Source organism: Phragmites australis, chromosome 3 (assembly GCF_958298935.1).
Source record: "Phragmites australis chromosome 3, lpPhrAust1.1, whole genome shotgun sequence".
In the NCBI taxonomy this organism is placed as follows: Eukaryota; Viridiplantae; Streptophyta; class Magnoliopsida; order Poales; family Poaceae; genus Phragmites; species Phragmites australis.
Window position 1 is genome coordinate 19,005,545 of NC_084923.1, and position 131,943 is coordinate 19,137,487.

Consider the following 131,943-nt stretch of genomic DNA (forward strand, 5'->3'; position numbering starts at 1 on the left):
TAGTTAATTTCTCAAAGAAAATGACTACTGGGAGTAATTTAGTCAATCCTATCCGGCTCAATAACATTCTCTTTCAACATGGACCGCTGGACGCTTGACACATCTTGAAAGCATTTAGGAGTATATAACAGCGACAATAACGACCCAGGCAGTAATAAATAACGACCCAGGCAGACTGAAGGCAACAGAAGCCTGGAACCCAATAGATCAGAACGTCGAGGACTCATCTGCAAAAATGACTCCCTAGAGAGCAGCCTCGAGGTGGGCCCCGCTAGGCCGTTGCTGTTGCAGGTGGGGCACGTGCGGTGCATGATTGGGGCCAGCCACCAGTCCACCACCAGCAGCCAAGTGCGGCACCGCTTCCGGCCGCGGGGCCCCGATGTCAGTGACCTTGCCCCTTGGGTGCGGGTTACGGTACGATCGGGTGCGCGCGCCGATCCGAGCTCCCCAAGGCTTCGCCTCGGTGCCGCGGGGCCCGCAGGACAGCTTTTGCCTCCGCATCGCCCTGCTGGCGCCTGGCAGCGCTGCGGCTTCTGCTCCGGCCGCTTTGACCGGCGCGGTTGACTGGCTCCTCGTTGTCCGGGACTTGTTTCTTGGACGCGGTGCACGACTCGTCTTGGCAGGAGCAGTACTTCTTATGCTTACAGTCTCCGAGGCTCCGATCACCGATGCCTAGGTTGCCGTGCTCGCGGATGGACGGCCCAGATTCCATCAGATTAGAGGGCAATCCAGCTAATGTCCGGCCATTTCTTGGCCGAGTTAACGTTGCTTGTATATGGCTCTCTAACACTACTCTTAATGGAAGTTTCATTTTCAATTAATAAGGTGACATATTAGTATTTTTATGATGTGAGAAGCTAATTAAGAAGAAAGATCAAAGTAGTTTTATTTAGATTTTTTTTATCTGAACACAAAGATTTTTTGTTGGATTACACTCCACCCATGATTGGAACTACTAATTCGTGAGGCCTACAATGATTTTAGATCGGATGGATTCCACGTGCCCCATGCTACTCGAATTAGAGCGTAAGCTAGTGATGTTTTCGGTAGCTGGTAGTCTTTTCAGAACAGGTGTTCGACAACAGCGACGTTTCTCAGATCTCATCCTCTCCACCTTATGTAGTTGATTTGTGTTCGATTTCTTCGATCTGTGAATAGCACCGGTGTTCTGTAGCATTGTGTTCGATTTGTTTCATCTGGTATGTGAGATGAGTCGATTGCGAGGAGATGAGTTGAGTTGATATGTTCTTGTGATGAGATGAGTTGAGTTGATCTGTTCTTGTGATGAGATGAGATGAGATGATCTGTTCTTATATTGAGATGATTTGATTGTGAAGCGTCTGTATTGTGGTGGCGGTCTTTGTGCCGTCACATTTTCTTGTGCAAGGTAGAGCAAGTGAGCACTTGCAAGCAAGCGCGACGGCAGGCGTGCGGCCGAGCGATTGCACAGAGATGGTTCGTTTCTTTTTCTTAAGTTTTTTGGGAGGAGACATCACTGCCAGTTGGAGCCACGAATCGGCAGTGATGCCTACTTTTATTGACGGTTCTAGACCCGGCACTGATAGTCACTCACTATTAGTGTCGAGTAATCAGTGGCGGTTCAAAACTCATCATTGATGTCGATTTTAAACCGCCACTGATAGCAATTTTGAATCACCGCTAATGGGATGTTCTTCTGTAGTGTTTTGATATTTTTTAGTTCAACAGTGATGATGCATAACATCATAAAAGTAATGATGATACAATATCATCATAATTTGTATGATGAAAAAGCTTCCATTCGTCATTGAATTTGACTAGAGACACAAGAAAGGTGATAAACAAATTTTCATCATACAACCGTCACATATTTCATACTATGACAAATATTCAATAATCAGTGACGAAAATGTATGTTCACGGAATAGCAGATTTGTTGTAGTGTGAGCAATTGAAAAATTTGGAAAGTAAATTAGATTTTTTTAATGATTTTTTTTAAAAAATTACCAGAAGAGTATCCCACACCGTATTGAGCACTTAGGGTCTGTTTAATCGCACACCCCTAGCCTGTCTTATACTCTCTCTGGTTATAAATACATGTTTTTCACTACATGAAAACAGATAAAGGAGATATGTAATGAGTTACAGGTCATAACATAACATGTCACTGATGATAATAGTAACGGATCATAGTTGTGATCCGTCGCTTATGATGACTCATTAGTGACAGGTCATCCTAGGATAATCATAGGTGATGGGTTAAAATTATGACCCGTCACCTATGACGACTCATTAGTGATGGGTCATCCTAACTAGTCATTAGTGACCCATCATCAATGACTAACTCATCAGTGACGGGTCATCCTAACCAGTCATTAGTGACGGGTCAAATTGTGACCCATCACCAATAACTAATTTATCAGTCATATTTATGGTTATTTTTATAGATGTACATGATTGATATGTACATAGAGCTATCATTTCATGTGATGCAAAAGTATATGTACTCCTTGGGAATATATGTATATGATGCTAATTTTCTCTCTCTTATTTCTCTCACCTCAACAGCACTAGAATATGAAATATTGTATATTTCTGCTCAAGTTTGATGTAAGAGGTGGCGGCTATGGATACAAACGCGCGTTCTAAAAATAGTGTAGAAACTTCAGGAGGGCGAGAACTCAATCTTCCATGCCATTTTTGGCCTCGAAAAATTCACCGAACCTGATAAAGTTGAGGAGACACTACTACAAAACCAGACTTATATACCGCTTCATCACTGCTGGTTTCTAATGGGCCGATAATGATGTGGCATCACTGCCGGTTTGTAAACCGCGTGGGAAGAATCAGCTATCGTGTCTTATGAACCAACAGTGATAAGTGTCATCATTGTTAGTCAATGGATTGAGCCAGTAGTGATGCTCTACTCCCTCATCACTATTAGCTTAATCCACCAACCGGTAGTGATAGCATAACATCACTACCAGCCGGTTAAATGAGCTAGCAATGATGCCCCATTTTCCTACCTTCTCCAAGCTTGAGCTAACAGACAGTTCGATCAGAACTTTCTCTCTCCCTCACAAACTCTCATATGGCAGCATACACTTCATTCCTTCTCCCCATTTGATTCCTCCACCACTCAAGCTCATTTTTGATCAAGAAGAAGGTCTAGATGAGCTCTTTCTAGCTATCCAAACAACATCCCTTCTTTCCTCTCCATTTACTTATTTGTTTTTTCTTTATTTTTTGGGCAAGTGAACTATAGATTTTTCCCAAACAGAAAGCAATCTTCTAGTAGCCTCTTGAGCTCAACTAAGTTAAAATCCCCAAGTTAAATCCTATATTTAGTATTTTAACTCAAATTGTTACCTTGAAAACCAAAATTAATCTTATCCCTTATTTTGATTTTTAATGAATTAGAAAATTTTGCCATAATATTTAGGTATGTAGCAAGATCCATTTGTATTTTTGATATTTTATTTAATTAGCAAGCTCCAATATAGAAACTTTATGTACGAGCGTATTTATTTTTTATGTTCCCTTAATGAGTCAAAGGTAAGGGGTTGAATAATAAAGAAAATTTATAGGGATGACAACAATAAATACTCATCGTAAGTGTACGCGAAAGCATGCAAAAGTCAGCTCCTCCAACTCGGGCCAATTGCCGGTAGGAGATGTCGAGGTAATTTATTTGGTTGTGATCGTAAAATCTTGTAAATGTTATGAATTTGTATTTACAATAATGATATACTTGCCTTGGTGGCATCGTGGCTCATCCGGTTGGAGGCCCTATCTTTGTGACTTGGTGGCTCAAGAGCCATGACCAGGTGCCGACCTAGAGCATATCTTTTTTGAAGCTCTAATTTGTATTAGAGGTGACATTCATGCCATTGATACCACGGGATAAACATACTTATACCGAGTTTACTCTCTCTACCTTATTTATATTTTCGCATTTATATTCTTACAATTTTACCAATTTACAATCTTAGATAGGTTGCAAGCACTTTGATCGGTACAGTAGACACACTAGATAAACTTAGAACACATCTAGATAGAAATTGATATAGATTTACCTTTTGTAGTTTTTAGAGCTGAATAGATTCGAAGTATCCTAATTCAGCCCCCTCTTAGGACGTCATTAATCCCTTCAATTGGTATCAGAGCTAGGGCTCACATCTAGCTTTTCAATTTGTGTTAGAGCTTCACACCTTTCACAAGGTTTTGCCAATTCCAGTGGTATTTGAGACTTAGTCTCATTTTGATCAGTTAGACTTCACTGTCTAGTGAGTTGTGACGTCCGAGGTTGTGATGGATTCTCATAGTGCTTCACTTTTTGATGGTATAAACTTTCCCAGGCGAAAAATTCTAATGACTTGTTATTTGTAAGCCTGAGTGTTAGATGTTTAGAGAGTCACTGAGGAAGGGATGAGGCAACGCATCACCAACAAGGAGACTCAATTAGATGCATTGGCAAAGAGTATCATTTCATCGTCTATATGTGTTGATGTATTTGATTGTGTTTATTCTCTCACCAATACACATGATATTTGGACTAGTCTTATTGAAATACATGAATGAACAAAGGATGTGCGTAATGAGAAATATCATATGCTTGTTACTAAGCTCAATGGCATCAAGTAATTACCCTATGAAAGTGCAATAACATATACTCACGTTTGAATATTGTTGTCAATGAGATCAATGGGTTAGGTTTGATACCAATTGAAGATGATCAAATGGTGTGAAGAATATTTCAAGCTCTTCTTTCCGAATTACAAGCTGATAGTCTCCATCATCTATGACAACAATAACATCAAGAAAATGACTACAAGTAAAATTCTCGGCAGGATCACCGCCCAAGAGATGACAATGAACACGGGGGTGGGAGCCTCTTCCTCATCCGACACAAATAACCTTTCTCTCACAAGCAACCAAGCTCAATGTCAACACATGAAGGCAAGGATGAGAAGACAAGAGCAAGAGTCAAGCTCAAGTGAAGATGATAGAGATGGAGATGAAGAGAGCTATGAAGAGGATGATCAAAGCACATCAAGTGATAAAGAAATTGATCCTAAGATGGCCAAGCTCTTCTCCAGGTTAGAGAAGAATATGAAGAGGATCAATGTCAAGGTTGATCATCCTATCTCTATTGAAGACTTGGTCAACACAGTTGATCATATAAAGAAGGAGAAGAAGAAGACCAAGATCAAGAGGGAGAAAAGGGGAAGAGCCAAGGCATTCGTAAGCATAGGAAGATGGGTGAGCGACGATGAAGAGTCAAGCTCAAGTGATAAAAGCTTCACCATCCTTTCCTCCAAGAAAAACTCTTCCTCAAGGTCGTTATCACACAAGTCATCATCGCGCAAGTTATCTCATAAGTGCTTTATGGCCAAAAGTATGAATAGCGATATAAGTGATGATAAATCCGATGAGGATTCTACTTCCTATGATGAACTCTTTTATTTGATCAATGAGCAACAAATGGCCCTTAAGAAACAATCAAAAGACCTTAAGAAATTCAATGCACTTAATGACATTCATGCCACCTTTATTTCTAATTATGAACATTTATTGAGCAAATTCAATTTGCTAAACAAGGAGCATGATGAGCTTAAGGCTAAATTTGAGTGCATTGAATTTCAAACTAAGGTCCTTTTGAAGCAATCTACCTCTCTATTTAGTCGAGGACATGACAAACCTACTTGAGAAACTGATCGAGGAACTGGTCAAGAAGTACGACCACCTGCTCGAAGTTGGTCGAGGATGTGATAGACCTACTCAAGGAACTAGTCGAGAAGCATGACCACCTGCTCGGAGCTAGTCGAGGAGCGTGACCACCTGCGCGGAGCTAGTCGTGAATCTGATCGAAAAGCTGCTTGAGAAGTTTGACGCGCACAACGTTGTATCGGTCTACTCCAACTCTTTTTTTTCTTAATTGCACATCAATTGGTAATTATCTATGATCTTCTACTTGCATGGTTTCCTGGGTGAACGCATTAGAAAAATTTTGTTTTTAGGCTAGCATAGCCGATCTTTTCCCTAATAACCTAGTCAACTCCCGAAGCTGAATATGTTGCTGTCGCTAGCTGTTGTTCTTAGATCTTGTGGATGGTTGCCATATTGAGAGACTTTGGGTTAGATTTCAAGTGTGTGCCTCTTTTGTGTGATAACACCAGTACCATAATCTTAGCCAATAACCCAGTTTAGCACTCTAGAACCAAACATATAGATATGAGATTTCATTTCTTGCGAGACCATAATGAGAAGGGGGACATTGACTTGAGATATATAGGTCCCGAACACTACCTTGTTGATATCTTAAACAAACCTCTAGATGCAACTAGGTTTATTTTTCTGAGGGGAGAGCTTAGAGTGTGGCATCCCTATGGTAATGTGTGAGGGGGAGTTATGTTTTCTAATAAAAAATATGAAACTATAACGAGCATTGTACTTTACACATATATATCATTTGAAGCCATGTTTATGCTACCAGATTGTTGTACTTTCATATATATACATGTAGTTGTGTAGTTTGAGTCATAACTCCTTAATCGGAATGAAAACTTGAATTAAATCTTGTCATGGTCGAATTTACTTGATTGCTCTGATCTTTTCTAAAATGAGCTGATATTGATTTAAAAAAGTCATATGCTAAATGCTGAAAAATAGTTGATAGGCAAGATCAAGGAAATATGCTTTGTCACACTTCTTCTTTACAATACTGCTTATCATTGAACTTTGATATGCAACTGAAGAAGCTGTATATGACCGAAACCATTGACCTTAAGCTTTAGATTGCCGTGTGACATAGTCTTAGCATGGTTGAAAAGTAAGGCTGATGATGCATATAAATTCTTGCAAATGAACTATTTCTTGAATGCTTTCAAGCAACGAATGAATTTCTTCAAAGCACAATGAAATGTTAAAGTTTTCATGTTTTCTAAGATTGAAGTAGTTGAGTTTGGAAAACCATGCCTTGCAAATAAATTGTGTAGGATTGAGAGTGGTGACTAGAGGGGGGGGGGGGTGAATAGACGCCTCAACAAATTTATTGCGAAATCAATGGTCTTCTCCTATTTGGATCACCCAACGCACCTCAAAACTCAAGCAAAAGCAAAAAGTGAGAGAAATTTTAACAAGAAAAAATCAAGGCAACACGACTCCACGAATGGTATATGAACCATAGGTTTCATTTAAGATCAATCCATATGTCTTAGCACTCGAAGATCACAATTAGCAAAGAAACAAGAAAAAATAAACACTGAACAACGAAACTCTCCAAGTTGATTATCTAGAGACGAGAGAATTGAAGACCCTATCATATAAGCGTGTGTATGCGAATTTTATGCCTCTAACAATAAGAAGAATGACCTCACAAAGTGCTGAAATTTCAGCCCAAAAACCAAAACGAAAATCAAAACTAGAAAGAAGAAACTTGCACACAAGGCAAGGGAACTCAAACATATGAAACCAAATAAACTTCATTACTCAAAAAGGCTAGCCCTATTTTAAACGGATTACAAATATTTTCCTCTCAAAACTCTCACCTATTACATAGGCTAAACACTCATTCTTCTCTCTACTAAAACCCTAGCATAATACTCTCATATGGGTGGCACAAGAGGCTCAAATAGCTGGTTCACCCTCTCCCGTAGCCCTACCCCTCTATTTATAGCTCTAGTAAATGTTACACTCAAGATTCCTAGCTTTTTCCTAAAATAACCCTCTCTTGTAATACACTTCTATGTAACATCGAGGGCATTTTAGTCCATTAATTTTCTTCTCCATTCATCGAACAGCCACGATGCCTTTACGACTTAGCTTCGTCTTGACGCAAGGTTTGCGATGGTGCCAAACCGTAAAATCCTAGCATACTTCTCAAAGCGTGACTAACTGTCACTTGCTTCTACCTGAAGCAAGCGCTCCGATGATGACGTATATCCTTCGTCTTATAATCTTGACCACCGGTAAGTCTCTTTCGCTCCCGATCTCTCGGGACGCCATGTCACTTGCACCGGCATCTTCATCCCCTTCGCTTGACTTTATCAACACGCCATCTTCATTCTCTATTTCATGTTTTGCTCGACTTTCATGTGTACAGCTAGGATCATCCTTGACTCTGCTCAGCCCTCCTTAATCATCCGGCACCAAGCACCCGCTTAGCCCCAATCACACATTGTCGACTGCCAAGTTGCATTCGTCACCTGCACACCTTGAAACAAAGCAAACATATTTCTCCACACTCCAAAACATCTCCATATTAGCACAAAATCAAAAACTTTAACTCAGAGCACATCCTGCAGAAAACGTGAACACCGGATGTTCCGGTGTGTTCTGCTCCTGAACCGGACCATCCGTTAAGTATAACATTATCTGTTCCAGGAAATTTTTGCTCTCTGCAAGAAAAGATCAGTGACAGTTTCTGGTGATCTCATATCCATCACCAAATAAGCCAATGTGTGCAATTCACCGAACCACCCTTCTGCAACCTCTCTGCAACAAAAGGTCCAGTGCATTCTCATGTGTTCACAATTACAACAGTGGAATATCTGCCGTACATAATCAAACTTAGCGTCAAAAAACCCCTCTTTGCAAAAAAATATATATATATACTCCGACGCTCTCAAAATCCATCACGGGACCATCTGGTGTTCACTTTCATTTCTACTTCAGCACTGAAAATGCTCCGATGATACCCTCCAGTGTAGGCACTACACTCACCGCATCTTCCGGTGCATTGATCTCTAATTTCGCCCAAAAATTACTCTATGCAAGAAATAGTCCGGTGAGTATACACTGCCCACATCGAAACTTTTGGTGAACACCGGAACTTTCAGTATGTGTAATTTTTCTACGTACAGAAAAGAATTCACCAATTCCAAACACCACCAACTCGAGTTAGACATGAACAAGAACAAGTGTAGCAAAAATGGCCCTATTAGGCCACGATTGTGATTTTGGTGATTAATGACAACATATTTAATGGGACTAACAATGTCAAGAACATATCTTAGTTGGTCTCATGGATGTAATACATGAAGAAGCTACCACAGCTGGAACAAAGTTGGATTGAATTGGAGAAGTCCTAGGAAGATTTATCTCACCGAATGGTCTGGTGCTATGAGTGTTGAACTCACTGGAACATATTTGATAAAGGGGGAGAGAGGCCTGAAGACCTCACCGAAAGTTCCGGTGATTAGCAAGTGTTCCCACCAAAACAATTCTTCTAGAGAAGGGTGTCGTGCTAAAGAATGAAGGCTAAGCCTCACTGGATAGTTCGGTGATCAAACATGGCAACACCGGAATGTTTCTGTCCAAAAGGCAGAATGGAACAATCCACTGGATAGTTCGATGATCAGAGGAAGATCCACACCGGAGAATTTCCACCAAAGAGGTTGCAGCTGTGGAAGATCGAAGATCAACACGCCCGAAGGTCGGATGATGAAGCAAGGCTACACCGGACAAGACACGGGACAATGAACAGTGCAAAGAGGCAGAACGAAGTTTAAGGCATTGGATAATCCGATGATGAAGTGATGTGCACCGGATGCTTTGACCGGAGCAATTTACGCAGAGAAGAAGGAAATACTCAGATGGCTCAGAATAACTCACCGGATGGCCCAGTGATGGAGATGAAGTATATACCGAAGTATCCGGTGTTCACAGAGGCTTGAGTGTGGTTCCAATGGCTAGTTTGTGAGAGTGTACTCACTTGATCTGGTGGTAGTACTATTGTTCTCAGCGGATCATCAGGTATTAACAACTTTTCTGAGCTATTGGGTTAACGACTACTGTGCAGGTTTGAGGCTATACATACCCCTCCACTTAGTTTTTTGAAGGTGTGGCATGATGCTGGAGTCTAGAGGAAACTCATACACACTTGAGAAGACATCCAAGCCACCAATGTGCTTAAAATGATTACCTAAGGCGATTAAGCACAAGATTTGAGAGTGTTTAGTGCTTATAGGCCTAGAGTAAGTTGTAGCTAGGTGTTGCAGCTTGAAGAAGGGATCAAGGAGTGACTCGCTGAAAAACTTGTTGACCCTCTGATTTGGTGTAGAGCGGCAATGAGAAGCGTGTACGCAGACACGGAGACATTTGCCTTAGTGGCTCAAGTTTTAAAGTGATCACGACGGTAAGGAACCAGAAGAGAGGCTAGTGGTGAGACCTTGCCTTGGTAGCTTAGTGGCTCATTCGGGTGGAGGTCTTGTCTTTGTGACTTGATGGCTCAAGAGTCATGACCGGATGCCGACCTGGAGCATATCTTTTTAATAGCTTCAACGTGGACTAGATGTGGCATTTATGTCATGGATATCATAGGATAAACATCCTTGTGCCGAGTTTACTCTCTTTACCTTATTTATGTTTCTGTATTTATATTCTTGCAATTTACCTTTTTAGATAGGTTGCAAGCGCTTTGATCGGTAGAGTAGACATACTAGATAAATCTAGAGCACATCTAGACAGAAATTGATATAGGTTTCTCTTGTGTAGTTTTTAGAGCCGAAATAGATTCTAAGTGTCCTTATTCACCCCCCTCTTAGGACGTCACCGATCCCTTCAGAGCGCCACGTTGTTCTTCAAGGAAAAAGAAGGATTGTCAGAGCGGAGAATGTTGATGACGAGGAAGACTACAATCAATTCGATGTGCTATCTCCTTTCGGAGAGGATGTCGACCTAGGTCCCATGGAAGATACCGACGAACCTTCCTATGTAAGCCGTGATCACAATGAAAGGTGAATCGTTAAGATAAAGTAGCTAAATTGTATTAATTACTATGTATGAATTTGTTTAGATGCAATTATACCTCACTTTTGTTATGAAAGCTTCAATTTATAGTTTATGGTGGAAGATGTCTTTATTATTTAGTATTCTAATTTTTGTTTTTTAATAATGAATTAGCAATAGCATAAGCTAGCACTATTGCTATGTATTACTATTTTTATTTTTAATGAATTACCTATAGTTATGAGTATATTAATTTTCAATTTTTAATGTATCAATGAAATTAAGATATCTAGGAAGTTCCAATTATATATTTTTTTAATTAATTAGCAAGCCCCAATACAGAAACTTAGGTATGAACATATTTATTTTAATTTTTTATTGAGTTAGAAAATTGAACTATGAAATTTAGGTATATACAAAACTTAAGTTTAGTATGTAGCATGTTCAAATTTAAATAAATATATATTAGGATTTTAGTCAATATAATGTTAATAAATATAGATAGTACAAACTTAATCAAAATCACTTGAGTAGCGTAATAGTTTGTTCGGTCTAACTTGGTGCAGGTCGTGGGTTTGAGTCTCTGTGCATGCACGTCTGAAGCTAAAATAATTTTTTTGCACCCCACAGCACCAGCAGTGAAAGAAGTTCACTGTCGGTGGACATATTGGGCCGACAGTGAAAGTATCATTTCACTGCTGATGGTCATATTGAGCCGGCAGTGAAAGTCCTCCTCTATAAAATGGCTCGACGCCCTGCGCCCTTTTACACTTAGAAAATTTTCCCTTTCCTTGTGCCCTTCTCAGAAATACCTCCCGATGCCGATGTGCCCATGCCGCCGGAGGACCATGAGCCCACACCAATGAGCCCGTACCCGTTGTCCCTATCCTCCTCAACGCCATCGCCGTCCTCCTCCCCGGGGCCATTCCCGTCATCCTCGATGCCATCGCCATCCTCGTCCTTGGGCCATTCCTATCCTCCTCGACGCTCAGCCTGCGCAACCCACCACCAGACCCTTGCCGTCTTGCAGGTATCGACCGTTCTGAGTTTTAATTGTGTGCTGCATTTGACCCATTTGAGCTCTGAGGGGGTTCTAGTGGTGATTGTTGGGGTAACTGGTTGATCATGATGAGCACATTCGCTTGGAATGTTGGATTAGAAGAGGAGAGGAGAGGAGAGGGGGTTCCTGTGGTGATTGTTGGGATAACTGAATCATCTTTTTTATTTTCAAGTTTGTTGATGTGCTATGATATGGTATAGTATCGGTACATCATTGACATATTCGAAGAGAGAAATAATGTGTGGATATTACGAGCTACACAAAGAAATTGGTTTATTTAGATGTAAAGAGAGTTCATGTGTTTAATAGAATCAATCATATGACAATGTAAATCGATATTGCAATGTAATTACACATGCATATCACCAATGTAATATATTGGTTGATTTAGTCCAAAAGAGAGTTCAGCATGTATGGATATAGCCAACTTAAAAGAATGTCTTTTTTTAATATAAACTCCTGGTTGTCTACATTATTTCAAGGTTGTTTTAGAATTAGAATTTCTGGCTCATGAATTTTGTATGCATTGTTTTTTTTCCACAGTGATAATACTGTATGCTACCACGATATGTAGATTTTGAAGATTTATTTTCTAGTAGATTGATCTTTTCTGTAGTTTTTTTAATGTAATAGCACTTTGATGCCAATTCGAGTTGAGAACATTAGGTCATATACAAGGGCGATTATGATCCTACTATTGGAGCCTATTCTATAGATTTTTGTTAGCTTCTGTTGTTCGTTGTTAGATGAACAAATGATGAAAGGAGATAATTATCTTCATAATCTAATTCAATGTTGCTAGGTTTCTAGATTTTACATTAATATTGAGTTGTTATACACCGTTTTTAGGTTAATGCTCTCTACGAAGAAGCAAACATTTATTTTGACATACAATAAAACAGTAATGATGATGATATAGCTTGAGGCCAATTTTTTTTTATTACTTCTAGGACTTCAGTACTGATTATCTGTTCGGAGAGGTCACATTATCTTGAGGTCAACCTTATATAGGGCGTCCAGCTTGTCTTGAGAAAAGCTGCTATCTGAACTAGTAGGACTGGCACATAAATGCTAACTTGAGAAGAATGCTTTCTCTTTGAACATGTAATCAATATTGAAGTCCTAATAAGGCCATTTGCTAGAGTCATTGTGCCTAATATTTTTTTGCAAGAATATTCTTTGGTGTTAGTGTGATTTGTAGTATATCATTTTTGTATATTCTCTGAAATTTAAACTACTATGACATGATATGTTGTTCATCATGGTCGGCAAAGTGGAGTATTCTCCAGTTGGGAGGAATGCCACGTACAAGTAAATGGATTCCAAAGAATATGTTTCAAAGGATACAAGTCCAAATATGAAGCTGTTGTGGCATACAACAGTCAAGTCATCCAAGCCGAACTAAAATTGTCTAACTTCGAAAATAAGAAGAAGTGTGATTTCACGTGTAAAGATATCATAATCCTAGTTCTGGTTGTAATCATCATTATTTTGCTATGTAAGATGATGTTACTTGTAAGATCAATGTGTCAATTGTCAGTATCTTTATGCCTATTTTGCTATATAAGATGTGACTTTTTTTTGTTAAATGTGGTCGTAACATACTCATTTACAATATTATATGTGTATGCATTCTATCTATCGACTCCTTCATGGTTATCTCACTCTTTCGACAACCTCCCTTCCTCCCTCGTCGACTTTATCTCTATCTCTCTCCTTCATCTGCTCTTTATATGTAGAATACTCAACCACTCATCATCATCGTATGCAGAACTTCTAGGAAGGGATGGCATCACCATCCACAGATTCAGCCCAGGTGCTAGAAGGAGATGTAATACCACCGTCAAGAAATTAAGAATGTAGCCTGAGCCACTACCTAAACCTGGACCAAACAAATGACTATGGAGGCGATGAGGTAATTCATAAGTAGATGAATACATCTGTTTTATATATTATCATATATGTTTCCAATAGTTTTTCACTTATGTGTAGATGTTTGATGCTCTGGAGGGTCATGACAATAAGTAATCCTAGGAGAGGCATCGTGTCTGAGGTCCCTCGAAGATGCCTACGGGACGATTTGTAATCACGGAGGTCTCACTAGCAAGGGAGCCAACTGCACTAGAGAGAATTCTAGTACCATACAAGTCAGTCTGTGAGATTGTTGTTAAGGATCACGTGCCCATCAGCTATAGATTGTGGACTGGCGAACAAGATGATTCGCACGTGGTTCCTGATTTGATCAAAATGACATCCTGTGGCCCAACATATTAGAGAAGTCTGACTTCCCTGAAGAGACAGATATTGAAGTAGTTAACAAAAGACGTTAATGATCATGCGCCTTTCATTTAAGAACTGGAAGGGGATACTAAATAGTGTGTATGTACAGAAAGGTACAACGCCAGATTTCCACAAATGGTCGCAACTGGAAGATCATTGGCAAGCCGTAGAGTACAAGTTGCCGGAAGAAGCACAGAGGTTGAGTGAGGTGAATAAAGAAAACTCGAAGAAGAACTTGTACCCCCACAAAGTCGGCGGTCGTGGGTATGTGAGGAAAGAAATGCAATGGCAACAACAGTTGGATGAACTCGAGAGAGAGGTGTCACGCCAGAAATAGAGGTCTGGAGCGAAGGGGTGCTTTTTACTCATCTGATGTAAGCTTATCCTTTACGACCATTAAAGATCTGAAAGTGATGTAAGATCTTGCAAAAAAGCATACAGAAGCCCACGAGCAGTCTACACAAGGCTCTTTCAAGCAAGACAGGGATAGAGACGAGCTCACCTTGGCCCTGAAAAACAATGAGTATGGTGGTCGCACATGAGACATTGGGGTGATGGGTTGGAAGTATGGATTCCCAGGCGACGTCGACAATTACAAGAGTCGAAAGAGATCCCAAGCAAAGCGAGATGCAGAACGAGAGGCAGAACAAGTTAGGATGATGGAAATACTTGAACAAGCGCTAAAAAAGGAGAGGAAACATACAAAAGAAAAAATAGCACAAGAAGTACGACAAGCCCTCATGCGTGAACGAGGTGCCATTGTGAGCGAACAAGAACGGCCGGTAGCGTCTCCTAATATTGCACGCTCCAGCTTTGGTGGTCGTCAGAGTAGCTATGCGTCCACGGGAGTTTTGGGAGCTGACTCTATCACTTATGCTGTGGACCTCATCACAACACGGATATCGTGTGAACTACACAGTGGTGCTAGGAACATTACCATCAAGGTGGCTTCCAGCATGGCTTATCCCAGCGGCTCCCATGAACATTTGCATGGATGTCCGATACCGAAGGGCTACGTTGTGGTCAAAGTAGACAAGGCAGTTGACAAGTACCGTCATGTTGAGGTGGACTACCCCGCAGAGGAGGGGGTGAGCACTATAGGAGAGAACGAGCACACAGTCATCACGTGGCAGAAGGTCTACATACTGTTTTCATCAGGGACAACACTCGAGAATCTTTACTCTCCATTACACCCCAGGCCACCATCGCCTCGAAGAAGTCCACCTCCTCAGTCATCTCCCTCTCCTCAGCCATCTACCAAAAGAAGTCCACCTCCTTAGCCATCGCCTCGAAGAAGTCCATCGCTCAAGAAGCTAGCACCATCAAAAAGCCAGCCATCAACTCAGAAAACAAGATCAGACTCTACAACATCCAAGCAGACAATATCATATAAGAAGTCGGTGGCATCTAAGAAGTTGGCAGAACCCAAGGATATATATTCACTCACTGCCGAGGAAACCAAAAAGATTGTGAACACCAGTGTCACGTCTCATTTCCATCCTCCACCACCTCCACTAAAGCCTGTTGTGCTTGAAGATGCCATGAAAATTTTCATGAAAATGGCCAAAGCTAAACAGACGAGGTCGGCTTCAAGTAAGTTGCCGACTGACTATAAATGCATCAGCAAGAAACAAACCAAGAGCAAACCAGGCCCAATCATTAAGGATGCTCCAAGCATTGCAGACTTCCTGACTGATTCAAGAATAATAGCAGAGGAACTAGCACAACTTACTATGGGAGTGGATATATCAAAGTTAGATGTTACATGGCCGTTTGAGTTGAGAAAACCTTTTGATCAAACTAGATATAGAAAGAAACCTTACAACTCAAATGCGCCGATTACATCAGTGGTACTTGGAGCAGTCCAGACAGGGTTTTCAGGCGTTCCCTGTAAGATATAGAGATGAATATTTCCTCAACGGGGACGGCTTCTTCTGGTTGAAATTCTTGCACTTGTATGAACTTTACGAGTAAGATGCCCTCGATGTGGCTATAGTCAGAGCGTAGACTCTATAAGTGACTTATGCATATAATTCACGTTATATGATCTTGTACCTTAAAATTGCATAGCTAACTTCTCTTTCATAGAATGGAGATTCAAGCATACAAACAAGCTTAGATAAGAAAATAGGATTCATCGATCCTAGGCTTGTGAACTAGAAACTTGTAACGAGTAATTCAAACTTTACCGAGGACTACTTATTGAAGTGTCTGCTTCACCACAAATACAAGAAATTCATACTCTTACCCTACAACTATGAGTACATGTTTGCGCGACAGGGCGTCCTCATTTTATGGGCAACTAGATTCTAGTACTAATTTGCTATGGTGATATATGCTACAGTTTTCATTGGATCCTATTTGTCATCCACCTAGACTTGACCAAGATAAACACCTCGTTGTCTTGGACTAAAAAAGAGAGATAAGATGACTTATTAACATCTCATCGACATAATAAACAGGTTCACTTCATCATTTAATCTTCTCGATGATTGCATCTAAGTTTAATTAGTATTCATATTCACGTACAGGGCATGCACAATATACCGCAAAAAGAGTGTTATCCACTTTCCATTCAGAAAGCAGTATGATGTAAAAACTGATTTTCTGGTACACAATCTATATTCATGTTTTGCATTTTCTACTAAATAAAAAGGTTCAATTCATTCCATTGACGAATCCTTTCCTTTTAAAGTGTATGAGGCAGCCACCCGGTGACAATCTCTACGCGTTTTATGTTCTTACTTTCATGCATGCATTCAGCTCGGATGGAGACGTTGTTAGGTTCAATGATCTTAAGGTTTGAAATAACATATCAATGCATTCTTTTCAATTTATACACGTGTTCAAGGACTAATTCTTTCGATTCTTCAAACGTAACGCTTCAAACTCCGCACAAGTGTGTTACAACCTGCAGAAATACATGCCATTCAAGAATAGATGACTGGGTTCTTCTTGGAACATGTTATCAACCCAAACGGCGAGTTTCATGAATTGATCGTACCGTCCACATGTGAGAGACCTTCAGATGACACTGTACCTTCTAGTAGAGAGTATGCAACAAGGAGGAAGGATACCAAGGGTCTTGACAATGTATTATATTTTACCAATTGACACAGTATTAATGAATTCTAATGAATTACTATTTATTAATGAATGATATGAATTATTATGTATAATACAAAGTTGGTATCGTCGGACAACTCTTCGATAGAATGGCCTTCCAACGATGATGCAAAGGAGCAACAAGAAGCAGCGACCAATAAGCGTGCCTAGGAGTAGGATGAGAGGCTGGCCCATCAGCTGTGCACTACGGAGGAGCAAGAAGCGGCATCTCGTAAGCGTGCCTAGGAGGAGGAGGATGAGAGGCTGCCTCGTCAGCTGTACACTATGGAGGAGTAAGAAGCAGTGTCCCGTAAGCGTGCCCAAAAGGAGGAGGATGAGAGGGTGGCTCGTCAGTGTGCTACGGAGGAGGCCGAAGGCTCAAACCATAGAGGCGTTCAAGCATCAGACTTTGATATCTTTGACATGCCAGTGAGCCTGGAGAATAGGCGATGTTGTGATGGATCAGGCGTGGCTGGGTCCTCCACTCACCACCATCGCCCCCTGGCATCCCCGAACATACACATGTCATCAGTTATCAATGCGAAGACACGGTCCTCATCGTGGGAGAGGTAGAGGGATACTGGACTGGCTCAACTCGACCGACTTTTCAGGGGGTGACATGTGAGAATTATTATATATATATATGTGTGTGTCTTTGTTGATGTCTGACTTGTAATATGTGTTCGTTACTATGTATTAATAAAGTTGCTTTTCTTATTAATTTACAGTAAATATATGTATCATTGTATGCATGTATTGAGAGAGAGACGGAGAGATCGAGAGGGAGGACAGAGAGGACAGAGAGAGGGAGGACCAAGAGGGAGGAGAGGGAAAACATTATCAGTTGAAACCTTCAGCTAGCAGTGATTCCAGCGAATCACTGCCGGCCGAAGGCTTCAGCAGGCAGTGATAACCCCTTTCACTGCCGGTCTACCAAGCCGGTAGTGAAGGGGGTTTTAGAGCTGGTAGTGAAAGGGGTTTCTGTAGTAGTGAGAAGCAGATGTAACTTTTTCTGTAAATGTTCGTAGAGCCAAAAATACGTCAAAATCGAAATCCGTATGCAAAAGTTATGTCTATTTTACCAAAGGTCACTCCAAGTCACCTATCAAATTACAGTTCAGCAAAAAAGCAGTCATAAGTGATGGGCCATAACCATGACCCATGATGACGCGTTACGGTTATAACTCGTCACTTATGACCTTTAGCAAAAATATTAAAAGAATAAAATACCCAGCTTCCTTCAGAATGCACGCGAGTGTGAGGTGGTAAGGGGCAACGCACTTATGACTAGTTGGTGACCCGTCATGTTCGGGGTGACAAGTGCAGTATGACAGTTATCATCCGTCACCTATGACCTTTTTATTCACATAGTGGTTTGGGATAAAACTCGATCTTTATTGCATAGCTTTGACCACTATTTTTTATTATAATATATTTATAAAATCAATTGAATTTGTCATATTATGAAAGTATTTTTCAAGATAAATCTACACATACAATTTTAAAATTTCTAAACTATTTTGAAAGCTATTATTAGTCAAATTTTTAAAAGTTTAACCGAATATTTTATAAAATGACATGTATTGATGACCAGAGAGAGTATTAGCGAGCCAGACTCACTTGAGACGAGCGTTGTCAAAAAAGCTCAGCTCAAGACTCACGAGCTACTTATGCTCAGCTTGTTAGAGACTCGATTCAGGATCGGCTCGACTAGAAATCAAGCCAATCTCGAGCCTACTCTAAAGTTTGCAAGCTTCAACGAGCTAATATCGAGCTATTCATTTAGGCTTGTCATTTTTTCCCAAGCACTGGTACTTGGAATCCTCAGCCCCAAAATCGAATCCACGGAGCAAGAGGAGAGCCAAAATCTAATCAGAGGAGCAGAAGCTTGTCTGGCGTTTGGCATACAAAGCTAAGGTTGTGTTTCTTTTGGTTTTTGTTTAGCTTATGCTCTTTTGCTTTTTCAGATGTCAAAAGCTGAAACAAACATGATTTTGAAAAGCTGAAAATTTGGCTTCTGATGAAATGAACTAAAAACTAAGAAGCTCACTGAGAGTAGCTTTTCTGCCTTTTGGATTTTGGCTTTTCTCGCTAAAACGAACTAAAAACCAATAACCAACAACCAAAAGCCAGAAGCCAGCTTTCAGCAGAAGCCAGCATTTCCTTAGCCCAAAGAAACAGGCCCTTGTCTTCCCTCTGCCGCACAACCCCTCCCTCTATCCAGATCTAGAGCATTCGTCGGAGACCTATGGAAGCACGAGTCCGAGAGGATTCTCTCAGTTGAACTCCGAGCGTGGCGTCTCCTTAGGCCATGGCTCCATCGCCTCAGCCACTCTTTTCCTCTGAGATGCGGCCTAGGTGAGAGAGATGGTGGCGTGAGGGAGAAGGGGGGCAATGGGAAGAGAGAGTGGAAGAAGATCAAGATGATGTGACCAGCATATGTGGACTATACACGTGGAAAAATCGTACGCAGGGAAAAACAAATGTCCACCTTGGCAAAATCACGAGATAGAACCGGTTCAGAGGGTAAAATGTTCAGAATTGAATAGTTTAAGGTGGTAAATTGAGTCAAGTTTTTGTTTAGAGGTCAGTTGGACAAAGGTGATTGTTGGGAAGTAAAATGGACTTTTTCATTTAATCAATGAAATCTCTCTTACCCAAAATAACAACAACCGATTTTCTTTTTTTCAAACCACTATTAAATTAATGAAATCTCCCCTACCCCAAAAAACAACAACCGATTTTCTTTTTCCATTTTTTAAAACCCCTTAATGTGAAGAAGATGAAAAGTTTTGACTTAGTAGTACGAGTCATCTCTAGTTGTATAGCTAGCCACTACGTTTACAAAGTGCAATAGAGGAGTGGGAAAAGGTGCAGTGCTTGGCTTCCTTGCCACTTCTCTCGGAAGGAAATTTTATAAGACCCAACCTTTCGAAAGACCCACTCTCCTCATGCGACACGTGTCCCCTGCTCTCTCTCTCTCTCTCTCTCTCTCTCTCTCTCTCTCTCTCTCTCTCTCTCTCTCTCTCTTGCACATGTGCCAGCCATTGGATCAAGGTCTTGCGGGGGTCTTTTCGCAAGGGTCTTATAAAATTTCCTTCCGCTTCTCCCCCTTCAACCCCCTCTCGACCTCTCTATCTCGATCGCGACTGCATCTAGCAGAGGCGACAGACCGACGACCGGCCGTGACCGGTGACCACCTGTTGGTGTCGAACGACGAGCAGGCAAGGATCTCCACCAGGCCAGCGAGGCAACACCGCCGCCTGACCTGCAGCGGTGAACCGGCATCGCGAACGACGAGCACCTCCTCCTGCAGCTGATGCCCGACAGTAAGTTCTCCCCTTTCCCTTTTTCCCCTCCCGATTTGCAACAACTGGCAATTTGTAGGGTAGTTAGTACTTGTAGTAGTACAATAGTCTCAGGTTTAAGCTAGATTAGCGGATGTTGCCGTGCAAGTAATTGGAGTTTAAGAAAAAGGTTGCTTTCTTAGCTAGTTGTTGGGTGGTCGTTGTGGTGGAGGCATATGTCATGCTGTTTAAGCATCATGAGCTGATCATTATAACCATAATGATGTTGCATTGTATCGGAAGTCACCACCGTTTAATAGTTCATACATCAAACTAGAACCTTGTTTGGTAGTAAATTTGCTATAATGAATACATTATATTCAATTTTTCTCTTTAAATTTAGATGGTAACTTCTAGTAGTGGTGGTGGTGCAACCTCAAGTGCTCAATCCATCACTAACCTCAAGGCTCCACTGTGGGACCATGTCACAATTTTAGAGAAACCGGCTGTAGGTGGAAGCAATGCTAGATGAAGATGCAATTATTGTTCAATTGAAAAAATTTGTAGCTACACAAGAGTGGAAGCTCGCTTGCTGAAAAAGTCCAACAAGGGAATCAGTATGTGTCCGAATGTGACAATAGATGAGCTTAGCCAGATGAGGAGAGAAGTTGCAGCTACTAAAGAACAATTAGAAAGATCAAAATAAAGAACTGTGTCCTTGCTTACTTCTTCATCCAATAGCAATAAGAAAAAGCGGAGTGGTCCTCCTTCTGCACTAGAGAGAAAATGGACCAGTGCAATCACATGGAAGCTTCAATTGCAAGAGCATTTTATTCATGATGTATGCAATTGCAATGCAACACATATTCATTCTTCAACTACAGCTGCAATTTTGCAAGACCATTGCTTGTGCTAATTCTAGTTTTTTTTTTCCAGGGATCTCTTTCAATTTTGCAAGAAATCCATACATTCAATGAACATTTACCTATGCTTGCAGCAATGGCTTGAAGGGTTATAAAATGCCGATGTATAACAAGTTAAGGACTACCCTTCTCAAGTAAGAAAGGGCTCACATTGACATATTATTGGAGAGTACAAAGTGCACATGGAGTGAGAATAGAGTGACAATTTGTGTTGATGGCTAGTCAGATCCGCAGAGGCGGCCACTCATTAACTATGTTGCAATTTTTGGAAAAGTAGCTATGTTCTTGAAGGCTGATAATTGTGAAAGTGATGTGAAGATAAAAGAATACATTGCTGCTAAGTTGAGGTCTGTAATTGAAGAGGTTGGTCGACACAATGTGGTACAACTCATCACCGATAATGCTACAAATTGTAAAGGTGCGGGTTTACTTTTGTAAGCTGAATATAATACCATATTTTGGACACCATGTGTTGTACACACTCTTAATCTTACTTTGAAGAATATGTGCGAGCCTAAACAACCGAAAAATGATGAATAAGCTTTTGTTTGGAGCACACTTGAATTTATAACAAATGTTAAAACTGAAGCTCAAATAATCAAGAATTTCATCATGAAACATGGCATGCGACTTTCAATTTTTAATGAGTTTAGCCAGTTGAAGTTACTTGTTATTGCTGAAACAAGTTTTGCCTCAATTGTGTGTATGTTATAACGGTTTGTGGAGAGAGACCTCTCCAAAGCATGGTAATTAGTGAGCAATGGAATCACTACAAAGATGATGCTCAAATTGCTGCTCATGTCAAAGAGAAGATACTTAGTGATGTGTGGTGGGGCAATGTGGAGTTCATCCTTAAATTTACTCAGCCTATCTATGACATGATACGTGTTACACACACCGACACACCATGTCTTCATCTCATTTATGAGATGTGGGATTCAATGATTGAGAAAGTGAAGAAAGAGATATGTCTATGGGAAGGGAAGGAACGAAGCGAGGAATCTGATTTGTTCTTAGTTATTTATAAGATATTGATTGATAGATGGACAAAAGAAAATACTTCACTCCATTGTTTGGCTCATTCACTTAATCCAAGATTATCTATTTATCATTACACTTTACTTGCTATCTTGCACTCTTACTTATATTTTTTTTTTTAAGGCTTGAAGCTATACAACTTTAACGTTTTGCTTAATGCTTATTGCTAACATTGTAGATATTATAGCAAAAATTGGCTCGATGGAGGTGTTGGTTGTGTACCCCCACACAAGGACATTGAGGTATCAAAAATGAGGATGGGTTGCTTCAAGAAGTTCTTTCCCATACAAGAAGAATTAACAAAAGTGAAAGAAGAATATGCAAGATACTCAAATTGTTCCGAACAATTTAATGATCATGATTCAATTGTGATAGATGGCTTTGTGATCCAAGTACTTGGTGGTCAGATTATAGACATCGTGTTCCTCTATTACAGAGTTTTGCCATTAGATTGATTAGCCAAGCAGCCTCATCTTCTTGTTGTGAGAGGAATTGGAGTACTTATAGCTTCATTCACAGTGTCAAAAGAAATGCCTTAACTCCAGAGCGTGCTGAAGATTTGATCCATGTATACTCAAATCTGAGACATCTCTCTAGAAGAATAGATGTATACAAGAAAGGGGAATCAAGGATGTGGAATGTGGCAGGAGATTCTTTTGACTCTCTTAGTAGTTTAGGTATTCTTGAAGTGGCTAACGTTTTCCTTAATGAGCCTAAGTTGCAAGCCGTGTCTTTTGGAGATGTGGAGGTTAATATTCAAGAGAATGAAGATGAAGCTAATGAGGATGAAGAAGCCTAGTTGGACTGGTGCAGGATGAACTTGGAGTTGCAGCCTGTTATCTCCTTTATGAATTATCATTTTCTAAATTTGAGACTGTTATCATGTTATGTTATCGTGATGTAATAGAACTTTAAGTAGAACCTGAACTCTATGACTTATTGTTGTGATTTTTTAACTGCTATATCCTATTATGCTATGTCAATCTCAATATATTGTGCTATGTTGTGACTTGTGAAGTTGTGAACTCTAGTATGTAGTAGCTATGTGCTGGGCTATTTGATTGACTGATTCTATAAGACAAGAAAGGCCGGCTGAAGTGGAAGGCTCTTCATCCTCAAAGGTGATGTAATTCAATATGTTTTCCCTCACTTCTATACACTATGCATTATGCACTTGTGGGTTGTAACTGTAAGTCGTAACCCCCTTCTACATTCTTTTTCAGCCTTGGTTGTTGGCTACTTGGATCATCAGAATGGTTGTTGGAAAAGAGAGAAGAAATGGCACAAGAACAAGGTAATTTGTTCCTGCTATTATTAGCATATATATGCAGCCTCTGATTTACTCATCTGCTACTTGTGTACGTCTATGTTACTTTGCTACTTGTGTTCTCTTTGGCTATGTTACTCTTGTTGCTCCTGCTCTAGTACATGTTTGGCGCTCTATTGCTCTAGTACTTTTGGTGGCTTGTTGGTTATGCACCATATTAATTATTTTAAAAAATAGTAAAACGTATCCGCTATTGGGTTTTTTAGAAAAACGACGTATCCGCATATCAGTATCGATGCTACATAACTTGGGATTGTGCCAGATCTAGATGTCGTGATTCAGCTCTTAATGTGGCAGTGGATTTGATGCTTTCTAGAGCTGGATTGTGCTTGTCGAATGTGCGTGGCCCAAGGTTATGGCTTGGTTGGCTAAGTGATGAAATTTTCAATGAACTAAAAAAATTGGTCGCTAATAAAAATGCATCAGCGTATTGTGTTCATCATTATGCCTGTCAACTGCATTCCATTCTTGCATCTGCTTCCCTGGATCTTGTTGAAACTTACCAGCTTTTCCAAACTGTCAATATTTTATCGAATCTAATTCAGGACTCTTCTCAGTTTAGAGAAAAGGTCCATACCCTGATCCAAGAGAGAGGGTTGAATATGGATAATGATCTTGAGAAGCTGGGTGAAACATGCTGGGGTTCATACTATGAGATATTTGTGAAGCTTGCTGCCTATTTCACTCCGGATTGTGATGCACTTGGCTTTATTGAAGAGTATTCCTCAAATACTAACGATAAATATATGGTGTTCAAAATACAAAGAGGATTGAGCTATGACTTCGCCTTCGGCTTGCTATTGTTGCGAGATGTACTGGGTGTTACAAATGAATTGTCACTAGCCTTGGACAAGAAAGACTTTTATGCTGAGAACTATGTGGCTCTCCTTCAGGAGGCCAAGAAACAGTTGCTGGTAATGAGGGATAAGGATCTTTTTTAGAATTCAAGGGCCAAGCCCCAGTCACCAATGCATTAAGGAGACAAAACCGTTTACATCATTTGTGTCCAACAATCACAGTTCAAAACTAGCACCAACTCAATAGAAAACCAAACTATCCTATTGTTCACTTCATCCTCTTGCTGAGTAGATAAGAGCATGAACCAACATCTGGCACTTGCTCGTCCTTGTTCTTTACCATTGCATTCCTCCAGACTTGGAGGCACCAGGCTCAGCAGAGTGATGCTGGCAAGCAACAAGAACAGAAACAGCTCCTCCCAAATCTTTGTTCATCACCAAAGCACCCTTTCCGGTCTCGAAAGCACCGTCTCCATCTTGCAAAGCACGCGCTCGAAATGTGAAAGGCATCTCGTAGGACACAAGATTTTCCAACCTTTGAGCATCGAGACAATTCTCCTCCACAGATCTTTCATATTGCACCAAACTCCATTCTGAAAATATAAACTATTTCTTAGTGTCCAGATAGCCCATAATGCCGCAGCACTAGTCATATTGACAACAGAGAACTTCTTATTATCTAACCACAGAATAGCAACAGACTCATAACTAGATCCTAACTGTAAATCCACTATTTCAGAGATAGAAAGCCACATGGAAGAAGCCACAACACACTCAAAAAACAGATGATTTACTGATTCTTTTTCATTGCACAAAAGACATGAAGCATCTTCCAGCTTCATCCTCTTTTCTACATTGTCTCAAGTCAAGGTTTTATTTTTGGACAGCAGCCATAAGAAGAAATGTACTCTGGGGGGCACAAAAATTTTCCAAACCGCCGGCGTGTACACCGGCATGATTCCTCTAAAGTTAAGAACTTTATATAACGACTGTGAAGAATAAACACATGACGAGTTAAACTGTCAAACTAGGGCGTCTTCTTGATCAGACAGACTAATTGTGGAAGCAATTTGACACAACTCCTCCTATTTTCTCATGGAACTCTCATTGACACACCTTCTAAAAGTGCATTTAAGATCTATTCCATCCCAAAGCTCTGCTACAGTACTGGATTTCTCGTTGGCAATGATATATAAATCCCAAAACTGAATTGCAAGACTGGAAGATCCCAACCAATTATCCTCCCAGAATTTCACACTTCTACCATTTCCAATAACCCATCTATAACTCATTTTCGCTACTTTTGCAGCTCATAACACACTTTTCCAAAAATGAGACACACCAACATCATTACAGGAGAAGATATTAGGATTAGTTGTGCTATGACCTGTTTCCACAACAAAGTTGACATTCTTTGCAGAGAGAATTACATTCCTGTACCTGACATGGGAGACAAATTCAAACCCCACGTAAAATTTAGTGACGAGGAATCGACACCGATGACAAACTTGGAGCATTACTATGTTGATTACTTCAGAAAGATTATCAACAACCAACTCGGGGAGCTTGACAAGCGCTTTAGCCAGCAAAGTTCAAAATTGGTTTGTCTTGCATCACACCTAAATCCACGCAATTCTTTTCAAGCTTTTGACAAGGACAAGCTCACCAAGTTCGCTTGATCTGCAACTCCAAGCCTTCATAACAGATGTGCGCTGTTGATGCCAGATTCTGTGAAATGAGTTCGCTCAGCGATCTTTCTGTGAAGATGGTGGAGACAGGGAAGAACGCCATGTATCCACTGGTTTATCTGCTTCTGAAACTCGCTCTCATCCTTCCTGGAACAGCAGCTACCGCCAAGACAGCGTCTTCTGCAATGAAGTTCATAAATAGCACGATGGTGAAAGAACCCTGCAACCAGTGACTGCTTGTTGCTGTACCTGGAGCGTGACGTATTCGAAAGCATCACCAATGATGCTGTCATTGCATCTCTTTGAGGCTAACAAGTGTAGCGAAGCGTCGACACAGGGATCGGAAGCCGATGCCTAGTGGTTTCTGTTGCAGTATGTTAGTTTCATGCACACTTTTTTTTTTTGAAAACTAGTTTCCTGCACACTTGATATGCTTAACCCTTTGCAGCTCTATTATCCTCGTCGTACTGCTATGTTCTGTATGTAACCTTTGTTTCTCCGTCTGAATGTAGGAAATAGGAATGCATGAACAGGGTAGTTTATTGTTGTGGACTTGTGATGTAGAATCTGTGATAGCCTTCAATGTTTCTGGGAGACTGGAGGACGGATTCATGCTTCAGTCATGCCTCTGTGCATTGTTCGTTTTTAGCATACATGCAACAGTCATGCCTCTGTGCTTCAGTTACAAATTTTGCTGCGTATCGCCCTTGTTACCTACCAGGTGGCATTGTATCCCTATGATGATTTTGTTCAAAAACATAGACGCGCAGCAAACTGAAATGAAAATGCATCTCTCCGGGACATATCCTTTTTTTTTTTTTGGAATGGATGTCCAGAAGGAAATCAAGCAGTGAACAAATCAGATATATAGCTTTCGCTTTCTTTGCTTCTCAGGAAAAAGTTATAGTCCAGCAATAGCACTGGAATAATATGCGTGAACATAAAAAAAAATGATGGAAAATTGAATCGGCATGACAGCAACAATCAAATGATAACAAATTGAATCGGTAATAATCACTAACCAGCCTAGACACAGGCGAATGCCAATGGCATGAATTATTGAATTCATAATCTCCAACAGTACATAGTAAATTTGTAATACACAGTATCCTGTTTGGTACAGCAATGACGCATCTTTAAACAATGGCAATTATTAATTTATTGCTGCTCCAAATCGGTACAATCAGGCGGATTGGTCCTGGGTATTGGTACTCCTTGCCCTTCTGTCAGTACTTTGTATGCACTCTGGATTTGTCTTGTTACTGGACCAATTTTCCCATCGCCAATTTCACGTCCGTCAATCATTACAACCTGTTTTAAAGCAGAATGCAGCAGTAATGAAGCAACTATATGATGTGCCGACAGTGGCAACAGACTCGTCTCAAAATTTTCTTAGCCAGCGTACTCTTGTATCTGAACACAGCAAAAAGGTGAAAAAAGAACTTGCTAAAAAGCCGAAGCACTTTGCAACAAGGTCACATGTAGTAGACTAGATGTCAGTTATCTCCTTTCCAAACAATAAAAAGAATGAGAAAATAGTGTTCCTTAAAGAGGAGAGCATATGTAATAGACTAAAAGTGGTTGCACACTAGATTATTTAGAGGACAATGCGCCTAATCCAACTTCACTTTTCAAATTTATGAGAACCATTGGACAGAAGTATGATATGATTAACTGACTAGGTGAAAAATAATAATAACCATGTATCACAACAGAGCCAACTCACCGGTGTGATTTCACCCATTGTTCCGGTTGTCCACACCTGCAAGTGAAAATACCAGTTATAAGAATACATCAATCATGCCATGTGTGTGGGTTGACAAAGATCCCTGACAAGTCATGCACAAAGATCCATGACAAGTCATGCATAATTAAACATCAAAACTCAGCAAACCACAAATGAAAAGAAGCAAATGGCTAACTGACAATGAATTTGTGGACTCGCATGGCTAAGACGATCTCAAGGAGTGCAATTTGGACTTGTACGTAAGACTTGGATGGATTCAGCGGAAAACAAAGGAAATTGAACACAAAAAAATGTAAATAGGACCAGAGCATAAAGCGCACGGCATAGCACTAGATGAGCAGATCAAACAATAACAGCCAAGAACAAATAACACAAGGGAAACCCTAGACTAGGATATTATTGTAATACCCTTGACAATTATACCCTTAACGCATACATGGAAGCCTTTTGAAAGGTGAAAAATAAAACTGATAAAGTGCACTCCATCATTTTATAGTAGTCCATCAACAGGAAGTTAAGAGTAGTTCAGTTGAAAGTTCGTGTAGGTCGATACCCAAACTTGTATGAGTTTCTCTCTACAGTTGCATTGCAAACTGAAGTTTGTAAGTATCATCACTATCCAAACCTATTAACTTAAATCAAATAAATATAAACTGTCTACAGAGAAGAAAGTACACAATTGCTAATTTTCAAGTAACTAAAGCATGCTTCTGCTATCATTTTGTCTAAGTTCAGCAGACAAGAGTATTTTCTAAAAAAGCAGGTACTAGACAAACATACACCATTAAATGACGAAAATGTTCTCAATTTAAGTAAACATATGAATTAACATTCTTAAGGAACCAAACCTCGTCTGCAGCATGAAATTCTGATAGACTAATGCGTCGTTCATGTAATACCAGGTTTTCTTTCACCACAAGGTCCATAACCTGTTATTTTTTAAATATGAAATGTTAGAACAACACATGCCCAACTTAGTAATTCCCCAAAATGTTTCATAATTAACCCTCATTCATGCATTTATATATGTCACACTTACTGATGAAACTATGCAAAACAGGAAACGGTGTGATAAGGGAACAGTGATTCAACAGCAATACACATTCATAATATGTTTCACATATAACCATAGGCAAACACCTTGCAGTTTTTCCCTTTCTTTAAAACAGTAAAAGAAATAATGAATTAATGGAACCAATACTACCTCCTACTATGTATTGAAGCCCATGCACCAAATCAGAAAGAACCATTCTTGTAATTTCCATAAACTTATACTTTCCAGTACATATCCAGAAGTATTAATGTACAATATGATCTGATATTGTGAAACCACTTGAGCCTTGGAAAGAGTATTGGTGCACAAATAGAACAGAAAAGATTTCAAAAGATATGCCAAAGGGAGCCACTTGTATAGACTGGTTCCAATTGATTTCAACTGAAATCTGATTATACTTACAGTTGCCCGCGTAATGCCAGGAAGACAATAGTCAGCATGAGGTGTCAATACGATTCCCTTCTTAACCATAAACTGCAGTGAACACAGTGGCATTTTTAGAGCAATTATATGACAAATGTCAATTTCTGGATATATGACAAAGGTATTCCACTTACAATGTTTGTTGCATTTGTTTCTGATACAAAACCATCCTTGTCTAGCATGATGGCATCCTCAGTTTGGGCAAGATTACCTTCTATCTGCTTAAGAGGATGAATAAATGAGTGCCGGTGTAATCTCAAAAAGCTTCATTTTAGGTAGGTAACTTGTAAGGAACCTTTGCCAGAATATTGTTGATGAGATTGTTGTGATGTATCTTGGAATCTATGCTCTGAAACAAGTCATGATAATAACCATGGTCAACGTTTAATTGGTTATTCAAAGAACAGAAAAAATAAGACAACATGCTTCATAGTATTTGAATCGATGCTGAATCAGAAGGAGATGAGGCACGATAACTAATGAAAAGCGTAAGTGTATAACGATGCGGGAAATAGACAAACTGTGTTAGTTTACACCGACTTGAAGAGTTAGTGGTTCAAAAAAAAATCTGGTATTGTCTGCACAAAATTCAGCACACTTCTGTCTTCTGCTATCATTGGTCAATGTCAAGTACAAAAGACCCTATAATTTCTGTTGGTGAGAAGTATATCTCTGAGTAAATGTGACATCCTGAGCCCAACAATTGTACAATATTGTGACTGATGAGCAAAGTTTCATTGAATATATAGACACCAGTAATCAGTACTCTAAGGATCTAATGGTAATTATCAGCCAATGACACCTACAAAGATATCACTCAAGGAGTTAGAGCCTAGAGGCAAGCTAGTGGCTATCAATAAACCAGATAACATTTTTTTGGATATAGATAATAAATTTGTTCAAGGTTAGTCACAATTCCTTTTCATATTTGAGCACCTGATCAACTCAACGAAGTTGGTCGGCCCATGGACACAAGATGTCATTTTAAGGCTTAGCCTGAGATATCATGAACTTTGAACCTTGATAAAAATAATGGGCAATGACTTCTTAATTACGACCATGGAAATATAATTGATTTTTCGAACTTCAAATGCCAACACAGAAATATAAAATAAATGTTTTATTCCCAGTAGTACAATAATAAACCATGTTGAGACCATTAGATTCGGGTGAATATGTTTTTTAGAATAAAATGCTTGTTTTCAGTCAGTACTGACTGGTATGATGCTACTACTACTGATTTTATGTTTTTTACTGGTGACACAAACAGTGATAATAGTGGTTGATATTTCCCCAAGTCAATGCTCTTTATGCAAGACAGAAATTAATCTAATAAGAAAAACTACTCCATATGCCCATGAGACACAGAAATTCATCTGATAAGAAGAACTACTCCACATGCCCATGAGCCATGACCTCTGCTTAAGATCTAAAACAAACCAACGCTAGTTAAAGTCAAATAAACAAAGTCATGAAGGAGTTCGCTGATGGAGTTCACTGGTAGGGTTTCTAAAAACCACATGAGCTTTCACTCTTCTGTCTGAGGCAAATATAGGTATAAAGTCTGGACAAGTGTAAATGGATCTTACATTTGGAGAATTGCGACGTGTGGTGGCAGTTATCAACTTAATCCCATGCGAGTTATCATAAACTGGTGGTTTCCACTCTGCAAGCACTGAACAAAACGAAAGGATTTATCAGAAACTAGCATTACTGCATCCAATAGTCTCACAGTGATAACTAAGTTGAACCTCGCAACATCATAGATGGGTTTTCCCTACAAGACACTATGCCCAGTGTATCAACAGCTATGCCATAACAAGGCAGACACATAATGGGTTGAGGTCAGTGAACTGGCTGGTATGCTATGTGCACCAGCATCGGGCCATCGGCCACGGCCAGTCACCACTCACCAGTAGTGTGATAACAGACTGTAACAGGTACAAAACACCACTGGCGCTTAAACCATTCCATGTCCTACCTTAAGTCCTTGTGCTAAAATAGAAGACAATAGAAAACAACAAACATGCCTTGTGTACATTGAAGCAAGTAAAACACATGCATACAAAGAACAGTGACAGAAAGATGAATACCAATCAAGCAGCACCCATAAAGATTGAAAGCTGGACTCATTCCAGATGTCACCTTCACTTGATAGAACACAACCAATGAATAAATGAGAAAACATGTCATGCAAAGGAGACAAATAACATGTCATGCAGAAGTGAAATCGTGACGTATCTTGATCTGTATTTTTACCTTTTTGCCACGGGTGAGTGTGAGCCTTACATGAGCATTATCAAACATTCCATTCACAACCAGAGTTTTAAAAATGGCATCCTTGATCTGTGACAAAACATATGTAAATTAAAATGAAACCTCAGTTCAGAAATAGATCAAAATTGGTTGACAGTGATCCACAAATGGAAACTTAGACAAACCACATGCTAATATTTTAAACCAGAATGTACAAGTGCCAACAAACTAAAAAAACAGTATGCATTCAACTCAAAACAGACACAAGAAGCCATAAAAATCTTTAAAAAAAGCATGTGTTGCAATACAATAAACAATATAATCATGAAGCTGGTATGTAAAAGTAGTTACCCAGTCACGACTGGGCACATTGATGAAGGCCATAGCTCTTGCAGAATCAAATAATCTAGATAAGAATAAAGAGATCAGCCATCGCAAAGGTCATAAGCAGAAAACGGAATGACAATGGAGACAAAGATATAACTAGCTACTGCACTGCACCTGTCCAAGTGTTCATCAAGTTTGAATACTTTTCCATCATATATACGTAATCCTTCCCATACAGCATCACCTCCTTGTACAACTGAGTCAAACACTGAAACCTTTACAAGATAAATGATTAGAGAAAAGAATGGGGGAGAACTGATCAGATGTTACAATACTGATGTCATACCACAAGTTACAGGTGATATACCTTTGCAGTATCACGGGGAAAAAGCCCATCTCCAACCCAAACAAGAATTTTTTTATTTGCAGGGACAGGCAGAGGAGGGTCAGGTAATGGTGGTTCCTGGGATCCTACTGTTGTCCTTACTTGGCGCTTCAGCATGTTGTAAAAAGGCAAGCTTTGCTCAAGCAGGTCATAAAACGCGAATGGGAAAGTCTGCAATCAAATAAGAAAGCATATGGTAAATAAGAATTGTATTTTATCTCGCAGTCGAGAACGTGCTGATAGAACAGTGGTAAGTCACCCAGTTGTGGGGCACAAAAAAGGCGCCTCGTTGTGTGTCACTTTCAACGTGGTCATGGGCGGCCGTGAAATCGCTTTCAGTGATGCCCCTGGGTGGCCAGCCTTTGGTGCCTTTTCTCAACCTTTAAAAGTAATGCCATGGATGGCTGTCTTCCCCCATAGGTCAAGTTTTTTTAAAAAATATCGCAGTCCTACATACGAAAATAGGTACAAATCCTCCACAAAAGGTGAAATCCATTTTGATAACACGATAAAGGAAGCTTGTTAAGTGCTTATTTACCAACAAGACATTTTCTTCCAATAGGTGCTTCATTTTTCATCAGTTCTTTGCAGCATAATCATCACTGTGAAGCATCACACGGTTCAGCAGGATGCAACAGAGACCATGATTATAAGTGGGTACTCACAGTGGTTGTTCAAGGAGAAAATTGGGAAACCTATCTAGTAAACTTGTGAGAAAAAAAAATCTGTGCTTTTTTTAGGGTGATTTCAGACTGGTCTTACGACTTACATAAGAAGGTTTAATTTAAGGTTTCATATCGATCAACACCATATTTTGTATGTTTATTTTTGGACGTTACCAGTAGGCAATGGCATTGTGCACTAAAGTTTTCCGTGGAACAAAAGGCTCTATGATTTGTCAGTTCTCAAGGCAACCCCACCAATAATCATAACAGATTCAAGACATTGGTGAAAAAATGATTAGGGGGCAAATAAACTAGGAGAAATGGAGACGGAGAAATGGAGACGGAGAAATTTAGTTTGGTGTGACCAAGATCAAGTTATCCATTGGAAGACATAAATCCACCGTCAGCTACAACAAATAACATTCTTATAAGGTACTATCTCCAAACACAAAATTTTGTTGCTTCAGCAAAAAAAAAGGTATACAAAAACATGTGATTCCACAATATCAAATCATCTTTTCCCAAAACAACTCATACTAAATTGCATACCAAATTCCCTATTAGGCTGCTTGAATACCAGATAATTTTGAATGCTCTGTCAAATTTATAGAGCACTTTTTGTCTTTTTCTTCTTAACTAAATTACCTCAGCTTTTCTTAGCATGTGCTGTCACCAATGGTAGTAATTCTTACCATTACCTTTTCCTTTCCAATCCAAGTCTAACTGACCAGGACAGCAATACTCGTAAAATACTAGAAATCAAGAAAGGTGTCTGATGCAAGCTTACCAAAGGATAACGACGGGACTTAGAGAAGCCAGTAGACTTGTGTACACTCCCGTACCACCAGGGGGCCCATATACCATCAAAGACCTTGGGGCCAGCTGCCCATCTAAAACGGAGAAATAATTCCAACTTAAGTAAGAAACAACAGCACCTTTAAGTCTTACTATGCAAAGATTAAGCTACACATTAGATCATAGTAAAACTACTGTAGTTATGATGTCCAGCATACAAACTTGAGCATTTGTGGCTGGAAAGGAATGCCCAGATCCTCACAGAGTCCACTCAGGACAGCCTGCAAGTTAAGTGCAAACAAACTGAATACATTGGATCGGAAATGTCAAAGAAATGGGTAAATGTAACACAACGACTGAAACAACCCAACAGTGATACACTATTAGAAGGGTTTCAAGCATTGAAATGTAACAAATACTGAAAACCATTGCAAAACTTCATAACTATCAAAGCTGATGTGAACTTATGTGGTACGATCTAGCCTAAAAGTTGAGGAATAAATTGTCATGCCCTTCAAAGCAGCTTACTATACCATCATGGCAGAGGACGACTATTATTAGATAAGAATTATAAGATGGAAAATTATTGCAGTGATAAAAACTGTTGCATTAACAATTATAGATTTACCTCAGGATTGCGTTGCAGATCATCTGCATCTATCACAGGCGGTGGGCTCCCAAGTTGACATAATTCACTGTATATTGAGACAAGTTCGCCTATGCCAAGTTCCAAGAAGGATGGCGGAACAACTTTATCAAAAGATGGCTGAGATGTATGGAATAGAAAGCTATTAGCGGTAGGTAATATGTACACTGAAGAATATGCAAAGTCTGATAAGAGAAAAAAAAGAATTTGCATAGCATCAGGGACAAAAAAACACCTTTGAAAGTGCTAACTCTGCAAATAGGACTTCTCAAGAAGAACATATGAAACAGCATGTGATCATTAAACAAAAGAGTGAAAAATACCAGTATATTTAGAGGGTTGCGAATCAGTATGAAATGTTTTCCCTTCTTCATCAGGTCGTTTGACAGATTTGGAAGGCGTTGCTTTGATATGTGCTATTCAAAGAAAAGATAGGAGATAAGTGGATATAAATATTGCTACTAATTCACAAAGCTGTGCTCTAATGTTTTGAAATCATACCTTGCAGTAACGGTACCTTTTCTCTCCTGGCCCAAAAATCACTTCTTTGACAACCTTATTTCCATCAGGGTCCTACATTGGAAATGCTCCAAGTGAGTTAGTTGCATATAAGACGCTCTTGGAAAAAAAACTCGGTTACACAGAAGGAACGATGCATAATAGTATTCAAATGGAAACATTGCCCTGTTCTTGCAAGAGGTATTCAGGATCATCATGCACGATACTATTTTCCACATGAAATGTATCATGATTATTAAAAATATTGAGAAATTTCCACCTAAATGGCCCTAGAGCCAGACAGCTACTTGATACCAGAAAAGGTTATGGAAGTGGCATCTAGAAAAAGATGTAGCAGCTTAGAAGCTTCAAGCTCCAACCATCTCATCAGCTCAAATGAAACCCCGATTCCAGCCAATCAAACCAGTAAGTTACAGCCTAGTCGACCATGATGCCAAGCCTCACCATTTTAGACAGAAGTTCCTCGCGGTAGGGCCGGTCGACACAGGTGACGTGCAAGAAATTGGCGTAGAGAGGCTCGTCAAGCACCTCCATGTCATCCCTCTGCGGCAGGACAAGAAACCGAAGGTCAGTTAATTACCGAGTCTCCATTACGTTACAAATCGAGAATCAGATTCAGATGTGAGAAGAAGAAAAAATTGAACGCACGATTAAGGTGTAATCAAGCAGCACCCAGTCAATCTACTCGCTGTAGCGCGGCGGTACTGACACGAGTGGTTGGTCCGTAGTCTCCTTGGACGCGAGCGACGAGCATGCGTACGCCCCCAAACCCTCCACCTCAAAAGAGCGGAGCGCGGCTGGGTTGAGATGACCGAAGGCACGGGCATTGAGCTGGTTTTCTCTCTCTCTCTCTCAGAACCCTCACACGCATCGCGCGCACACCACACAGGGAGGGAAGCGCAGGGAGTAGCGACAAGCCGCCGGTTCACCCACCGGAAACGAGCGCGCGCGCGAGCACTAGGGGAGGACGGTGACCGACCTGTGCGAAGGAGTACATGAGGCTGGTGCTGAGGGAGCGCGGCGCCGACCACGCGTGGATCACCTCCGGCGCCAACGCCATTCGCCGGCAGCGTCAGTTCTCCGCTCTTTCCTTCAATGAGGTTGGGGAATTTTCGATTGATTTGACAGGGCACCTTGCTCCGAATCGAATTGATCCGAATCCGATGGGGAAGGGAAGGGAAGGCAGATTAGATGAGGAAAGATGGCTATTGGTGGAGGAGGAGCACGAGTGGTGGTGGGAGCGTAGACTGTACTTTAACACAGGAGTGTTCGATTAGTCGGATGAGATAAGGTTAAGTGGATTTATTTTGTTTTTAGTTATTTGAATAAAGAGTGATGGGATAGAATGGTTTAAAATTAAAAAATATTTTTAAAGATTTAGGATGGAACTGTTTTAAAAAATAGTGAGTACAATCGTTACACTTTGGATATGAAACTGACGATGATCCGAGATATTAAAATAGACTTATTCTATCACATTTAGTAAATAAGTATGTATATATATAAATAAAATTATTCTATTCTCAAATATATAAATAGAATCATCATATCTTAACTCAATCTACGACTAAATAATACCTAAAATACGGACAAGCGGGAGGGAATATAATTAACAGTTGACTGATATCTTTTGTTCGTACCGTGGACGAATTTGATCCGTTAGATCGCTTAGAGCCGTCGTTTTCCTCCCGTCCCAGCCTCCCCCGCTACGCTGATCCATCGTCGCCAGGCCAGACCCATACCTTGCCTCCCCTGTCTCCTCATCGCCTTGCCAAATGAGCTCTCGCCAAGGTCTCCCTTGTTATAATGTCAGCACCGGCGAACCCACCGGAAGCCGCCCACGCTAACCTCGCCGACTTGTGTCGTCGGTTGTATTTCTTTCGCAAATTCAGTCGAACGACTTGGAGGAAATGCAAACTGAATATCCACCGTTGCAGTCAACTTAGGACACGCGAGCTTACACGAATAACATGGAAATAAATTACTCGCGTGAATGGTGCCTCTTTTTATCAATGATACGACTACGTAGATCTCAATCTCCTGCATGCTAAATACTACCTCTACTTGTCACTAATTTTTTACTATAGTAATTTTAATTTTATGTTTTTTAAAAAAATTATAAATACTTAAAAGTATATAATACTAATAAAGTATATTTTACAACGAATTAATGATATGAAAGTTTAAGATATCTAATTTTTATTATAAAAACCGTAATATGAAAACGAATGTATATATATATATATATATATATATATATATATATTGTATATATATTATGTAACTAGGTGTATTGTAGTTCACTATTGTGTTATCTTGTAGTTATGATAAAAAATAATATAGTTGCGACTCACAAGATATGTCAGTTACTACAATATATATGGTTGTAACTGGGTATCTTATCTAGTCGTAATTATACACTTTTTGTCATATGATCACAACTGGTTCAACTCTGCGTACACCCCTAGTTACGATCCAAAAGTAGTATAGTTGCTATCGTAACTGATTTTTTGTCATGTGATCGTAACTCAACTATATGTGCTGTTATAACCAACTATTTTCTTAGTCATAACTGTAATCGCAACCGGGTCACTTCTGCGCATACCCCAGTTACGATCCAAAAAACAGTATATTTGCTATTGTAACTGACTCTGACTAGTTTCTTAATCGTAACTGGGGTGGTGCGAAGATGACTGCAGCAATTAAGGGTGGCACAACGTAATTCACTGTTACATCTTAGGCGTAGAATAAACTCGCCGTGTGTGTGTGTGTGTATATATATATATATATATATATATATATATATATATATATATATATATATATATATATATATATATTCTGCAGATATGCTCACTGTAGTCTATATCTGCGTATATCTCATAAGTTGTAACTCACAGTGTTTTAGGTTGTAACTCACAATGTTTCGGGTTGTAACTGGAGGATGTGCGTAGTGCGAATAACAAGTTGTAACTCACAGTGTTAGCTTCTCGTATTGCAATTATGTATTTATGGACGTGAAGTTGTAACTGATCTACATAACAAATTGTAACTCATATTGTTTCAAGTTGTAACGGGAGGATGTGTGTAGTGCGAATAACAAGTTGTAACTCACAGTGTTAGCTTCTCGTGTTGCAACTATACATTTCTGGATGTGAAGTTGTAACTGGTCTATCTAACAAGTTGCAACTCATAGTGTTTCGGGTTGTAACTGGAGGATATGTGCAGTGCGAATAACAAGTTGTAACTCACAGTGTTAGCTTCTCGTGTTGCAATTATGCATTTCTGGAGTTGAAGTCGTAACCCCTAGTTACGATCAAAAAACAGTATAGTTGCTATCGTAACTGATTTTTTTGTCATGTGATCGTAACTCAACTATATGTGCTGTTATAACTAACTATTTTTTTAGTCGTAACTGTAATCGCAAATGAGTCACCTCTGCGCACACCCCAGTTACGATCAAAAAGCAGTATATTTGCTATCGTAATTGACTAGTCTCTTAATCGTAACTGGGTGGTGCGAAGATGACTGCAGTAACTGAGGGTGGCACAACGTAGTTCACTGTTACATATTAGGCGTCTCTCTCTCTATATATTCTGCAGGTATACTCACTGTAGTCCATGCCTGCGTATATCCCATAAGTTGTAACTCATAGTGTTTTGGGTTGTAACTCACAACGTTTCGGGTTGTAACTGGGGGATGTACGCAGTGTGAATAATAAGTTATAACTCACAGTGTTAGCTTCTCGTGTTGCAATTATGTATTTATGGACGTGAAGTTGTAATTGATCTACATAACAAATTGCAACTCACATTATTTCGAGTTGTAACGGGGATGTCCGTAGTGCGAATAATAAGTTGTAACTCACAGTGTTAGCTTCTCGTGTTGCAACTATACATTTCTGGATGTGAAGTTGTATTTGATCTACCTAACAAGTTGTAACTCATAGTGTTTCGGGTTGTAACTGGAGAATGTGCGCGGTGTGAATAACAAGTTGTCACTCACAGTGTTAGCTTCTCGTGTTGTAATTATGCATTTTTAGATGTGAAGTCGTAACTGATCTACCTAACCAGTTATAACTCACAATGTTTCAGATTGTAACTAGAGATATACGCATTACGAATAGCAACTACGTATAGACGCAGAATATATATATATAATCGATAGAAGAGAGCAAACATTACCTGTAGTCGCTACCTGCTCGGCTAGCTAATTGTTAACTCGCCGAGCCGGCGAATTCCCTGCGCTACGCCGCGTCGCTAGGTGCTGCTTGGCTACACTGGCTCAACCCATCGCGTGGCGCTGCCCGGCCGGCCGGCGCTTGGTTTTTTTTTTTGGGTCTCGGCTTCAGCTGCAACTTGGGGGATCCAAATCTGCTGCGGTTGCAGTAACAACTGCAACTTAATCTGTTGCTATTTTCACTATTGGATAGAAACAGCAACGTTCTTGATTTTGCGCAAATACTGCAGCAACAGTTGTGCACTGTAGTAGCGGTTCCAGTTCGTTGGATTGAAAAATCAATGGACAAAATTGCGTGCAATCCTTGTTGTGCCTGATTCCAACTTGCGCACCAGCCGTTGCCGCACAAAATGGACAAAATGCTCTTAGGGATTCTAGGAGGTTCTAGAGGATTCTAGATGGATTGGAGGAGTACAAAATGGAGAAAAAGCAGAGGTAGGGGATAAGAATCGGGTCAGAGACTCACCGCCGTCGTTCGGTTCCTTGGTCCTTTTGACGCTTTCTCCCATTACCGCTGCACATGTATTTGTACTGTGCCGCACCTCTCGTCGCTCGCCTCCTTGGGCCGAGACCAGTCCAGCACTCCAGCCCACTTCCCCTTGCCCATTAGCCGGCCCAGCATCCTCTCAACAAAAAAGGCGGCCCAGCTTGTAGCACCATACGGTTCTCCACAATCTTTATCATTTGCAATGATCTTCAGTTACAAAATTATAATTGTTTCTACTATTGTATTAGATCCTCACATCATCAGGATATGTTACACGTGCTTAGGTCATATAAGTGAGAAATTTATGTATCTCCTTTGCAAAAAAATGTTATTTAAATAATATTAGCAAATTTGATTGCTACGAGCATTGTATTTTTGCAAATAAAAGCAGATCAGTTTTAGTATTGCAACTCAGAGACTATAGGTATTCTTGATTATATTCATCCTGATTTTTATTATAAGTCTAAGTTTCATTCTCTTGATAGATGTGGGTACGTGATAACATTCATTAATGATTTTTCTCGTAAAATTTAGGTTTATTTCTTGAAATATAAGAATGTAGCTCTTTCAGTGTTCCATCAGTGGAAAGCTTTGATGAAAAATCAAACTAGTAGAAAAATAAAAAATCTTAGAACTGATAATAGATTGAAATTTTGTAGTGCTGAGTTTGATAAATTTTCTGTATTGCAAGACATTTGATACTCCAGAAACCTTCAGCAGAATGGTGTGGCGGAACGTATTAATCGTACTCTTTTGAAAAGAGTCCATTGCATGCTTTCAAATGCTGGTCTATAGAATAAATGTGCGTTGTGAGTTGAGACTGTTTCTACACCTTGTTATTTGATTAATCGTTTTTCAAATTACGACATTAATTTTCATATTTTAGAAGTGGTTTGGTCAGGTAAATCATTTGATTATTCCAATTTAAGAATATTTAGTTGTCTTCCTTATCCTCATGTTAGCACTGAGAAATTAGAGCATAGAATAAGAAAATACATATTTGTTGGTTATGACTCTTGTGTCAAAAGATATCATTTATGATGTTCTAATTCTCATAAAGTGGTCAGTAGTCGTGATGTACGTTCATTGAAGATGTTTTACTCTCACCGGGTAGTGATAACATGTGTAGTTTTTTTCATAATTGAATCTAAAATTGATGAAGTTGTTACAAGAAATACGGAATTTGAGCTAGTTTTACCAACCATTGATAATGATTCTTTAATTACTCCTACTCCACAACTAGTTTCTGATTTATCATCTTCTGATAATAATAATAATCATTGTATTGCTCGAGATAGAACATAAATGGATATTCGATTACCTGCTAGATATCGTGGCACTGATGATATGACATGTTATGTTGTTTTTGCTACACAAGATATTTGTGATACGTTGAACCTTCTTCTTATTCTGAAGTTATCTCATATGAAAATTGTTCTAAGTGGTTGACAGCTATAAATGAAAAAATTGAGAGCCTTTATACAAATCATGCATGGGATTTGGTAGAGCTTCCAAAATGTAAGAAACCTTTAAAGTGTAAGTGGAATTATAAGAAGAAGGTATTTATGAAATTGAACCTGCAAGATGGAAAGCCCAGTTAGTGGTAAAAGGGTGTGACCAAATGGAATGTATTGACTTCAATAAAGTTTTCTCTCCTGTTGTATGCCACTCTTCTATTCAGGTGATGCTTACTTTTGTTGCTTTATTTTATTTGAAATTAGAGTAACTTGATGTTAAAATTATTTTCTTACATAGAGATTTAGACAAGGAGGTTTATATGACACAACCCGATGGTTTTGCTGCTCCTAGAAAAGAGTATATAGTTTGTCATTTAAAGAAATCTCTTTATGGTTTTAAACAAGCTCCTAGGCAGTGGTATAAAAGGTTTGATTATTTTTATGATTGCACAACAATATTCTTACAGCAATTATGATAATTGTGTTTACTTCAAAAAAATTCATAATAGATGCTTCATTTATTTATTGCTCTATATTGATGATATGATCATTGCTTCTCATGACAAGTCACTCATTGATTAGTTGAAGGCTCAACTTATTCATGAATTTGAGATGAAAGATCTTGGTCATGCAAAGAAAATTCATGGCATGAAAATTTAGCGTGACCGCAAGGCTGATAAATTATTTCTATCTCAGAAAAGTTACATTGAGAAAATATTAATATATTTAATCTTGGTAATTGAAACATGTTTCACACATTTTGCTTCACACTTTAAGTTATCTTTGAGCCAATGTCCTATTATTGAAGAAGACAAATACTATATGTCATATGTTCCTTACGCCAGTGCTGTTGGAAATCTCATATATGCTATGATTTGCACTTGATCAGATTTAACTCATTCATTTAGTGTGTTCAGCAGATTTCTGTATAATCCTTACAAAGAACATTGGAATGTTGTTGAGTGGATTCTTCGTTATTAGAAAGGTACTTCTTATTTTGGCTTTATGTTTGATAAGAATAAGGTGAGGATAAAAAATATTATTTGGTTTGTTGATTCGTATTATGCTAATGATTTTGATAAAAGAAGGTATATTTCTAGATATATGTTCTCTCTGTGAGTCTGTGTGGTTCAGCCATTAGTTGAAAAGGTTCAATTCAGTTTGCTACTACTCTTTCTACTACTAAAGTAGAATATATTTCAACTATTGAAGGTGTCGAAGAAGCTATTTAGTTGCGATGTCTCGTTTCTGAACTTGATATTCTACATTATGTTAATATTGTTTATTGTGATAACTATAGTGCTATTTATTTAATTAAGAATAATATGTTCCATGCCAAGACCAATTACATCGATATCAAGCACTATTTTATTTGTGATAGTGTTTCTCAATAGTATGTTATTATTCGAAAGATAAATACTGAAGCCAATCCTACAAATATGCTTACCAAGTCACTCTCTAATACTAAGTTAAAGTATTGCCTGAACTTAGTAGGTATTTCGAGCAAAGTTTCTTTAAATGCATATTTATAGAGGTTTTAAATCAAAGAAAGATTTATTAAGATAATTATATATTAAATTAGAGATAAAGTTATAGTCTAGTGTAACTCCACAACGCCTGTAAATATAAATACTATTATACCATATAACAATGTACTAAATAGTTAATATTGTCTCTGTAGTTTTTGCTTCGCATTGAAAGGTTTTTCGAGTTAAACTCGTGCCTTCTGTTTTCGTGTCCGTTAAATACAACCGGGAGCCACCCTTGTTACGCCATAAGAGAAGCGCTCCGCAATGGTCGGTGAGCGATGGGACGAGCTTCCTGTGGAGCGGGCTCGCGTGCGGATCAAAATCCTCTGACTTCAGTGCGGTGAAGTCACTGATGAACAGTGAAATGCGAGAGGATGCACAGTACCGTGAAGGCAAACACTGTAGATAAAAATATTGTAGCAACAGTACTGTAGCGGTAATGTAACATTAGATCTGATCCGTCCATCTCAAATCCAACGGTTCATGTCATTTTGAAGTCACCTAACTTCACCAGTTGGTGAAGTCAGGGGATCCCATTCCCTCACGTGATGTTTCGCCAGCATGGGGTGCTACCTTCTGGGGAAGAGCTATGTAGAGTACGACCTCCTGCATTGGCTTTGCTCCCCTCCCGTTTCTTCTTCTTCTTCTCTCTCTGGTTGGTACCTTCTCATGCGTCTTGGCTAACCTTGCTTGCTTCTTGCAGGAGCGCCACCACGCTGCGATGGGCACGTAGCTTCTATCGCATCTCCGATTTGTGTGAGCACACTGGTTCGCTTTCCTGTTTGCTTGGTGATTATTACTATGCTAGCAGCTAAGAGCCGGGGTAGTTTTCTATTTGTGTGCCTTGTACCCTAAACACTATACCCTAATCACCGCAACCCTTATCCATCAAACCGACTGGTAGGGAGCGATCGTTTGAGGTGCCACCTAACCTAACCAAGTGCTTACTTTTGGAATTGATTTGTTTGATTCTAAAGGGAGATCAGAGGTCCAAATTTTGCAAAATCTGATAAACCAAGTTGAAATATGTCTTGGTTTACTTATGATGAGTGATTAATATTGATATTTATTTAGTTTGATGATCTACGGTTTTGCATGAGCTTTGATGTGATTTGAATTGATTTGAGATTTTATTTGAGCATATTGATTATGAATTAACTGGAATTGGAGTTGGAGATATGTATTTGCTTGTCTCATGGTGTGCAGATGATGGATGCAACTTGACGGTCGACGGTGAGATGATCGGGACCAAGCGGAGTGCTTAGTGTTGGATGATCAAGAAGACTGGGCGGGGTCAAAGGTGATCCTAGCTGAACACGTGGAGGTCAAGCAAAACATGGAAGACAGATGAAGACAGTGTGCTGACAAAGTCAAGCGAATAGGATGCCGGTGCAAGTGACAAGGCGGTCAGAAGGATCGAGCGAGAGAGACTTGCCGGTGGTCAGGATTGTAAGATGGAGTACACGTGTAGATATCGGAGCGCTTGCTTAAGGTGTAAGCAAGTAGAAAATCACGCTTCTCAAAGCGTGCTAGGGTTTCGTGGTTTGACTTCAAAATCGTGAGAGGACTAAAGGAGTATGTGACACCATTACGAAACTTGTGTCGAGGCGAAGCTAGGTCGTGAAGGTGCCACGACCATCCGATGAATCGAGAAAAAATGGACCAAAATACCCTCGATGGTAGATAGGAGTATACTACAAGAGATGAGTATTTTGAGAAAAAGAAAAATTAAGGGTCAAGTTTTTTAGACTTATAAATAGAGGAGTAGGGCTATTGGAGGAGATGAACCAGTCATTTTGAACCTCTTGTGTCATCTATATGAGAGCCGTGTGCTAGGGTTTTAGAGGAGAGGAAGATGAGTGTTTAGCCTATGTATTATGTGAGAGTTTTGTCTTTGTAATATGCCTAAGATATGACTGACTTCTGCTGCAATGAAGTTTATTTTTCTTCACATTATTATGCTCACTTACTCCTAGTTTTCCTCTATTGATTCCTTTGCAAGTTTTTCGGTTTTCGGATTTGATTTTCGTTTTGATTTTTGGGCTGAAATTTCAGCACCTTGTGAGGTCATTCTTCTTGTTGCTAGAGGCATAAAATTCGTATACGCACGTTTATGTGATGGGATCTTGAATTTTCTTACATCTAGATAATCAACTTATAGAGTTTCATTGCTCAGTGTTCATCTTTTTTTATTTCTTTGCAAGTTGTGATCTTTCGAGTACTAAGACATATGAATTGATCTTAAATGAAACATATGATTTATATACCATCCATTAAGTCGTGTTGTTTTGATTTTTTATTGTTAAAATTTCTCTCTATTTTTTACTTCTATTTGAGTTTTAAGATGCGTTAGATGATCCAAATAGGGTGAACTCATCGATTTCGCAAAAAATCTATTGAGATATCTATTCACCTCCTATAATAGTTAATCTCGTTCCTACAAATTCATCCTATGATATGGCACGGTTCTGATCCTGCTAGTGTACCAATATCTTTTAAGCAGTGTTATCTGAACACCCGTGTCCAAATTTATTTGCCGAATCGGACACTCCGAATCTGAGTCGGATTCCGACACCCGTGTCGAATTCCGAGTTGTATTTCGTATGTTCAAATTTTCTTTGCCAAATCGGACACCCAAATCCGAATCGGATTCTGACATGTTCATATTCAGGTAACACTACTTTTAAGCAGGAGCTTTTGGGAAAAGAAGATATAGCAGAGTACGTAGGATCTTTTTAGTCTTATATGTAGGATCTTTTTAGTCTTGTTTGCAAGAAGATATAGCAGTCCCAATCATCAGACATGGATTAAGTGGTCTGATGATTCGAACTGCGGCGGATTGACTTTATGTGGATATAAAAGCTAGATTGTGTAGAAAAAATGCTTGGCCATCCCTGTGCGTTGAATTTTTTTTCCTGTTGTTACCGCCTAGGTCCTGGAGGATGTAGTTTGATTCTACTAATTCCTTAGTTTGTATATCTGTAGATGTTAGTTGTTTAAGTTGTAGAACTAAATTTTGTGGCTTGCATTCAGTGTTTCTTAATGTAGGCTCAAAATTGGGTAACTTGCATAAACTTGCGCCAAGGTGTATATGCATTTAAATGTTTGATGGTACTGTTTAGTACGCTTGCTCAAATGTGTAGGAATTTCACTTATCCTTTTATGTGCGTGTGCGTCTTTGACAGCTATGGCACTGGGCGCCTCTTCCGGATATCTTCCTCTGGTAACTGTCTCCGGACGAGTTGGATCAGACACGCCAATTATCGGCCAGCAGAGTGGTCTGGAAGCTGCAATAGTTAAAAACAATGTAACTACAGATTTCATGTTTGTTGGAGATTGCTTTCAGTGTTCCTACCTCTTGCGCTTCAATCACATGTCCTCCTTTTGTAGGTAACACAGATCTTCTTGAAGAAGGAGAGAAGAAGGAGGATGTCAAGGAATACGTGGTGGTAAAGAAGACGAAGGAGGAAGATGGTACTGAACACTTTCTGGTCAAGAAGAAGAAGAAAAAATGATGACGCCGAACAGTGGATTGAATGTTCCGAACGGATATCTTCTACAAAAAGGGAGGTTCCCTGGCACCTGGTAATTTGCTGCTACTGCTTGGGATGTTGAAGCAAATAGTTTCATGTGGACTTCCTTTGAACCAGTCATGCTATGCTGCTGACTCTTTGTGCATACTCGAGGAAAAACCTACAATATTGAGTGACTTGCAGACAAAATGGCTTTACCGCATCTATTATGTGTTCTTGCCCGGCTATAACTTTCAGATTCAAACATTGTCTGGTATCTTACTTTTACTAGGATGATGGTACTGGGCGTTTGGAGGTTGTCAGGGCTTCTAGTGCTGTTTGTTGTAAGTTTTGGAAATGAGATTTTTGAGAAGCAACCTCGTACATGTGGATGTGAATGCTCAGTGAAGGCTATCTAACAAACCTTAAACTGTTCTGCCGCCAATAGGAAGGATCTTCATGGTGAGATATTTTTTTGCAGATACTCGGACTAAAGCGAACTGAATGGGTTCTTCCAATCGGTGCTCGATTAACTGTTGTTGGTGAGGTAATACTCGTAAATTTACTTGGTTGGGTTGAACTGTATTGGTAGATCGGGAGAGTCTTCTGTTTCCTTATATTTGTAACAATTTTCATTTAATTTAAACAGGCATTTAAAGATGATTCTGGAAAAATTCTAATTCGACGTCCAAGGAATGGTGGACCATTTCATGTTTCAAGAAGTAGCATTGACAGTATTGTTTCAGATCTTGGGAATGAAGCGAGGTATTGAGGCGCTTGAGAACATTTTGATCACTTTGTTTCTAGAATGTTATTAGCGTGTGTTCTTAGTTCTTACGCTGATAGTCTGTGAACAGGTGGTGCCAGTTTTGGGCCGTGGCATTTGCAGCTTCTGGCGTACTTCTTCTTGGAGGCTACTCAATGAGCTGAAAAGGTAGATGCTATTACACAATGCTTTTTCTGAGCCTATGAAACCCAATGGTTGCATGCTAATACGTTTGTACCGGGGTATTGATGAATTTAGAAAAACCAGCTTACATTTCCTTGAAACTGCTGAACAATCAAGACTTGGCACTAGTAGCAATGACTGGTAATAAGGTAAGCGAGAAAAACTGAACATTTGGTGTTGGTAACATGGCATAAACAAGGGAGAAATTGACACTTTGCAGTCGAAGAAAAAAAAGGTGATTTCGTAATGGCACTCCAAAGTCGACGCGCGTGCCAACATTATCGTAAGAAGCACATTCGATTAAGAAAATTCAACCGCCACCAGGTGGCATGTTATTTCACTCTAACTCATCTGATTTCAGCATGAACATCAGGTTTGTTTCGACCTCTGCTTCGTTAATGGCCATTGTTTCTGAACTGGAGTTATCTTAAGTGACAAGAAAAGTATTTCTATCCTTCTGACACTGTCTATCGCCAGCTTATGAAATCAATGATTATTTTGTCCAATGCAGAGCCAGATTATGAGTTGCTGGATTCAGGAAACAGGAGCTACTGAGAAACCGAAGGCTCGGAAACAAAGTGTGCTCATCGTCGCGAGATCGTTGACACTTGATGTATAGTGGTGTAGAATTTGTAGATGAAGGGAAAGTAGTTTTTTTTCCTCCTCTATGTCAGTTCTGAAAACGAGTTCTCTTGTACGTTGAGATCTCAGCTATGAGTCGATAGTGCTCTGTTTCTGGAAGTTTTGGTGACACGCAGTTGAGTTTTTATAACATGTAAAAGCAGACCTTTTTTCTGGGGAATGCGATGCCGTTTCTCATCGGTTCATATATGCTGTGCTCTCTTTAGTTTGTGCGCAGAGCATCAGTGGAAAAGAACGGATGGAACTGCAGTGCAATCCCATCTTGTTATCTTCGCCTCTAAGCTACCATTTGCATATAAATGGTGCAGTTCATCGTCCACTTCGGAGCACTCCAAGTTTGTACGGGATGCAGACGGACACGAAGGAGCCTGCCGCCGCGGCCCCGGCCGTCGGCAAGCCGCCGAGCATCTGTGACAGGCTCCAGAGAGCCTTCCACGCCCGGCCGGCGTTCCGGCCTCTCCGCCGCCTCACCGTCCTCCACCACGACGGCGGAGCTGCGAAGCCCGCCGCTCTCGGTGCCGGCCCTGACGCTACTCACGGTGGTCCGCCGGTGCCGGCCCCGCCACAGCCACCGTCTTCGGTTGCCGGTGCTCACGCTCCCGCGCCCACGGCACCGCCGGCTCCGCAGCCGGTCCCTGTGTGCGCACCGGCCGTCGCCGAGATGGCGGCGGTGAACAGCGCACCACCGGGGGCGCCGGCGCCGGCGGGGGATACGAAGGCCGAGGACAAGGCTAAGCAGACCAAAGGGAAGATCAGGGTGGGCTCCAGGGTCCGCAAGGCCCTCTCGTCCAAGTAGCGAAACCAACAACGTACCATCCGTGAAGCAGGCCTCTCCGATGTTGAGCTGCTTGACTACTATCTTCCGGATGCTTGTGTTGCTGCTTCTTTGAATTCAGATGTTGTTGTTGCTGTATGCAGGGCTCCATTTTGTTGGTGGATGTGGTTGAATTTCTGTTCCTTTTTTGCCCATTCTGAGAGTGTGTGTATAGTATCTTCAACAAACTAGCTAAATTTAACTCTCGATATTTTCATTTGGTTATCCATTTTATAAGATTATTTCTCTATATTTTCATATACTCTAGTAAATTAGTCAAATTACACTTTACATATCTTATGTATCTATTTTATTCGTATCAAATTTATTTGTAATGGTTTTTTTCCCATAATGACTATAATTTCAACGGTTATAGTACAAAGCAGTAGCAGCACACGCTAAACATTAAAATTCCTTACGTAACTTAAGGTTATCAATAATTTTAAAAATTAGTACATTAGTTTAGATGAATATTAATGAATTTCTCCTAATTTTTGGGAATTAAAATTATGCCCTAAAAATTCAAGCGAAATACAAAAGCATCCAAATTTGGGGATTTTTTATTTAAAATTTGTAAGAGATTTTTAGTTGAAATCAGTTAAAATGGATTATCTGTTATTTATTTCACGAGCACAAAAATATGTATGATTTTAGAAGCTTCAAAAATTCACTTTTTGAATTTATAAAAGAGGAGAAAATGAATAAATTTTTGAAGCATTTGACAACTTGCTGCTTCTCTCCTCCCACCGACGTGCACAGGAGTGAATAGCAAGGCGTGGGGTATCGCTACATTTGCCAAGGCTGGAGGGAAGGATAGCGACTCCACAGTGATGGGGATCTGTTTGCATACTCTGCTGGAGCTGTGTTTTACAAAGCAGCATGCAAAAGTAGCGATGTTGAGTGGGATGCTGTCTCCACCGGAGATGCTCTAATATGTAAAGTTAGTGTCTATACTTGCCATGTACAATCCTATACCACTAACCAAACAATATCTCATACCATCTCATAATCAAACAACATACTTAAAAGTTCCACAATATCTTTGATGAAACCCACAAACGTAAGAGAGTAAATAGCTATCTAGGATTACAGTCTAGGCAAAATTCAAAATCCTAACTTGTTGTCGGTGCCATCATCCACGCTGATGACCAAATTATGGACCCCTGGGGTTAGACCTACTAACCCGCTAAGCTTATCGAAGGTTTCATGTTTTGGTTCAAGCCCCAAATCCAAAATCCACGGTTTCTCTTATAGCTTTACGTGTATGTATTGTCTAATAAACCGTTGAAGGTTTCTTAATTAGTGAAAAATAGTCCAATTAATTTGTCATGAAAATGAAAACTTTGTGTCATCTTCGACCGTGGTGGCTTCTTCTCAAGAGATGAGCGGCTATTCTCCTACAAATTTAATTAGGGTTCAAACTAGGGGTGGATTCATCTAGAGGGTGGGGGCTGTCCAAGTAGTGATAGGAATGCCGTATACTGGCCAAGTTGTGGGCATAACAGAAGATGCATGCATCATCTGTTAGAGATCAAATGATTTGCACCGATTACTACTCGACATTTATTGCCTATTGTACGAATGGGCATCCTTCGTGAGAGGTGTCTCTGAACGAATACATTCTCACTTGTATATATTTTTATAAAAAATAAAAAAGGTTCGAATCTTTATATGCCCACTATTAGATCTCAATATCATTAATGTTATGAGATCTCAATATCATTAATGTTAAGTGTAATGCCACCAGACGTGACGACACGTCATGAGATACAAGCTGTGGTGGGCCACTCTAGTGCCGACAACGATGGCAGTGAGCTGGCACCGGGTATTCCGGCTGGGCGGTGGCACTGTGGGTGTTATGTTAGGGTTTGTATATATTCAAGAAACGCATGATCTCGGACGTTGACCAAATGGACAGGAAAAACGACGGCTTTCGAGAGAAAAAAAACCAGGCGAGATATAGGTGTGCCGTTTAAACGTCCCCATGCCATAAACCCCTAACCCACGCTGTCATAAGCCTAGGCTCTGCACTTGTGCCCGAACGAATCCCAATCTCCTGCTGGTAATCTCAGCAATGGCGAGCACCAAGCTGAGCGATTCTTCTCTTCTCTTCTCTTCTCTTCGTCGTAGCGATCGATCTTGCTCGCCTCTTCTCGCTGACCGGCCCGTCGGCGGTGCGTGTGCCTCCTTCGCACGCAGCCCAGCGGCGCGTGGATCAAGCGGCTCCTCGCCGAGGACTTCTTCGAGCTCTGCAGGGAGGACCGCTTCTGCGCGCGCTGCGCCGCCGCCTTCTGCGACCACTGCTGCGGCGGGCACCGCCGCGGCCAGGGCCACGAGGTCGTCGTCCGGGCCGGCGCCGCCTCCGTGGGGGCCCAGGCCCAGGCCGGCGCGGGGCCGGTCCGTGCCTTGGACAGGTACTCGTTCTGCCTCGACTGCGGCGCGGGCTTCTCCGCCGCGCTGTGCGCGCACCACGGCGGGCACGAGACCGTCCGCATCGTGGCCTGCGAGGGCCGCCTCTGCCTGCGTTGCCCTGGCTCGGAGCCGTGGTTCACCTTGTCCTACGGCATCGAGGTACGTTTTCTTTTCTTTTTTTTTTTTGCCCACTTTCAGTGAGTGCAATTCTGCTGTTCTGCCTGTTCCGAACCAGACAATGGCCGTCGCCGTTCGGTTTGTTTTCCGTTCGTCGCTTGGTGTACCGTATCGTATGCTGCTGTTGTTGGGGCGTCCATATTTCATCTCTCTGATGTTTGGCTGTTTTCATAACGTTAGATGAGGGGAACGCCTGGACTTCATGTCGCTGTGATTCGGGTTTGAAGTGCTGATCGATGTGGCGCTGCGATTCAGGTTTCAATTGCTGATCCATAATGTCTCGTGCATTTGTTCGCGCTAGGTTCAGAGTTGCCCCAGTCGTTCCTGAATAGGTTAGGATTCCTTCCGAGGATAGCTACTCAAACCAGGAGCCGATAGCACCAGTAACTGGCACTAATAGAACCAGCAATTTCTCCATACTGAATTTGCTGACAGCACACATCACATAACAAAGGTAACACGCCGTCTCTTGTTATCGAAGAAAACTAAAATCCCTCCCACAAGCTGTTTCGTGTATTGCATCTCTCTCTCTACCATGGTCTGCATCTCTTGTTCTTCTTCTTGCTATATCCCTTTACCATGGTCTCCTGTCGATCAGCTGCAAAATCCTCCGAAAAAGACTACAGCTCTTAGAGGCTTCGTGTGATATACATGGTTTTGGACCGTTTGGTAGTTTGGTAGATAATTGCTGAAAGTCCTCCAAAAGAAGACAGTTTTGTTGCTATCTGATGACTTGAAGGGTTTATACTGATGGTCATGCCAGCTTCTCGATTTCCTGAATGATTAGATCTCTCTCCTCATCAAGTTCATCTTCACCTGCAAAGTGACCAAAAAGAATCATTAATCTCAAAAATACTTCCATGACATCTTTCCTTAAGAAGGATTACCATTCCGATCATGGTGCTTTGGTTAAAAATATTCAGTTACTCCGTTTGATCCCACAATCCCCAAGTGGTTTAAGGTGTAAAAACAATGCATTCAAGCGCAACGCTACCTTTACTTGTAGGAAGATTGTGGAGTAGCTTCAACAGTTCCCTGCGATTGTCCAGCAAAACTTCAATTATACTGCGAGGCTTGTTTGGATTGGCGACAAATACCTGTTTCAGCACAGTAAATGGTTAAAAGGGGTCACTCAATGCACGTGCACACACATGTATGTACACTCAAAAGATGATACCTTAAAAACGTGGAAGGCACATATTCTGATATTTTTGCTTGAATCCTACAAAAGGTGCAAGTTAGTAGCAACCGTTAGAAATAGAACTTGTATTCCTGGAAGCTTTGAGTCAGTAAATATACACATGTACAAAACAATATATATCTAACACCTCCTTAAAACTCACGGGGGATCAACCACTCTGTGCCTTCGTGAAGAAATCAGCTAACTGAAACTATTCTATCAAATTCCTATCAAATTCCTAGCGGAGAACTATTCTAGTAGAATCAAATGTATATTTTAGTTCTTAAATTTGCATAACATCCACAAGGTAAAACATAACCGGTGAAGTTATAAATATGAAATTAAGAAGAAACAGAGTACTGGAATGACTTGGATAAGTATATTTTTCTCGAGTAATTCCCGAAAGAAGAGTAAAAGTACGAAATATATAACTAATACCTTCAGTAGATTAATCATGATATTTAAAAAACGAACTTCCAGAATGTATCGCTTCATTATTTGAGAGTTGGTAGCCTCCAGTAAAAATTCTGAAAGGAACTGACACAACATATGACACTATAAATTTCCTTCTGAAGCGAATGAGATGAAAAAAAGAGTGCAGCTGAAAATAGTCAAACCTTCATTGCCTGCCTTCTTGTTACATAATTAGTCGATGACAGGAGCCTTGTGTAGAGTTCAAAGAACTGGAAAAGAATACATGATCAGAATGATACACTGAAGGACAAACGGAATATATCTGGTATGTAGGTAATCTGGTTCAACCGTTCAAGTATTGACACAATGGCATACAATTTTGTATGGGCAGTAGTCAAGGAACAATATACAGGACAATCCTTTGGAGTTTTAAATTAGTAAGACGTAGTTAAAGAGTACATGCATTAGTGGAACTCTAAAGAAAAGACTCTGCTGTCTTATTTCGTTGACATGAGGACATGAGTATTTTAGAGCAAGATAGTAACCTGGTCGTAGTGGGAACTCAAGAACTCCGCAACAACAGTTTCATGCTTGGTCAGCAGGTCCTGCAACCATCTTATCAAGAACAACCATCAATATTGATTCTTCCACCACCAGCAGGAAGTCAAGTTTACATAAAATAAAATGTGCACATATGGATTTACCTTGAAGGTGTTCAGAGCATCAGAAGCAATATCAAAGTTTGGCAGCTCAACATACTCAAAAAACAGCTCAAAGCTACTGGATTCCAATATGTATCTGAAAGATAAATACAAATCAAATGCATGCAAAATTAATCGATTACTAATTTGTTTTTTAATTTTTAGGAAACGCTGTGCAATTAGAGATCTATCTCAATAGAGTTGAAAAAAATAGTACACAGATTAGATTTATGGTAAGGTTTAAAGATCAGAACTGCAGCTTTTTGTATATTTTGTCCTGTAAAGTTGCAACGATGTTTTTTACTTCCAGGTGAATTTGGGAAAATAACTTGTTCAACTGTTGTTCTTCCTGGTTACGTGTGATTATCATACATAACTGAATAGCAAACCATTTTTTGTGCAAGTATCAGGTACTATACTCTAGCCTACCCCAACTTGCTTGGGACAAAGGTTGTTGGTGTTGTTGTTGTATCAAGTACTATACTAAACAGGAGAGTTCCTAGCAAGGGCAAATCCAGACACGTTAACTACTTCAGCATTTTTTTGGAATATATGCAGTGCTCTGTTTATTAAGGTATGCATAGTCAATGCCATACAAATCATAAACAAAAGGAAATCTCAATTGAATGGAAATTTTGAACCCTTACTTTGCAAGTGTTGGGTACTTTATGCATTCTCTTAACATATTCCCACAGTTCAATGCAATATCCAAGTTCTTGTAGCTGTTGAAAAGATTAATCAATTAAGATTAAATAAAAGGATATAGGCGTAGACACAAAAAAGGACCAACAACGTCATATGAAAAGGCTGGTAGCACAAAAGATGAAAAGTCATGGACTGTAAGGCCCGAAGTGCGGGACCCTTTGGCTACACGCAACTAGTAAAAGACCTAACTTCAATTAAATGAAGTCATAAAGGAGAATATGTGATGGAAGACAAGAAGTAACTACCTACAACAGACCATATATAGGAAATAGCTGGTAAAGTATCTCTAGCTCTCTACAATGAAACTATTACCAGTTTGTCACTCTATCATTTTAGCGTACCAGTAGAAATAGACGACTTACCAACCGACTAGGAAATCTAAAAGCTCCAGATGATTTTCAATATACTGCACGCAGGAATAACTTTCATCAACCTTCTGCCTAAGCAAAATGCACCAGCAGTGAACCAGATCTTTTCTTACCTGCAACGTAATCAGTTCAAGACGTTGGTAAAAGAAAAACAGATTAAGCACATTTAGTCAAGAGCTGACATACCCCCCAACCCAAGGAAGGCAGATTCTGGACGAAGAGGGAAAGGACGTCCCCCTTACAAATCTCAAGGGTTATTTGCAAGACCTGCTCTTGATTTGGTTCTACTTCTCCATCACCAGAGAGCATCAGCCTCAAAGATGAGATGTTTTTCTCAATCTCTTCCAAAGCCTAACAGGAAGATGAATATGTTGTCATGTGTGCAGCCAAATACAGTTTACAAATAATATTCTCCTAATTTGATAAATAACTCAAGAAAACTGCCTTACGTCACCATAACACGACACGAACAACCACTGCAAACCTTACCACCATCATAATCTGAAAGTAGCAGTTTTTTTGTGGAGCATGGATCAACAAGGGAAATAATAAAACTCATCCAACCAACACGAACGAACGAATACGTGATTATGCAGCTTAAAACAAACTAAAAGTAACACCCTAACTCCATATTCCCCCCCACCAGTTTTTACTAATCAGTAATTCTGCGGTTCAGTCTAAACATCACTACGAACGAATGAATCATCCTGCATAATCCCAGTTAAATATACCAAGAGAATTCCACGACCAATCGGAACCCCTCGGTTCAAAAGAAAACCAAGGAAATGATACTCAGGCACAGCCAAGAACCTAGCAACAAACCACGATCATTAAATTACACGAGATGAGCGCACACCGAAATTGGAGATCATACCACCGCCGAGATCGCAACTTTACATCCGATCCCCTCACCGAAGACTACCCGGAAGAGAGCGCGCGTGGATCTCCTCTCGACCTTCAAGTATAAGGGCGCAAGAACAGGAGGCGCGACGGCCGGCGGGGGAAGGGGAGGGAGGAAGAGGAGGAAGGATTGGCAAATCACCTTGGCGTGGGTCCTGGTGTGGAGCGCGAGGAAGGAGTCCTTGATGGAGCGGACCACCTCCTCCGGCGTCGACGGCCGCAGCCGCGACGCCATCCGGAAGAAGAAGGACATCTCGCTCTGGCCGTGCTTCTCCTTGTCGACTCGCCGGCCGACCAACGGCAACGGGGCGTAATGCTGGTCTATGTATGGGGTCGGGCAGTTGGGACGCCCTTTTCTGTCTCCTCCGTCTTTGGCCGCGTGCTTTTCCTATGGTCATGAAAAGCAAGTGTGACGTCACTCTGGATGATTTATGTAGCTAATTTTTCAATAAGAATATTATAAAAACAAACAAAATATTTGCTAACTTCTAAGGAGATATTGTGACACAAGAGAGAAAAAATCTAAGCATTTGGCAGAAGAGTCAAGAAAAGTTAAATATTGTAAAGAAACCTATATTTATATCATGTTTGGTATAACTCTAGCTTTCAGCTTCATAGCAGATCTTGTGTTTGTAAGTTAAAATAAAGTAATTTAAATCTCTATTTTGAAACTTAAATGGAAATAGAATAGCTCACCCAAATATCATTATATACTCATAGCTCTAGATTTAAAAAATTTTAAAGCTAGAAATATCTAACTTAGAAATTTTTGAAGTTAGAGCTCTGTCAAACATACCCTTAAACAACACACTGATATGTAGTTGTTGTTAAAGATCCATAAACCCAAACCAACACTTGTGGCAATGCCACCAACCCTCTTTCTCTTCTTCTAACTCCACGACATCTTCATCTCTAGTTCCACTGCAACTTAATATAGACAGGGACAAATCCAAATCCTTAGTACTCCCATAAGTATTCAACCCAACAGGGCCATATCTTAGAAATTGGATACTCTGTGCAAAATTCAAAATTAAGGTACATATATAAGAAAAAGACACTTCTAAAAATAAGTTTTTTATTTTTTATATTTGCAATACAATTATTTCTAAGAATTACAACTTGCCAGAAAGCACATCTTAGAATTCTTAACTACTAATTTACACATCTTGCACCTATCTTTAATTTGTTCATCGATGCTTCACTTTTACACAGAGAAAGAAAAACCTTTTGGCAATTTGAGTATTTGTCTTTAATTGCGATTGAGAATTATATTGAAAATGGAATAGAGCAAGAGCAGGAAACGTAACAAAAGAGGAAGCAACATCACACGTATAAGATGGGCCAAACTGAGACGTAAATGTGTGGTCAGTGGCTACAAACAACACTGCACTTTAGGCCTAACTATGTCATTCGATGTTTGGATTCCACCAAAATCCAGTCTAGAACAAGCTCAGAGACACATGAACTTGAAGAGCCCAAGCTCATTGATCCAGACCACACTTAGAGAGATTACCATTGTATGTAAAGTTCCGTTTGGTTAGCTAGCTTTTACTATCCACCTAACATCGCATGCCATACCCAGCTTCGTCACACTCAAACTGAAGTTATACGGTAGTACATACATTTGTCAGCATAAGTTTCCCCAGCATGCATACTAATCTTTACAAATTACAACATTACCTATACAAAACTAAGGGGGTGATCAATTGCACATGAAAAGAAGAAACAGCATATGCCCTTCTCCTCAATCTGCCATCCAAGTTCCAATCGAGACCCCAAGAACAGAACAACAATGATTCTTCTGCACTTTGCGTTCTAATCTCTCCTTCGATTTCCTTCTCTTCCTTTCAAGCTCTCGTTCTGTCGTTTTTGCGTGCATGCGTGCATGGATGCATGGTGCCTCTTTCCCCACTCTGCAAGAACTGTCCTCCTACGGCTGGTGCTGCGAGCTCACCACTCCTCGATCACCGGCGACGAGTGCCGGTTGAGGTCGTAGGGCGCCCAGAGGTAGTCCACGGCGCAGGGCCGCCGGGCATCGAGCCGGAGCCATGGCTTGCCCTTGCCGCTCCAGTGGAGCAGGCTGATGGGGCCCGGGTGGAGCCCCCGGCACCGTCCCTCGACGTTGTCACCGCCGAGCCCATGCTGGTTCCACCGGTGGTCCACCGCCTGGATGTCCCCGGCGAACACCAGCAGGAATGGCGGCAGCGAGCCCAGGTGGTAGATCCGCCGTTGCTTCTGCACCGCCATCCACTCCTCCACCCGCCGCGTGTACCCGCCGGCGCGCCACTTCTCCACGTCCATCACCATCACGCCCGTGTTGAAGTAGCAGGGGCGCCGCAGGCGGAACGTTCTGTTCAACGCCGGGTGCGACCAGAACGCGTCCGTGAAGTAGTTGTGGAAGTTGGCGTGGCAGTACTCCGGCGCCGCCACCACGTGCCCACCGAGGTCCACGGAGGCCAGCGTCCGGATGTCGTCGACCACGATCACGTCGGAGTCGAGGTAGGTCACGCAGCGCACGTTAGGGGGAAGCGTGTCGGCGAGGTAGACGCGCGCGTAGTTGAGCGGCTGGTCCAGCTCCTGGCGCACCGAGCGGGAGATGCGGCCGTGGACGCGCGACGGGTCGAAGCGGTACACCCGGAGGTCGAGGAACGGGAAGGTGACGCGCAGCGCGGAGCCAAGGCCGTCGTCGAGCTCGGCGGTGAGGAAGTGGAAGGTCACGCTCTCAGGGCACGCAGTGTGCTGCAGGATGGAGAGCACCGCGGCCATGGTGCCGCGGAGGTAGTTGGCGTCCAGCGTCATGGAAATGTCCACCCGACCACTGCCATCTGCCACGCACTCAGCACCATTTCGGAACGCGGGCGCCTCCCGGAACATCGGGGCAGAAGGCTGCCGGACCATCATGGCGCCAACGCGGGCGCTGGTGACCACATGGCCGGCACCGAGGATAATCCCAAAAATGGCGACAGCAATGGTACAACTGGAAGACATTGTATGCCGCCGGAGAGGGGAAACGCATGGACCAAAGAGCGGCCAGAGAGGATGGCCACAACAATGATGGCGGCGAAGGTGAAGCGGGGGAGGTGGTGGCCGCCCTGGTCCTTGGAAATGGTGGGGAAGGGTTTAGGAGGGGAGGGGGGCCACCGTGAAATTGGTGGTGAAAGGAGGGGAAGGAGTGAAGGGCAAAGGGATACATGAAGGTCGCAGCAATGGAATGTGGTGGAGGGCCAGGAGAGAAGGTAGGAGAAGAAGGGGAGATGGTGGCTAATGGCTGCTTGCCTGCTTGGGAGCTGCCTATACTTGGACTCCTCCGTTTTCCTGCATGGATTACATTGCTAGCTGCCTATACTTGGATTGTTGCATTACCTGAAGCATGAATCCACGATGCTATTCAGAAAAGAAATCAAGCCCTCCCAGATGCATTTGCAAGCAGCTGCCGGCCAATCAACAATCATTATCCCGTCTCAACTCTCGAGCCTCACAGCTAGGAATACAGCCTCTGCAGAAGGCCGTGCATGACCAAACTACTATGGAGAATTAACAAGTAGCAACAGATTATCATCTGAAAGAGGTAAACAAAGGAACCAATTAAAATGAACAAGCTATAATTATCTAAGCCTGTTGCGGCCCGGTAGATATCCCGTGACATTGGTATGCAGTCGCAAAGTTGGTATAACTGCAGCGAAAAATAATACAGATTGTCCACATAAAATCTCCTGTATGCAGGGTAATATTTCACTTGGTACAGATCATCTTCCAAGCAGTAAAAGTTCGGGAGGGAAAGGACATTAGTTTAAGGGGATCCCTCCACCAGCATATTCAACCTCCTGCCATGAGAAAATAAAAAGGATCAGTTTAGCCAACCAATACATACCAACACGCATTACATATACCCATAAAAAGAACAGCAACCGACATCCAAACATGTTAATGGACCTGTAGAACTATTGCCTTGGACGGTATTGAAATGGGAGGTAAAAGAATTTGTCGACATGGATTTAGTTTGGCTCAATTAGAAAGCATGCTTTAGTCACTGCAGTAAAATTGGTACATTTCGTTAAGAAAAGCTCCATTTTGCTGGCAGCGACCATTAACTGGTAGGTCAGCCAGAAGTGATATTACTACCAGTTTGCAAGTTAGGCAAAGCTTCATGTTAATTGTGCAGTAAAGCAACAATCTCATCCTGTTCTGCAAGCAACAACAATTGTCACTTAGATTGGCCAATTAGATGGTTTTGAAACAGTTCAAGAACCACAGTAAAGGTGCAGCTGCCCTCAACAGATGTGACAGTGTTCCACCTGATATCTCACTGGCTATTCATGAATGAAACCAGTACAGGCAAGAGGCAACTGGTAGCAACAAGTTTGAGTACCAGCTTTTAAAACGCTGGTTAACAGCAGGCAGTAGAGAAGTAATATGCATAGTTAGTTAAAGAATGCAACCAACAATTAGAAATTAATCAGGTGAACAATAGTTTGAAATCTGCTTCTAAAAAGTAAAGTTGACTGAACAAGCCCATGTTAAAACCGAACACTGAGAAGTCAAAAGAAATTCAGGTGGTATCAGCGACATACCCGAGCAGGAGACAGTGAAGATACCCAATCTGATGGATTTGTTGGAAGAAGACCCAATGTATTAAGCTGTAGAAGCAAATACATTAATTACCTGAAATGCTTACAAAAGATTATTCTGTTCAACCAATCATGTTATTAGAACTTACCTTCCATACACCCAAACCCATGGCAGCCAAGTTGAGAGCAATAAAGAGCAACTTAGGAGCAATAGTATCCACCCTTGGGTCCTTAAATGGTTCAAAAACTGCAAAAAAGTAGTACAGATGTTTCTTAAGAAAACACTCAAGGTCTGAATTGATGGCTGGAATATATGCTTGATAGGACCTAAAGAAACCATTGATGCATCCCAAGTAAGACGTAATATGTCCTGTTTCCAAGAGAATAAAAAAGCATATTGTAACAGAAGTACTGGTTAATGATTATGCAGTTCTTATTATAGTTTGTAATCTCCACCATTCAATTCTGTTCATGAAGTGCACTCACGACTTGGGAAACATATCACCACATCATAGACCCACAAAGAAAGGAAAATTTTTTGTTACCAACAATGGATTGCATTAGATACATATTACGTTCATGCAATGTTATGTTGCTCTGTATGTTCCATACGCTTTGACTACTAATAAACAAACAATGCATAATTAAAGTGGCATTCAAGTGAAATCTGGCAGATTTGTGCCACCAGCTGCCTTATCAATTGTCATAATTAATATTTTGGGCTCTTGGAGACCATATTACATTGCTTTGGAGACTCCTAAATCAATTTGTGCACATCAGTTATTCAGCCTATAATCAGCCAAAAAGTGATACTAACATTGCATTCTTTTATGGGGGGTGCATCATATATTCATATGAACCACTAAATACTTCCACACAGTATGCCTATAGAAGACCAAAGAGAACAGGCTGATGTCTAGGAAAAAGTATATTGCTAGAAGAAAAACATGTTGAAATATGAAATTTAGTCATGCCGTGATATGACTGCCATCTATGCTATTCCTTTATTGGGGGTCACAGTCATGTTACATATCACCAGCTTTACTGCAGAAAACTGTGGGGTAACAGCTACACTATGCCCTGTTTCTGGCCTTCAACTTCTTGGCTGTCTTCATAGCAAATTTGCAGTGGTTCAAGATATATGATTATGTAGCCTAAAGTGCATAAGAAAATAACAACCCTCATTTTAGGAATCACTAAAGTGGACACATCTAATTTGCACTGTATGATGGCTACAAGAACAAGACATTATCTTATTTCCCCAAACTAAAATGTGCCCTAAGTTTCTTGCACATCCAGAATGATTCAACATGGGCACACATAAGATGATCAATGGTTACAAATGATTCAATTTGAACATACACATCAAACGATCAACAAAATCAAGATCAGAATAAGGAAGTCCATAGATGTTACAAAATCATAACTGTTGACTACTCATTACAAGTACAGCTGACCTCCTAGTCTTCCTAGCACAGCTATGGTAAATTGCTAATTCCAGTTAACAAGGAACACATACCAAGTTGCTGACAAAATAATCCTAGCTAGCAAGGATTCACATAAACGAAAATTGGATCCCTGTAGTTGAATTAGCATCCTCGGAGAAAACTCAGGTTCCGTAAAGGCAGTACCTTTCCCCACGGATCGAAGCGCGCTGAGTGGCTGCCACAGAGCGGAGAAGGTGATCCCGATGCTGAACAGATGGACGGTGCTCCCGGCCATCCACATCATGAAGCCCATCATCATCAGGTTCTTGAACGGCGCCTGCGCCACCTCCCACGCTTTCTGCTCGCACCAAAGAGCACACGCAGTATAGTTAACCACAGGCCCAAAACCTAGAAACCGACATGGGACGATCAGCTGAAACAACGAGGGATCGAGATCTGGTTTTTGCAGAACTAGATGCTATGCCTATCCTATCCTAGTCGCCAGGTCGCGATGAACGCGGCCTGGATCTACTGGGCCAACCACGCGAGGGGGGGGGGGGGGGTCGATCGAACTGAACGAACCTGCCCCTTCCATGCAGCCTCGGACTCCTTGCGCTGGCGCGCGCCGGCGGCGTCCTCCTGCGAGCCAGAGAAAGCATGTGAATTCCAGCCTCCTGGACCCAAACGAGCAGGAACACCGTGGAAGGAGGAGAGGGGGTTACCGCGTCGGGTGCGGATCTGGTGAAGCCCGGGGGGTCGGGGACAGCGGAGGAGGAGGCGTCGTGCAGCTCCACCGCCCATCGGCGGGCGAGGCCCTTGCCCTTCTCCATCGCAGGCGGCCGCTGCGCAGAAGAGATCGACGGCCTGCTGTTCCTCCGCCGGCGTTTGGTTTGGGCCTGTCTATACCTCACCCGGATGATTTAAAAGAAAATCTCACCCAGCTTTCTAACCATTATTAAATTTAAGATCTATTGCTTAAATTTATATCGGATATTTATAGTAATAAAAATTCGGTGAGAGTGAGATGATTCTCACCCGAGTTTTTTTTATACTATTGTTACTTGAAAATTATATAAAAATATAACTGTAATTTCTGTGTAAAATAATTGTTACTTTAATATAAACTAATTATAATTGATATAAAATTTATAGTTTGAATAGTATAAAAAAAATTAGGTGAGAAGAGAGACTGAATTGACTGAATTTTACAAAAGACTAACCATCTAATACAGATCTTAGCACAGATCTAATAAATAAAAATTTAGATGAAATCACCCTTTAACTTGCGCAGGTGAGATATAGAAGAACCGTTTAGTTTTGGGTCTTGGTGCTCTTTGTTGCAACAATCCAACTAACTAGTGATTTTCCGGATAGGTTTATTAGGGTCGTGTATTGCTATTACGGTTCGGATCGGTTCAGTCCGGTTCAACTTCGGCTCACGGTTAAATTTGGCAGGCCCAGTTTGAGATATTATCACAGCCATCAACCCGGCTATACTGACACAACTCTCTTTTACTTAAAACCGCGATCGCATCCCATGACCTTAACCCCAGCTTTTACATTATTTATAAACAAAAAAAACATGAACTGTCCGGACTAAACCACCAAGTCCGGAAAATCTTTTTTAATTTATCCCAAAATTTTAGGTAGGCACAGGCTTATGTGCACCCAAACCAGTTTCCACTCATCATTAGCGTTATTCTAAGCCTGATGACCGGACCTCAATTTCAAGCAAACATTGACCAAACCGATTCAAACTTGCCGCATTCTCTAGAATCACCCCGTACAAAAAAATCACATATCCATGCTTCTTAACCTAGAAAACCTAGTTTGAAAGAACCTGATCATGGACCCATAAACAAAAGGTTTTAATTTGTTATCTTCTCCCTTTTCCAACCTCCTCTTAATATCTCGTGGTTCATCTCTGACCATGAAACGACTTATTTCTCTCTCCCCCTTACCATATATTTTTTTTCTCCAAATTATTTGCAGTTTGTGGTTCCTCTGACGAATTCCTGACATTTTTATTTGCATTTTCAGTTTTGATCTCCTTCACTTTAGGACATGAACACACGGACAACAGCAAGGAGCTGAGGAGGTGACTGCGGCGGGATTTATCAAGGAGGAGGATTACCAAGACAACGAACCAAGCAGCTAATTAATACAATAATAACCTCGACAGTGATGTCGTAGATGATCAAGAGACAAGTCACAAATCATACGGTACCGTATCAAGGCCCTGTTTGGATGAGTAAAACTAATATTTAGCTAGCTAATAGCTAGAGATAATTGTTAGCTAGATCTGTTTGGATACATTAGCTAATAGGTGGTAAGATTGCTAGTAAATGATTGTCTTATCTTTGGCTAGTACTACTTTTTTTGGAGAGATAGGGTTAGGTGGGAGAGAAATACTGTCTTTTGTTATCCATTAGCTGAAATTAGCTAGATTGGACCAGGTAATGAGATAACTATTAGCTGAGATGTTGACTAATAGTTAGCTACCCTATTAACTGATCTGTTTGGATCAGCTAGTGCTAATTTTAGCAGCTAATTATTAGCTCTAGCTGATCCAAATATGACCCAAGTTTGATAAGTCCTAATTTTAATGCAATGGATGTGTATTTACTCAATAAATTGTTAGCGGTCTGAGAGTGTGTATCCTTCAATAACGAAAAGGATATGATGAACCAACAATTCTTCCCCTGACAGTAGTGTCAATGCCTCCACAAAATTTACAGCAAACCGATTGGACTGAGAGGATTAGTAACTCCTTGGGGTTTTTTTTTTTCACTGAATAGTCCACACAGTTGATTCACTACGTTTTCAAACCTTAGGAAATTATGTTGTTAGATACTCGATTGGAAGCATGTTAATCTTTCAACATACATACTTTTTTTTATCAGCACATAACTCTCTCTGTATTCGCATATTATTCGACTCACGACAGAGCAGGATTTGGGGGAGGGGGCAAGTATGGGCGGCCACTTCGCCTGTCTAGGTGCTAGGTGACACTAATACACCATTCTTTTTCTCTCCTTGGCTAGCTTGATCGCCGATTAGGTGCTAAGCGCTTATACTTGACTAGCGTGTAACTAGTGCCTAGGGAAACACTATCAAATAAACAACATCTCATAAGGAATACCATAGCAATACATGTACACACTAATATAGGTCCTGATTGTTTCTGATATCAGCAGCTTCTGCTTCTCAGAAAAACTAGTAAGTTGAAACAAATGTTAAACTTATTACTGGCTTATGTCTTTTCAAACTGGCTTCTGTTGAAAAACTAGTGTTCTGAGAGTCTAAAAATTAAGCTTATAAACTAATCTTTTTTCTCGATAATCATAAACAACTTTTTAGATAAACAACTTTAAAAAAACTTATAAATTTCAGCTGTGCCAAATAGGATCATAGTCTAGATACAGGATGTGAATTGGGACTTAGATGGTTCCATCATCAATCATCATCATATCTAATGTCTTTTATATTCTAGAGCATGGGTGATTGGGGTAGACGTACCTTCCTTTTCAATTTGTGGCGTCGCAGATCACGCCCAGGGACAGAGGCAGCAGGGGTCTAGGGGGAGCCCTGGCCCCCCAATGCTTGATTAACTCCACTAATTAGCATTTTGAATTTGCATGCAAAGAAGATGAACACCAGCATTTGGCACCCCTAATGTTTAGCTCTTCCTCCCCCCGATAAGAAATTTCTAGTTCTGTCCCTGATTGCGGCACTAGTGAGTGGCGATAGCTGTTGCCGGCGATGACGCAGTGCAAAAGGACTAGTCGGCGGCGTACTCGAAGCGAGTAAGTCGAAGATAACAACGCCGATCGACTAAGGGCGTGTTTTGATGGCTGCATGCCTACGTTGCACGCATGGAGCCTGGCTACTGCCAGCTGGCTCGCGAGAAACACGGATTTCATCCGTATCCGCGGAGCCAGGTTGCACAGTGTTTTTGCATCGGCGGAAACTATCTCGTGCGAGCGCGCGCAGCCAACCAAACACCCGTCAAACGGCACCAGCTGCACGCGCGGAGCCAGCTGGGCAACCAAACACCTGGGCCTGTTTGAGCTGCATGCGCAGAGCCAGGACGGTGGGTAATCTAGCGGCGAACGAGGCGAGACGACGATAAAACCTGCATACACCAGCAACTAGCTCTTCGACGTACCATGACGAGCTAATTGGGCCTGAGAAGTGAGTGAGTACCAATATATTTATTAAAATAGATAATAAATATTATCGTATTTATTAGAATAGATAATATATCAATGTATTTGTAAATTTAGTATCTATATTCGATATTTTAAATACCGAAAATCTAATTTCGGTCCGTGAGAAGTGAGTGAGTACCGACTTTCAGAAGGACCAGACTAAACTTAGCGTACGCGGTTTAGTATATAGTATAGTAATTAGGGGGCCTTGGGAAAACAAATTCGTTAGGGGCCTGGCCCCCTCAGCACCTATCTCTACCGCTGATATGACTACTTTTGGTCCGTTTCCAGTTTGATTTCATTCCAACTCCATACCATTCCTGATATCCAAAAAAAATCCGTATTTGTATCCGCAGCAATGTATTATCCGCTCCACTCCGATACAATAAAAGAAAATATACCAAAGGCAAGTGGTGAAGCACATCTACATCCTCCACCGAATGGATGAAAAATGACATATGAGGTTCTCGACTGCCGGACAAGTGAAATGAGCATAGTAGTTTAGCGCTCGAGTGAAATGGGCATAGCAACAGTTACAAACGCATTAATTAATAGTATAAAATATATGCAGAATATAACAAGCTGCAATATTATAAAACTACTTTTTAAGATCAAGCCAACTATACTATTTTCAAAAGTCCAGTTAAATGTTTAAAAATATATCAATGATCAGTGTTTAAACGTGATGATTGCACGCAACCAAAAAAAAAAGAAGTCACAGTTTTGTGACTGAATGGAGTAATTTCATCCTAAGATATTTGGCCATTTGATCCCGTTCGTCCGAGAGACACCTTGTAGCTCAAGAACTCTCCCAGTTGCCATGAATTTTCTTCCCCATTTTCCAGTTTTCATCAACAGAAGAGTACAAGCAAAGAGAAAAACATGCGGCTCTGGATCTCCCTCCCTCGGCCTCCCTGCCTTCAGCGCCCCCACCTCCGACGAAGAATCCCGCGCGATCACACCTGGCCCAATCACTCCTCCCCGTCCCGCCGGCCTATCCACCTCTCCACCCTCCTTCCCGCCTTACCCCACCCCGCCCCTTATCCTCGCCACGCCACCAACCGCCAAACCCATCCACCTCACTCTCCACCTCCTCCTCCGCGGCACTGCACTCTCCAAGTTCACAGCTTACCGCTCCCAAGAAACCAGAACACGCTCCCGGGAAACTCCTCGAGCTCCCGGCCATGGAGGAGCTCCTGCTGCGCCACGGCAGCCTCCCGAGGCCGGCGGCGCCGTGCCGGCGATTCCGCATCGTCGCCGTCGCTCTGCGGACCAGGCCCACCAGCCTTGCCGTCCCGGGGCTCCCGCCCGCGCTCGCGCCCGCGACGCTGGCGCCGGAGCCCGTGCTGCCGTCGCCGCCCGTGGCCGTGGACGCCGTGGCGGTGCTGCTTGCGGCGGGCGTGCCTCCTGCGGACCTCCGGCGCGCGGCGGGGATGTGCCCAGAGCTGCTGTCCGTGCCCGCGGAGACCATCGCGGCCTCGCTCCGGTTCCTGACGGAGGAGGCGGGGGTTCCCGCGGCCGATCTCCCGCGCGTGCTCCGGCGGCGCCCGCGCCTGCTCGTCTCCCCCGTCGCCGCCCGGCTCCGGCCCACGCTATACTTCCTGCGCGCGCTCGGCGTACCGGACCTGCACCGCCGCGCCGACCTCCTGTCCTTCTCCGTGGAGGAGAAGCTGCTCCCCCGGATCGAGTTCCTCGAGTCGCTGGGCCTCCCGTCCCGCGCCGCGCGCTCTATGGCGCGGCGCTTCCCGGCGCTCTTCTGCTACGGCGTGGAGGGGAACATGCGGCCCAAGGCGGAGTACCTCCTGGGCGCCATGGGCCGGGACATCGACGAGCTGTTCGACTTCCCGGAGTACTTCTCCTACGCGCTCGCCACACGCATCGCGCAGCGCCACGAGGCGTGCGCGGTCCGCGGGGTGCGGATGCCGCTGCCCGCCATGCTCCGCCCCGGGGAGGCCAAGTTCCGCGCCACGCTCACTGCCTGCGTCGGGTCCACGCCGCCGAGGCGGAGGTCGCCGCTGTGGTACGCCTCGTGGGTGGACGACGACACCGGCGCCGTTGCGAAGGAGGGGACGCTGTGACGCCGTCGGTCGGTCGTGCGCGCGCGATGTAAGTGGTAGCGGTTCTTGCCTTGTTGGTGGTGTAACATATGCATACGGAATGGCATTGGCTGCTTGTAAGTATCATACCATATGAATCTAGTTGGTTGCATTGTTGCCACGACTTGGGATCTGCTTTGCCCTTACCTGATCCGACCTGCCAGTCTAGCCACGATATGAAGTATTCATCTTCTATAATATAATTATAATTATAATATCAATTAATACTATTAAAATATCTTTTATTTTTTCATCTTTAACAGATATCTTATTTTCTATCTTCTATTGCTCTCCTCATCCACAAACATCCACTGTAAACAGTTTTGCAGACAATCAAATCCGGTAACAAATGGCGTCCACCTACTGTTACAGAGACACGCCTGAATCATTGTAGCGACAGAAACCGGCTTTGCTAAAGCGCAATACGGCCAACAACGATCGGCAAAAGCAGCAGCACAGTGATGCAACTCCCTTTTGCGGTAGCTGCTGGACATACCCTAACGTCACACTGGAGTATATAGTTTAGTTCACACGGCTCTAACTCACACCTCCACGTTATATCTTGTGCTTAGTTTGTAAGCTAAGATAAAATAATTTAAATCTCTATTTTTATATTAAAATAAAAAAACTAATTCAAATATTCTTAATGTACCCATACCTTCAGCTTCATGAATTCATAAACTAAAAATATCATGCTCCAAAAATTCTTTGAGTTGAAGCTCTGCAAAACATACCTTTATTTACCGAAACACAACAAGTGCACACACGCGGTGATAAGATTGCAAAACACGGAAGCACAGTACCCCTCTGTCTCAAAATAGATGAAGTTCTAGAATTGAACACAAATATTAAGGTGAAATAGAAAATGACCATCTTACCCTCTTTAAATACCATTCATTGTATAGGAAATAAGATTTGTATTGAGAATGAAAGTTATTTAATAGAGAGGTAAGACTAGAAAGCTTATGCTAAAATTACCTCAAAATTATATAACATTGTATATTTTAATATTATCGAATAGGCTAAAATGTCATTTATTTTGATAAGGAGGAAGCAGCAACTATGATAGATTTACCAACAACATCTTCCTTTTGCATTGTACTTTAATCAAATTACCGAAGCTGAACATGTCTACCTTCACCGACACGCTCCGTTAGCATGGAACTCCAACTGATTGGTTGCTTGTATAGGATCAACTTGGTCCGATAGATGCGTATAATCTTAGAGATAAACGTGTTTGGTTGCCCGCATATACTGTTCAAGCTTAATCTGGAGGATACAAATGTAGGCATGTAGCTTGGCCCGGTGCATACATGCTTCTACATCTACTCATGCAGGCGGGTTCACTTATTAGTATTACAAAATTATTTTCATACGAGCAACCAATCACAGTCTCAACTTTTGCATCTGCTTATGCAATTTCAGATTCGATCAACCAAAACAAAAACTTATCTCAACCTATCCAAACAAATACAACCAATAAAACACTTTTCCTTTCAATAAATATGACACCATTTAGCCTACTCAGCCTGTATGTATGGTCTATACAGACAAGCTCTATACATACAACCAATCACACCCTATTTATCCCCTACCCGGTGACGCCATGCATCATGCGGCGGATTTAGATATTGAAACAGATATCGCTCATCAAAATCGTAAAACTTTTGACTATATACTAGCTCCATTTTCATTTACTTTATCACCAATAATTCACTGTAGCCATTTTTACCATGCGCTTTTTAATAAAAATTTTACGAATACTTAAAAGTATTCAATACTAATAAAGTATATTTCACAACGAATCTAATGATACAAATTTTTTATGTACCTATAAATTTTTCGTAGAAAAAACGTAAAATCAAAATTGCTATAATACCATTAATGACAAATAAATAAAAACAAAGGTAGTAAGTTATTTTCAGGGGCGATATGACATGACCTAAGGGGGGGGGGTGATATGACATGAAGTAAGTTCTTAAGATTCAGTTATCATGTGTGCTTTCAAAGCATATGCCTCATGCCACACATTGCTTTCTCACCCCTCCAACGTGGCCTCCCTACAATATCTACTTGTCTTTATTTACTTGACGTGTAGTGTAGGATGCCAAACTTGCTATATATATATATAGAAAAATCAGTATGTACTCTGGGTGTATGTACTCTCACCTCTTATATACCACTTTTACATGTGTGTTATACTTCTTTATCACTTTAATTATACTTCATTAGTAATTAAATATATATATTGCTTTTCTAATTATTAATTAAATACCTGTGCATTATAACGGAGGTCAAAAATTTTCATGAGACAATATAGTTGATCAAAACATTTAAAATATCATAGTGCACATAACGAGTATTAATCCGGCTCGTACTTAGATTAAAAAGATAACATGAAATGTGCGGATGAAATGCACACGAATTTCTTAGGACTCATCAATGGCAAAATACACTTAGATAATTTGCTAAGACTGACATGTCACAAGATCGTCGTCTAGGTATGCCTAAACTTACAAACAATTTTTACAAATATACCTATTTCTATCATACAAACATAGATGATGCGGATGTCTCTATTCACTGCTATTAGGCCTAGCATAACGAGGTTATCCCTATGCCTGCTTCTACGGTGCGGATACTTGGCGTCGATTTTAGTCATGTGAACTTTGTGTTCTTCACTACTGTGAAGGGCCTCTCCCTAGACCCTGTTTTTACTGTGAATTACATTCTACATTCCTTTCTTCTAGATAGAAATTTCTCTATTGCTGTTTGTCGCAATAGAAACACTTTCGTGAAATGCAAGACTAGTTTGAGCACACATTTTTTTTCTTAACTATGGCTGGCAGTTTGACAATAATACAGTTTAGTTCTAACACATGATTGAGTTATTTAGCATGGAGTCTGACCCAGATGACAGCGAGATGATCATTAAAGATGATGCTTGGGTTGATATTGTGCTAAAACGCATGCGGCTGAGATGACGTCAATCATTTCGTTCTTCTAGAAGACGGCGTCGACCAATGATACCAATCATCTTATCCTTCTAGAAGACGATATCAATAATGTCAATCATCTCGTCCTTCTGAAAGTAAAATGTGTATAGCTATGGATCGTGTATAGCTAGCTAGATTTATATGTTCTGAACAAAGTGTGATGTGTTGATGTTATTAACCTTTATGGTATGTACATGCATGTGATAAAGTTCTGAACAATGTGTGATCAATATTCTAAACAAAGTGTCAATGTGTGATACATAAATAATACATGTGATGTTGTTTAATTTGTAAATTATGAAGTGTGTGTGCCATATCATGAGGCAGTCATGAAGCAAAATAGCTTCTCAGGAGGAAATAACTATACCGATGGTTTTTTTAAAAAAAATACGTCTCTATCATTTTATACAGACATATTTCAACAAAAATTATCTGTGACTCTTACTACTCACAGATGACTTCTCAGAAAATCCGTATCAGTTTATATTTGTTACAGATGAAATTACAACTATCTGTAATAAGATCGATATCACACATACTTTTGTAGATATATAACCAATAACTATTTATGACAAGATTTAAAATCCATCCTTAATAACTCATTCTGAGGTAGTGAATCATATGACTTGAAACACAATCTCACAAGAAAGATGGGCCGCAAAAACGAAGTCTAATATTTTCTTACAAGGTTCTGTGCTCCCTTACCAAGACCTTTATATGGATTTGTCTTGAATCTTTTCAGTATCCCAAAGATCTTTAGCCTTGACACCAAGGCTGTGGATACAAAAAAGAATGATAGGACTCCTGCAGGAAGATATCGAACAAGTCCTGCAACTCCTGAGTCCTGATGCTAAGCCTTTGAACGGGGTTACCCCAAGATAAGCCTATTAAGGAAGAAAGATGGGGAGTCGTGTTCCAAACTAGAGCTTCAAGAAGCTGGGTTTGATCTTGACGACTTGGTTCAATTCTCATCAGTACCTCCACCATGGTCGGCGGAGGGGGTGGCCTCCGTTCACCTGAGCCTTCTAGTTCACTGTTTCCATATTTGTTGCAGGTCCTCATCCTGTCGTTTATCCAAGGTTAGTGACGACGAGGGTGCTCTAGAGGGTCGGTATAGATAAAGAATTCCAGCCCAAAAGGAGAAATAACTAGTAAACAATAAGTGGAAGAATCATTCCAACTTAATAGTGATGCATGCATGCAAAATGAGATATGAGATGATCATGACCCTAATCTACGCGTCGGTCACATATCAACAAGTTTGCGAACACATTACACTTAGGGGGCATAAGATAATGGATTTAAAGGTTCAACTAGTTTTACTGATCGACCTATTTTCTTAACACAGGAGACATACCCTATGTGCCCATACCCATACTTAACCCATGAAAGAAAAGATGAGATGGAGATCGAGGTTTTTCCATAGTAAGTGTGAAGCAATAAGACGAGACACAACTCTAGGATAGAGAAAGAATAAAATAGAGCAACCATACCAAATTTTAAGTTTTAGCTCTGGTTAGTGAAGTTATCAAATTTTAACTAACCCACTAACTAAGCTATGGTCAACTCTATCAATCTTGGTTCTGATACCATGCTGTCAGACCCGGCCTAATTACACCCGGCTTAATTGACAATTAAGTCGATTAAAATGGGAGTAATTCTAGTAGTCCTGATATATGCTCAACAAAGCCTAAGATCACAACATACATTGTTTACAACATAGTTTCATCATAAGATATGCACAAAGTGCAAAAGTTTTGACTTTTATTACATAACTTGATCACAAGTTCAGTTTCTACTTACTAACAGAGTTTTGATACACAGTGGAAAGATATTAGTAAATCAAAAGGCCAGTGGTGCCCTTGCACAAAAGGCACCACCAGGACAAACTCGGACATTCGGTTTCTACTCCTGGCCATCTCCAGCATCGATAAGATAAAAGTATTTGTAAACCATTTAATCGTTACCTGCATCAACTTAAGGGTAGCACACTGAGTACGAATGTACTCACAAGACTTACACAATATGAGTATATACCATCATGACTCTAAGGATAATGCATTGGGTTTAATAGCAAGGAATTGGCCATAAGTTAATTTAACTTAGCAGAAAGGCAATTTAACTAATGTAATAACATGACCAACTAGCATCGACTAACAATAAACATAATCCTCAATAAATTAAACTTGCTCAACTTAAGTAAGTACTAGCACCTGCTTCTCCCAGATGCTCACATACTTTCCATTTCCCAAACTGAACGATAACTCTACAGTGTTGCCCGATGAAACTAAAGCATGCTCATGATCGAGAGAGTGATAATTTGAATTGTTCTTACACCCTGCAGGGGGTACATATTTACCCATATGACTCGGGTCAGTCCTCTTATCCCTTGAGACAACCTTTCTCATACCCGGATCATACCCGAAACTATCCACTTGCACTGACCCCTATGGAATCAGGGTTACCGCGAGCAAGTCCCGGCCATGCTTCGGCGCCTATCACCTTGCTTCTCCTCATATTTTTTCTCTTACGCGCCATATGGGTGCAAGACAAGCATTAGAATGGTATACGATAATCAGGTTATCTTGCAATTAGATTGATATGTGGTAAGTACGGAAAGTGCTAAAGTCAACAGACACCACGGATGGTGCTTAAACGATGCAAACGATCTATGACACCCGGGTCTTCTCTCCCGAACTGCCCCTAGCACCCGCTCACATCTCATCTCACTTTTTCCAACTCATCATCCCAGCTTATCATTCCTTTGTAACAGTAATTGAAAAGTCCCGTAGCTCGTGAACGACGGTGACATCCATCGCTCGACTTCTATGGAGGACCTATTCAAAGGCTAAGCAATTCTCGTATCACCTTTAAATTGGATCATGATACAATTATTCCCAGGCTACAAGGATCAGGATTAACAACTTCATCATGGTAGGTACTATGAATCAATTAGGATCTACCCAATTCCCGACATCGACTCGCTAAACATGCAGATATAACATATAGCAAGACCTAGTAAATTGACCAACAATTCATAAAAGTATAGGAGAAATATGATAGATGCTTGCCTGGTGCTTGTCTGATGCTTCTTGCATAGCACTCACAAAAATTAGCAGGTTCGTTCTCAGGTTATATCATGTGACACTCTGAAGCGTCGGCTTCTAAACAAAAGAAACAGTGCATGACCATAGTGGATATGCAATGCATCATGCCATGAGTTTAAAGCACTGAGGATTTCCCTAATTTAATTTATTGGTAAACACTTAATAATTTATGGATTTAACTTAGCTTAAACCAAGCTTAAATCAAAATATAAAGTTAAATATGCCTAAAATGGGTGTGAGTATTTTCAATGAACAGGGCATACAATACAAAGATTTACAAAATTGATTTATCGATTTTGGACTTATTAATAATTAACTATGATTTAATGAATCTTAAACCTATTTTATTAACCCATGAAATTTAAATACATATTTCATGGATCATAGTATTTTAAAAATGTCGAGTATGATAATACAAGGCTAACAAAAAGGGTTTCATAATTTTTGGAGCTATATTTAATTTTCTATGCATTTTACAAGTTGCAGCTGATTTAATAGTTGAACAAATATTCAATTTCATGATTTCTGAATTTACCGAACATTTAAATGCCGAAACCCTTTTTACACCCCAGTGCTAGCTAGCCACATCCATGAACTGGTGGGATCGGGCCGGCTTGACTCCAGTCAAAATTGACTGAGGCCACGACGTGCACAGCGCAGAGCTGACCGGTGGCTTTGGCGCCGCTCGTCGACAGAGAGCGACATGATGACATGGACAGAGGAAGATAGCAGGGGCACCAGCATGTGCACGTGGATCTGGTGGATGCACGGGTGGTCAACGGTAATGGTTGGAGAGCAGCCAGCGGCGGTGCACGACAGAACTCTACGGCGACGGTTTGGTTTAGGCATGCCGGCAGCGAACGGCGGACCATTCGGCCCGGCCGAGGGCACCAACATATTCTATGCACTCGTGCGAACGCAACGACTCAGCTATTGCCGGCAAACCCGGCTGCAGCTCGACCGACAGCGCGCCCGGGGAGGCAGTGACGGCTTGGCCACCGCGGACTACCGCGTGGACGATGGGCTAAAGAAAAAAGAACGTATGCAATATGTAGAGGAGAGCACAGGGAACACACACATGTCAAAAATTGCTCAAAACAAATAAACATGATGCTAATGATGTTTATGATGCTTAATGACATGCTTAAGCAATTTGGGTTGTCACAATTCTACAACATTTGTTATTGTCTCTGAAAAAAAAAATGCTCCGGTGCTATAATTTGGTGAGCATAAACCAAGCACCGGATCTTCCGGTGGGTTGATCTTTAGTCTTTACACTTGTATTCTTCTCTGCAAGAATTACTCTGATAATATCCAGTGCAGATCACCGGACTATCCGATGAGGTCCTCAGCCTTCTCCACTTTGTCAGAAATGCCCCGATGAGTTCAACACACAGAGTTTCGAACTTTTCGGTGAGGTCAATTCTCCTTAGACTTCTTCAATTCAATCAAAATTTATCCCGACTATGGTGGTTTCTTGATGTATTTGCATCCATGAAACCTACTAACATATATTCTTGACAAACATGTTAGTCCTAATGACTATATTGTTATTAATCACTAAAATCACAATCATACCTAATAAGGTTATTTTCGCTACAATCTTCTCCTTTTCGGTGATTAATGACAACACAACCAAAATAAGTGGCAACTAATAAATGATACCAATCGTAAAGAGCACATAGCCTTACCACATTGCTTGAATATATATTCTTACCATCTCGTCCCCTTATGCTGTGGCTCCCCCTTTCTCCATTGCCACTATCTCCCTTGATCGACCCATATAAGAACTTCTTCCCTATTGTCAACCTAGGTGCTTCATGTTACTTCTTATATCTTCTTCTTTTTCTCCTTTGTCAACTTCGGTATTCCTAGACATCTTTCTTCTTGCTTTGGTCATCAAACTTCTCCCCCTTTGTCAACAATCTCAAAAAATACTACAAACATATGTTGAACTAAAGGAAGAACGTTAGACCACATGAGAGAGAGCTTCATAAATCATGATCCATATGAAATGGTACCAATTGAAAAGATATACCAATTGTAAGGATACGAGGCATTGATATCAATTGAAAAAGACAAATAAGGATCATAATTCATGAAACTCACATGATATAATATAAACTCCATCTTTATGTGTGCATACATATAATGAAATCCACTTATGAACACCATTTGTATGAATGTAGCAATATATGCACATCTAGACAATAAGTAGAGATAGAAATTTTAAGTCATATCATAAATGGAGATAGCTTAAATGTAGAAATGAATTGTCAATGACTTGCGTGTCGACTTGCTTGATGATGACTTTGAGAAAGAGCTTCTCTTGGAGGAATGGGTGACGAAGCTCTCATCACTTAAGCTTGAATCTTTATCTTCACTCACCTATTTTCACATGCTTGCAAGTACTTTGGCTCTTTCCCTTGTCTCCCTCTTGTTCTTGTTTTTCTTCTCCTACTTGATATGATCAATTCTTCAATGGAGATAGGATGACCAATCTTGGCATTGATCATCTTCATATTCTTCTCTATTTTTGAGAAGAGCTTGACCATTTTGGGATCAATTTCTTAATCACTTGATGTGCTTTGATCATCCTCTTCATCGCTCTTTTAATCTTAATCTCCATCATCTTCATTTGAGCTTGACTCTTGCTCTTGCAACTTTATCTTCGTCTTTATGTGTGAGCATTGAGCTTGCTTTCTTGTGATGATAAGATTCTTGGCATTAGATGAGGTAGAAGTTTCCATCTCCATGTTTATTGTCATCTTATGGGCGGTGATCTTGTCGAGCACTTGACTTGGAGTCATTTTCTTGGTGTCTTTGTTGTCGTAGATGATGGAGACTATCAACTTGTACTTTGAAAGAAGAGCTTGAAGTATTCTTCTCACCACTTGATCATCTTCAATTGGTGTCAAACCTAACCTATTGATATTATTGACAAGAATATTCAAACGTGAGTACATGTCATTAGCACTTTTATGGGGTAGTTGCTTGATACCATTGAACTTAGTCACAAGCACATGATATTTCTCATTGCTCACATTCTTTGTGCCTTCATGAATTTCAATGAGATTAGTCCAAATATCATGTGCATTGGTGAGAGAATAAATACGATTAAATGTATCAACATTTAAAGATAATAAAAAGATACTCTTTGCTAATGCATCTAATTGCCTCTCATTATTGGTGATACGTTGTCTCGTCTCTTCCTTGGTGACTCTCCAAATATCTAGATCATTGACTTGCAAATAACAAGGTATTAGAATTTTCTAACAGAGGAATTTTATGCCAACAAAAAGTGGAGCACTATAGGTATCTATCCCAATCCTGGACATCACAACTCTAATATATTAGGCCTACGAAGAGCACGAGGCTCTAATATCAATTGTGAAAAACGGTGACGTCCTAAGAGGGGAAGGGGTGAATTAGGACACTTAGAAACTATTTGGCTCCAAAAACTTCACAACATAAACCTATCTCAATTTCCATATAAATGTGCTCTAGGTTTATCTAGTGTGTCTACCCTACAGCTTAAGAGGATTGCAACCTACTCTAGCAAGGTAAATTGCAAGTATATAAATGGGGAAACGTAAATAAGGTAGAGAGATAAACTTGGCATAAGAGATTTTTATCCTTTGGTATCGATGGCATGAATGCCACCCCTAGTCCACATTGAAGCTCCACAAAGAATATGCTCCCAGCTGACACCCAGTCACAGCTATTGAGTCACCAAGTCATAAAGACAAGATCTCAACCCGGATGAGCCACCAAACCACCAAGATAAGGCCTCGCTACAAGTCTCCCTTCTGGTCTCTTACCACCATGATCACTTTGAAGCTTGAGCCACCAAGGTAAGGGTCTTCACGTCCCCATACACATGTCTTGCCGCCGTTTCACACCAAGTCATAGGGTCAACAAGCTTGAGCCACTAACGCCCAAGATGCCGGTGAGTCACCAAGACTTCAAGGCACCGACATACCACTCGATACAAGCTAGGATCACTCCTTGATCCATTCTTCAAGTTGCAACACCTAGCTACAACCCACTCTAGACCTATAAGCACTAAACACTCTTTAATCTTGTGCTTAATCAGCTTAGATGATCAATTTAAGCACTTTGGTTGCTTGAATACCTTATCAAGTGTGTCTGAGCTTTCTCTAGACTCTATCAGCATGCCACCCATCAAATGACTGAGTGGAGGGGTATTTATAGCCTCAAACCTGCCAACTAGCCATTTTCCCATTGGCTTAGAAAAGTTGTTAACACCGGATGATCATGTGAGAACAGTAGTACTAACACCAGATCGTTCGGTGAGTACAAACTCAGAAACTAGCAGTTGGAACTCCACTCAAAGTATATGTGGACACCGGACATTCCGACATGCCTTTAAATCAGTCATCGTACCTTTCGGTGAGTTATCTTTTGCCAGACCGCACCACTTCTTCTTTGTATAAAATGTTCTGGTGCATTGATCTTCAGAGCACCGGACCTTTCGGTGGGTTGTTCTTCATTCTTTAACATTTGCAGTCGCCTCTGCAAGAAATGCTTCGGTACCATAATCTGATGAGCATAAACCAAGCATCGGATCTTTCGGTGGGTTGATCTTTAGTCTTTGCACTTGTATTCTTCTCTACAACAAATGCTCCGGTGCTATCGAGTGCAGATCACCACACTATACGATTAGGTCCTCAGCTTTCTCCCCCTTTTCAGAAATGCTTCGGTGAGTTTAACACACAGAGCACCAGACTTTTGGTCAAATCAATTCTCCTAGAACTTCTCTAATTTAATCAAACTTTATTTTGGCTATGGTGGCTTCTTGATGTATTGCATCCATGAGACATACTAACATATATTCTTGACAAATATATTAGTCCTAATAACTATGTTCTTATTAATCACTAAAATCATAATCATAACCTAATAGTGTTATTTTCGCTACAGGGGCGGCTTGGTCCGCTGAGTGCGGGCACGAGAGGGAGGCGGGCTGGCTTGGCACGGCTGGGCTGAAGAGAGGGAGGCCTGGGGGTGAGCTGAGAGGGGAAAAAATAGGGCCCGGGAGATATTTTCTTTCCCCTTTTTTTTCCCTATTTCTTTTTTCTTTTCCAAGTCAAGCATACTTGATCCTTTTTCTTATGAAATTTCTTGAAACACATATTTTCTTTGTTTGATTTATGCTATGAGGCGTTAGGGACATTATTTCTTAACATTTTTTTATGTAGTGCATTTGGGGTGTTACACCTGGATTGAATTGGTTACAAATTATAATTTTCTCCATTTGAGGTCCAAACTCTACCATGATTGCTCTCATTTGAACGGTAAATGCAATAATTCGAAGCACTAAAATCAACCATGCATTTGTTTACTATTCTCTATTGTAAGCCATTGAAAGGCGCATAGTTTATCCTTATTTACTTGCGCTTTTGGTTGGAAGGGAGGGATTAGAACCAATCCTCTGAGTTGAGAGACAAAATGAACTAAATTTTAAATCAGTTCAATGGGATTTTGGTTAAATATCTGGCTATCAAGCAGATGCTCAACGAACTAATGGGCATACAAAGTTCATCAGGAATCATCTCAGCATCTCCAAAACTGTCTCACGGCGTACCACTTGGCACATTTGGGGGATACCGCTCGCTGACTCACCGGCGCATCTCTACCTCCCACAACACACTTCCTCCCTCCTCTCTCCGGCGCGCCTCATTCGTCATCTTCTTTGGCGAGGCTCCCCGCCCCACCCTCCTTCTCCATCACCTACCACTAAATTTGATACCGCCAACCGTTGCTTCGCGAACCACAACAACGTGCGATGCCACCGTCGACCTTCACTGCCCAACGGCGATCATCCACCTCCGCAGCGGGGGGTCACCCCCATCCCTATAAACCTGTCGAAGCAAGGTTATTCCATCCCACACCTATATCCGTAAATCCTAGCCCTAACCTCTAAAGCTAGTTCAAATTTAGGTGCCCGTGAGATTAGAAAGATCTCATTCACGTGAGATTCTAGCAAATCTGAAAAATATAGTGTATGACCAAGCAAGCAGAGCTACCTCGCCGCACGGGCTGCAGCACGGCGGAGCTCACCTTGGCTGTTTATCGGCGCCGAGCTCGCCTTCAGCACCCCATTGCTACTTTGACGTTGCACGATGGAATCTCCCGCGCCTGCCCATCAACGCCGGCACCAGGATCCTCTTGGCGAACCTTTTCGCTCTGGAGCGGGCAAGGGACAAGAAGGATAGAATCCCGACGAGCTACGTGGTTCTTGTGAACGATGTCGCCGTGCTCCAACGCCGGAGAACCTTGACGGCATGCTCTCGAACGAGGGGGCCCCGGCGGCGTTCTTCAACTGGCTCGGCGGGTGCGTGCTCCTCGGCCCCAGGGCACGCGGCTACGCGCAGCTTCAAGGTCGCCAATAATCGAGTACTGCAACCACGCGGCCGTGATGAAGCTCGACTACTTGAGGACCCTCTGCGCCATCAACAACCTGATCGCGGCGGCGACCCTGCTCTGTATCTCGGTCGTGTCTGCCGCCATGGCCTTTTGCCTTTAAGACGGAGGCTTTAGTGGGACTAAAATTTGTTGGGCTTGGGCCTTTGCAACAGAAGCCATACGCACCATCATCTCATATTTATTGGGTTTTGTCGAAGTAAATTTTATAAGATACTTTACAGAAAGATCTATATATTTATCACGTGGAAAAAATAAGAATATATATCATATTTGAAAAAGTCTTTTAAAGAACTCGATACTACTTAAGTTTCTGCGTGGCCGGCGGACAGGTAACGTCGGAGGATCCGGTTTCCACCGCACCGGGCCGCAGTCAGATCCACTCCCTTTGTCTTCGACTCTTCGTCTCCCTTTTTGCCGGGCGGTTCGTCGTGTCTCTTCCTCGGATCGCTCCTGTGGCCGCCGCGGCGATGGCGTCGGGGGACAGCGGCAAGCAGAGGAGCGAGGGGGAATGGCGCGCCGTCCTCTCCCCCGAGCAGTTCCGCATCCTCCGCCTCAAGGGCACCGAGTCAGTATCCCGCTCTTTCCCCTCGCTCCCTCCAGCTTCCTCCTCCCCCCTGTCTTGCTATCTTGTTTGTCACACCACGCGTGTTCCTAATTTCGTGTACGCGTAGGGCATCTATCGCGCCAAGATTGCCAACGAAACACCGTGTCTAGTGACTGCCATGTTGCGAATTGAGATGTGCCTGAGCGTAGTGCTCTTTCTTTTGTTCCCTTGTTCTTCTTCTTGGGCCCATGGATGGATTCGATGTGTGCTTGTGCGATTCTTGGAACGCCCGATGCTTGATGGTAGCTAGCGTCGGACCAGATGTTGACTGTTGAGGCCGTAGTCATCGATTGATTGAGATTACTGAATTTTGAACCGATTTCTGTAGTTACCGACGAGTGGTTCTGGCTCCTTATTCCAGTTCTTGCTCGTTTACTTCTGTACGGGTCATGCAACAAATGCTTGCTGGATTGTCATCTAGAATAATTCCAAGTTGCTCCTTTTTTTTGGGGGGGGGGGGGGGGCGGTAAGACGACTTTGCGAAGTTGACTTCTGATATAAAGAAATCCAGGGCTAAAAAATGATGCCAACTTGTAAATCTTGCACTATTTATGTCATGCATCTGAAGAGGATAGAAATAGTAACATGCTGCGAATAATGCAGTACATGATTTTCTTTTCTCAACTTAAAGCATGATCTCATGAGTGAACGTTCTGGATATGGGTTACAGGTGGAACAGCAGAAATAGGGATGTATTGACATCTAGCAAGGGTGAAAAATAACTCTGGCCCATCTGTTGTCATAGTGATTTGAGCAGTTCTTGAGCCAAACTGAAAATATACTTAGATTTGGATTGTGTAAGAGATTCTGTTTTGAAAACATCCTCGTTGGAAGTGAAAAACTGCTGCTTGGCTCTACAAGCTTAACAGGTTCAAGAATCTCTCTTGAAACCATCAGATTCCGGTCATCTCTATTCCCTGATTACAAGTGAGATATAGAGTACACAAGGTACTTGAAATTTGCCTTGTAGTGTCCAAAAAGGTGGAAAAATGGAACTCATTCCGGAATTAGAACCACTAAGTCATGTAAACCTTAAATTGAAAATTAATAGCTAAAGTAGTGCATGTATACTTACATAAAGAAGAAAAATATGTTGTGTTTCTGGTGCTATCAGTTATAACACTAGAGTCTTGGCCTCGTTGGGGAGTAATAAAGCGTGTGTTTGTGTGCGTGCACACTTATTACTAGTGCAAATCCGTACCCAGTCAGTGTACTTTGTTTATTTAATTCTGATGTCTTATCAAGCTGTTCAGATTATGTTAAATCAGGGTTTCTCAAGTGCTAAGGTGTTAAAGGAATAAACTAAATGTGCAGCACAAAGACATGCTGGCAATTTAAGTATTAGATTTTCTATTGGCTTGGCTTGGAACAAGAATGCCTTGTTTGTCACCTGATGCAGAAAATGATCTTCTGAAAATGATCCAAGCATACTAAAGCACCTGTCCTAAAGCTAAGCTCACATTCATGTCCAGGTTACCTGGAACAGGAGAGTACAACAAATTTTACGGTGATGGGGTTTATAACTGTGCTGGCTGCGGGACTCCACTCTACAAATCCACCACCAAATTCGATTCTGGTTGCGGTTGGCCAGCATTCTTTGAGGGGCTTCCAGGAGCCATAAACCGAACAGTATGCCTAGTCATCGGTTGAATGTTTCACTTGTCCTTTTTTGCCAATTGGCATACTGAAAACTTATATTCCCTCATTTTAGTCGGATCCTGACGGTAGGAGGGTGGATATCACATGTGCGGCCTGTGGCGGGCATTTGGGCCATGTGTTCAAGGGAGAAGGCTTCAAGACACCTACGGATGAGCGCCACTGCGTGAACAGTGTCTCGATCAAGTTCACTCCTGGTTCGTAAATCATCTTCTCTGGATGAAAATTCGCACGTCTGGAACTGTGGGAAGCAGTAGGAAACAATGAATAAGATGCTGCCAGCATTTACATATCGCTGTAGTCAACATATGTCCGTGTCTCCTGTTACTTTGGCTGTATAAGCGTGTAACTTGCATTGCTGGGAATGGTAACTGAATCTGTTCCATAATAAGTTAGTGCTGTAAGTGATCGGTAATTGAAAGAATGCTTTACCCTTTTTTTTTCTGTGAAAGATCACAGTTTGTATATCCAAAAAGTTGAGTCAGCTAACTATGTGATTTTACTCTGGTGAATGTATTTGCTGGCTGGCTAGGGTGAATTCATGCTCTCAAGTCTTAGGGAGTCATGGAGAGCAGTAGGTGTTATTGCACATTTCTCACACAGTATGTCCTGTTCTGCCCCTAGATTTACTTTAGGTTGCCGGTTTCTTTGGTTAAAGAAAAAACTTTGTTGACAGTTTCATTTCTCTCTTTCCATCTTCACTTGAATCCTTTTCTTTTGAAATGCTCTAAACTCACTTCCTCTGAAATAATAAACTGTAACAACTTTCCCCACAAAGTTCTCCTTTTTTTTGGTTTTGTTTTGGGTGTCCAAACCGGGAAGAAGATGCCTAAAATAGGATTCTAAACACATGAATAATAAAAACGCAGTGTCAAAGATTAGTTTCTGATATTGTGTTCGTAATTGAACCTGGAGTACCTTCGAGATCAGGAATCGAGCAGGAAACAAGACGCGATGTATACAGATTCGGGCATCCGAAGGGGAGTAATACTCTACGTCCTGTGTGGATGATGTTGTATATAGATTGTCTACAGTACAAGCAAGGTGGCTAAATCTATTAAAGGGAGTAGATCGGATCTAAACTAGAATTGAAGTCGCCAAGTATCTTCAAAGCTAGGGTCTGAATACTTGTGTTGAGCTGTGTAGGCGTTGATCTGTCGTGTCTTCTCCCTCTAGGGTTCAAGGTCCTCGCCTTATAAAGAGGTCTTGACGTCGCTTCAGTCTCAACTGTAGTCAATAGGGAGTCCTCATATTTTCGATCAAGGCAAGTCAATCGACTCTAGCTTGAATACTAGTCATGTTCAAGTAGATTAACTCAATCAAGACCTTTCTAGTACAAGTATTCGTAATCTCTGAGTATATCAGGTACCGTAGATTCAGATTCGTAATATCTGAAAGTGTCCATCAGGTATATGGTATACCCTATCCATGTATAGTATACTCTATATGTGCATATATCCTATAGTTAAATATTCGACAGTAGCCCCTTAACTCCATATGTGCTCTCACCTTTCTCTGTCTAAGCTCGTGCCGCCGCACAAAAAAATCTTATTCATGGCTTCCAACCCTTTCGGGAACGTCACCTCTCCTTCCTCGTCTGGGAAAGAATCTAACTTGAAGACTGCTATGCATCCCCTAAGCAACTAGATGAGATGAGGCTCCTGACCGAAGCTTGGGCAATATCAACAATTCAAGAATCGAAGCTCCAAGAACTCGAAGGCGAAGGAATCGTTCCTCCTCGTGATCTGCCCAACTAGAAGCCAGCATCAGGTGAGGAATTTCCATCCTGCCAGTTTGATTATGAGATTGTGGTTTTTGAATCCTTTTTTCGCTGCAGTTTTAATGTTCCCTTTTCTAAGTTTCTCGTCAACATCCTCGACTATTACCAAATCGAGCTCCTCCACTTGAATCCAAACTCGATCACTATGCTTAGTGTCTTTGTCCATCTGTGTGAAGCCTTCCTTGTTATTAAATCAAGTTTGAATTTATTCTAGTATTTTTATCATTTGAAAAGGAATACTGAGAATAAATGTGTTGGATGTTGTGGTTTTCATGCACACGTCGTCGTCGCATTTTTTTTTGCGCATGTGCGTTCCGTTAGATTCGAAGCTGTGACCTCCTCCCTTGCGCGTATATTCCTTACCATCTCATCTATCTCTCACTGCTGATAGCACTACGAGATATTTTTCTTTTGACCCCCTCCTACTGAAAGTTTGTCATGATTATTTTGGCATCTAAATTACTTCAAATAAAAAAGTTATCAACTACAAAAGTTATATATCTCATTGAAAGCTATAATTTTCATATAAAATTTATCTCCGTCACCGTATGAAAAACTTATGAATTTCGACTATCAGTGCTGGTTCGGAACACTTAATTTTCTTGACTAAGACCTGTGTGGGATCTGGTGAATGTCGAATTCACCACGGAGGGGAGGGGGACGATGATTAACATTAATAGTTACTTAGGCAGAGTGTAAATCTATTTAAATAGTCGTGTTCACGGTTATAGATATACGAAAACCGTGCAGCTGCACTCCACAGCAAACCCTATTCCGGGACCTAGTGTGAAACAACGGCTATTCGAATCAGCGCCTCAGCGGTCCGGCCGCGAAGCCGATGGCCGTAGAGGTAGCTTTGATGGTGCCTGCGTGCGAAAAGTGCCCTCGCATTAGGACGAACCTGCACCAGCAAGCTAGCCCAAGGTCGGGTTGAGCCTCAGTTAAACAAACCGTGTCCAGGTGATGTTTGCGAAGACACACCGGGATCTGGGATTTGGTTCGGGCTACTTTGCGAAGACACCCCGATGACACTCGGATACTGTTCCATATACTATGTTTAGGTTCATATTGTAGCATTATTAGGTCATTCTTAATGTCTTATTTTTAGTGATGTTTAAGAGGAGGGAGACTAAAAAATTATCATTAAGAAATAAGCTTTTAATTTATACATGTGTGCTGCTAGGAACACGTTCCTTGTTACTCCTGCCACCATTTTACAGATTTACGACGTCTCCATAACGAAATGAACAGTTCAGGTGCCACAGTATTACTTCTCTGAAACTTGTAGCCGTGTCTAGAGAATTTTTTTTATATTTTTTCTTTAATAATTTCAAGAATACACGTCGGTTTTAAAAAACCCATATCTAACCTATCGTCGCCCGTTCAACAGACGAGAACAAGGTCTCGCTCGAACGGGCGAGATGTTGTGGGCCAAGCGTCTGCGACTTTTATACGATTTAATTAATCAGAGAGAGGTAGATCTCGCCCGTTCACTGGGCGAGATGAAGTTCGCACCCGCTGAACGGGCGAGACCTTGATCTCACCCAGTGAATGGGCGATATCTTGTACTCGTTCACTGAATGAGCGATATGTGCATATATATATATATAGGAAATTTTATTTGTAATCTCTATATATGTGCATATAAATTTGTTTAGACAAAAAATTAAAAAATAGTGCATATTTAGCAAAGAACCCGGCACGAAGGTAATATACGCTGACAAATATTTTATGGACATGGATTTTATCGCGACAACAAATATTGGCATGTACGGTACGCCTGAAGACTAACCTAATAGCGTGCCGCTACTATACCTAACATGCCTTAGGGAATGAAAATAGGCCGGTTACAGTAGATGCTCTCTACTGAGTGCACCTAGGATATTTTCCCTTTCTCAGGGCATCGGGGCCCTGCTCCTTAGCCCGACGAGCTCTCTCTCGCTTCCTTTCCCTCTCTGCTTCGCGTGCTTCAGCCTTGTGCGCTTCGCCGCTGCCTGTCTCACGCGCTCCTCCTCCTAACGTTTTAGCCGAAGTTCCTCCTGCTATTGCTCGTACTCTCGGCGTTCGTAAGCTTCCCTCCTCCAACGCATGCTCATGTTGACCCACCGCTTCTGGTGCTCATCTTGCTCCATGTCTAGCCATTCCATGAAGTCACAAATAGGTGGATGTGACTTGACAAACAAAAGAAGATGAGGGATTAGTAAGACATTGCATAAAATCAAATGGAAAGTGCCACATAAGTGATCTATGCCGCTCTACCGGTGGGTACTCGTACGGTCCATGTCGAGGCTTGTCGTACTGGTAGTTGGCACACATGAAGAAGTGTAGGCCATAGGTGTAGGAGATGTCCTGAGACTTGCGAAGCCTACAAGGGTCGTTACAGAAGCACATCGGCGGTTGGACCCCTTGGGGATGGAAATCCCCTAATGTTTCTTGGGTGGGTTTGGTGGAGCTGAGTAAAACATTGCTGTTGCGAGAGCTGAGAAAGGAGTGATGTACACATGGATGAGGGTGGGGTTATTTATAGTGGCTGGGGGCTAGTGCATGGACTGGGTGCATGGGCTTGGCAGGGGGTTGGAGCATAGGATTCCCTGTGAAAGCTGGAAAAGTTGTGGTATTGATGCTTGATAGAGATTCCCTGTGAAAGATGATGTTTGGTGTGGTTATTTCATTCTGTAAAAGTTCTGCAACGAGTTATTAGTGCCTCTGCATAGAAGGTAGGGAATCCTATGAAATCATTGGGATTAGAAATAACGTGATTGTAGAGTGATAAATCCCGGCCATTTTATTGAAGAAATTAAAGTACATCACATACAAGGGTCATCGTAAGCAATTTATTGCCTGTCTGTGGCTATAGTACGTAAGACAATATGCTCTGACTCGTACCCTACTCGCACACAATCTACGACACATTACAACGACATGTAGTACTCCATCGCTAAGCGAAGCATGCATTATGGAAAGACAGACTGCCGGGTGCAAGACAATATCTATTGGGTTGGTGGAAAAGATGGAGGCTTCTTGTCCAGATATTCCCAGCGGATCTCTTGGAAGTTGCATCCATGGGGGTATGGCTTGCTGCACACGTACCCTTGTGCCATTCCACGTGCCACAGGCCCCAGCACTGCCGGTAGGCCACACACGCAATGTGGAGGAACCTGCATGTTACCGCATGTAGTTAGGTACTTACCCCACCACTCTTCATTGAGTTCCTTTAGCCACTTGTTCGACCGTTCAACATCTGCGCACCTCATTGCCTCAGCCGTATCGTAGCCGTAGTGGATGTTATCGTACTCTTCTTTGTTCGCGTACTATTCGTACGTGCACCTAGGTATGTTATATTGTTGGAGGGAAACAGCTGAATTAGATGATATTCTCTATACCGATAGGATTTCATGCACACTTACCCCACATTGGAACCAAGCGTCAGTGGCTGTGGCAAGCAGGATCGGTTTTAGTCGTGCTATTTTTCCGCAGTCGCACCGCGGCATGCATGCCTTGTGCGCTTCTATGTCCAGCTTGATCTCGCGCTCCTTCTGCTCAGGGTCTTCATTTCTCTTTCGCTCCGCTTCGTCACGCTTGAATCTATCATGGCGGTCGCGCCATAGCTCTTAAGGGCTCATATTGCCCTTACCCTTGTTGGACCCGGACCCGGACCTTGACCCGGTAGCCATGGAAGGGAGTGTGTTGAAGTGTGTTAGAGATGAAGTAGACATGGATGGGTTCGCCTGATATGGTTCAATGCTCAGTGTTTGCTGCGTAGTTGTTAGCGTGCGGTCAAATCGGTCAGAAAAGGTGGCAGCGTGCGGTCACATCTCTCAGAAAAGGTGGCAGCGTGCGGTCACATCTCTCAGAAAAGGTGGCAGCGTGCGGTCATTTCATGCTTAAAGCTGGGTGGTCATTTCGTGTCTCAAGCCTGACTCACGACAGATGTGTTATCATTTCATAGTTAAAACTATGTCGTGCGGTCAATTCATGTCTAAAGCTAGATTCACGACAGAGATACGCCCTACCCGCCCTCTCAGAGGACGGTTAGCCCCACCCACCCTTTCAGAGGGCGGTAAGGACTGCCACGGTGGCAGGGCCACCCCTTACCGCCCTCTGAGGGTTGCAGCCTTTTTAGAGGGCGGCATGCGCCTATTTTTACAAATATTACCGCGAGGAATCTATTTATTTAAATTTTTAATTGAAAAATATAAAAATAAAAAACTCTCATATACTATGCTGCGCCTTTATATGAGGCACATGCATGGCCCAATCTGGTAAAAAAAAATAGATGACTGTGTTTAGGCTAGTCCGGTATGAAAATAACCCGACTGCTCGTGAGCACAGCAACAAAGCGCACAGAAAAATGTATATCTTCATTGTCGCCAAACATTTATTTTTTTCTCCATTCCGTTCTCCTCCTTATCCGTTCCTCAGTCCTCACGGACCTATGCTCACTCTCTCCCACTAAACATCACTCAAGAACCGGAGCTCCCCTCCTTCTCCCTTCCAAATCCCATCCAAAAACCCGAAATCAAGCCGCATGTTACACCACGCCTTCCAAATTCATCAAGCTTTCTATCCATCCGATTAGTTTTCGCATGCAAGATTGTTCGAGAGAGATCGAGAAGGAGAAAGAAAACAACAATTTCCTTCCTATTCTTCTTCTCCAATCAGCTCACTGTTCTCTGCTTTCTCTCCATTCAACAGCACACATCGACAGCTGCTGTTCTCTCTCGTGCTCACTCTCCATGGGAAGTAAATTTTATAGAACTTTCTTATGAAAAATCTTTGTGAGATTCTGATCTAATCACACATTATCTGATCCAACAGCTGAGCTAAAAAGGAGAGAGATAGATGGGATATATGTCATAAAAAAAAGAGATCTTTCGTATGACCCGGTCCTATAGCAGCGCAGAGTCCAAACTATAGCAGCGCAGAGCCTTGCTGTCTCACTCACTCTTGCTCTCTCACCCTCTCTCGGCTGCACAGAGCAGCTGCTCTTTCATCTGTTCTTTCCACAGAACAGAGCAGTAGTAGTCATGCCTTGGCTCGGAGTCGACGTCCCTGAGCTAGAGCACCTAGGATTTTGCTCTTGCTTTGGTCTTCAAACTTCTTCCCATTTGTCAACAATCTAAAAAAAGAGCTACAAACACATGTTGAACTCGAGGAAGAGCATTAGAGCATATGGGAGAGAGTTTCATAAATCATGATCCAATGCAATGGTACAAATTGAAGAGATACCACTTGTAGGGATAATATTTCAAGAATATTGGACCAATTGAAATGAAAGCACATGGATCACAATTTATGAAATTTACATAATATGATTTCAACACCCCTATATGTGTGCATACATATGATAAGAGAGAGAAACATATGCAGAACTAGACAATATGTCAATATAGGAAGTTCAAATCATATTATGTATGAAGGTAGCTTAAATGAACAAAAGATTTGACAAAGATACCAATTAAAGTCTTTAAGCATTGCATACCTCTTGGAACTTGTTAATCACTCTATGAGACTAAACAAAATTTACTTGAAACACATGTTAGTCTTAAAATCACAACCCATAGGTTATACTCCCCCTAAATATGTGCATACAAGTGTTGAATATTTGTGAGAGATATGCATTTGTTATTGATAACAATGAGGAATTTACCCTATATATTGGACTCATAACACATAAAAGATATCAAATGAAAAACTAGTGTCATTAAAGGAACCTACAACTAATATACCATATAGGTTATTCATAAGAAAGAGAAAAATACAAGCAATCTAGCATATAAAAAACTTACACTAGACATTGAATAAATTGAATTGAGAGCATGCACTCCTAGACAAGGAAAGTGAATTCATCAATTTAGAGGATTTAGCATTTAGTACATTTGCCTTGTTTACCTTTGGATGAAAACTTGGATAAATGATGATTATGATATTTATTAATGCGCTCAATCTTGTACACTTGGCTTCTTTACTTGAACCTTCACTTTATCTTGTGAGCCAAGTCTCCAAATCCTCGAGCCAACATGTGGATTTCAGAGGCACCGTCAGAGTCAGCTCAGCCTCCTCAGCCAGCTATTGACCCCGCAACTGTTGAGCTATCGGATTCAGATACAGACTCAGGCTCATAGTTCGAGGCGACCGTCTCCAGTAGCGCCGACTTCCTCCTCTCCTCCAACTCCGGATGTTTAGGAGTGTGCTCTTCTTTGGTGCTTAGATGCCAAAGGGGGAGAGAGTCTAGGTGATAGGGGGAGTCCTTTTGGAGAGAGGTAGATGAGTGACTAGTGAGCTTTCTAGTTCATAGACTTAGAGGGAGCTTGGGTAGTATAGGGTTGGAGTATTGGATCTTCATGTATTTTGATGTAATGACAAGCTATTTGATTCTTAATCGATGTGTTTTGCTTGTCATCGCATTATGTTTCCTTTTGTGCTCTATTTTAATTCTTATTCTACTAGCATGATATGTTGTTCTAGTGATAGGCTTTCTCTTGCTTAATTGTTATATGTTGTTCAATGCCTAGTATGATAGGGTGTTCTTTATATTCATTTCCTTATTTCTATTTATGTTGTCATCAATCACCAAAAATGGTGAGATTGTAGTATCTGGGCCCTTAAGTAAGCAGTAAGTGTTTCGGTGATTAATGACAACCATATCTTTGTGACTAATGCGTATGTTTTGAAGGAAATCAATTTTTTTTAGTTCACAATGATTGAGTGAGTTTTTCTTGGTCCCTCATGGAATTCTATTGGTCGATCAAAGGATATTTGCGTCAAGATTAAGGATCTTCTAGTTCTAAGTGTCACAAGGTGATGAAGGACACTTAGAGTAGACATAGGTCTCTTTTTGTCTTTTGACCGTACTATAAAGGGGGGCTAAGTGCTGTAGCTTGACCTAGTTGAGTCTAGATATAGTTGGATGCACACTTAGGAAATTCTACCACTAGGTAGATCAAAGAAGCCCATGAGTGAAAAGTTAGAACTCAAAGTCAATTGAATTGGACGAGTTCCAGAACGTTTGTTCTCACCAAATTGTTCGGTGCGAGAAGGATTAGACTCACCGAACTATTTTCTCTCTCTGTGAAGTTTTCACCGGATTGTCCGATGATGGGAGAAATTTTGCACCGGAGGATTTAATAGAAGAGTCATTTTTCAGAGAAATTTGAAGTTACATGCACCGGATTGTCCGGTGATCTAAAGGACGCATACACCGGACTATTTAACATAAGGACTGCTTTTCTGGAGAAAATCTGAGTTGAACTGACCGGATTGTCTGGTGACTTAAAGGAGTTATCACAGGACTATTTAATAGAAGCTTGGTTTTTTTGTAGGAATGGATTATAACTCACCGAATTGTCCGGTGATACTATGTAGAGGAACACCGAAGTATTTTGCAACGGCTACTGACAACTATCAGACCCGCGTGTGGAAAAAGTAAACTCACTGGATTGTCCGGTGTTAACAGAGGCATGTGCACTGGACAATTCGGTGTTCACAGAAAAAGTAAGTGGTTAGGCAACGGCTAGATTTGGACCTCTAGCCTATATATACCCCCTCACTTAGTTCCATTCGTCTCTCTTGCAACTCAGAAGCATTCATACATAGTGCGTGCCATCTAGAGACAAGGGAGAGCACTTGAGGTGATTTGCAGGTTCTTAATTGAAGATTAAGGACTCCATTAGTGCTTTAAGAGTAGCGAGTGTGTATCTAGCTGCTGTTTAGGCTTGATAGGGATCAAGTGAACCAGTTAGCTTGTTACTCTTGGTGGTTGGCAACACCTAGCTGGTCATGGAGATTGGAGGTGTTCTCGGTGAGCTCTTGGAGGCCTTATGGGAGCCCTAGGAAGCTCGTGTACTTGGTTTGATGCCTGCCAATTTAGAGATGGAGAAGTGGCTATCACTAGTGAGTACTTGAGTCTTGGTAACTCAAGGGGAAGCGACATCCTTGTGTGGATGCTTCAACGAGGATTAGTGGAGAATGTCAACTCTTCGATACCTTGGGAAAAACTCGGTGTCCACTTTTCCTACTCTTGTTATGTTCCGTATTTTGCTTCTAGCATTTCTTTCATGCAAGTCTCTATTCTGCACTTTACTTATGTTCTATATGCTTGCATGTTTATGCTTATCATTCTAGCTTGCTAGGTCATCTAGTTGCTTTTATTCATACTAGGATAAGGTTGCTCTTTGTTCTAAAATTTGGTAGTTGGTTTAGTTTTGATTAGTGCCCTATTCACCCCCCCCCCTCTATGGACATTGGATCCTTTCAATTGGTATCAGAGTCTCGTGCTCTTGATAGGCTTAAAATCCTAGAGCAATACCCCGGGGAATAGAAGTAGTGTGCCAAGGTTCGATGGAAAAAACTTCACCTATTGAAAAGTTTGCATGGCGAGCTATCTTGAGGCTATTTCCCCCGAAGTTTGGCTAGCCGCTTCTATTGGGTTTGATCACCCTTTTACCAACTAATAAGTTAGATGGAATGCTAAGGCTAAGAATGCTATGTTTGAAGGAATTAGTGAAGATGTTTTCTCTAAAATTCAAAGCAAGAAATATGCTAATGAGATTTGGACCGCTCTTTGTGAAATTCATAAGGGTTCTAGGAAAATTTGTGAGGAAAGATACCATGTGCTTATGAATGCTCTTAATCAATTCAAGATGTTTCTAAATGAATTGTGCAATGATATGTATTCTCGCATAAATATGCTTGTGGAAGAAATTAACTCTCTCGAACTAACTCAATTGTCTCAATGAGACGTTATTCATAGGATCTTAATGGTGCTTCCGAAACCATAATACAATATTGTCATCTCTCTTCTTCATGAAAGGGACATCAATGAAATGACCATCACCGACACCGTTGGGAAGATATGTGCTTATGAGATGTTCTTATTTGGAGATCATGAGTCTTCATCCAAGAAAAATCTTGCTCTCAAAACAAAGATAGTTGACAAGAAGAAGATGATGATGAAGCTCCCATCATCAAGCGAAAACGATGAAGAAGATAATGATGATGATGGTGACTCCGACACCGAGCTTGCTTTTCTCATGAGAAGAACCACAAGGATGATCTCCAAATTCCAAAAGAAGATATACAATTATGATCCCAAGAAGAACATATTTCGCCCAAAGAAATTTGACAAGTTCGATGAAGAAGACAAGAAGAGATGCTACGATTGTGGTGAACTTGGCCACATGTCATACGATTGCCCTCAACCCAACAAGAAGAACATGAACAAGGGCAAGAAGGTTGAAGCAAATGAAGATGAGGACAAGCACAAGAAGAAGAGCCAAGATAAGCATTCAAGGAAGAAGCTCTTAAACAAGAAGGGTGGAGGACGCAAGACCTATATTGTTGGTGAATGGGTCTCCGGTGAAAGCTCAAGTAATGACTTAAGCGATGATGAAGACAACAACTTCGCGAGCCTTGCTATCACCAATGATGATGATATACCCCTACCTCCCCACCTATATGCCTCATGGCAAAAGGTAACAACAAGGTAAGTATTGATAAAGATGATAGTAGTGATGATGATGGTCTTTCTCCTAGTGATCTATCTAAGCTCATGAATGACTATGCTACTATCATCAAAAAATAAAAAGCTAAAATCAAGTCTCTTGAAAATGCTAATGATATGCTTAGTTCTACTCATAATGAGTTGCTTGCTAAATACAATGATGTGCTTAAGAAAAATGATGAAGTAGCTGCATCTAGCAAGTCTCTTGAGGCTAGTAACAAAAAGCTAAAACTTGAACATGTTGACTTGAAATGCAAATATCAGGAACTTGAACTTGCATATGATGCCATTGATTCTTCTCTAAATGAATTGTCTACTGTTAAAGTATTTAAGATCAATGCATTTACATCTTGTGATGATTTTCTTGAAATACTTTGCTCATCTTCATGTGATAATGTATCATCTTTAAAGACTAACCATGCAAGAGATAAAGAGCTTAGGGATGAGATTACAAGTTTAAATTCATGTGTGGCCTGGTTGACTGAGGGGGAGTACAAGCATAAAAAAATCCTTATGAAGAATGCTATGTATTGCAACATGAGAGGTATCGGTTGCTTCCCCAACCCAGTGGAAAAGGTCATCAAATCACTGGAGATAAACAAGTGCTTCATTTGAAAATACTTGTGGTTTTAGACATACTTGTGGTTTTGAACATCACATAGTCGCTAATACAGAATTTGAAAATATGTTTGTTTTCTAGGTATATGCTAGTAAACAATATTGAAGTATCAGTATTTGAATTTACTTTTCATCCTTGGCAAAAAGGTTTCTTTTAACTAATTTACTGCTCTCAATATTTTAATAAATTCTAATAAATTTTGAAATATGCCTTATAGTTTCCTTTGGGGGTTGCAGGAAAGGATTCTATTGAAATTTGGTAAGTTCCAATTTAACTATTACAATATTATTTGAGTGTTAAAAGGAGTTACCATGTAAAGATGGCCAAATGGGCCGTGCTTACTGGGCCGGCCCGAGGCACGGAACTGTAGGCACGGCCCAGGCAGGGCCCGGCCCGAGCCAAGATGGGCCGGGCCGGCACGGCCAGCCCAGGCACGGCCCGTCCGAGTCGGGCCGGCACGGGCACGGCACGGCCCGGCACGGCCCGGCTCAGGCACGGCTGGCCCAGGAGGCACGGCCGGGCCGGGCCGGCCCGGCACGCGGCGGCCCATCACGGCACGGCCCACCGTGCCGGCTCGGCACGCGGCGGCCCACGGCACGGCCGGGCCGGCACGGCACGGCACGGCCCACCGCGGGGGGCACGGCCCGGCCGGCACGTGGGGCACGATGGGCCGGCGGGGGCACGCGGGTTAACGGGTTAAACGGGCCGGGAACGGCCCGTTTAACCCGTTAACCCGATATTTTTAAATTTTATAGCCGTTTTGTGACCGTTTGAGCCCCAAAAAATTCGAAAAAAATTACAAAAATCACCATTTTTCACCTATAAATAGAGGAGCACCTTGCCCTTCCATTCCACACCAGCAACACCATTTTCTCTCTTGTTTCCTCCTCTCATTCTTGTCTCAAAGTTCGTGAGAATTAGCGATAATTTGGCAAAATTAGTTTGAATTGTTGCAAAAAAATCCGAGCAATTCCAAAATCGTCATCCTGCTGATTTGCTATCTTGAAGTTGAAGAAATCTTGGTGATTTTTTTGCATCGTTGTTGAGTCTTATTTTATTATTAGTTTTATTATTTGATTATTTCTAACTCTGAATATTTGCAATTTTTGTAGTGTCATTCGACATTGATCATGGATGCCGGTGATCATGATACATCCATAGATCATGATTTTTTTCTCCAAGGACTCACAGGGGACTACGGCCCCTTTGATACTAGTGCTGCAGGTGATGATGGACCCGACGGTGAACCTCCGGTTGGTTCACATCCAGATCCAGGTGATGCAGCAGGAGTGCCATCGTCAGGCTCTACAAGTGCGCACACATTAGCAAGCAGCGGGTCTAAAAGATCAAGAGCCGGTACTTCCGAAGTTTGGCAAGACTTTGAAAGGATCTACAAAGAGGAAGATGGGGTAAGTGTCAGGTATGCTAAGTGTTATATTTGTAAAAATGAATTATCTGCAAAGCCCTCGGGTGGAACGGGGCACTTGAAGAGGCACGCCATAAGTTGCAAGCGAAAGAGTGGAGCAGCCATGAAGCAGACGGTGTTGCAGTACAACCCCGACGACTCTGTTCATCATTGGGAGTACGACTCTGCCAATGCTCGAAAAGAGCTATGTCGCTTCATTGCAAGAGCGGATCTACCACTCAATATCGGTGAGTCTGCTGCATTTGAAGATTACATTAAGCAAGCTCATAATCCTAGGTTCACGCATGTTTCTAGACAGACAACTAGTAGGGATATGGTAAAATACTACAATACGTGTCGTAGCAAACTTAAAGAAATGTTGCAAACATGTACATTTTCAGGTGCTTTGACCTCGGACATATGGGCAGGTAGGGCTAGAGAGGATTATCTTAGTGTGGTTGCTCATTTTGTTAATAATGATTGGGAATTAGAAAAGAGAATAATAGGTTTTTGCTTGATTGACAACGCGCATACCGGTGAAAATATTGCTGAAAAAATATCTCAAGTAGTTGCAGACTTTGGCCTCACGAATAAAATATTTTCTATCACTTTAGATAATGTCGGTGCAAATTCTAGAGCAATGGATATTCTTACTCCGTTGTTTAGTACTTATGCTGAATCTTTCTTGTTACATCAACGTTGTGCTTGTCATATTATCAATCTTATAGTAAAATCCGGTTTGAAGAGGTTATCGCGATACTTAGAAGATTTTCGTACTGCAATATCTTTTGTGAACTCCTCTAACCAACGAATTACAGCATATAAACAGTATTGTGTTGCAATGGGTGTGCGTCCACGTAAGTTTGCTCTGGACATGCCGGTGAGATGGAACTCTACTTTCTTGATGCTTAAAAATATTATACCATATAAGAGCACATTTGGTGTGTTTATTCATACACATTACCATCAGCATGGGGTCAAACTTTACTCACGGAAGCGCATTGGTATGTTGCTGAAAGGATACTGGAGTTTCTTGAATTTTTTTATGATTCAACTGTGAGTTTATCAGGAGTTTATTATCCAACATATTGTTTAGTAGTGCATAATATTGTTGAAATTGCTTCTCATTTAAACAACTATGAAAATGACAATCTTTTAAGAGATTGTGTAGTTCCTATGAAATCTAAATTCTTAAAGTATTGGAAAGAAATTCCTTTGTTATACGCTTTTGCCTTTATTTTAGATCCTAGAGCTAAAATTGCAGCTTTCTGTAGAGTTCTCGCAATTCTAGGTGATGCTCTTGGCCATGATTATTCTAATTATTATACTAATGTTCGTTCTAAGTTATTCGAAGTTTATAGCAAATATGAAACAAAGTATGGCGGAGTTCGCCTGCAACGACCTCCACTAGCACCCACAACAAGTAAGAAGACGACAACGTGGGGGAAAATATTTGGTGCAGGTTCTTCATCAAGAAGTTCAGACTCTTCGTCACGATCGTCTACGGGCACCGGAATTCCAACATCCGGAGGGGAGCTAACTACCTTCATCGACAGTGACGTTATCAGTCACGAACAAGAAAACTTCAACATACTGCAATGGTGGCATGAGCACAAGACGAATTATCCAGTCCTTTCACTGTTAGCGCGAGATTTGCTAACGGTTCCTGTATCTACAGTTTCTTCTGAGGCTGCCTTCAGTCTTACAGGAAGGATAATCGAAGAGAGAAGAACAAATCTGTCAAGTGAGATGGTTGAAATACTCACCATAGTAAAGGATTGGGAACAAGCTGAAGCACGAATGCAACACACTGCAGAAAATACTGAGCTTGAAGAATCATTCCAAAATTTGTATCTAGATGCTGATGAGAACGTGTAATTTTAAATTTTCTGAGCTAGGTTGTACTCTTTTTTCCTTTGCTAGAAAGGTTTTTAATGAGGCAACCTATCAATAAAGCTCATTTTTAGAATTAATCATGTGCCCCTATTATTTCTAAGTTTTTTATTCATGTTTTTTATTTATTTTTTTAAAATACCCCTCGCGGCCCCACCCCCACCTACCTCTCCTCTCATCCCTATAAATACCATCTACTCCATCTCAAACTCCACCCTGCCCACCCATCTCTCTTTTCCTATTTGCTAGCCAAGTAGCCAGTATTCACTTCACATCAAGAAACTAATTCCATATTTCAATTCATGGATCAAGGCGCCGAGAACTCAGGTGCATGGTCCCAAGTGTGGCAACATTTTGAAAAGGTCTTCAAAGAAATTAACGGGGAACATGTAAGATTTGCTAAGTGTAATATATGCAGTATAGAAATATGTGCCAGATCTTTACATGGAATGGGACACTTGAGGAAGCATTTGAAAAATTGCAAGCAAAATTCTGGGGTTTCTAATGAAACCATGTAATTTTCGGAGCATAATCATTGGTTGTACTCTTTTTTCCTTCTAGTAGAAAGGTTTTTAACGAGGCAACCAATCAATAAAGATGTTATGTATTTATTTTCCATATTTTTTATTGTTTTTTGGATTTTTTAGCTATTATTTTTGATTTTTTCCTATTTTTTGAGTGCTGACGGGCCCAACGTGCCTCCACCGTGCCGGCCGGGCCCGTCGTGCCTTCCCGTGCCGGCCGGGCCCGTCGTGCCTTCCCGTGCCGACCTGGCCCGTCGTGCCTCCACCGTGCCGATCGGGCCCGTCGTGCCAAACGGGCCTATCGTGCCTCCACCGTGCCGAACGGGTCCATCGTGCCGAACGGGCCCATCGTGCCGGCCGGGCCCATCGTGCCGACCGTGCCGTGGGCCGGCCCGGCACGGCACGGTGACAGTTGGGCCGTGCCGTGGGCCGACGGCTCGGCATGCGGGCCGGCACGGCACGGCCCGTCACAGTAAATGGGCCAATCGGGCCGTGCCGATTTCGGGCCGTGCCGAGATGGGCCCGTGCCGGGCCGGCCCGATTGGCCCATTTGGCCATCTTTATTACCATGTTTGCTCTCAAAGTCGCAAAATTACAACACTGATCGGAAAAAGAAAAGATTTAGACCACTCATTGTTATGAATATGTAACGTTCTAGATTAAACACTACTAGGATGTGGAATATTTGTGGCGGTGGACTATTTTGGGAGGCATCAGACACTGCCATGGTAATTAACATTTTCTTGGGGGTTGAAGCATATACCGCCAAGGATATATATTTTTTAGGGTGGAAAATAACCCCGCCAAGGAAATTGAGAGCACAGCCAAGAAATTGTAGTAATCCGTGGCGGGATCTAGACAGAAATAAACGGCTTGTGCCACGCCCGCGCTTGACTGCCACACTGGTCCTGAATCCTTTCTAAGTCCCGCATCTGAGTGGAGCGTGCAGGTCAATTGGCAGTCTTGTTCGTCGGTCCATAGTGGAAAAAACAAAAAAAATGGAAGCAGACCCCACCGTCCCCAACCTAGCTCTGCACTCAATTGATCTCCATCTCTCCCAAATGTTGTCGTCCCCTTCGCTCTCATCTCTCTGGCCACCATCTGCACCCCAGCCACCACCTTCCATCTGCACCCCGACCACTGCTCTCCATCTGCACCCCGGCCATCACACCCCAGTCATTGTGCATATGCTCCCTAGCCGCCACCTGGTCACTCCCATCCACTACCCAAAACTCGTCAGCCCCAAATCTGGGCGGGCGTCGCTTTGGGCAGGGAAAGACGCCCCCGTGGCACTAGAGCCTAGGGGCGGCAAGACAAGACACCCATGCAGGCAATGAGCAACAGCCCATGCTACGAGGCCATGCCAATGAGGATAGGATCTTCCCATGCCACGCCACGCCGATGAGGAGACGAGCTGCCCATGCTTGCAGCGAGGAGAGGAGCCCTCCGTGCTGGACAAGCTGCATCCATCTCCATCATGTCCAACAAACTGTCCATTTGACGCCATCCCCATCTTCTCCAGGACAATAGATAAGATTTATATTTTTCTTTTTCTTTTGTCAAGGTCCAAAATTATTAGCAGGAGTATATTACACTATATAGGATTGTACGAGGCGTACACAAGAAGAAGAAACTAGTTTGGCGAGCTAGCACCACACATTGGAAGCAAAATATGATTATACAGTTACATAAGCCCTGATGGATTATTTTAGTGCGTAGGTTTGTGTTTTTCTGAAATTGTTGAGTCACAAACCATGTAGCCACAGTTAGTTATCAAATCCTTACGGAGATCGATCGATTTTTTTACCTTGAACATTAAGATTAGAGTAGCTAGTAAGATGCATATATGAACCAATTGATGCTATTTGAAGGGGAAGATATATTATAGCTTCTGTGTTTATTGTTTATATTTGGTTGTTGTGATTTAGTTAAGTATCTAATTACACATGAGCTTCTTGTGTTGTAACTCAGCAGAGAGTACTCCTTGTTTTGTATAAGTTTATTTTGACATGATCTAAATTATGATCCCAAACATGAGCTTCTTTTTTTATGAGTTTCTTGCTTCTTGTTTATGAATTATTGAAATTTCACTTTGACTTGTATCCATATGTTCTTGTGTAGTGATATTCAAATATTCAATTGATACTTGTGTCAAACAATTGTGAAACTGATTTATGTTATCTTTCTCATCTTGTAAAAATCAGAACAAACTAATGACAGATCATGATTGGATGTACAATGGTTGGTCTCATGGACAAGCTCCTCCTAATGACTGGATTGAAAACACCAACCATTTCTTAGACTGTGCATTCTCTATGCCTAGTTTGGATGAAGGTGACACCATTAAGTATCCATGTGTCTTGTGTCGGAACTATGTGAGGCCACTACATGAAAAAAAAATCATTAGTGACGGGCGATAACCAGTATTAGTGACGGATCTTGTACCCGTTTCTCTTATCGTGTCACTAATGATAAGTCATTAGGGACGGGTGATGACCCATCACTAATGAGGTTATTAGTGACGGGTCATAACCGTGACCTGTCAGACCCGTCACTAATGACCGATGAACATTTCGTATTTTTTGGACACAAAAAAGTCAAAAAAATATTTTTTTCACCTGAGCCATCCCAACGCAAGCTCATCCCATATGCCTCACAAGCCATGTTTTTTTCACATTATTTTCAAGCTTGCGTTCCATGGGAATAGAACACATGACCTCCTACTCGCGTGTATAGCCACCTTACTACCTCTGCTATCACGTAGTTATGATATAAACTAGATATTTTATCCTTTTAACTTTCTTTGCCGAAGATTATTAGTGACACGTCATAACCATGATCCATCATTAATGATTAATTTTGCCAAATTTCGTCGAGGGTTATAATTTGATAGGTGACCCGGAGTGTATTCGGTAAAACGAGTATAACTTTTGCATACGGACTCTGATTTTGACATTTTTTGACTCTACGGACATCTACAAAAAAGTTGCATCCGTTTCTCCCCCACTTCATCGGGTTTGGAGAATTTTTCGAGGCCAAAAACAGCTTGAAAGATTGAGTTCTCGCCCCTAGAAGTTTCTACACCGTTTTTGGAACACGCGCTTGTGTCCATAGCTGCCACACCTTACATCAAACTTGAACAGAAATATACAATGATTTCTATTCTAGTGCTGCTGAGGTAAGAAAAAATAAGAGAAAAATAAAATAAAATAAAAAATATTTACGAATACCGTTATTAGTGACTGGTTACAAGTTAACCCATCACTAATGACTGGTATAGGACGACCCGTCACTAATAATCGGATCATTAATGACGGGTCAAGTTATGATCCGTCACTAATGACTGGTCTAGGATGACTCGTCACTGATGACCTTATCATTAGTGACGGGTCACAATTTGACCTATCACTAATGACTGACCTAGGATGACCTGTCACTAATGACCACTCATTAGTGACGGGTCTATATCTGATTCCGATCAGAAGGGACATTAGCGACGCGTCCTTATTGAACCCGTCACTAATAAGACATTAGTGACATGTGTTAAGCAGCCGTCACTAATGTGGTGTCTCTTTTGCTAGTTTCTTACGTAGTGGGCATAAAAGGTATACTATAGAGATGCATTTGTGTAAAAATGGGCTTAGGGATAACTACAGAACATGGACAACACATGGTGAGAGAGATATTGGTGGCCATGTTGAAGATGGAAATGATGTGGGTTTAATGAAATTGATTGTATGGATGATATGTTGGCTAACTTAGGTGGTGACCATGCACCATCAATTGATGAGGAGTCAATAGCCTCTGCCCAAGCTTTTTATAGGATGGTTGCCAGTGCTGATGGTTCGGTTCATGATAACACAACACACTCATCTCTTTTTGTTGTAGCACGCTTGCTAGCACTGAAATCGCAGCATAACATGTCAATTGCACACTTTGAGGTGAACTTGGAGTCAGTCCTTGAGTTTTTGCCTCCTGAATCTAAGTTGCCCAAGGACTTCTACCATTCGAAAAAATTATTAGACGGCCTTGGTTTGCAGTATATGAGAATTAATGTATGTTATAGCAATTGCATGCTTTATTACAAAGATAACAAAAATAAAGAGAAGTGTGATAAGTACCCCTCGCTACGAGGAAGGCCAAAACAAAGTCCCACGTAAAGTATTATGATACATGCTTGTCACAGATAGACTACAAAGGCTATATGAACATAAGGAGACAACAAAGATTATGCGGTCACATAGACGGTCCACATCTGGGAAGATGGTGCATCCGTGTGATGGGAAGCATGGCAACAATTTGATGAAGACATTCTAGATTTTGGTAGTGACTCTAGAAATGTGAGGCTTGCTTTTGTAATGGATGGTTTTACGCCATTCAGTTTGGGTGCGGCTCCTTACTCATGTTGGTCAGTTTTTGTTACTCCACTGAATCTTCCACCAAGCATGATTATGAAGTCAGAATACATATTTCTTGCCCTTGTAGTCCTAGGTCCTGAACATCCTTGGAAGAAACTGAACATTCTAATGCAACCTATAAATATAGCACCATCCTGCCTTCCTATTCCACACCAGCAACAACATTTGCTCTCTTGTTTCCTCCTCTCATTCTTCTCTCAAAGTTCTTTGAGAAATTACGATAATTTGGCAAATTTAGTTTGAATTGTTGCCAAAAATCCAAAAAACATTCATTACCGTCATCCTGCTGTTTTGAAGAAATCTTGGTGATTTTTTTGCACCAATGTTCTTTCTTGTTCTTCCATTCTTTTTAATGTTATTATTTCTCTTTTCTTGCATTCTTTGTAATGTTATTATTTCTATTTTCTAACTCCTAATATTTTATTTTTTTAGTGCCATTCAACATTCATCATGGACAATGATCATCATGATACATCCATCGATCATGATTTTTTTCTTCAAGGACTCTCAAGGGGCTACATCCCCTTTGATAGCAGTGCTGCAAATGTAGAAGGACACGATGGTGAATCTCCAACTACTTCACATGCACCAGCACCTCCATCTTTAGGCTCTACAAGTGCACACGTGTTAGCAAGCACATGCTCCAAAAGATCAAGAGCCACTACATCGGAAGTTTGGCAATACTTCGAAAGGATCTACAGAGAGGAAGATGGGATAAGTGTCAGGTATGCTAGGTGTTATATTTGCAAAGTCCTCATGTGGAACAGGACATTTGAAGAGGCATGCCACAACTTGCAAGCGAATGAGTGGAGAAGCCATGAAACAGACTGGTGCTACAATACAACCTCGATAGCTCTGTCCGTCATTGGGGGTATGACTCCACCAATGCTCGAAAAGAGCTATGCCACTTCATTGCAATGGCGGATCTATCACTCAACATCAGTGAGTCTACTGTATTTGAAGATTACATCAAGCAAGCACATAATCCCAAGTTCATGCATGTTTCTAGATAGATAACTACTAGGGATATGGTAAAATACTATAATGCGTGTCGTAGCAAGGTTAAATAAATGTTGGAAACATGTACATTTTCAGTTATTTTGACCTCAGACATATGGGCAAGTATGACTAGAGAGGATTATCTTAGTGTAATTGCTCATTTTGTTAATAATGATTGGGAATTAGAAAAAAGAATAAGAAGTTGGCGCAATACCTACAGGATTTACGTACTGCAATAACTTTTATGAACTCCTCTAACCAACGAATTGCAGCATACAATCAACAATGTGTTGCAATTGGTGTGTGTCTACATAAGTTTTTTTTTTATATGCCGGTAAGATGGAACTCTAGTTTTTTTATGCTAAAAAATATTGTACCATATAAGAGCACATTTGGTGCATTTATTCATACACACTATCATCAGTATGGGGTCAAACTTTATTCACATAAGCGAATTCATATGTTGCCAAAAAGATACTAGAGTTTCTAGAATATTTTTATGATTCAACTGTTAGTTTATCAGGAGTTTATTATCCAACACCTTGTTTAATATTGCATAATATTATTAAAATTACTACTCATTCAAACAACTTTGAAAATGACAGTTTCCTAAGAGATTGTGTAGTTCCTATTAAATCTAAAATTTTAAAATATTGGAAACAAATTTCTTTGTTATATGCCTTTGCATTTATTTTATATCCTATAGCTAAAGTCGCAGGTTCATGTAGAGTTCTTCAAATACTAGGTGATATTTTTGTCCATGATTATTCTACTTATTATCCTAATGTTCGTACTAAGTTATTCAATGTTTATAGTAAATATGAAACAAAGTATGCTAGAGTTCGCCTGTAACGACATCCACTAGCACCCACAACAAGTAAGAAGAAGACAACATCGTGGAAAAAAAAATTTCATGGATGTGGTTATTTATCAAGAAGTCTAGAGTCTTCGTCACAATCGTCTACGAGTGTCGGAATTCTAACATACAGAGGGGAGCTAATATCCTTCATCGACAGGGACAAAATCAGCCATGAAGAAGACAATTTAAACATACTGCAATGGTGGCATGAGCATAAGTTGACATATCCAGTGCTTTCATCGTTAGAACGAGATTTATTAATGGTTCCCTTATCTAGAGTTTCTTCGGAGACCACCTTAAGTCTTACTGTAAGGATAATCTAAGAGAGAATAACAAGTCTCACAAGTGAGATGGTGGAAATACTCACTATAGTAAAAGATTGAGAACAAGCTAAAGCGAGAATGCAACATACTACATAGAACAATGAGCTTGAAGCTTCATTCAAAAATTTGTATCTAAATATTGATGACAGCATGTAATTTTCTGAGCTAGGTTGTACTCTTTTTTCTTTTCTATGGTTTTCTCATAATTAGTTTTTACCTAGAAAGGTTTTTAGACAACTAAAATATCAATAAAACTTATTTCTATTTTTAATTATGTGTCTATATTATTTCTAATTTTTTTTATTTTTTATGATTTTTCTTTATTTTTTAACTGACCCGCCACCCACTTGGCTTATAAATAGGCCACTAGCTCACCACGACACCACCCACAGAACCACTCACGGCCACGGCCATAAAGCTCTAATTCTCTATCTTGCTAGCTTTCTTTTGCTACTTGCTAGCCACTTCAAAAAATCAATTCCATTAATGGATCAAGACGTTGAGGACTCGCGAGCCTGGTCATCGATATGGTAACATTTTGAAAATATCTATAGAGAAATAGACGGGGAAGAGGTAAGATTTGCTAGGTGTAATATATGCAGTAATAAAATATGTGCAAGGTCTACAAGTGAAACAAGACATTTGAGGAAGCATATTACATGTTGCAAGAAAAAAAATTTGGAGTTCCTAATAAAATAGTGTAATTTTTGGAGCATACGTTATACTCTTTTTTCCTTCTAGTAGAAAGGTTTTTAATGAGCCAAAAAATCAATAAATCTCATTTTTATCTATTTTTCATTTTTATTATTTTTTGAATTTTTGAGATATTATTTTTATTTTTCTATTTTTTGGGGAATTTTTCAAAAATAGGCCGTGACAGGCCTGACGTGCCTGGGCTGACCCGGCACAGCACGCTGCCTCACCTGCCATGCTGTGGGCTGAGCCTCCAGCACACGGGCTGGCACGACACAAGCTGGTTATGTAGCCGAGCCTGACGTGCCATGCCCTAAAAGGGTCGTGCCTAGGCGTGCCTATGTTGGCTAGCCCATCAGGCCCACTTGGCTAGCTTTACTCATAATCGACTTATATAGTTACATGGCTACCTGGGCCTCCCAGTCTCCACTCATCGCCTCAAGAGGATTGATTTCCAATCTATTATTGACAAAGCCACCAAAAAGCTTGTACAATGGAAAGGAAAATTGATTGCCCTAAGCAGGCGTCTAACTCTCGTTAAGTCGATGCTCACATCTCAGCCCATATATGATCTCACAGCAATCAAAGCACCAAAAAGCGTCCTGAAGGCGGTGGACCACATGCGGAGGCAGTTCCTTTGGGCTGGATCGTAACCGATCTCATGGGAAAATGCAAGGTTAATTTAAGTAGGGCCTTTCTATTGACAAACAAAGCAGGCTTGGGAATCCTAAACCTTGAAAACCTCACCAGGGCCCTTCGGCTACATTGGTTATGGTACAAGTGGAAAGTGCCACACAAGCTGTGGGTGGGGACAGAGATCCCTTGTGATGACTCTGATAAACTGCTTTCACAGCCTTGACCAACATCATCATTGGTAGTGGTGAAAGAATTTCCTTCTAGAACTCTGCTTGGCATCATGGTCGGCGGTGAAGGTGCATCTAGCCTATAAGTTCTGTTTTGGTAATTAATAATAATATCTATGGACTAATAATTGTATTGATAATTGTTAGTAAGTTGTTGCATGGGTGATGCATGGATGATTGAGCATGGATTTATTGAGGAATCCCATGTGATAAAGAGAAATGCATCAAGATGAATGAGCTCTAGGTGATGCTCGGGTAAGTAGTGATAATACCTATAAACTAATGATTATGTTGATAATTGTTAGTAGGTTGTTCCATAGGATATTCATAAGTGATAAAGCATGAATTCATTGAGGAATACCATGAGATCAAAAGATATGCATCGATGTCATTGAGCTCTAAGTGATGCTCATATGATGAAGAAGCTAGAGAGGAAGAAACCTAGGAGTTTGAGGATTGTCTCAAGAATATTGACAATAAGCATGAAGACCAAAGTTACTTGTGGAGACCAAGTAACTAAAGGTATGGAATTATGAATTGAGCTTTTATGGACTAACCAAATTACTACGTGCTTGAGTGAATGGAGTTAGGTTCCATATGAAAGCAAGTATTGAATTAAGATATTCGATATGTCGAGTTGGAAGAGCAAGATCAAGACATGCTTAGTGGACAACTTGTGCGATTGATGCTTGTGGTTCATGTCTTGGCAATGAATCAGATGAAGATGATGTGAAAAGAGAAGTCTTCCATGCTTGGTGCATGGGAAGCAATCAAGTGAACTTCATCAAACTTCTCAAAGATCAAGAGATGGTCGAGATAAGAAGTAAGGATGAACATTGTCATCAAGCTCAAGTGAAGAGTTGATGACAAACATAGAAGAAGCATTGGGGCTCGGATGATATGTTTGTCAAGTCCAAAGGGATGGCTAGCTCAAGACAAATGTATAAAATATAGGGCATTTTGTTTTGTAGATCAATGGTGATTAGTGAAGAGAAATGATCAGATTGATTGGATAAATATCGTACTATTAAGAGGGGTCTAGACGATTGCTTGAGTTTTATACTGTGTTGATAAGCTCAATCTTGCATGTACATACTCTCTTTTATAGGATGCTATAGTTTGCAAATGTGTTTTGCAAATAGCTCAAGTCCATGTTACTACTCCGTGTGGTATGTCATTAAGTTTGCAAATGTGTTTTGCAAGTTGCCATAGTGAATGTTTTAACCCTTGGTCGTATAGAACCATTAGTTTGCAAATTTGTTTTGCAGACGATTGAGGTTCATGCAGTTTTCCTTATGGTGGATCTTTGGACTATGTTTCTAGGTTTGATCCAATGTGTTTGAGATCAAGAAATCAGTTGGTATGTGTAGTCCTTTGAATAAACTTTTTGTAGAATCCAAGATCACCAAAATCGGACATCAGGTTCAAAAGTTATCGTCGTTTCTCTAAGTGTTAGTTGCGATGATATGTGAGTGGCAGTCTGACCGCTAGAGTTTGTAGAGAACCTTCATTTTCCTGGATAGGTTGGCGGTCTGACTACCAAGGTGGTCGCTCTAACCACAGGAACTAATAGAGAACTTTCATCTCTCTAGAACGGTTGGCGGTCTGACCATCAAAGGCCTAGAAAGGATGTAACAGCTAGTTTTAGAGTTGTTGGCTTGAGTGACAATCTGACTGAGCTGTGTACTATGATCTAATTGTCAAATACAGAGGTTTGGGTCATCTTGGGTATAATGGCTAGTTTTGATGAAGTGGCCTATATACCTCTTGTTTTGTGACTTGGAGTAACTCTTGTGCCCCCATTGAGCATCCTTGAGTCCTCCCCATATATTTGTGTATGTGTTGCACATAGAGAGGGTTATGAGGTAAGAATCAAGTGTATTTGCATTAGAGATTGAGCTTTAAGCACTTGGTGAGAGTCAAGTTTATCTTGGATTGTTACTCTTGGTGTTTGCCAACACCTAGATGGCGCGGTGGTGTTGTGATCCGATGACCTTCTCAAAGAAGCTTGTAAGAATGTCCAGTGTGATTGTGAGACGCTTTGTGCATGCCTTACCATAGTGGTAAAGTGCAACTCTAGTGGAATCAAGGTAGTGAGTGTTTCATTGGAATAATTAGGCTTAAGATCAAGTTGCTCTTATTGAACCTCTTCCCGTGGTGGCAATTGCATACTTGATAGAGAAACGGTTAAAGGCTTGAACCCACCTCAACGTGGATTAGGGGAGATCGGCAAGTCTCTGAGACCACGGTAAAAAATTTGGTCTTATTTTTTGTTTGTCTACTTAAACTTATTTATATTGTGTAATTTACATTTCAAGAATTATAATTGCTTACATGTCACCCTAGGTAACGAACCTTGATAGTAGCATAGAATTGATCACTTTGTTGAGACATATATTTTTGAGGCTTCAGTTGTTTTATAACAAATTATTTTTATTCAGCATCTTTATCGGTTAAGTTGATAGATAATTTTAGAACCGACTATTCACCCCCCTTTAGTAAGCTCCTTAATCCTACAAGCAGCCCTGGGATTTTGCACCGAATATATACTGAGCCTCAACAACAAGAAAACCAATCTTTGAAGGATGCTTTAGAGGATGCTTCTTGGGTACATAACGTCATTGGGGCCATGCGAGGGCATATTTGCGGAATTTGTGCATTTATGGATTGCAGCCCAAAAGGTACAGTTATAGGATAACGTCCAGGATGATATAACCTGGAAATTCTCAAACCATGGTGAATACTCAACGAGCTTGGCTTATAAGACACAGTTCTTGACCTCAACAGGACACAATTTTCACTCTCTTTTGGAAGGTGTGGGTGCCACCCAAATGCACGCTCTTTGCTTGCCTCGCAAATCTGAATAGGCTGTGGACATCGATAGAGCTGGCCAAGTGGGTTGTGTCTATTGGGTCGGCTTGAGGCCCACTACTGTAGGCACGACGCAGTCACGGCACAGCCCAAAGTTAGTCGGACCTAGCAGGGCTAGCACGACATGCGTCGTCGGGTCGTGCCTGGGCTGAGGCCATGGCTGGCCCAGCTAAGTCCCTCCCCACCCTCGCCCTCGCCCCCGCCGCCATGCCACCACCCCCTCCGCGCCCCGTGCCCCTGCCTCCGCACCCCACCCCCTCACCGCCGTGCCCTACCACCCGACATAGCATGGCGTGCCGTGGGCATGCCTAGGCTGGCCTAGCAATGCACGGTCTCTCACGGGTTGTTCTATGGGCCGAGCCTCTAGCACGTGGGCTGGCACAACACAACCCAGTTAGCTAGCCGAGCCTGATGGGCCGTGCCTACCTGGGTTGGCCCGAGCGGCCCAGTTGGCCAGATCTGGACATAAGATAGGTTGGCCTATAGAGACTGGCCCTGTAACCCATGTTGTGTGTTGTGCACTATGTGCATTGGAACCGGCAACTCAACCCAATTCATGGCTAGAAACCTCTTCAATACACCAATAGTGGACCGCTATGGCCTCTAGACAAAACACTCTAACTAGGGTCTCAAATTGTTTATCATGTTTGTATGCTTTGAAATTTGGAAAGAGCGGAACGCCATAACATTTAATGGCGTCGAGCGCCCAACAAGTGGGATTATGAATAAAATTAAAGATGAGGCAGGTCTTTATGCTTTCGCTGGTGCACAATCCATCTCTCTCATTAGGAGAGAATCGTCCTTGTCCCTAACTTTTGGCCTATCTTTCTTTGGCCTGTTTTGGATCATTTTGATCTTATTGTTCTTTTGTAACTTTGGCTCATTAGTTTTCTCCAATCAATATACTCCTACCGATTTTATTTTAAAATATATATATAGTCACGTGCATACGCACAGGGATGGAAAGTTGGAGACCCGCCTACATCTGTACACCCCTTGCCTTAACAAACACGCTCACATCCCAAGCTCCCAGCTGCCATCTTCAATCTTAACCACACAAACACGTACTGCGTAGGTTTCAATGGAGGTACCGCCATGGTCGTCCTTCCTCGTGGTCCTGCTGGCCACCGCGTTCTTCCTCGTCACCGTTCTCCGCGGCCGCCACCAGCGAGCGCGCAAGTACAACATCCCAGCTGGCCCTCGTCCGTGGCCGGTGATCGGCAACCTGAACTTGATCGGCTCGCTCCCGCACCGCTCCATCCACGATCTCTCGGCGCGGTACGGCCCCCTCATGTCCCTCCGGTTCGGCTCCTTCCCAGTCGTCGTCGGCTCGTCGGTCGACATGGCTAGGTACTTCCTCAAGACCAACGACCTGGCGTTCCTGGACCGGCCCAGGATGGCCTCTGGCAAGTACACCGTCTACAACTACTCTGGCATGCTGTGGTCGCACTACGGTGCATACTGGCGCCAGGCGCGCAGGCTGTGGCTTACGGTGCTCCTCAGCGCGAGGCGACTGGCGTCGACAGAGCACGTCCGGAGCGAGGAGGTGCGTTCTATGCTACGTGACTTGCGCGCGGCGTCCTCCGCCGAGCGCGCGGTGGTGCTCAAGGACCATCTTCTCATGGTGAACCTCAACGTGATCTCGCGCATGGTGCTGGGAAGGAAGTACGTCGTCGAGGAGACCGGCTCGGTGACCACGCCGGAGGAGTTCAGGTGGATGATCGAGGAAATCTTCTTCCTCAACGGCGTGCTCAACATCGGGGACATGATCCCGTGGCTCAACTGGCTGGACCCGCAGGGGTACATCGGGAGGATGAAGAGGCTAAGCAAGATGTTCGATCGGTTCCTGGAGCATGTGCTGGACGAGCACAATGAGCGGCGGCGGCGAGAGGGCGAGGCGTTCGTGGCCATGGACATGGTGGACCTGCTTCTACAGCTCGCTGACGACCCCACTCTCGAGGTTCCGATCGAGCGCGACGGCGTCAAGGCATCCATTCTGGTACGAGTTGCTGATTCCCTGCTCCATAATTTGGTTTTGGACGTCACAGGATCCCCAATATACTCCCAGCTTCCTGTTCACCATAAAATACAATTCGACAATTGTTTTCTTTCCCTAAATATATGCTAGTAAAAACTTTATAAGTATTTGCGCATACATTCATTCATCCTAGTCAAAATACTTCATTTTCTATGCAATGACAAATTTAATGCTAGTATCATCTATTGGGCGCACACGCACGCAGGAGCTCATCACAGGCGGCACAGATACCTCAGCGGTGACAGTCGAGTGGGCCATTTCCGAGCTCCTGAGGAAGCCCAGTGTCCTCGCCAAGGCCACCGAGGAGCTGGATCGCGTGGTCGGTCGCGACCGCCTAGTCGCTGAGGGGGACATCCCAAGCCTCCCGTACCTGGAGGCCATCGTGAAGGAGACCATGCGCCTGCACCCGGTTGTGCCGCTCCTGATACCCCGGGTATCCCGCGAGGACGCGTCCGTTGGTGGCTACGACATCCCGGCCGGCACGCGCGTGCTCGTCAACGTCTGGGCCATCGGCCGTGACCCCGCGGTGTGGGGGGACGCGGCTGGAGAGTTCCGGCCGGAACGCTTCATGGGGAGCAGCGTGGACGTGAAGGGGCAGGACTTGGAGCTGCTGCCATTTGGGTCGGGTCGCCGGATGTGCCCCGCCCACAGCCTCGGGCTGAGGATGGTGCAGGTGACCCTGGCGAACCTGCTGCACGGGTTCGCGTGGAGGCTCCCCGACGGCGTGGCGCCGGAGGAGCTGAGCATGGAGGAGAAGTTCGGGATATCCGTGTCGCGCATGGCCCCGCTCGAGGCCGTCGCCGAGCCCAAGCTGCCGGCTCATGTCTATGCTGCCGGGCCGTGACGCATGCATGCGTGCATGCTTGTATGTATTTCTGCATGCATGTGGAGGAATATCGTGTATGTTGATGTTCCTATAAATAATGTATTAAGTTTCTATAATGCGCGCATGTATTTTAAGATTCAAACTTCAAGATCTTTGAACAACAAATTATCTTACAATATGTAATTTTTTGTGACACAAGAATGGTACCATTGGATTCGTATTTTAATGTACATTTTCATGATCATAACTTTTGTTGCTATGAATGAAATATTATAAGAGAAATTAATGGTTAAAATAGGACAGAAATCATAATCGATTTCCAGACAGGATATATCAAGGACCGTTACGGTATACAAGAAAATGGGCCATAGCATTATATGCGAAGTTTCTCATCCAAGTTGATCACAAGAGTTGATGACTAGGCATGCAATCATTGAGTCAAGAAGACAAGATTCTGTCATTCTGTGTTATCCTTACATCAATGTAAAGATGTTGCTTGTTTTCTTAAAAAAAACTGTAGACTTGTTGGATCGTACGCTATCTCCGCTTAAAATAATCTGAGTGTCACAGGCTCACGGCTTGTGTGATAAGTAGAGCTGCTCGCAGTGTTACACGCAAGTGCAATCAAGGAATCTGCTCTGATAATGTTGGACCCCTCTTTTGGGGTCATCTCGTGTAACTCATATCAGTCTCTTGGTTCACTTCTTCATCATGGTTTAGCTCTTCCATGAGTCGTCTTTGGGCTTGGGGATATAGCGGGGCTTGTCTAACCCATCCGCCTCGGTTCTGATTTCCTCCTCTGGTCCGTGGTCTTCCCCTGGGTTGATGTCTCACTTGAATCTCACTAGGGGTCTCATATCCTTCACGAGCTTGACGCCCTTGGCGTGGCTGGATCCGATCTGTCCTTTTAGGCGGCATCTGCTTGAAGGTAGGAGAAAAGGTAAGGCTCCAGAGGGGATGGCTGATCATTAGGCTACTAGGGTTCTTTTAAGGGCACTCGATTAACTAAGGTACACAACATAGCACGAACATCAATCACACAGCATTACATTACACAAGATTCAGTACAAACACGAGCATTGGAGCTAAGGCTCCAAGCAACACGGATCTGCTACAAACACAACACGCTACTACACTACAATACAAGGGTTACATCACTGGGCATACTACTGGAAGTCTGACACACGGTCGGCAGGCGGTACATTGATCTTGATGGCGCTCCTGAATTGCGCCGTTGCTGATGGTGAAGAGGGGCTTCAGGGGTGGGCTGCACTCCACTCTTCAGCGAGGTCAAAGTCATCATGGCTAGCTAGCTTCAAGTCGTGCATCTGACTAAAGGTTCTAGCCATATCCTCCTCATACCCATCCAAGTCAATGTTGTTCTCCCCCACAGACTCCTGGCTATCCTCCAAGTCGTCGTCGCGCACAAACTCACGCTCGAAGGGTTCTTCTTCTTCTTCTTCTTCTTCTTCTTCTTCTTCCTTGGATCCTTCTTCATACATTTGGCCTTCTGGCTCTGCTCCGGGAGCTGGTGAAGGTGGTGGTGGCATTGCGACCGGTGCTGGTATCACTCTGCCAGACGCGATTGCGCTGGCGACTCCCGGGGGCAGGAGGGAAACTCCGGGTAATTCCAAGCGCTGAACGTTGTCAAGAGGAGGCAAGTGGAAGGTCCTCTTCCTTGGGGTGAGCTTGCGGTGCGGTCCTCCGTGTGTCCTATGGCATGTCAAGTAGGCTTGATTGAGCTCCTTGACATAGTGCTCTGAGGTCTTCATGAGGGCCTTGGTGACATCTTCGGCACGCTTTTCTGCAGCTGCAGCCTGCTCTCGGACTTGCTGCAACTGCCTCCGCAGAGCTCTTTCCCGGGTCTCTGAATGTTCTGCCCTCTGAATACTTGCCCTCCACTCGAAGCGGTGGCTCTCGTATAGCTGGTCCAGTGCGAGCAGATACTTCACTGTAGCAACTAGGGTAGGGTCGTCCTCTCGCTGACCCAGGCCTTCCAACCTTCTCATCCTGTTGCGCCACACTGGGCGGGAACGGTCACTTACTGGGAAGAATTTCACTGGGGTACGTCCGGTGTCCTTCTCGTGCTTCTCGCAGAAGTGTAGTAGGGCTTTACGGGCTGCTGCCTGGTAGGTGTCACTGTATTCAGCCCCATAGGCAACAACACTCCATGGTTGCCAGTCTGTATGCTCGGGCGTCTCGAACACAAGAACATGGACTTCACATTTGCTGGTACTATGCTCCTGGTACTCCCATCCACGGTACTCTGGACGCTGAGTATATCCGAACCTCATCAGTGTCTCCCAAAGGATGAGGGGGAAGCCCTGCACGTCCAAGCAGTAGGTGGCGGTCCATCCATCTCCTTCCATCTGCCAAGGTTTTAAGGAACAGAAGTGAGTCGGGATTGAGTAAAAACTTTTGTTAAATGAAGCATCAAGGTATATAGGCAATAGGGGTAAGGAAATTTTGTCAAAATAATTTGTAATAAAATTATCACTCCTTTACTCGGCCAATCCTAAGGTTTGGTCCTACAGTCAAGCATGGCTCTGATACCACTCTGTCAGACCCCTCCTTTGGGGTCACCTCGTGTAGCTCATACCAGTCCCTGGATCAGTAGCTGGTACGCACGAACTCCAACAGAAGTAGACATCATAGTCATACATCGAATAAATACGATAATAAAGCACAACACAGAGTTCATTACAACTGAAGCCCGAAGGTATAATTTACAAACCCTCAAAACACAGCGGAAACACAAAAAAGCGACCCAAGCCATACATGCAGCTTGAGTGCAGACGAAACCGGCTTCTCTAATCTTCATCTCCTTCTTCGGCGAAGTCGGCCTTTGGATCATCTGGATCCACAATTAGCAAGTATGAGTACATAAGGTACTCAGCAAGTCCTACCTCAAGGGGAGAAATTAGATGCTTAAGGGTAGTTCAAGGATAAGGCTGTAGAGTCTTTTAGATTTTGCGGAAAGCTAATTTTATTGATGCAGGGTTCATTTTGCAAAGACTAACTTTTAATAAAAACACTTTCAAGAGAAATACATAAGTTGAGCTTATGGGGGTTGACGGCCCTGGGGGAGGTACATCCGTCCCGTCAGTTCCCACAAGACTTTGCCAGCGGACACACAGTCCAGGAGGCTTAGGGCACAAAGCCAAAACCATTCTTTTAGAAAACACGGGCACACAACCCACTCACACGCCAAGGAGTTACTCACGCCAAAAAGCTAATCATTGTGACCAAACCATAGCACGTCCTTGACCGAGGACACGACTATCCGGATAGGTTTAACACTCTGCAGAGGTTGTACACTTTACCCACAAGATATGCACAGGCTCTCACCTTAGCAACTGGTGAGGCCGTCATAACGAGACGTAACGACCTCACAACGAAGCTACAATATCCACCCATGGGGCACTAAGATACCAGGGGCTTTAGAAGAATTACGGGAAAGATCACTTAGCAATCCTAAGGCTTGACTTAGCCTCAAAAATATCACCAGCCGGACCTTGGGCTACACACTACCCAAGTCTTCTCCTGGTCCCCATTGCCACTACCGGCCTCCGGGTGGGTACCGCACTAAGTCAGAGGGGTTAGGTCAAGTCTTGTCCATACAGGCCATGTGGTTGTACGAGTGGATACTAGGTGAGATGTCACAGCGAACCGGTCCTTATATGACCGAGGTAAGAGTCTCCCAGCAAGAACACCACAAAGGCGAACCTTGCTCCAAGGTGGCTCCCACCTTTGTGGGGCACCTTACTCACCCTCGTCAACACTGCTCTAGAGTTTTCCCAAGAACACAAGTTTTACACGCACCAAGCACCAAGCACACACCATTTCACATTGTAAAGCATGATTATCATATGTAAATGATCTAGTTCTTTCTTTTGAGCAAAGCAATCCTAAGCATACTAGTAAACAATCAATCTTCCAAACAATCATTATAGTTGATGTTGGGAATCTTCTAGGGTTTCAACGGAATAATGGTAACAATGATAAGGCATGGGATAAACAAGTTGGGTTATAACTATTCTAGCATTTCTTTAAGAATCATAACTAATAATCTAAACATGCATACTCCTATTATTTGAAACAATGGCTCTACGGGTTGTGTTTAAAAACATAGGATCAACATGGTCAACGGTTGTAGGACTTGCCTTCGTTGAAGTCCTCGCCTGCTCCTTCAAACACCGGGTCCTCGAGGTCGTCCTCGAATGCTCCTTCCTCTAATAGTCGCAACAACGACAAAGGCACAAACAATTAAAATAATGACCAAACAATTTACAAAAATTATGAAATTGACATGATTGGATAGATCTCGAATTTAGATGAATATCGGTGGAAGAATCGACGAAAACAGAGTTATGACGGAGGAGAAACGGGCTTCGGAAGTTTTGCCGGGAGAAAAATTCAGAAAAAGAAAAGGGGAGAATATTCCAGGAATATTCGGCTGAGTCGGCTCGGACTGGACTCGGCTCGCGGCTCGGCTCGGGCTCGGTTTTCGGCTCGCGGCTCTGCTCGGTGTCGGTGGGCTCAGCAGCCGGCGGCTCGGCTCAAGGAACCGGGCCCACATGTCAGTTGCACAGGGGGAAGGAATAAAGGATATATATAAGAGAGAGAGAGAGAGAGAGAAAGAGAGAGAGAGAGAGAGAGAGAGAGAGAGAGAGAGAGAGAGAGCAGAGCAGAGAGAGAAAGACCGGCTCGGGCACAGAGAGGGAACGGGAGGGAGAGAGGCGGCTCGGGCGGCGGCGGCGGGGCGGCTGAGGCCGGCGATGTCGCGCCGACTGGAGGGCGGTGGCCGGAGGGAGGCGGCGGGCCTCGCCGGTTGGGCTGGCTGGCGGGCGGACGGCGGCTCGGGGACGAAGAGGCAGCGGCGGCCGGGTGACGGAGAATGGTGGCGGCCGGCGACGAAAGGGGGCCTAGGTACGCTCGGGGAGAGGAAGAGAGAGGAGGGAACCGGGGGGGGGGGGGGCTCACCAGCGGCAAGGTTCTCGGAGAGAGGGCGGCGGCGGCAGTGAGTGCTCGGGAGAGAGAGAGAGAGCGAGGAGTGAGGGGGAAGAGGCACTGTTCACCGGCCTTTATAGCGGCCGGCGGGGCTCGGAGCGGCGCGGGGCGCGAGGCTCGGACACGGGGCGCGAGGTCTGCCGGTTTGGCGACGGGACGGCGAGCAGCGCTGCGCGCGGCGATGGGACGGCAAGTCACGGGGAGAGAGAGAAGAGAGAAAGAGAGAGAGAGGAGAGAGGAGAGAGGAAAGGGGGGAAATTTAGGGATTTGACAGATAATAAAATAGCAGCCCACTCCACTAATTGTGCACCATGAGACTACTCCAGTGAGAGTACCATAGACATTAAACGCGTTGCCACAGGACTATTTATTGGCTTGACATAGAATTAATTAGGAAAAAGATTAGAGCGGTATCTTTATAGAACATACAGCTTTAGCACGAAAAACAACTTATTGGAAACTGGATGAATAAGTGTCCCTATAGTTTATAGTCATAAACACATGTAGCAATTAGTTGTTTTGATGGACCCGAGAAACAACCCAAGAGACTGCATTATAAGTGTTGTATCTTTTTTTTAGTTTCATGTAACATGGCAGCTTTGAAAACTGTGATATGATGCTCCCTCCGTCTCAAAATAGATGATGTTTTAGAGTTTTACATAAATATTAAGGTGAACAATAAAATTATCATCTTACCCTAGTTTAATATCATTTATTGTGTGAGAAAGAAGACTTTTATTAGGAAGAAAGTTACTTAATGGATGTAGTAAGATTGAAAAATATAGTGTAAAGTTGTCTTAAAATTGTAGAATGTCGTGTACTCTGAACATTGTAGAAGAGGCTAAAACGTCACATATTTTAAGACGAAGGTAGTACAAAGGATTGGGAGTAGTCTGAGAATCTAGTGGAACCTGCCGCACACATTTTGCCCCGTGATAACTTACAAAATTGAACTAAATTCTGAAAATTCCTAGAGTGATCCCCTTTTCCAAAAAGACCCTAAGTGGTATCAACCTAATTTTGCGGTGGTGCACATGAACTTTTATTGAAGTGTACAGTTATGTAGTACTAGGAGGTAATATATTGGAGCATTATCCTTTGTATTTGCTTAGTTAGATCTCATGATAATTAACGACTGTGGAGGTTAGAGGTCGCAGGTTCGACTTCTAGAAAATACACTCGTGGTATTTCACGTGAAAAATTGTGTGACTAGCGACCATGTCTACATAATAATATAAAGGACTGGTGTTGGTAGAGAAATATATTTTTAGATTTTTTTTAGCTCCAGAAAACTTAGTACAGACGGTTTCAAAAACTATTTCACTACTACAGAACCTGTCATAAGTAGCACCTTATCAGTACTGGTTGTACAAAAATCACCACTGAAAATATATCAATGCCGATTCTTAATCTCTCGCGCCTAAAAAATAACTGAGGCATTAAGAACCAGCACTGATACCGACTATCAATGCCGGTTCGTGTTATAAACCAGCACTGGTTCCAGTCACAATTGGCACTGAAGGTACCAGACCCGAATTTTTACTTGAATCACATTTCAGCTCGCCCATCGTGCCTGTTTGACTTCGGCCTTATCTCTTCCTCACACGTCCTCCACCACAAAAGATAACCTCTCTGTCTCTACTCTAGCAGGCATGCCTCTTAGTAGCCTCTCTCATTACTCTAGCCAGATCTGGCCCCTCCCATCTGTCTTTGGCTTACCGCCGGCGATGTGTAGGTGGAGGGACTCACCTCTTCTATAGCAATAGTATAGATCTAGTTTTCTTTGCGTCTAGCATGGAGTTTCTCGAGCTCGGTTTGCTCGGTTCAACAGATGAACCACGAGATCGCCGGAGCAGCCGGCCATTGTCTGCGCAGGCCATCGCCTCAATGTTCCTCAAGGCGTGGATGGAAGCGTTGGGCGCAGTACTACAGGGCGGCGGGCTCCTTCAGGACACGCCACGCTCGACTGGGCGGCTCCGGCAGCTGGCATCGATGGCTATACGAAGTGAAGCGCCTGGCCATGGTGTGGAGCTCTGTGCCGGTCAAGACGCCATATGGCTGGTCTCGCCGTGCTGCTCATCCAACCGCATGCCCTGCCACGCTGTGCCTCGTGGTCCTGAGCCACGATGAGGTCTCCTTCCGCACCTCCTCCCGCTGTGACTTCGTAGCAAGGGGTGGTGGCGTCTGCGTGCTGCGGCCCTGAGCGGACGACCCTTCTCTGTGTGATGTGATTTGTGCTGGATGGATAATGAAACCAGCACTGACAGATCGACTTTTTGTGTGATGTCGAGCAATTTTTTGTGTGATGTTGAATCGATTTTTTATGTGATGTCGAGCGATTTTTTGTGTGATGTTGAATCGATTTTTTGTGTGATGTTGAATCGATTATTAGCCTGCTGTTTGGATTGAGATGAGTCGATTTGAACATGGTGGCGGCAGGAGAATGACGACAGTAGTGGCAGGAGCGGTAGCCGAGTCGGCTCTTTCGAGCCGACTCATTTTTTTTTAGCTCGAGAACGTTTCAGTGCCAGTTGGAGGCACAACCCAACACTAAAATGAACATTCAGTGCCGTTTCTAGACACCAACTCTGATAGTCGCTGACTATCAGTGCCAAGTAAAGAGTGTCGGTTAAAAAATCGGCACTGAAGCCATTTTTCAACCGGCACTAATGTGTTGCTTTCTAGTAATATTTGTACATATCAAATTTATACAGACTCTTTTCTATAAACGGCTAAAACAATGTCGTATATGGAGTTTCTAAAACCGTATGTACAAATTATTTTTTTACTGGTATAGCCGCCAATTAACTCATATATAGCTTCCGCCATTCGATCTGTGACAACTAGAGCGACTGAGCAGTGCGATTCCAGCAACGCAAGTGCAGTAACAGAGATGACCAAATGGGCGGCCTGGCGCGGCATGGCAAGGGCCCATTGAGGCACGGCCCGTTTAGGCTCTTTAGCTAAACGGGTCGTGCCGTGCCAGCCCACGTGCCGCGACTCCAGCCCAGGCACGGCTCATTTAAGACCGGGCCGTGCCGTGCCGGTCCACGGCACGGTAGACCCAATGATTTTTGCCCGCAGCCCGCGAAAAATTGTAACAAATCTTAAAAAATGCTTTCACTTGAAATCGAACACCTGACCTTCTACTTGGGAGTCAAACATACTACCGTTGCACCACATATCCTATATAGTATTAGATCTAAACAAATTATATAAAATACTAAAAAAATGAACAGTTAAATAGACTGTGCCGTGCCGTCTCATCGTGCCGTGGCTCCGGTCCAGACACGACCTAAATTGTCGTGCCGTGCCTGGCTCGGACCATTTAATCCGACTCACTTGACCATCTTTATACAGTAATAAGCACCATTAGTGTCACTGAACTTGCTTATATACCATAAAAAAACCTTGATGCAGAAAGGCTTAAAGCGACTGTGTTATCCGCGGGCTGTTCACCTTTAAATCAACAACAGAGAAGTTGATGAGAGGCATATCCATAACAAGAGTTGATGAGAGGCATGCACTCATGGGGGAAAGACGACAGGATTCCGTGTTGTCCTTACATCAATGTGAAGATGTTGACTTGTTGGATCGTACGCTCTCTGCTCAAAACAATCTGAGTGTCACAGGCTCACCTCTGACGGGTTGGGTGAGCTGCCCGCCCTGTCACATGCATCCAAGTCCAATCAAGGAGTCTGCTCTGATAATAAAATAGCAGCCCACTCCATTGATTGTGCACCACGAGACAACTTCCAGTGGGAGTACACATTAAATACGTTGCCATATAGAACTATTTATTGACTTGATACAGAATTAACGAGGAAAAATATCAGAGCTGCATCTTATGCAACATATTTTCACTAATCTAAAATAAATGTCATATTAGTTTCACTATAAATTATTTTTTATATATTGAGTTTTGATACTTGAAAATGACATATGTAGATTTATTTCGAATTTTTTTTATAATAGTATATTTTTACTATATTTTATTAATATATTATAATAAAATATAGTAATCAAATTTGTATTTTAGGACCGTATCGATATCTAAAATAATATTTATTTTGAATTAGAGGAAATACAGCTTTGGCACGAAAACCAACTCATTGAAAACTAGATGAATAAGTGTCCCTACAATTTATAGTCACAAACACATGTAGCAATTAATTGCTTTGATGGACCTCAGAAACAACCCAAGAGATTATGTATTAAGAGCATTATGTCTTTTTTTTAGTTTTATGTGACATAGTAGTTTTGGAAACAATGATATGATATAAAGGATTGGGAGTAGTCTAAGAATTCAGTAGGACCTGCCGCACATATTGACAACTTAAAAAATTGAAATAAATTCTAAAAATTACTATAGTGATCCCCTCTTCCAAAAAGGTCCTAGGTGGTATCAACCTAACTTTGCAACTGTGCACATGAACTTTTATTGAAGTGTACAGTTCTGTAGTACTAGGAGGTAATATATTGGAGCATCATCCCTTTTATTTGCTTAGTTAGACCTCATGATAACTAATATTTGTTGTTCAAGTAAACAAGAACAAACTTATTAACAATCCACTTATAACATTATATGTAGCATAGATGCACATGATATAAGATGTTAGAAGATTTTAATGAAGAGAGCTAGCTATCGTGATGTCCTTACTTGTGATAGAGTAGTTGAGCAGTCGGCATAGCGGACTTTGGAATGAAATGCCTCACAGTTGGTGGGAATCCAGGGCCACCGTCACACTACTAGAAAAATGATTTAGCGGGACACCCTAATATAGATCGTTCTATGGAGCCATCTGTGTAAAGATTACCACATACGGCTTCTAACTAGAATCGTGTGAGGAAATAACGAGGAACAACCCCAAGTTGGTGAGACACTTTAGTACATATGACTCTAGATTAATATAGACGACTCACCATTAGAATCATCTGGACTAAAACTAATAGTATAGACGGTTCAAAATGGGAACTGTCTATACTGTTAGTACAGATGGCTCATATTTGGAGCCGTCTATACTAATACCAATCGTATAGATGGTTCTAATGATGAGTCGTATGCATTAAAAGTATAGATAACTCTAGTATAGAACCATCTATACTATTGGCTATATCATTCCCTTACTGCTGCTCGAGCTTATCCGAAACAGAACATATGAGCTCTTCTATGTACTATGCGCATCTATTTGAGGAAGGGGCCAATGGTTTTAACCAAAATATTGCTAGATTTTCATGAAAACTTGAAGATGCATTGACATTTGTAACTCCAAGGTGAGCATTATGTTCTAATTTAGTTTAGATAATCTAGATTTAGTTTGGAGAACTAGCTAGATCTCAATTTAGATTTTTTTTCATGATGATATAGAATTGTTCTCGATGTTCGATGATGTAGATGATCTAGATTTATGTTTGAATTTGACCTTGGAAGATCAACTATACTAGATCTAGATTTGTTGTCACTCCATATTTTTTTTAGATGGATTATGACTGGATGTACGATTCTCATACGAACTAAGGGTATCTTGATGGTGTGATGACTTTTTTGATAGCTACCGAGGAGAATATTTGAAAAAGGGTGTTGAATATACATATTATCCTTATTGTGATTATAGAAAAAAAAATCCTTTCTCAGACAGAACATAACCCTATAGATTCAAGCGCACTTAATTATTAGGGGCTTTAAACTCACCTACACATGTTGGATCAAATATAGAGAAAAGCAGAATGTATTACATGAAGATGTTGTTATCGTTAAAGAACCCAAAGTCGATGAAATAAGAGAGATGATGAGAAATTTAATGCAAAAGATGAATGTGGTGGTGCATATGATGATTTTGGTGGTTGTAGGAGCTAGTTTTGTACTAGATGACTTCTCGTTGTATATGTTTGATCAATTGCGTATGTGATTATATGAAATTTAGTTTGCTCAAATTTGATCTATTGTATAAAATATAATCTGTTTGATCAATTATGTTGTACAACTTTCAGTTATGTATCTATTCAAAGATGAAATTTTAGTACTGGGGCAATGCCTATTATAAACGGTTTTAGAACTAAAACCGTCTAGACAAATAGAATAGTACAAACAACTCTAATCTGAAGCCGTATGTACAAATGAAATAGCATAGACGGCTCCAATCTGAAGCCCTCCGTACAAATAGAATATTACGTTGTCTCTGCTATTCTATTTGTATAGATACCTCCAGATTAGAGCTGTCTGTACTTCAGTATAGACGATTAAAAATCGGTTATACAAATCTTATTTGTATAGACCCTTTAATACAAACAGTTTGAAAAAATGTCCCATGCAAGATTTTAGAACAGTCGATACAAAGTTTCTGCAATAGTGTCAGTCTCTAGGTCATCTTGCAGTCTGCATGATTCTGCCCTGCGGGGGCATGCAACATCGAGACACATACGGGAGACACAATCTGGCGGCCAGCTCATGAAGCCGCATGCCGCACATGCGAGGCGCAACATGGCGAACGAACTACGCATACCATGTGCGAGTTTTTTTTATTTTTTTATTTTTTATAATTAATATTTAAATAAATAGACTCATAATAGCAAGATTTGCACAAATAGACGTCTATTGCCCTCTGAGAAAGGGCAAAATGAAGACCAGAAGCGGTGGGTCAATATGAGTACCCATCGGTATAGCGACATATATCAGTCATGTGGCACTTTCACATCTTGTTCCATACGATTTCACGTACTGTTTTACTAATTTCATATCTTGTTTTATTTGTCCAGTCTCCTCCATCTATATATGACTTCATTGAATGGCTTGACATGGAGCAAGATAAAGACTAGAAGCAGTGGGTCGACATGAGCATGCGGTAGAGGAGGGACGCGTACAAATGCTGGAAGTACGAGAAACAGCAGGAGGAACTACAATTGAAGTGACAAGAAGAGGAAAGCATGAGAAAGGCAGCAGAGGAGCTCACCGCGGCTCAAGCACACGAAGCAGACAGGGCAAGGAAGCGGGAGAGGGCCCATCACGGTAAGGCGGGTGGCCCGATGTCTTGAAAAAGTCAAATATCCTAGGTGCACTCAGTAGAGAGTATCTATTGTAAACCGGTATATTTTCACTTACTAAGGTATGTTAGGATTAACAGCGACACGCTATTAGGTTGGTCTTTAGGTATACCGTACATGCCAATGTTTATTGTCGTCATGTCTTTATGGTTAGGGTCCATTCGCACAGCAACGACAAACTCCATGTCCCATGTAATGTTTGTCACTGTATGTAACCTCCGTACTGGGTATTATGTTAATAGTGCTTCACAACTACAATTATTCAAAAAATTAGATTTTGTATCCTCCCAACATTATGTCACTAAAAAAATTACTCATACAATTTTACATTAAATAAATAAACAAATATCGATAAATTTACATCGATCCAAAATTTCTAAAAAGTAACTACTCCGTGATACCTTTTTGACCATTTTTGCAAAAGTAACATTTTTCACCGAATGAATGTGCACTATTTTTCAAATTAACCTATACAAAAGTTAAATTAAAAAAGCAAATATCCCAGCAGTGGGGCTAACCGCCCCCGAGAGGACATCAAGGGGGCTAACCACCCTCTCAGAGGGCGGTGGGCGGTAAGGGGCGGTACAGCTGCGGGCGCAGGGGTGGGCCCTACCCTCCCTTTGAGAGGGCGGTAAGGGGTGGCGTTGCCACCGTGGCATCTTTACCGCTCTCTGAAAGGGTTGCAGCTCTTTTAGGGTGGTAGATGCCTATTTGTGCAAATCTTGTCATCGGGAGTTTATTTGTTTAAATATTAGTTATAAAAAATATAAAAATAAAAAAAAACTCTACCATGTGCACCCGCTCGTGGACCAAGTCATTTTCACTTGGCCCAGCGCACTCACGCTGAGATTCTTGCCTGATCCTGGCATGGACCGGCCTGCAGGCTGCAGCCCGCGACCGGCCTTTCACCGGCTGATCCATAGCCGCACGCCGTCTAAAGGGAGTTTTTTTTTTATATATTTTTTTGAGTTAAAATTTAAATAAATAGATTCCCAGCGAAGGTATTTGCAAAACTAGCCGCCTGCAGCCCTCTGAGAGGGCGGTTACGGTTCCTAACCGCCCCCTGAGAGGGCGGCAGGCCTAACCGCCCCCTTAGAGGGCGGCAAGAGGGGCTAACCGCCCTCTCAGGGGGTGGTTGTTAGGAGCATTTTTTCCTCTAAAAATATTTTTTTCCATTTTGTCCTCTAAAAATGTATTTTTTGTGTAATTAAAGAAATAAAAAGGAAGGGGTGTAAGAAAATTAAGAATTTAAATTTGGAGCAGGTTATGTAATAGCGGGAGAAAAAAAATCAGTACTTAGTAGTCGCAGCATTTTATGTGGGTATGGGGTGCGAACGAGGACAAACATAGTATTAAACATAGGGTGAAAACATTACAATACACTGTAACTGTGACGACACGATGAGGAAACAAAGGTGGCATGTACAGTTCACACTAAGACCTACTTATTAGTGCGCCGATCTTAATCATAACATGCCTTAGGGAGGGAAAGTATGTCGGGTTACATTAGGTAGTCTCTATTGCGTGCATCTAGGATACTTTCCCTTTCGGAGGGCATCGGGACCTGCCGCCTTAGTACGGCGGGCTCTCTCCCGCTTCCTTTCCCTCTCAGCCTCTCGAGCCTGAGCCACGGTACGGTCATGCGCCACCTTCCTCATGCGCTCTTTTTCCTCCCGCTTGAGGCAAAATTCCTCTTGCTGTTGCTCGTACTCCCGACGTGCGTACGCTTCCCTTCTCCACCTCATGTTCATGTCGACCCACAACTTATGTGAGTTATTTTGCTCATTGTCGAGCCACTGAATAAAATTACAGAGCGGTGGAGGAGACTGAACAAATGGAACAAGATGAGCGGTTAGTAAAAGAGGGTGCGAAATCGGAAGAGATGAGGCGGATATCTGTTACCGTACCGGTCGATAACCAGTTGTTGCATGGAGAGGCTTGTCATACTCGTAGTTGGCACACATGAAGAAGCGCAGCCCATAGGTGTATGAGATGTCCTGCGACTCGCGGAGCTTACAAAGGTCACCACAGAAGCACATTGGTGGTTCGAGACCTTCAGGTATGGTAGTCCCCTAATGTTTCTTTGGTGGGCTCGATGGAGCTGAGGAAGACATTGCACTTGAGAGATATGAGAAATGAGCGATGCTTCACCGTAAGGAGGTTCGGCTATTTATAGTTGGGGGAGACAGGAGCATTGGATTCGCTCGTGAAGAAAGGAGTGAGGGCATGAGCGTAGCTGGTGGGAGGAGCATCGGATTCCATCTTGAAGAATGGAAAAGTTGTGTCATTGCTCATGGTCAGAGATTCCACGTTTATTGGTACCCGTATTGTCATTTACTGATTGGAAAAAGCTAGGTAGTGTTGTCACATCTTGTTTAAAGCCTGCGGCAGGAGGCATGTGTTGTCAAGTCATGGTTAAAGTTTAGTGTTGTGGTCACTTCTTCATTGAACGTGTCTGAATATGAAATGCATTTACGAAATGCTAAGTCAACCATACAAAGTAAACATGTCTTAATACATAGGAGTACATCACGAAGCGAATATGCATATGTTAGTTACATAAAATGTAAAATGCTACTCATACCTCCCTCGTTGCCGTTGCCCGTGCGCCCCATCGTGGTCCCAATGCCGCTGGTTAACCCTCACGTGACCCCTGGAGTAGGTGAGGGGGTCAGGTGGACAGACGTATCTGGTAGGCCTAGTAGGGACCACCGGTGTCGAGGGCTCGTCCTGCGTGGGCTGTGTCCGAAGGGGAGCACTGGAAACCTGGGACCGCTGAAGGACGTCGTAGTCAGGTGTGCCCCCGAAGAAGTCACGGACGATGTCGTATGCGGTGTCGGGGCCAGCCTTATCCTCCTGACTAGGGTAGGAGGACTGTGAAGGCTCGGCAGGCATCCATGTGTACTGGCTGGAGGGGCCTATGAACAAATAATCACGTTAGATACGAACAATATGATATTGAAAGTAGTAGTAAAAAATGTATAACTGTACCTGCGTGGTACGACGGTGTAGCAGAAGAAGGCCACGCTGACGTGCCGTAGTACGTTGCGGGCGGGGTAGGGCGTGGGGCCGCCGAAGATGGACCGGCCTCGTCACCGTAGTACGTCTAGTGCTCGGCGGATAAGAAGTTGCGATGCTTCTTGTCCACGGCAGGGTCCAAAAGCTCGGGGGTCGGAGGGTGAGCCATCTCTGCATTTGAAAGACATGTACATTAATACATTGATAAATAAATACAATAACAATATACTTCGAATGCAAATTAACTATATGCGAAATTAACGAATATTAAAATGGTAAAAAACTAGCACAACACACATAAAGCTCACCTAGACAACAGGTGCATCACCACCTGCATTTTTGGGACAATATTTATAAGTGTGACCTACTTCATTGCACTGACTGCATCGCTTAATCCTAGGGCTAGCCTCTGATTCATCCATATCGTTGCGAATCCGACGAGTTTGTCTTCGACCCGGTGCGTTCTTCATCTTTCCCAAATCAGGCACATATATTCTTGCAGGCCTTAGGTTACTTGTAAAAGTGTCAACAATGTCGTAATCATACAGCTCCTGGTTCCAGGTGTTGAGTATTTGATCTTTCATAAAATACTGTGACACATATTGCCTGGGAAGCATATGGTGCTCCGCGCACGCATCTATGACGTGTGTACAAGGTTTGTGGAGTAATTGTGGCTTCTGACAACTACATATGCATGTCCCACTCCTTAGCACACACTCTTGAACATGCCGCTCACGTCTACCCCCCTCCGACCCTTATCCCGACACAGAACACTGAACCTGTGCTCTGCAGTGCCCTCTTGATTTGCGCGATGCATGTGGGCCTTCTTATTAGCCTTTTCCATATACTCACATTGCATCCGCCCGTAAAGCATACGATTGTCTTCCATTACAACCTTAGCAGCTGCATACCGATCAATAAAGTACTTACAGGTCCCATGCAAAATGCCTTCTACAATTTCAACTAGTGGTAGGGACCTCATTCCTCGCATGACCCAGTTATAAACATCTGCAAGGTTTGTAGTCATTACTCCATACCTTGCACCACCACTGTCGTACAACAGAGCCCATTTTTCATTCAGCTCATTGCGTATCCACTGTGAGAAGCTCCTAATAGATGAGCCCAATCTCCTTACAATCTGCGGAATATCGGTTGGGAGAGGACCGAGAGCTATTGGTTCATCACCGTTAGGTGCAGCCTCCGCAGTTTGTTTTAGAGTCAGTTCATCAAGTCTTGCCCATAATGCATTGAACTTACGTTGCTGGTTCTGACTGCACAACTTCTTGAAGAGCTTCATTAACTCTTTGTTTTTAAACTGTCAGTAGAAGTTCGCACCCATATGGCACATGCACCACCTGCTTTTGAGATCGGGCCACTGTACTGCTACACCCCATCGCACGCTACCATATTGCATATCCAGCAAAGCCTGCAACAATCCTGCATGTCTATCATGAATGAGACACACATCTGGTCGGTCAAGAACAATTGCATGTTTAACCCGCTCTAGGAACCAATACCAGCTGTCCCCGTTCTCACTCTCCACAAAAGCAAACCCTAGTGGCAGGACTTGATTGTTACCGTCGACCCCTATTGCAGACAATATCTGCCCTTTGTACTTCCCAGTCAGGAATGTTCCATCTAGGCATATGATGGGTCGGCAATATCTAAATGTTTTGATAGTTGCAGCGAATGCAAAGAAAGCACGCTGCAACATTCTTTTTCCGCTGTACTCCACATCAGTAGAAGGGTAATGCTTGATATCATAGTAGCTACCTGAATTTCTTGCACAAATTGTGGCTAATTGATGAGGTAGATTGTGATATGAATCTTCATATGTACTAAACCTCATCTCAATAGCATTTTGTTTCGCTCTCCATGCCTTCGCATAGTTTATTGTATACTTAAACCTTTGCTCAATAGCACGGATTATTGATCGTGGCTCATACCTTAGGTGGTACATAACATTTGCAATGAAAGCAGAAGACAGGTTCCGATGGGCGAACTCTATTTCCTTAATGTGACAATTATGTTCCTTAACTATTGAGAATTGCCAGTAGTCTACCCATTTCCCTCTGAATGCGTGCACCCGCCAAGGGCACTGAGACACCAAGCACTTCACATCGTACTCTCTTTTACTTGATTTAACAACCTTGAATTGCCTATGAAGAGACAACGACTAGAATTTCACTGCATCAATAACTGCCTCTTTTGTAGTGTACATAGCCCCCTGTGACACCTCATTCTCATGGTACTGCCACGGTGTCTGGTCAGCCTCGCTAACCACCAAATTCGAAAATTTATGATCCCGCCACTCTGCAGGAACTGGAGCATTACCCTCCTCATCAGAAGAATCCCCATCGGTAAGGCCTTCCTCCAACTCTTCATCCTCCAAATCCATATCTTCAATGATGCTAGGGATATGCTCCCCTTCATCAGCTACACCCATCGGTTGTAGCTTTGGAACATCACCAACTTCCTCCCTGGACCCTACATTAGCCGCCTCTGACTCATCTTCCACTGCCTCACTTGATCCTGCTACTGCTTCTGCAGAGTTCACCTCATTTTGATCTTTCAGGTACGCCTCAGCTAACAAAACAAGTGGCAGCCCACGTTCACAGCATATATCTACATACTGCCTCCAAGTTGATGTGGCTTCGATGGGAACAAGCTCACCAAAGTATCCATGACTAGCACGGCTCAGGATAGTTTTCAACTTCAGCTCATATTGATGCGGATCCAGTTAGAAAAATCGCATGAGCTATTTGCACACACCCACAATAGTCCTCTCATTAGCTTTACTAAGCCCCTTCATGACATGACAAAATCCAGACAGATCTACACCGCTGGGACTGTACCTAATTTCACCCTCACCATAATATATCTGAAAAATTAATTTACCTGCCATCCCTGAAAACACCCGCAAACATAACCCATGTTAAGACAACAAACTATATTTCTGATTATCGGATAAAATAATTTTTAAATGCTACCCTAGGTTCGCAAATTATCATCTACTATTGCCTCCTACGTCCGCAGGTACAAATAATATACTAAAAATAATATACTACAAATAACATACTGAAAATAATATACTAAAAATAATATTTTTATATTGAACTGCTGTCGTACCATTTTCTAACTAAATTTGACAATTTTCTAAACCCTAGGTCATAAATGTCTAAAATCTATATCATATACTACTACTGCACAAATTAACAACAATAAAAAGGAAAAAAAGACTTACCCGAAATTTTCCTTCAAATCCGCGGTCCAAATGCAGCAGGGCTTCACTGACCTCTCTTCCTCCCCTCTCCTCTCCTCTCTTCTCCTCTCTTCTCAACTTCTCTTTTTTCGGATTTTTATGATTTTTTGGCCAATTTTTCGCCTTTTTATAGCAGAGGGGGCCGAGCGGGGAGGACCCCTTACCGCCCCCTGAGAGGGCGGTAAGAGGGGGCGGTAAGGCACTGGGCCGGGCGGGAAGGCCGTATCCGCCCTCTGAGGGGACGGTTAGGTCTTAGGGAACGGTTAGGACCCGTAACCGCCTTCTCAGAAGGCTGCAGGAATCTATTTATTTAAATTTTAACTAAAAAATATATAAAAATAAAAAAAACTCGTCTAAAGGCACGCGACTTCAGCCTACACGCATCTATCAAGGGTCGTCTCGGCCTTTTCGGTCTTGTCCTGCAATGCCGCGCAGCCGCCGGAAGCAGCATCTCCGTCCGCCACAGTATCAGCAGATTCAGCACGCGCGGGGATCGTTCCAGCCATAGTAGAGGTTTGCGCAAGCTCCATTCAGAATTTCAGGTGTAGCTACTCAATACGCTTGTAACTTGTTGCATTCTGTAACTCGGACGTAGAAGATGCGAGTCCTCCGGATAGGACAGAGCAGCGAGCAGCCTTGCTCAGCATATCCGCAGATGCATCGCTATAAAGGTTTTCTCTAATTTCAGATCGCTTTAGACCATCTCTAGCAGCTACCTCAAATTTTCATCCTTAAAAATACTATTACAGCATCCTCTATCACTATTACAGCATCCCTTATTTTTTCATCTCCAGCAGCTACCTCATTTCCTATTTTCTACTCCTCTTTTTCTCTCTCTGGGCCCGTCTGTCAGCCTCTGTGAACAGTGTGCTACAGTCTGGCACTGTAGCACTGGCTGAGTAGATGCTGGAGTGCGATTTCCGGTGCAGTACTTTGCGGAGTACTGTAGCACGGATACTGATACCACTGGAGTTGGCCTTACTCTTGTTATTTCCAGAAAGATCATGTGCGTCGATTAACTTTGTGCTCTCTAATTTCTCAGGCTCCAGTCTGGTCGGCCATCCATTGCAGATGTATAAGATGCAGGGAGATGAATCGTCTTACTCTTACTAGGGTGACGGAGCAGTTCATCAGTACCTTCACCTGATGCATGCCACGACAGCTTTGCTCCGGTACTACTGTATTTTTGGATGGGTTCTACGGGACTTGCTTTGCTTTTGCGCGAACACACACATACAGGACTAGGACTAGCATGCTTGCACACCAAGCGTTTGGCTGCCACGATTCCATCCAGCCGTTCTATGGAGGACACAGATGGTGATGCTCAAGTCAAGGCCGGCATGTCCCCACGCCTCCAAGGGAGCAG

At 42.1% G+C, this 131,943-nt stretch overlaps 8 protein-coding genes and 1 long non-coding RNA gene across 12 annotated transcripts; 5 read left to right on the forward strand and 4 right to left on the reverse strand.

Moving 5' to 3' along the window:
• Positions 1–27,254: 27,254 nt before the first annotated feature.
• Positions 27,255–36,229, reverse strand: LOC133912548 (branched-chain-amino-acid aminotransferase-like protein 1). Of its 3 annotated transcripts, none has more exons than XM_062355352.1 (19): positions 36,012–36,228; positions 35,477–35,575; positions 35,015–35,086; positions 34,837–34,929; positions 34,496–34,633; positions 34,090–34,148; positions 33,860–33,962; positions 32,390–32,578; positions 32,197–32,297; positions 32,047–32,101; positions 31,699–31,785; positions 31,533–31,584; positions 31,029–31,114; positions 29,735–29,788; positions 29,574–29,657; positions 29,419–29,490; positions 28,811–28,891; positions 27,942–27,977; positions 27,255–27,526 (listed from the first exon to the last, which is right to left on the reverse strand). In XM_062355352.1, the coding sequence occupies exons 1-19, from the start codon at positions 36,090–36,092 to the stop codon at positions 27,374–27,376; spliced, it is 1,695 nt and encodes a 564-aa protein (XP_062211336.1). In that variant the 5' UTR covers positions 36,093–36,228; the 3' UTR covers positions 27,255–27,373. The 3 variants fall into 3 exon arrangements, 2 of the variants coding, with proteins under 2 accessions (XP_062211336.1, XP_062211337.1); XR_009908814.1 differs by lacking the exon at positions 27,255–27,526 and adding an exon at positions 29,167–29,301 and having other exon boundaries at positions 36,012–36,229; XM_062355353.1 differs by lacking the exons at positions 35,477–35,575; positions 36,012–36,228 and adding an exon at positions 35,197–35,255.
• On the forward strand, positions 35,486–46,454 carry LOC133912551 (uncharacterized). The gene is made up of 3 exons (XR_009908815.1): positions 35,486–35,599; positions 45,930–46,051; positions 46,135–46,454. It is a non-coding gene; the product is annotated as an uncharacterized LOC133912551 (long non-coding RNA).
• A 1,620-nt stretch (positions 46,455–48,074) lies between these two features.
• LOC133912549 (lysine-rich arabinogalactan protein 19-like) lies at positions 48,075–48,913 on the forward strand. Its single transcript, XM_062355355.1, has one exon. The coding sequence runs from the start codon at positions 48,086–48,088 to the stop codon at positions 48,641–48,643; it is 558 nt and encodes a 185-aa protein (XP_062211339.1). The 5' UTR covers positions 48,075–48,085; the 3' UTR covers positions 48,644–48,913.
• A 2,714-nt stretch (positions 48,914–51,627) lies between these two features.
• On the reverse strand, positions 51,628–55,873 carry LOC133912554 (putative MO25-like protein At4g17270). 2 transcript variants are annotated; one of them, XM_062355358.1, is made up of 11 exons: positions 55,661–55,873; positions 54,805–54,969; positions 54,613–54,731; positions 54,193–54,267; positions 53,549–53,642; positions 53,390–53,449; positions 53,048–53,113; positions 52,869–52,967; positions 52,428–52,472; positions 52,245–52,347; positions 51,628–52,066 (listed from the first exon to the last, which is right to left on the reverse strand). In XM_062355358.1, exons 1-11 carry the CDS (start codon positions 55,769–55,771, stop codon positions 52,005–52,007), a joined length of 999 nt encoding a protein of 332 aa, XP_062211342.1. In that variant the 5' UTR covers positions 55,772–55,873; the 3' UTR covers positions 51,628–52,004. The 2 variants fall into 2 exon arrangements, with proteins under 2 accessions (XP_062211342.1, XP_062211343.1); XM_062355359.1 differs by lacking the exon at positions 55,661–55,873 and adding an exon at positions 55,475–55,612.
• Positions 55,874–57,068: 1,195 nt separating this feature from the next.
• LOC133912552 (probable galacturonosyltransferase-like 4) lies at positions 57,069–58,956 on the reverse strand. Its single transcript, XM_062355356.1, has one exon. The coding sequence runs from the start codon at positions 58,504–58,506 to the stop codon at positions 57,469–57,471; it is 1,038 nt and encodes a 345-aa protein (XP_062211340.1). The 5' UTR covers positions 58,507–58,956; the 3' UTR covers positions 57,069–57,468.
• A 147-nt stretch (positions 58,957–59,103) lies between these two features.
• Positions 59,104–62,433, reverse strand: LOC133912553 (ER membrane protein complex subunit 4-like). Its single transcript, XM_062355357.1, has 6 exons — positions 62,236–62,433; positions 62,096–62,152; positions 61,718–61,871; positions 60,236–60,333; positions 60,090–60,155; positions 59,104–59,342 (listed from the first exon to the last, which is right to left on the reverse strand). The coding sequence occupies exons 1-6, from the start codon at positions 62,341–62,343 to the stop codon at positions 59,304–59,306; spliced, it is 522 nt and encodes a 173-aa protein (XP_062211341.1). The 5' UTR covers positions 62,344–62,433; the 3' UTR covers positions 59,104–59,303.
• Positions 62,434–66,799: 4,366 nt separating this feature from the next.
• LOC133912555 (protein SEEDLING LETHAL 1, chloroplastic-like) lies at positions 66,800–67,941 on the forward strand. The gene has a single exon (XM_062355360.1). The coding sequence runs from the start codon at positions 66,909–66,911 to the stop codon at positions 67,800–67,802; it is 894 nt and encodes a 297-aa protein (XP_062211344.1). The 5' UTR covers positions 66,800–66,908; the 3' UTR covers positions 67,803–67,941.
• Positions 67,942–80,690: 12,749 nt separating this feature from the next.
• On the forward strand, positions 80,691–83,071 carry LOC133912556 (peptide methionine sulfoxide reductase B5-like). Its single transcript, XM_062355361.1, has 3 exons — positions 80,691–80,938; positions 82,450–82,606; positions 82,689–83,071. The coding sequence occupies exons 1-3, from the start codon at positions 80,841–80,843 to the stop codon at positions 82,836–82,838; spliced, it is 405 nt and encodes a 134-aa protein (XP_062211345.1). The 5' UTR covers positions 80,691–80,840; the 3' UTR covers positions 82,839–83,071.
• Positions 83,072–110,359: 27,288 nt separating this feature from the next.
• LOC133912558 (trimethyltridecatetraene synthase-like) lies at positions 110,360–112,394 on the forward strand. The gene is made up of 2 exons (XM_062355362.1): positions 110,360–111,381; positions 111,626–112,394. The coding sequence occupies exons 1-2, from the start codon at positions 110,464–110,466 to the stop codon at positions 112,262–112,264; spliced, it is 1,557 nt and encodes a 518-aa protein (XP_062211346.1). The 5' UTR covers positions 110,360–110,463; the 3' UTR covers positions 112,265–112,394.
• The last annotated feature ends 19,549 nt before the right edge of the window (positions 112,395–131,943 follow it).

Excerpts from the sequence above, each read along its gene's own strand:
- LOC133912548 (XM_062355352.1), bottom strand. The coding sequence starts at position 36,092 with ATGGCGTTGGCGCCGGAGGTGATCCACGCGTGGTCGGCGCCGCGCTCC. Across the intron at positions 34,634-34,836 it reads GCAACCCTCTAAATATACTG|CCATCTTTTGATAAAGTTGT; the intron begins GTATTTTTCACT and ends CATACATCTCAG. Across the intron at positions 31,786-32,046 it reads ATGTGCCCAGTCGTGACTGG|ATCAAGGATGCCATTTTTAA; the intron begins GTAACTACTTTT and ends GTTTTGTCACAG.
- LOC133912549 (XM_062355355.1), top strand. The coding sequence starts at position 48,086 with ATGGAACTGCAGTGCAATCCCATCTTGTTATCTTCGCCTCTAAGCTAC.
- LOC133912554 (XM_062355358.1), bottom strand. The coding sequence starts at position 55,771 with ATGTCCTTCTTCTTCCGGATGGCGTCGCGGCTGCGGCCGTCGACGCCG. Across the intron at positions 54,970-55,660 it reads ACACCAGGACCCACGCCAAG|GCTTTGGAAGAGATTGAGAA; the intron begins GTGATTTGCCAA and ends TCTTCCTGTTAG. Across the intron at positions 52,348-52,427 it reads GTGCCTTCCACGTTTTTAAG|GTATTTGTCGCCAATCCAAA; the intron begins GTATCATCTTTT and ends GTGCTGAAACAG.
- LOC133912552 (XM_062355356.1), bottom strand. The coding sequence starts at position 58,506 with ATGTCTTCCAGTTGTACCATTGCTGTCGCCATTTTTGGGATTATCCTC.
- LOC133912553 (XM_062355357.1), bottom strand. The coding sequence starts at position 62,343 with ATGGAGAAGGGCAAGGGCCTCGCCCGCCGATGGGCGGTGGAGCTGCAC. Across the intron at positions 61,872-62,095 it reads AGGCTGCATGGAAGGGGCAG|AAAGCGTGGGAGGTGGCGCA; the intron begins GTTCGTTCAGTT and ends TGGTGCGAGCAG. Across the intron at positions 60,334-61,717 it reads GCTTCGATCCGTGGGGAAAG|TTTTTGAACCATTTAAGGAC; the intron begins GTACTGCCTTTA and ends ACTTTTTTGCAG.
- LOC133912555 (XM_062355360.1), top strand. The coding sequence starts at position 66,909 with ATGGAGGAGCTCCTGCTGCGCCACGGCAGCCTCCCGAGGCCGGCGGCG.
- LOC133912556 (XM_062355361.1), top strand. The coding sequence starts at position 80,841 with ATGGCGTCGGGGGACAGCGGCAAGCAGAGGAGCGAGGGGGAATGGCGC. Across the intron at positions 80,939-82,449 it reads CTCCGCCTCAAGGGCACCGA|GTTACCTGGAACAGGAGAGT; the intron begins GTCAGTATCCCG and ends ATTCATGTCCAG. Across the intron at positions 82,607-82,688 it reads CAGGAGCCATAAACCGAACA|TCGGATCCTGACGGTAGGAG; the intron begins GTATGCCTAGTC and ends CCCTCATTTTAG.
- LOC133912558 (XM_062355362.1), top strand. The coding sequence starts at position 110,464 with ATGGAGGTACCGCCATGGTCGTCCTTCCTCGTGGTCCTGCTGGCCACC. Across the intron at positions 111,382-111,625 it reads GCGTCAAGGCATCCATTCTG|GAGCTCATCACAGGCGGCAC; the intron begins GTACGAGTTGCT and ends ACACGCACGCAG.